The sequence below is a fragment of the Mustela lutreola genome, chromosome X (genome assembly GCF_030435805.1).
Source record: "Mustela lutreola isolate mMusLut2 chromosome X, mMusLut2.pri, whole genome shotgun sequence".
Lineage (NCBI taxonomy): Eukaryota > Metazoa > Chordata > Mammalia > Carnivora > Mustelidae > Mustela > Mustela lutreola.
In genome coordinates, this window is record NC_081308.1 from 11,144,657 (window position 1) to 11,279,793 (window position 135,137).

The 135,137-nt window shown below is 41.0% G+C and overlaps 1 pseudogene; it reads right to left on the minus strand.

The window, feature by feature from the left end:
- Positions 1 to 18,167: 18,167 nt before the first annotated feature.
- On the minus strand, positions 18,168 to 117,223 carry LOC131822117 (beta-hexosaminidase subunit beta-like; annotated as a pseudogene).
- Positions 117,224 to 135,137: the final 17,914 nt, after the last annotated feature.

Here is a 135,137-nt window from a genome sequence, read left to right on the forward strand (position 1 = left end):
TCACAACAAACAAAAGTCCAGGACCAGACTGCTTCACAGGTGAATTCTACCAAGCATTTAAAGAAGAGTTAATACCTATTCTTCTCAAACTAAGCCAAAAGACAGAAGACGAAGGAAAGCTTCCAGATTTATTCTATGAGGCCAGCATTACGCTCATATCAAGACCAGATAAAGACAGAACTAAAAAACAGACCAATACTTCTGATGAACATAGATGCAAAAATCCTAAACAAAATATTAGCAAACCAGATCCAATAATACATTTTAAAAAATCAATGACCACCATCAATTGAAATGTATTCCTGGGTTGCAAGGGTGATTCAATATTCTCAAATCAATGATACATCACATTAACAAAAGAAAAGATTAAAATTATATGATCATTTCAATAGATATAGAAATGGCATTTGACAAGGTACAATATCCATTCATGAAAAAAACAAAGTAGGTTTAGAGGGAATGATGTACCTTAACAAAATAAAGACCATATATGAAAAGCCCACAGCTGAAATCATACTCAATGGTGAAATCTTGAGAGCTTTTACCCTAAGATATAGAACACTAATCTATACACTAATAATGAAATAGCAGAAAGAAAAATTAATAAATTAATTTTAAAATTAATTAAAGTTAATTAATTAAGAAATTAATAAAAGAATCCCATTTACAAATCCCATCCCCAAATAATAATATACCTAGGAATAAATTTAACCAAGGAAGTGAAAGACCTATACTCTGAAAACCATAAAACACTGATGAAAAAAACTGAAGATGATACAAACAAATAGAAAGATATTCCAGGCTCATGGATTGGGAAAACAAATATAGTTAAAATGCCCCTACTACACAAAGCAAGCCACAAATTTAATGCAAACCCATGTAAATACCAACAGCATTTTTCACATAACTAGAAGAAATAATAGTAAATTTGTTCAGAGCCACAAAAGACACTGAATAGCCAAAGCAATCTTGAAATAGAAGAAAAGTGGAGGTATCACAATCTCAGATTTCAAGATATACTACAAGGCTGTAGTAATAAAAACAATATGGTATGGGCACAAATAGACACATAGGTCAATAGAACAGAATAGAGAGCCCAGAAATAAACCCATGATTATATGATCAATTAATCTATGACAAAGAAGGCAAAAATATGTAAGGGCAAAAAAACAGTCTCTTCGACAAACAGTGTTGGGAAAACTGGACAGCTACATGCAGAAGAATGAAACTGGACCATTTTCTTACAGCACATAAAAAAATAAATTCAAAATGGATGAAGTTCCTAATTGTGAAATCTTGAAACCATAAAAATCCTAGAAGAGAGCACAGGCCATAATTTCTCTGTCATTTCCCATAGCAACATTTTTCTGTATGTGTCTCCTAAGACAAGGGAAAGAAAACCTGACTATATCAAAATAAAACTTCTGCCCAACAAAGGAAACAATCAGCAAAACTACACGACAATGTACTGAACAGGAGATGGTATTCACAAGTGACATGTCCAATGAAGGAAAATACCTAAAATACCTAAAATAGAGAACTTATACAACTCAACACCAAAAACAAAACAAAACAAAACAAAACAAAACAAACCTCTAAATAATCCAAGTAAAAATGGGCAGAAGACATGACCATATATTTCTCGAAAGGCGGCATAGAGATGGCCAACAGACACATGAAAAGATGCTCCCATCACTCATCATTAGAGAAATATAAATCAAAACCACAATGAAATATCACCTCATATCTGCCAGAATGGCTAACATCAACAACACAAGAAACAACAAGTGCTGGCAAAGATGTGGGAAAAAAGAAAGTTTTGTGAACTGTTGGTGGGAACGCAAACAGAAATAGCCACCATGGAAAACAGTGTGGAAGTTCTTCAAAAAATTAAAAATAGAATTATCATATGATCCACTAGTTTTGCTCCTGAGGATTTATCCAAAGAAAATGAAAACACTAATTTGAAAAGATATATGTGCCTCTCTGTATATGGTGATATTATTTACAATAGCCAAGGTATGGAAGCAATCCAAGTGTCCACCCACAGATTAATGGATAAAGAAGATGTGAGATAGATAGATGATAGACAGATAATAGACAGAGATAAAATGGAACATTACTCAACCATGAAAGGCAATAAATTCCTACCATTTGCAACATGGATGGATCTATAATGCTAAACTAAGTCAGAGAAAGACAACTACCCTATGATTTCATTCATATGTGGAATTTAAGAAAAAAAAAACAAATGGCTAAAAAAAGAGAGACTAACCAAAAACTAGACTCTTTTTTAAAAAATTTTTAAAATTTTATTTATTTATTTGACAGACGGAGATCACAAGTAGGCAGAGAGGCAGGCAGAGAGAGAGGAGGAAGCAGGCTCCCTGCCGTGCAGAGAGCCCGATGTGGGGCTCGATCCCCAGGACCCCGAGACCATGACCCGAGCTGAAGGCAGAGGCCTAACCCACTGAGTCACCCAGATGCCCCGAAAACTAGACTCTTAAGTACAGAGAACAAACTGATGGTTACCAAAGGGGAGGTGGGTGGGAGGTTGGTTGAAATAAGTGAAGGGCATGAAGAGTACACTCATCGTGATGAGCACTGAGTAATGTACAGAATTGCTGAATTCTTATACCGTACACCTGAAATTAATATAACACTGTATGTTATCTACATTGGAATTAAAATTTAAAAATAAAGTGTGCAAGGAGGCTCACAACATCTATGCCTAGCCTGCTTTTAAAAAAAAGAAAAGAAAAGAAAAGAAAAGAAATACTTTTCCTGGGATAACACCCTCCCCACCCAGAGATTTTGATTTAACTGAACTGGAACATGGCCTGGACACTGGCATCCTTTACAGCTCCTCTGGTGATTCTAAGGTATAGCCAAGGTTGATAAACAACATGCTAGAATTTTGTTTCTTGGGCACAGGACTGTCTTATCCATCTGCGTATTCTCCCTACGATCTTCCCCAGAGTGAATCCCATAATAGATGCTCAACTGATGCTTCTTAAGCTTGTGAGAAGACGGGCAAAGCTTAGAATTGTATGAGTTGAGGATGGGCTATGATTACTACAGTTTCACAATGTTCTAGTACTTTTGGTCACTGCAGCAAACTTGTGTAGGTAGATGTTTTTCTCCTTGATTTTTTCCAGAGGAAGGTGCTGGTATTCAGAAAAGTTAGACTGACTCATTCAAGACCAAGAAGCAGAGCCATGACTCAGATTTTAGCTGCCCCGACTCTGAAGACCAGGTCCTTTTTAATACCTGATCCTGTCTCAAATAGATGACGCCAAGTGGGAATTCCATTAAGAGTGTGATTCCTTTCCTTTTTTAAAAAAATTTTATTCTATTTATTTTACAGAGAGAGAGAGATCACAAGTAGGCAGAGAGGCAGGCAGAGAAAGAGAGAGGAGGAAGAAGGCTCCCCACTGAGCAGAGAGCCCAATACGGGGCTCGATCCCAGGACCCCAGGATCATGACCTGAGCCGAAGGCAGAGGCTTTAACCCACTGAGCCACCCAGGTGACTCCCTTTCCTTTTTCAAGGACCTGGAAAGGGTGCCCAGGAGACTCCTGGAGGCAGAAGGGAAGCAGCAGTAGGCCCTCAAGAATCTGGTACCAGAGGCAGACGATGGAAAATCAGAAACCACCATCTCCAAGAGAAGCCAATTCAGCATTACTGAGATGTGAGCCCAGGATCTTCTTTAATGAAATTCAGGTCCTTGTGTGCAATTGCTTTTTTATGGTTTGAGCCATGGCAAATGCTGGATGGCCCAGGAAGCAAGAGGGAGGGCAAATGACTTTATGGCTTTAAGCCTGATTCAGAGATAATACAAACGTAAGCATCACTAACCAGAAATAAATCTGCAATGGTTGATAGGGAGGCTGTAGAGAATGCCTAAACAAACAGGTGATATTTCCTTTCAGAACATCAACTGTTTCAAAAAAAACCAAAAACATGACAGAGACTGTTACGCCTCTTGTTCTTCTCATTCTAGAAAAGATGGTGAGGGGAAAAAGCTATTAGCCCATATACATGCAATTAAACTGCGGGAAGGTTTCCATCAGTCTTGGCATGAACTTTTCCCCCAGCCTATCTGCAAAACAATTCCTACTAACGGATACGACTTTGGGTACAATGTGCACGTCACTGGGTTACAAACGTCCAGCTCCTGTTCCATACACTTTGTGAAGAAGCCAAACAACAGTAACAGCGCGTTGCCTTTGGTTTTATAGACCTAAATATTGTGATGTACAAGTGGAGATACTTTGTACAATATAAACGCAACCCGACTATTAACTGTAATACTAGAAAACACTGCTATACCTTTTAAATACAGAGATTTCTCCCCATCACACTGCTAAGCTTTTCCTCCTACAAAGTCTGGGAAACAGAAAGTTGACAAGTCTGACAGGGACTCAGAAATGCTATATTCCAGCTCTCAATTTCGGAGTCTCCTGACTTTCTGACAACCTTTTGATGATGTGCGAAGGATCAAATCTGAAAAGCATGGTGGATTTCACAAACGCACTGATGCTCTCAATTTGGCCCTTTTTCAGTGGAACAGATCTACGCCTGAGAGCTGCAACAGTAAACTTGATTTGTATGTGTAACTCAATCATGTACTTCAGAATGAGGCGAATATAAAACTCTGTTACGACACTGTCATTATCTCAATGAAATGAGAAATGGAATGTTAAAAGAAAACTAACATAGGGCCAAGAAAATGGTACCTTTTAGGTCAAAGCATCACCACGTCTCACAATCTAGCATTAATTTGTCCATCAAAAAGTCCTCACATCAAAAAAAAAAAAAAAAGTCCTCACATCTAAGGTTAATTGCCCTGTGCGTGCTGGGACCTTATCAAATCCAAAACCTTTCAGACACAGGAATCAGTAAGTGCTGGCCTCCCTAATCAGGCTTTCAGTGAAGACCAAAATCTACCCATGTCTCTAGTTCTATCTATTTAAGGTGCCAAAAATCAAAAGACAAAAAAAAAAAACAAATGCTAAAAACAAGCTGTTGGGTCCCTCCCAGTGCAAATAGAACACAGAGGACATTTATCATAGCAAAGATGAATAAATCACTCTCCCAACTGTCTCACATAGGCAAGCCAAAAATTGTTTTACTTTCCAGCACTAAAATATCTGTGAGAAGGCAATTTTTTCATTTTCCCAATCTGTATTTTTACTTTATTCTTTCTTACTAAAAGAAAATATATATTTGAGGTAATAATAGCAATCAGCCATAAAATTTAAAGGACTACACATGCCAGAAAAATCCTTGGTGTTAGAATCCTTGGTAGAGTTTTGATCCAAATTTTTGAAAATTAAATTTCATGAGGAAAATGTGAGTATGACTATCAAAACTCACTTTGTTCATTTGTGATACTATTTAAATAGATAAACTTATGTTGCTGGCCCAATGGAGCCTAGAGAAAGGAAAACAGAAGACTCAAGACTGATCATTTGAGAACACTCATCATCTATAAGGAAAGGAAAATTTGGAAGAAGTTGGGAAGCAAGGCAGAATGCCTTTCAGATCACACTACCCTAGCTGGCAGTTCTGTGGAGAACGGCTCACCACCGCCACCAGCACCAGCCCTGTCCCAAGGACTCACATCTTGCCACTCCTTGGTTTCCCTCCATCTCTTGTATTCTCCCTTATCTGGCAAGTCTTTATCTAGTCTGCTTGGAAGGAAGCCTACCTCTGTCTTAGCACAACTTAATTTCTGTCTGTGCTCCAAGGCCCCTGAGGACCTAAGCTTACGAAACCAAGTGGACCCTGTTTCAACACCCCTTTCCATAGGGTGTAGTTGCCCAGATGATCAAAAGAGCCAAAGAGGACAAGGGATATACATCAAAAACAAAGAGACAGGCTGGGAGCTCTGGGCACAGTTGCTTCTATTTACTCCCAACCATGGACATCTGGCCACAGCTTCATCCACCTCACATGCTAAATCTGCGCGAGTCACAGGATACCGATGGTCTTTCTCCAAGTACATGCTTGGTAGGAAGAAAAAGTGTTTCCCTTATAAAATTTTATTTATTGATTTAGTGGTTTTTTTAAGATTTATTTCTTTGACAGACAGAGATCACAAGTAGGCAGAGAGACAGGCAGAGAGAGAGAGGAAGTAGACTCGCGGCTGAGCAGAGAGCCTGATGCGGCACTTGATCCCAGGACCCTGAGATCATGACCTGAGTCGAAGGCAGAGGCTTTAATCCACTGAGCCACCCAGGCGCCCCTTAGTGTTTGTTTGTTTGTTTGTTTTCTTACTGAGGTCTAACACATACACAGTAAGATGTGTAAAGTGTGTAAAAATGTACTGTTCAAAGGAGTTTTATCAACATATACGCTAAGTGACCACCACCCAAATCAAAAACACTTCCAACGCCCCAGGTGGCTCCTTCAGGCTCTTCCCCTGTCCATAGCCGTCTCCCTCCCCATGCTCCACAGCAGTAAACACTACTCTGAACATCAGGTACAGAATGCACTCTCTGTGTCTGGCTTCTTCCATTCACCGCCATAAAAAAGCAGTACTTTTCATGTGGAGTAGTCCATTGTATGAATATGCCACAATTTATTTTTCACTGTACTCTTGATGGACATTTATATTGTTTCCAGTTGGTGATATTAGGAAAGAAGCTTCTATAATCTTCCTTGGCCGTTTTCAGGCTTGTTGTTGTGTTTGTTTGTTTTTTTGTTTTTGATGGGCATAAGCACTCATTTCTCTTAAGTGTGTGTCTGGGAGTACAGAATTGCTGGGTCATGAGCTAGGCATTTGTTTAGGGTTAGTAGACACTAAAGGGCTTCCTTTGGAGAAGTTCAGACACCCTATGTAACATTAAGTTATCGGCCTCTGAGTCAGCTGATTTCATAATGCTATTGCCAATAGTAAAGTCTTAAGTACGGAGAAAGCTGTTGAACAGAAGCCAGGTCAGAGTGTCATGTATGTTTCTGCCAGAAAGTAAGCCCTGTTTATTTTCCACCAGTAGTATGTATCTATAGGTTTATCCCCAAGGAGAAAAATGAGAATCTTAAGCAGTTGGGGATTTTATCTTCCCCAAAATGCAATCTCACTATGCAGTATACCAAGTTTGTAAACAAGTTTCAACTGCTTGCCATTTCACCAAGACATTTAATTAGCTGTTTCTGTTCTCATTGCCCTATTCCCTCCGGAAACACACAGGTAATAAAATAAGTGGTTTAAACATTCTTTAATATTCACTCGGCAAAATGTGTCATTTAGCCTGCAATTAAGTGGGTGGTTATATATGAGACTCGTTAGCTTATACGTATTTAAAAATTTTCCCCCAAATCAATTGTGTTGTTGCACTATGGAGTATAGATTTCTCAGGAAACTTACACTGGTCTCATGTTTCCTTTTTTAGGTCTCTGTAATTAGTTCTATGTGGGATTGTGGAAGGAAGGGAGGAAGTGTGGGAAAAAGGATCCATTTTCCATGCAGCAATTTTATACACACATTCCATTTCAGGTGGCATCAGTATAATGGCCCACCATATCACAAAGGTTGGAAGGACCAAGTTTGACATTATACATTTTGCCCTCAGAAATCTCAATGGCTTTTGACAAATTGTGACCAGAATCGCCTCCCCATGAATTCTAAAAATATCTCTAGATGGATACTGGTTATCTCAAAATATAGAAGCAATAAATCAAAAGATTAAACAAATACCCAACTGACTTTAATTCTACATAATCACTGGGGAGGGAGGTATAGATTTTTGCTGGCTCATAATATTCAAGAGGTACAGAAATAAAGGAAGTTGATAGACATCAGAGTTGCAAATCATAGAAAAGAGGTATTCTAGAAACTGTGTCAGTTTCATAAGACAAACAACAGGAAATATTTAAATCCAGGTGATTAGAATTGGATTTCCATAAGGTAGGATACAGGAAAAATCATGTTGAATCACAAGAGTTGAGAAAGTCATTAGACATCACCAAAAACAGGGAAATTCTTGGTGAAAAGGTTAAGTAATTTGCCTAAGAGAACAGGGAAAAATCATAGAATTATTAATGAAATAATTTTATTATTATATAAACTTATATAGTATATAAATATATTTCTATATAAAGTTAATACATATATAATAAAAGTTATCATATAAACTTAATAAAATTAAGTTCTTGGCCATTATATATCATACATAATATGTATTAAATATTTCTGCATATAAAGTGTGGTGTGTATGTATGTGTGCATACGATTATTCCTAATTTACAAACCAGGAGGCAGTTAACAATTGTTACTCCTGAGTATAGGGGATAGGAGTGGGAAGTACGGTATTATTTAACTTTTTACTTTATAACTCTAATTTTTGAATTGGTTTTTAAAATTGATTGCTTGAGGACAACAATACTGTTACTATTTCTAATTTAAAAGCATACTGGGTCTGAAAAAAAGATACAAAACCCAGACAAAGGTCATTAAATGTGACTATTAAAAAAAAAAGTCTGGGGGCACCTGGGTGGCTCAGTGGGTTAAAGCCTCTGCCTTCGGCTCGGGTCATGATCCCAGAGTCCTGGGATCGAGCCCTTCATTGGGCTCTCTGCTCTAGCAAGGAGCCTGCTTCCTCCTCTCTCTCTGCCTGCCTGCCTACTTGTGATCTCTGTCAAATAAATTAATTTTTTTAAAAAAGTCTGCATGGGAAAATTCCAAACAAAAGAATCTTAAAACATACTGTGAATTACTTACATTATGACATTAATTAATAAGAAAAACCAGAACAGACAATAGGAAAGTAGAAAAATAGAAATAGGCAGGGGCACCCAGGTGGCTCAGTCGGTTAAGCATCCAACTCTTGATCTCCTGTCAGGTCTTGATCTCAGGGTGATGAGTTTAAGCCCTACTTTGGGCTCCAAACCGGGCATGGAGCCCACATATATATGTGTGTATACATATACACCAGAGGCAGTTTCCAGAAAACAAATTATAAATAGCCACTATACATGAGAAAACATGCCGAAATTCATTTGTAATTTGAAAAACTGTATCAAAAGATAGTATTTTTCATGCATTGAGTCAGAAAAATTCCATAGGCTTGTTAGTACTCAGCACTTTGGAGAGCGTAGGGGAAAACATGCATTTTCATACATTGTTAGTGGGAGTATAATGAGTTTTGGGGGAGCAATTTGGTAGTATGTATCAAATATAGAACTATGCAGGCTCTTTAATCCAGCAATTTTTTTCTCCGAGCTTGTCCCATGCATCTGCTTCATCATGCATCAGTAGAAGGATGTTTAGGACACCACTTCTTTTATGACAAAGAACTTGAAGCACTTCAATGTCCATCAACAGAGTGCTGATTAAAGAAAGCATACTGCATGAACCCTGAGGCATTTTATGGAGATTTATTTATTTACTTACTTTCTCATTTATTTAGAGAGAATGTACGAGCAGGAGGGACAGAGGGAGAGGGAGAGAGAAACTCAAGCAGACTCTGTGCTGAGCGTGGAGCACAACGCAGGGCTCAATCATGACCTGAGCTGAAACCAAGAGTCAGGTGCTCAACTGACTGTGTCACCCAGGTGTCCCAATGTGATAAAAATCATAATTAATGGGGAAAATTCATGATGAAAAATACCAAAATTTTAAATAAAGACAGGCTGCTGTTGTTTGTTTAATGATGTGTGGTATCAGGCAAGGATATTTTTATAGCCTTGGAAGAAAAGGATGTCCAATATACTTGGACACCTACTATCCAGTATACACTTACTGTCCAATATAATAAAGATAATGTCTCCACTTGGGGCAAAATTCAGTCGTATTTCCTTGGTGCCCATTACAGAATATTTTAGTTTCCTAACATTGGAGTTCCTCACCTGTGACATGAACCGACTCTGTACAGAGTATCCACCTGGGCCCCTCTATGTTGTCTTTGTGAGACCCAGTGGGCAGGGGAATCTGGCACAAACATGAAGCTCATGCTTCTTGCTGTACTGTGAGTAATAAAGATCTCCGACTCAGGGATTCCTTGTCTCCTGATTGCACCCATGAAATCCACGCTAACTTGACAGGTTGCCAGTAGGACAAAATTCACAGAATCTTCACAATTCTTCCTTTTTTTAAAGATTTTATTTATTTATTTATTGGAGAGAGAGAGAGACAGTGAGAGAGAAGAAGGTCAGAGGGAGAAGCCGACTCCCTGAGGAGCCCGATGTGGGACTCAATCCTGGAACTCTGGGATCATGACATGAGCCAAAGGCAGTTGCTTAACCAACTGAGCCATCCAGGCGCCCCAGAATCTTCACAATTCTTAACAAGAAGAAGGTTTCTTTTCTCCCATTTGGGGAAAGAGGAATAGTTTCTATAAATATTTCGGATTCTGTGAGAAGTTAAAGCTTAGGTAAACTTAAAAGGCAGAGTGAATAAAGGGAACTAGCTGGAGACAGACAAAAAACGGGACTGGACCTGGACCTTGAAGAGCCTTTTGGGCCATGCAAATGATCAGAACTTCGGTTCATAGGCTTCATGCAGCCAATAGGCATTTTAAGCCAAAATGTAAGTCCCACATGTGTTTATTAGAAATATCCCTCAGTGGTAAAGTGGAATGTTGATAGGAGTCAGGAATAATCATCAGGGGGCTGCTGAATAATAAAATAATAAAAATAATAATTAAAATTGTTAGCACATATTGGTTCCCTGGTGGTAGACACTGCACTAGGCTCCTCAGTTGGGATTATATACTTTATTTCTGCAAGAAAAGAAATTATTATCTCTATTTTATATGTGGGGGAAATGAAGTAGAAGGTAAATTAACTTGTTCAAGTAAGTCAATGGCAGAAATGAGATGGAGACTCAAGCAGACTCCAGATCCCAAGTCCTCAATCACTATCTGAGTGGAGTTTTCATTAAAATATATTCAATTTCTATCATTTAAATTCCTATGCTGTGATCTTCTCTCCAACATAGAGAACAGCCTCTTTATATCACCATGCTTACGTCTGCTTATATTTATTCTGCAATTCTAGCTAGCTTTGGCCATACTAACCTTCCAAATATATTACTGTCAGTTATTTTATCTCCTCCAAATACACTGTCATTGAACCAGTTAAATCCCCTAGTTTGATTCTTAGCCACATCAACTCAAACTCTCTAGCTCTATTTTTATAACTTTTATGGGCCTCCCCAGTGTGAGAAAACTTTCTAATTGGTATCAGTGGAAAATTTAATGAGCCTGCTATTTATCCTCTCTTCCAGACCATAATGAAGACTTAAAATTTCCTTTCTTTTTGTGCCATCATGTGTTACAAATTCATGCAATCCTCAGAATGGTAGGAGATTGTATTTTTATTAAGAAATATAAGTAGAAAAATGCTAATTAGCCATGCCTGTAAAAGATTACCAAACCTAATACACATTGATTGTTTTATATGGATTATTCTATTAATAAATGATAGCAATCATCCTTGCATAATCTGAAGTTCCTAACATAATATAAATGTAAATTGAGAAATAATTCCCAAATCAGTCCATTTTTTGTCATTTTGTTATGATTCACTGTGATTTATTATGATTTTTCATATAAGAGGAAGTTTCCATGATACAGAACATACCTTAATAAGAAACAAAATGGGAGAAAAAGGGAAATTAGATGTAGATACCCAAATCTTTATAATGGAAAATATCAAATAAGCTATCTTATGAATACATAACTCCAATATCTACTTCACATTTGGGATCATTAACTATTAGTTTCAGGAAACTGGACTATTTCATATTGATAGATATTTATCTTGTGTAACAGATTTATTTAAATACAATTTATATACCACAAAATTAAAATACACAATTCAATGGTTTTTAGTACATTCGCAGAGTTGTGTGGTCATTGCCCTATTTGAAAACATTTTCATCACTCCAAAAGGAAACTCCAGGCCTTTTAACTATCATCTCCCAATTCTCACATCCCCTGCAGCACTAGTAACCCTTAACTACTTTCTGCCTCTATAGATTTGCCTATGCTTGACATTTTATATACATGGGATCATAAAATATGTGATCTTTTGTGACCAGTGTCTGTCACTTAGCATAATGTTTTCACGGCTCACCGATGTTGTAGCATGTATCACTATTTCTTTTGTGTGGTCACATAATATTCCATTGTGTGGATGTGACACATTTTGTTTATCCATTCAATAGTTGATAGACACTTGGATAGATGCCGCATCTTAGCTGTTAGGAATATGCTGCTATGAAGAGTTGCATTAAATTTTTGTGGGGATGTATTTTCATTTCTCTTAGGTGTATATGGAGTGAGGAACTACCACACGGTTTTCCATAGAGGCTGCACCATTTTACATTCCCACCAGCAGTATATAAAGGTTCCAATTTTCCCACATGCTTGCCAACTTATTATCTTGTTGTTTTTTTTTTTAAATTATACCCAACCTCATGGGTGTAAAGTGATACCTAATTGTGGATTTGATTTCCATTTCTCTCGTGACTACTGATGTTGAGCTTCTTTTCACGTGCTTATTAGCCATTTGATTATCTTCTTTGGAGAAATATCTCTTTAGACCCATAGCCCATTTTAAAAATGGGGTTATGTCCTTTTATTACTGAGTTATAAGAGTTCTTTATATATTCTAGATATTAGTTCTTTATCAGACACAGGATTTGAAAATATTTTCTCCTACTCTGTGGGGGTGTCTTTTGACTTTCTTGATAATCATTGAAATGCAGGATCTTTTTCAACTTTAGTGAAATTGAATTTATCTAGTTTTTCTTCTGTTGCTTGTGTCTTTGGTGTAATATCTAAGAATCCACTGCCAAATCCAAGACCACAAAGATTTGATCCCATATATTTTTCTAAGAGTGTTAAAGTTTTTGCTCTTACATTTAGGTCTTTGGTCCATTTTATGTTAATTTTTGTATACGTTATGAGGTAAGGGTTCAACTTCATTCTTTTACACATAGCATCATTGTCAAAAATCAATTTGCCAACATATTTACATTTTAAAGTAACCTACCTATATTTTTCTTTTTTATCCATAAAATTTTCTTTTACCTTATTTCTAATACTCCCATTTTCTCTTTTCCTTCTTTGCTTGTTACTTTTTTTTTAAAAGATTTTATTTATTAATTTGACAGAGAGATCACAAGTAGGCAGAGAGGCAGGCAGAGAGAGAGAGAGAGAGAAGCAGGCCCCCCGCTGAGCAGAGAGTCTGATGTGGGGCTCGATCGCAGGACCCTGGGATCATGACCTGAGCAAAAGGCAGAGGCTTTAATCCACTGAGCCACCCAGATGCCCCTGCTTCTTACTCTTAAAGAGAGAAAGTCATGCTCATGATACATAACTCATTCCAGCCAATTAGAATATTTAATTCCCTCAACCACAATGATTAGGGATATGCTTGTGACTCAAGTGAAGCAATAGTCCCAATAGGTGTCAATCCCCTGGACTTGGTGGGAGCCACAGAAGAGAAAAATCTTTTCCTTTGGATTTGCATCTGGGAATGATGAAGACCAGGAGCTTTTGGCTGCTGTCTTTCTGCCATAAGGACTACAGGAAAAAAGCCAACGCAGAAAACAGCAGAGCCAGGGGATAGAGAGAAAATGAACTCTAATGCTAGAACTTGAACCCCTGGGTCCATCTTTTCATGATGCCAATTTTCTAGACTTTTCAGTTAAGTGACTAGTAGGTTTCTTTTTAGGCTTACCCACTTTGAGTTGGGTTTCCGTAACTTGCAGCAATGAGAACCCTAACTGATGTTTAACCAAGTGGCTTTTTAAGGAAAGAGAGGAAAAGAGTTTCTTTCCAGCCCTTCCTCTCTCAAAAGAGTGCCAGTAGAAAGTCTCAAGAGGTTCATATTTCTCTTAACAGAGAGAATGCAAGCAGGGACCACATATATTCAGAATAACTATGACCCAAGCTTCTTATATGAAAGTAGAGTACCGGTCCTTTGAATTCAAGAGTGGGATTCGGGCTTTCAATGCCATGCTGTAATTTGTGCATCTAACAAATTGTGAAGCACAGGTTGGACTCTCAATAAAGATAATGGATGGGCAATTAATTTAAAAATTGTTCCACCTGCCTATAACCTCTTGAAACAAAGGTATTATTAATCCCACTAATTCTTACCAGGACCATGATTCAGTGTATAGCCCTGAAGCATTTAGTCTTAAGGTCCACCTTTGGTTGTATTGGTCAGATAGCTGCATAACAAACTACACTCATGTGTCTGAGTTGGCTGAGTTCGGATTGGATGGCCTCTAAAAGGCTGTTCTACTTCAAGCTGTGGGCCCGGCCAGGCTTGCTTTGCTGTGGACTAGGCTCTGTTCTGTTAAAATATATTTCATTCTTCATCTCAGGCTAAAGATGTAGCAACTCCCCAGAGAGAGAGCTTCTGATAGCACAGGCAGAAGTGTGCACACCCAACCCTCAAGCATGCTTAAAAACTTTGCTATTGTCATGCCCGCTAACACCTCATTGGCCAAAGTAAGTCACATGACTGAACCCAACATCAATGGAACAGGAAAATGTATTCCTCTAGTGGAGGTGGGAAAAGGGGAGAGTATGTTATGAATAATAATTCTATCACAGTGTTGTAGAACTATTTTCACATCAAAGGTTGAATCTTTTTCTTGAAAAAAAAAATCTTTGCTCTGTTCCATTCATTTATCCATTCATTCATTTAAAAAAACTTTATTGAATATCTACTGATGCTGTGTGTGTGTGTGTGTGTGTGTGTGTGTGTGTGTAGGAGGGAAATGGGAAGACTGCAAGTACTTCTCAGAATAGATCTACAGCTATATTCAGAGGTTGACCTTTCTCCTCAAGGACAGCTCTAACACATCCTGTACCATCCTCTTCCAGACAATGATTCAACATACTGATAACCCTCAAGAAAGAATACAAGGAAAGCAGGGGAAAACATGGGTGAGATAACAACACGCTTTGTTTTCCTGTCATTATACATTTGAATTATCCCAGTGTTGATCAAGCACCACCCAAATTCCCAAACTAAGCCCTCATTGTGTTCCGTTGGACAGCCAACATACTCCAGCATGGCTCCTTTGTGTTCCACAATAAAGAAAGGCTTCCAAAAACCCACCCCCTTTCAAGGGAGAAGCTGCAAGAGCAGATGTGTGGTCTGGGATGGTATCCAGAAGTCGACAGTGCTGAGCGGGCAGCACCACCTGCTGCTCCCAGGAGAGGTCTACCTGAAAAGATGCAGCCACCCGTGCTCCACATTTTAACTCATGTTCACAGCCACTGGAGCACAGAGGTTTGACTCTTCCACTTAGCAACTCGTCCTACACACCTCTCCTTTGCCACAGACTACAGCTTCTAAACTACATGCCATTCAGTAAAAGCATGCTGAATTTGCCTCATACAAGCCTAAGAAAGTTAATTGTTAAAGTGTCAGAATAGGAGGGGCACCTGGGTGCACAGTGGGTTAAGTATCTGACTCTTGATTTCAGCTCAGGCCATGATCTCAGGGTCGTGAGATTGAGCCCCACATCTGGCTCTGTGATGAGCATGGAGCCTGCTTAAGATTCTTCCTCTGGCCCTCCCCCATTCATTCTCTCTCTCTCTCTCCAAAAAAAATTTCAGGATGTGAGAGTCAATTGTTAAACACAGCCTATATTAAAAATTAAATTACATAAACTTAAAATTAAATAATCTTAAAAACAAGGTTAGTACTCAAAACTTACCGCTCTTCTGATTATCTTACTGCATTGTATGATCATGCTCTTGAGATCAAGGACATGTGTTGTATCTGTATGTTGGAAATACCATACAATGGTATGCTACCGTAATGCTCCATCAGTAGCTTCATACCTGCTACCATGGGAGTACTGACACTATAGGAATTAGCAAATGCTATAAATCAGATTTCTTTAAACATTTTTTTTGAGAATTGGTTGTTCAAGCACTAATGATCTCCATTATCTACCTTATGTAATCAAGGAATATTTACATTTTCCAAATATTAACCCCTTTTCATCTTCACAGCAATCCCATGGGGTAGGTACTACTGTTAGCCTCATTTATACTGTGGCACAGAGGAGTTAAGTGATGTTCCCAAGCTCACAGAGCTAGTAGGTGGGGGGAAGTCTGGTTCCAAGCTCCATGTTCTTTTTAACTGGGTACGGAGCCTTTCCCAAAAACACAGCAACATTCTACCTTCACTCATAATTAGAGCCTGAGCAGTTTTCATGGTCTCCAACCTCCTTAATGTGCTCCCCCTGGTCCCAGGCCCATTCTGGCAACAGGTCTGAATCTACAGAGTTCAAGGCCAAAATCCAGGTCTGGCCACCTGGGTCCCTACGTGCCGCTGAATTCCCCCACCACCTCCCCCTTCCCCTTCTCACTCCCTGATGCCTGTCTAGTTTGCCAACATTGCTGTCTTCCGCTCATTTCTCTTACTGGCCCTGTGATCCTGTAAAAAATGTTTTAAAACTCTCAGAGTCTTAGTTTCTCCATCCATAAATCGGGGCTCATAATGGGCGCCGGTAACATACACCAACATGCTGCTGTGTATCAAACAAGTGTGAGTTGAATCTGAATGGGCTCCCACTCACCTTCATACATCCTCTCCTCTTTAGCTTAGTTTGCGGGGATCCATGCTGTCGATTTCGTCCTGTCTAGAATGCTTACTCAAGTCATCAGGAAAGTGATGGAGGACCGTACTTCTAGACAGGATTTCTTAGAGAGAAATGATTTTTCTGCAAAGATGCAGAATTGGTGGATGGGTCTGCATGATCAATAGCAAGCCCTGTCCACAGCACAAATTCAATCCATTCTGGCTGCTTCAGTGGGGCTCCTGGGGCTTAAACACTATGCAGATGCAATCACTGATTTTCACGTATTTCAGCTCTGTGAGTTCCCTACTGGCCCACACCATTCTCCCCACCTCGCCAAGTCCCTTCTGCTGCTGCAAGCCAACCTCTTCATTCCTCTTACTGACAAAAACTGCCTTTAGGTCTCCTCTCAAGGCGGCAGTGCTCACTGTGGGTTTGCACCTCTGACTCAGTGCTCCCTACTCCATTACCCACATACACAACTACTCCCCTGTGCTCTGCTCAGCTCAGACTTGTTAGAAAAAAAAAAACGGAAAAATCCTCGAACAGCTGGCACTCGCTATTCAGAGCAAACCCTGTCAAACAGAGCAGGACTCAAGCCCCTCATTCCTCTACAGCCCGAGTCAGCAACTTTCTCTATAAAAGCAGATAGTACATATTTTAGGCTTTGCTGGCTCTACAGCCTCTGCTGTACCTTCTCCATTCTGCTGCTTCAGGGGGAAAGGAGCCACAGATAATAAGAAAACAAATGGTTGTAGATGGGAGACTATAACACTGTATGTGTAGACACTAAAATTTCAATTGCAGGGACGCCTGGGTGGCTCAGTTGGTTAAGCAGCTGCCTTCGGCTCAGGTCATGATCCCAGCGTCCTGGGATCGAGTCCCACATCGGGCTCCTTGCTCAGCAGGGAGCCTGCTTCTCCCTCTGCCTCTGCCTGCCATTCTGTCTGCCTGTGTTCGCTCTCTCCCCCTCTCTCTCTCTGATAAATAAATAAAATCTTTAAAAAAAAAAAAAGAATATTTAAAAAAAAAAAAATAAAATTTCAATTGCATTTAATTACATACCCCACAAATATTCTTCTTTTGATTTGAAGGGGCATTTAAAGATATAAGGCTACTCTTAGCTTATGGGTTTAAAAAAAAAAAAAATGGGCTGAGGGCCAGAATTGTCCCATCGTGTCACAGTTTTGCCCACCCATGCTCTGTAGGAACTCTCCTGGGGAACCACAGTCCAGGGACTTCATGTAAGCCTCCCAGGCTACCAGGTGTTGAGACTGAACACCTGTGCCCGAGCCAAGCCGTCCAGGTGTCCTATTCATTGGATAGCATCAGTTTTTGGCAAGTCCCTCTTAATGGCCCGTTGAAGTATTTGTAAGGCAGAGAAGGTATGTTTACCCAACCTGTGTTAATCGGTAAATTATTCTCGAAAAAACTTTTAAGTAACTGTTGATCACTGCCAAGCTCCTGTCTTAGAATCAGTTCCCTAGAAGCCAGGCCTGAGACAGCTTTGAAGGTGTGCGGTTCATGGAAGGAGAACCTTCGAGAGAAGGGGAGGGACGGAAGCAGGACAGGGTGGGGTGCGGGAGCGGCTCGGCTGGAGACTAGCTTCAGTCAGATCCCATCAGAATCGATATGCATTCCTTATGCATTCTTTCAGGCCCCCAGGCCAATAAATCACTAGCTCTGGCCTCTGGGGGTGGGGACGGTGGGCTGCGCTTCCCGGTGAGGCAGCTGCCATGCCACGGGGGGCAAATCTTCAGAGAAAGGGGCAGCCGTGAGCTGCTAGGGGCCAACATGCCCGGCAGCGAGGAGATGGAGGCCTTAGCCAGGAACCGGCCGGACCACCTACAGACCGAGAGCCGGCTCACAGCCACAGGAGCACATGGGCTGCCTTTCCATTCTGGCTCTTTCCTCACCCTGGACAGCCCTCCCCCTCCCAAGTTCTCAGTGAGTCTTCCAGTTCAGCTGCCACATTCCCACTGCCAACCTTTAGAAAATGCCATCTCACCTAACCTCCTGCTCCAGCTGGCTTTCCTTCCAGGGTTTCCTGGGAACTATTTCTAGCCATCCAGTCGATGTCTCTGTCAGGCCTGTTATCATGCCTTTTTTTTTTTTTTTTTTTTGATGAATGCCTCTTCTATTTATCCTCTTATTGGGGACATACTTGGTTATTCTCTTGGGAGTTGTACATGGTTCAGCCACAAAGAATGACAGATGCTTAAACTTTCATTCTAAGTAGAAAAATCAGTTGAGACGCCACAGCGGGCTCCAAAACCTTGAGGACATAACTGATTGAGAATCACAGCTGAATCCAATTTTTCTAAGTTTTGCCAAATGAAAAATCACAACCCTAATGGGTTTATCTTAAAAAGAAAATCTTGTCACGCGTGTAAAAGCAAATATAAAGTATAGAACACAGTCCCTAACCCGCCCCTGGGGGGAAGCCCAATGTGTGTCCTTTCCTCAAGCCTGAGGGCACAGTTTGAATATCCCCAGAATGTGACAGCTGCAATTGGTTCTAGGGCAACAGTTGCAAAAAAACATTTACAATATACCGGCAAACCTATGTTTGCCAGTTTCTCTAAACGTGCACGAAGGGATGTTTACACAGCTTACAAGAAATGAAAATGAGCGTGTACTGACTGGCCTTCCCTTCTTCCCTCTCACCCACCCACCTCTGCAACACAGCCACAAAGGGCCTCTCAATACAAGAAACCGGTCCTGTCACTGGACAAAGAACATCATTCTGTGGCTTCCTACGCCTCTGACAATGAAGCCCTGAATCTGCCCCCTGAACCCTGAGGCTCTATCCAGCTCAGCCCAGCCCTCCTTTGTGTTTGGTTGGGTTTTTAAAATATTTTTATTTATTTATTTGGCAAAATCGCACATGCGCACAGGGAGGGGGTGGAGGGGAAGGAAGAGAACCTCAAGCAGACTCCACAGTGAGCACAGAGCCCGGTGCGGGGTTCCACGTCGTCACAATGACGTCATGACCTGAGTCGCAATCGGGAGTCCGACACTTAACTGGCTGAGCCACCCAGGCGCCCCCTTCCTTTTAGGCTTTGCCTCACAATTCTTTTCTTCTGTCTACACTCCAGCCACAATGACTACAAATGAGCCACAGGCTTCATACTGCTTACCGCGACACAGCCGCCGTCATGCTTCTATATAATATGATCTCTTTCAGACATCAGCCAAATGTCCCATCTATTGGGAACCTTCCTTCACCAACCTCACTCTCTCAGACAAGGTCAAATCCCTATTTTAAATGCACTTAGAGTCTCGCGAGTCTTTCTTTCAGAAAGCATCTATCACAGCGTGTATTTATGTTTTGTTTCTCTGATAATTTGATTCTCTGTCTTGCTTGCCAGATGGTTAAGATTTTGTCTGCTTTGATCACCATTACTCCCATCACCAAGCGCAATGAAATAATTTGGGGGAAACACAGAGTTAAAGAGGAGGATGTGAGTCCCATGGAACAGAAGCCAAGCCCACCGTAGATCCGCAAAGCCCCAGCCACTCAGCTGTTTACTTTTTATGATTTTGAGATTCTGGGGATGTTTGTAACCCAGGATGATCAAAGCCACGTAGGACTAATATGCAGACATTTTCAGAACTTTTATTATTAAAGTCACAAGCACAGTAAATCTCTAGGAGAGAATTTAAAATATACAACATCCTTTGCTTATTTGAACATGAACTCACTTTTTTTTTCAGTGGAGTATGTTATGGAAATACCATTCTGAGAACATAATGTAGGAAATGTTGTTTTAAGGACTTTTCCAATTCTACCATTAATTCTGTGATTCCAAAGACCATATAGCTTAGTTCTTGGGCTTAACTTACAGTCCTTTTGTACTTAGATCATTATAGGGATTCATATGAAATTAGAATTAATAATAAAGAGAGATCTCACATACACTTTATCCATTTCCCCCAATGGCAATGTTTTCCAAAACTATAATGTAATGTGACAACCAGGATATTGATGGTGATGTATTCTACTGCTCTTAATCAGTTTTCCTCAGTTTTACTTATACTCATACGGGTATTAAGTCTATATGATTTATCAAGTGTAGATCTGTATATCCACCACCACCGTCAAGATGCAGAATAGTTCTAATGAGACAAGTTCAAGGACGCCTTACGTTTCATAACCACATCCAAAATTAACTGAAAGTGAATCACAGACCTGAACATAAAGCACAAAACTACAAAACTCGTAGTAGATAGCATAGGAGAAAACTTTTGGCTTGGTGTTGGGGAAAGTCATTGAGAGGACATGATCCCCAGTTGAGCCGTGAGCTGGACCCCAGAGGCTCTAGACCTCTTCCCCTCTCCTTGGAATGTGGATATCACTTGCCTTCCCCACTCCCAGTGGCTGCTCCAACAACACAGCTTTGAGATAGTGCTGTGGTGTGAAGACCATCCAGGACTGGACCCAGTTAATTCCCGTATATAAGCTTTTAAAATTTGATGGGCAGGTGTGGAGAGCTACTAATCTTGCTGTTGTTCAAGACAAGCCTCACAGGTTAAGTTCCCTTGCTCACTAAACTTGTCAGTGACTACCCTGAAGTGGCCTGTCTCTGTCTTTGGTCTCTCTGCCCTGGGAATATGGGGGCTAGTTTCAGATTATGCCTGGGGCACTCCTACCAGTGTTGTGCGGCAACAGGACAATGACTTTTTAGACACAACACTAAAGACACGATCCATGAGAGACATAATGACAAGCTGGACTTCACTAAAATTAACTTTTTCTGCTGTGCAAAAACTGTGAAGAGAATGAGAAGATGGGCCACAGACTGCGAGAAAACATTTGCAAAAGACATCTGATAAAGGACTATTATCCCAAATATACATAGAACACTTGAAACTCCACAACGAGAAAACAGAACAACCCAAATTAAAACATGGGCCAAAGGCCTTGACAGACATCTCACCAAAGAAGCTGTACAAATGTCAAAAGAGCTCCACTTCGTATGTCACCGGGTAAATGTAAACTGAAACAATGATATACCACTAGATTCTAGAAGAATCCCCAAACTCTGGAGCACTGACATCTCCAGCTGCTGGCAAGGATGTGGAGCAACAGGAACTCTCACAGCTGGTGGGAAAGCAAAGAGGTCCAGCCACTGTGGCAGTTTCTTACAAAATTAATCATACTCTTATCATACAATCCATCAATCACACTGTTTGGTATTTACTCAAAGGAGTCGAAAACGATGTCCACACAAAAACCTGCACTCAGATGTCTACAGCAACTTTATTTATAATTGATTTATAATTATAATTTATTTATAAAGACATCAAGCCTCACAAGCAGGCAAGATGTCCTTCAGTAGGTGAATGGACAAATAAACTGTGGTCCATCCAGACGATGGAATATTATTCAGTGCTGAAAAGAAATGAGTCATCAAACCATGATGAGACATGGCAGGAAAGTCAATGCATATTAATAAGTGAAAGAAACCAATCTAAAAAGGCTATATACTGTTTGATTCCGATTATATGACATTCTTGAAAAGGCAAATCTGTGGAGACTATGAAAAGATCATTGGTTGCCAAGGGTCAGGGAGAGGGAAGGATGAATAAGTAAAAGACCAGAGATTTTTAGAGCAGTCAAATTTTTCTCCATGATACTATAATGGTGGATATATGTCCTTATACATTTGTCCAAACCCAGAGAAAGGCAATCTCTTCTTTTTTCCTACCGTATTAGACCATATGATCTCTCAGCATGGCTTTTCCCTGTTTATGTTTTTCTTTCTTTCCTCAGTTATCTTCGTTTCTCTGCGCTCAGGGCCATCGCTCCACAGACCTTAAATTTCCATGTCTTCAGTTCAAGCCAGACACAGAGGATTCCTATTCTCCTCTGAATCCAGATTTTTAATTCCTACGCCAGAGAATTTGGTTGCTTGAGCTTGGAATATATGCTGTTCTCTAATAGCCAGCAGTAGCCAGTAGCTGGAAGTGACAATAAGACACCTGTCACAAAGAACTGAAGTGACTGTCACCCTTGTAGGGTGTATCTTCATGGAGCAGGTCAAATCTACCCAGGCAGTCTACTCAAAGCCCTACCCGAATTCGGTGGTTGTGTGGTATTTTGTTAAAACACGATACTCTCCCTTCCAGTGGATTTAGACATCAAATTTCAAGTTGAAATAAAGACATGTTTGTGTTGCATCTTAAAATTATGAAATCCACATAGATACAATCTACCTGTGTTACTCTTAAAATCTACCTGTTCCAATTTGGCCTTTGGGAAGGTGGCAACAATAAAGTAAAACAAGGTTATGCTGGCCCCACGTTCTCTCCCACCGCTGTACTGGATAACTGCCAATCCACCTTTGGCCCACACCTTATACCACAGCTGTGGGTGAGTATATGGTACTTGAGTTTTGAATACACCGTTCTTACAATTTTTAAGGTCAAGAAATAGAGCTGGAGAAGGACATATAGAAACATCTTCTTCCTACCGATTAAGGTATGGATTCCCCAAATACATATAATGACAATAATTAATAATAACACATGGCTATAGCATCATCCTGAAGACTAACTGAGAAGACATATATAAAACACTTAAAACAATGCAGGACACTGAGTAAGAATTGGATAAATGTTAGTTACCATGTTGCAACTTAGCACTGAGTAGAACAGTTTAAGTTCTCAAGGGAAAAACCGGACTGATCTTTGAAGTGGTAAAGGAACCACAGGGACTGGTAATGCCCTGCAGTGTGGTTTGGTCATAGGTAGAAATGGGCTCCTTGAAGAAGCGATGGGTTTCCTTTTGTATGGGTATGTTAAGCAGATATACTTAAGGACTGGTCATCAGCTTCCTTTGTATCCTTAAAAATAAGACACTGAAATGTAGAATTAACCACAAATTCAAATTCCAAAATAAAATAAAATTAGTTTCAGTAAAAATTCCTTTAGTTTTTTGGATCTTTTCATTTTCCTTCATAGTATGTGGATGAAAACATTTTTGAGAGAGCTGCCAATTTTTAGAACTTGGTCTACCGGCATGGGGGCAAGAGTGCTCTTTATTATTTACTCTAATTTTCAGGTTGTATTTTTGGCCCTAATTTATATGCTCTGATGAGGAATTTGTGTGTGCACTGGGGGTGTTGAGTAATTTTAATTTGACGGGACCCTGGGGAAGAAGACACTACATGTGGATGGTATATTTTCAGGGTGTAGTTATAAGTGTTTATTAAGGAAGAAATGAGAAAAATCTTTTTCTCCACAAGGAAATGGAAACAGATTTTAGTTGTATTAATGAGGGTCAGGCAAAAGGCTTTTGTGTATAGATGTGTTATTAGTTAAAACTGAGTCTTTCTTTTCAGCGTTTGCTATTTGGGGAGCTCAAAAACAGCCCAGTTATACTTCAAAGGTAGAGAGCCACAGTAAATTCCATTTCAGCTGGGTGTCCTAAGTTCATTGCTGGCTGTTAAAAATAAAGGCTCTTACCTCCTTAAGTTCTTACTTGGTGCTAACATAGCACCCTACAGCTTCTGTCCAAAAATACACAACAGGTGACACATAAATCCCTTTACTATATGATCAAAAAATAAATTACGTCTCGGGATTGCTTTCTTGTTTAAGCTATTTAAAATAAATACATAATTTCCTTATCACTATAGTTATACTATACATAAACATACATATAGTATAATAAACTCCACAACAAACAAAAATGAAAATAAATTCTAAAGTGGTAAGAAAGTATACTAAATTAATAAGCCCATAAGAGTTCTAAACAAAATTTCTCTGAGAAAAGGAATTAATCCCTCTCCTCTTTCAAGGCACCTGGAAATTTGGAAAAACTGGGTTTTTTTTCAAGATTTTATTTATTTATTTGAGAAAGAGCATGAGAGAGCACAAAGTAGGAGAGGGGCAGAGGGAGAGGCAGACTCCCCACTGAGCATGGGGCTCCAACCCACGACCTGAGATCATGACCTGAGCCATAGGCAGACGCTTAACGGACTGAGCCACCCAGGCGCCCTATGGAAAACTGTTGAGAGACTCTAAAGTTAGGGTTATGCAGGCCCTTGCCACTTTCTATTAAAGAGGTTAAAAAAAAAAGTATACATGCGATACAGATCTTGTCAAAAAGAGGGAAAAGGAAGTTTGCTGGGAACTTCTGGAAAAGATCTTTTATCCTTATAAAGGAATAAATATGCCAACAGCACCCTCTGATAAAGATCCTTTACTCTTCCTGCCTTGAATGTGGACATGCAATGCTCTGGTCATCAAACTACAATAGTCACCTTGACTTAGGTTACTGCCTTAAAGAAATACACATCCTATGTCATTAATTATTTTTCTGTAATTTTAATTTACTACATAGTATTCAGGTGAATGACTATAGCAGTTACTTCACCCACCTTATTGACTACCTAGGTTTGCAGTTTTAGATATAGTTTGAAGTTTTAGATATAATTTTTTAAATCCCATATAGAACATCTTGAATATTATATGGCTGAGTTTTGTACATACTAATAATTATTTTCTTAGGCTTTTCCTCTACGATCAGAAATAAGACAAAGATGCCTGTTCTCACCACTTGCATTCAACCTAGTGCTGGAATCCTAGCCACAGCAATCAGACAAGAAAGAAGAAATAAAAGGCATCCAAATTGGGTAAGGAAAAAGTAAAACTTTCACTTTTTCCAGCTGACATATTACATATAGAAAACCCTAAAGACTCCACCAAAAAACTTCTATAACCGATAGATGAATTCTCTAAGGTCACAGGATACAAAATCAAAGTACAGAAATCTGTTGCATTTCTACAAACTAATAATGAAGTAGCAGAAAGAGAAATTAAGAAAACAGTCCCATTTACAAACTGCATCAAAAAGAACAAAATACCTAGGAATAAACTTAACCAAGAAAGTAAAAGACCCGTACTCTGAAAACCATAAAACACTGATGAAAGAAACTGAAGATGATACAAATAAAAATATAACCTATGCTCATGACTTGGGAGAACAGATTTTGTTAAAATGTCCATATTATCCAAAGTAATCTACCAATTTAATGCAAAACCTACATAAATACCAACAACATTTTTTCACAGAACTAGAACAATTAATCCTAAAATTTGTATGGAACCACAGAAGACCTGGAACAGCCAAAGTGATCTTGAAAAAGAAGAACAAAGCTGGAGGTAACACAATTCCAGATTTTAAGATATACTACAGAGCTGTAGTACTCAAAATAATAATGGCAGTGGCACAAAAATAGATCAGTAGAACATAATAGAGAACCCAGAAATAAATGCACAACGATATGGTCAATTAATTTTCAACAAATGAGGTGAGAATACGCAATGGGGAAAAAGTCTCCTCAAAGGTGTTGGGAAAACTTGATGGGCTATATGCAAAAGAAAATAACTCGACCATTTCAGTACATAATAAACAAAAATAAACTCAAAATGGATTAAAGACCTAAATGTGAGGCCCCAAAACATAAGAATCCTAAGAGGGAGGGGCGCCTGGGTGGCTCAGTGAGTTGGGCTTCTGCCTTCGGCTCCGGTCGTGATCTCAAGGTCCTGGGATCGAGTCCCGCATCGGGCTCTCTGCTCAGCAGGGAGCCTGCTTCCCCCTCTCTCTGCCTGCCTCTCTGCCTACTTGTGATCTCTCTGTCAAATAAATAAATGTTTTAAAAATCTTAAAAAAAAAAAAAAAAGAATCCTACGAGGGAACACAGGCAGTAATCTGACATTAGTCATAGCAATATTTTTCTAGGTATGTCTCCTGACCCAAGGGATACAAAAGCCAATGTAAACTATTGGAACTACATCAAAATAAAAATCTTTTGCACTTCAAAGGAAAGCATCAATAATACAAAAAGACAACCCACTGGATGGCAGAAAATATTTGCAAATAAGGGGTTAATATCCAAAATATATAAAGAATTTATACAACTCCACACCAAAGAAACAAATAAATGGGCAGAAAACATGAACAGATACTTCTCCAAAGAAGACATCTAGATGGCCAACAGACACATGAAAAGATGCTCCACATCACTCATCAGCGGGGAAATGCAAATCAAAATCACAATGAGGTTTCACCTCACACCTGTCAGAATGGCTAAAATAAAAACACAAGAAACAACAAGCATTGGCAAGGATGTGGAGAAAAAGGAAGCTCTGTGACTTGTTGGTGGGAATGCAAACCGGTGTAGCCACTGAGGAAAACAGTATGGAGATTCCTCAAAAAATTAAAAACAAATTACTATACAATCCAGTAATTCTGCTACTGTGTATTTACCCAAAGAAAAATAAAACACTAATAAAACACTAATTTGAAGAAAAGATACATGCACCCCTATGTTCACTGCAGCATTATTTACAATAGGCCAATTATGGAGGCAACCCAAGTGTCCATCAATAAAGGAACGGATGAAGAAGTGCTCTGTACACACACACACAAACACACACACACAGGAATATTACTCAGCCATTAAAAAAAAGAATGAAATCTTGCCATTTGCAACAACATGGATGGATCTAGAATATATAATGCTACTGAAATAAGTTATTCAGAGAAAGACAAATACCATATTATTTCATGCATATGTGGAATTTAAGAAAATAAAACAAGCGAAGAAAAATTAGGAGACAAACCAAAAACCAGACTTTTTTAAAAGATTCCATTTATTTATTTGACACAGAGAGAGACAGAGTACAATCAGGAGGAGCAGCAGAGGGAGAGGGAGACGTAGGCTCTGCCCTGAGCAAGAAGCCCAATGCCAGGCTCGAACCCAGATCGTGACCAGATCCAAAGGCAGATGTTTAACTGACTGAGCCACGCAGGTGCCCCGAAACCAGGCTCTTAAATATAAAGAAAAAAACTGCTGGTTGCCAGAGGGAACACGGGGGGAAGGTTGGGTAAAATAGGTGAAGGGGATTAAGGGAACACATACCCTAATGAGCACTGAGTAATGTATAGGATTACTGAATCACTATATGTACACCTGGAACTAATGTAACCCTGTATGTTAATTGCAATGGAATTAAATTTTTAATAAAATAATAAAAAAGAAAAAAGAATTATTTCCTTAGGAAGAAGCCCTAGAAATTGAATTGTGAGGTCAACATATTTAAGTGCATGTCACACATTCCCCATACACAAAGGCTGTGTTAATTTTCACTCCCACCAGCAGGGTTTGAGCATGTCTACTTAACTACACTGTCCTTACACTGAAAATTACTAACACTTTCAATTTTTTACAATCTTGTGGGTTAAAAATAGTATCTTCTTATAGATGCAATTTGCATTTTTTTTTAATCTGGCAAGGGTGAAATTTTTTTTTTAATTGAAACTGGAAAGGGAGATGAACCATGAGAGACTGTGGACTCTGAGAAACAAACTGAGGGTTTTGGATGGGGGGTGGGGGGTTGGGGGAGCCTGGTGGTGGGTATTAAGGAGGGCACGGATTGCATGGAGCACTGGGTATGATGCATAAACAATGAATTCTGGAACATTGAAAAGAAATTTTAAAAATAAAAAAAAATTTTTAAAGGGTGAACTTTTAAAATATGTTTATAGGTGCATCTTTTGGTGAATTTCTTATTTATGTTTTTTGTTCCAATGTTCACTGAAATTGTTTTGTTAGTGCCCTTTATATAACAGTACTATTAACTTCTCTATTACATATGTTGCAAATATGCTTCCTAATTGACCAAATCCTTTAAAAACTATGCTTTTTGGTGTTTCTTGACAAAAGTGCTTTGTCCTACTTTATGAAGACATACCAATGCATTTTTTTTTAAATTAATAGCTTCAGTCTTTGTTAACATAAATATACAACAGAACCTGTAATTTTTTATGTCTTATATAGAAAATACAACTTTTCACTTAATCAATGTCAACAAGGCAAAAAAGGGGAAATAGGATGCACTGCATGTTAACTGTTCTGGACAATTCCAGATACTTTCTTATTCTTCAACACACTTAGCCGTTACACTTTAGAGTGTGTTACAATTAGGCCTATCTTTACAGATGAGAAAACAAAGTCTCGTGAAAAATATGTATTCATGGGCGCCTGGATGGCTCAGTGGGTTAAGCCGCTGCCTTTGGCTCAGGTCATGATCTCAGGGTCCTGGGATCGAGCGCCACACTGGACAGTCTCCTCAGCAAGGAGCCTGCTTCCCCTTCTCTCTCTGCCTGCCTCTCTGCTTACTTGTGATCTCGATCTCTCTCTCTCTCTCTCTCTCTCTCTCTGTAAAATAAATAAATAAATAAATAAATATTCATTTATAGGATGTGGGAATGAATTTGCTACCTTGTATTATCTTGGACATTTAAGTTTATTTCTTGATTTTTTTTTTACTTTTTTTGAAGATTTTATTTATTTATTGGACAGAGAAAGAGAGATCATAAGTAGGCAGAGAGGCAGGCAGAGAGAGAGGAGGAAGCAGGCTCCCCGCTGAGCAGAGAGCCCGATGCGGGGCTCGATCCCAGGAGCCTGAGATCATGACCTGAGCCGAAGGCAGAGGCTTATTAACCCACTGAGCCACCCAGGCACCCTTATTTCTTAATTTGGATTGTCATGACTTGATCTGATAATACGGATCTGATCAAGGATCTGACCACAACTGTAGTTATCTCTCAACAAAACTGGACTCCTGGACTTCTAAGAGAACTAAAAAGCACAATAACAGGGTGTCTGGGTGACTCAGTCAGTTAAGGGTCTTCCTTCGGCTCAGGTCATGATCCCAGGGTCCTGAAATCAATCCCCCATCAGGCTCCTTGCTCAGTGGAGAGCCTGCTTCTCCCTCTCCCTGCTGCTTCTACCTACCTGTGCTATTTCTCTGTCAAATAAATAAATTTTTTAAAGATTTTATTTATTTATTAGACAGAGAGACAGTGAAAGAGGGAACACAAGCAGGGGGAGTGGGAGAGGGAGAAGCAGGCTTCCCGCTGAGCAGGGAGCCCTATGTGGGACTCAATTCCAGGACCCCAGGATCATGACCTGAGCCAAAGGCAGACACTGAACAACTGAGCCACCCAAAGAACACAATAACAGAATTTTCCCAGCCCTGGAGAGGCCACCTCTGTGCCTAACTGAAATGCACATTCTCAGGGATGAGTAGCAAAACTCTTCTCCAGTTGCACCGTCGATTTCTACTACTGGGATGGAGAGAACTGGCTTTAAATTCATGTTTTTATGAAGTCAGGACAAGACCACATTCTAAGGAAAGCCCAGAAGAAAACACTTGTACTTCAAAGGTTTTTTTTTTTTTTAAGATTTTTTATTTATTTATTTGACAAAGAGAGATCACAAGTAGATGGAGAGGCAGGCAGAGAGAGAGAGAGAGAGAGGGAAGCGGCCTCCCTGCTGAGCAGAGAGCCCGATGCGGGACTCGATCCCAGGACCCTGAGATCATGACCTGAGCCGAAGGCAGAGGCTTTAATGCACTGAGCCACCCAGGCGCCCTGTACTTCAAAGTTTTAAAAGATTTCTCTTCTGTTGATTTTATCCTTAAGAACATCCTGGAAGCAAAGGGCCTACATAAACAAAAAAGCTGATGTTTTTAAGATGTGACAGAGCCCCTTCGCCCTCAGTACTCCTAGGATGCCAGAGTCCTAGTTAACAGCAAAACAATCAACAGGTGGCTCTGAATCTGCTCAGTGTGAAAGGTTGTGTGCTAATGAGGAAAGCTGTCAAAATGGCAAGTTCACTGAAGGCATGGGTTCTCAGAAAAGCAAATTCCTTTGGAATTCCCTGGAGTGAGCTCACATTTTCTGCAGCGTAACTGTGCCCAAGACTCAGAATTTTAGCTTCAATAGAATCTTAGGGTTGACAGATTCCTTAAAAGTAATTCAAGTAGATGAATGGTCATCTGGCACTTAGGCTGGGTAACTGGGATTGACTGCAAATAGGCATGGCAGATATTTTGAGGGCAATAAAAATGTTTTAGAAGTGAATTGTGGGGATAGTTGCTCAACACTATAAATTTACTAAAAATCATTAAATTGTACATCTTAAATGGCTGAAATTTATGGCATATCAAATATGCCTCAATCAAGTTATTTTTTAAAGATTTATTTATTTGAGAGAGAGAGCAGGGGGAGGGGCAATGAGAGAGGGAGAGAGAGAATCCCAAGCAGACTCCCCTCTGAGAGCACGGCTCAATCTCGAAACCCATGAGATCATGACCTGAGTCAAAGCCAAGGGTTGGATGCTTAACCATTGTTATTTTTTAAGGTAATTCAGTCCAACCCCTCCCCCAATATTTGTATCCTCTTTTATCTGTTTTTTTTAAAGATTTTATTTATTTATTTGACAGACAGAGATCACAAGTAGGCAGAGAGGCAGGCAGAGAGAGAGGAGAGGAAGCAGGCTCCCTGCTGAGCAGAGAACCTGATACGGAACTCGATCCCAGGACCCTGGGATCATGACCTGAGCTGAAGGCAGAGGCTTTAACCCACTGAGCCACCCAGGCGCCCCCCTCTTTTGTCTGTTGCCTCACCGTATCACCGTATCTCCTCTGCTTTTCGTTGATAGAACTGGCTTTGCCCATGCTGTCCACAAGAGGGAAAGTCAGATAATTAGCTCTATGTATAGTCTCTGATAATAAGGGATGGGAGTTTGTGCACAACGGTGTTTCCAAATTCTTCAACATTTTTTAAAAGATTTTTGTTTATTTATTTGAGAGAGAGAGAAAGTGACAGAGATAGTGAGAGAGCGCCCCAGTGGGAAGGAGAGGGAGATGCGGGGCTCCATGTCAGACCCTGAGATCATGACCTGAACTGAAGGCAGACGCTTAACGGACTGAGCCACCCAGGAGCCCCTCTTCAACATTTGAAGCAATAAATTGAAATACTAGGGATTTCTCAGGAGTTCCCCAAATTATAAATTTTTCTTTAAATACATTAATGTTTTTCACACTCTTTACTCATTATTACAGACATTTAAAAATTTTAATGAATGATAAATATTAAGTTTAGTAGTACTTACATAGAATAGTAGCCTACCGTAGATATTCAAAGATTAGAAATGTCAAAAAAATATTACATATTTCTTGTATATTACCTGATTATTCTGACTGCTTAACAAAGTTAAAGGCACTACCCCAAATCACATATTTTATTGACAATTTAAGGACTTATTTTGCTCCTAAAACATGTTATTTTAATGTACAAATCATAGGATTTGTACAAAGTGTGGTCACTGGTACAAACAGGAATATTTTATTTGCAAGAATATTACACCATTAACAATTGACAGGGGTATGAATACATCACACCTTTTTAACACAGACATAGATATAAGACTGACCAATTAGATCATAACCACTTCTCTTCCATGTGCTGCTGTCTTTGCTCCTGGAAATTTTGACCTTAAACTTTCACATCATGAGCAAGCTTTTGCTCATACTTCTGCTCTAGCTTTTGACTGAACATCAGTAGATTCCTTTGAAATCATAAAGTCTCTGGATTGAGAGTTAAGTTTTAATTCTTACAGGAGAATTATAATACTTAGCCCCATTTTCCCAAGGGGTTCATCTTAGAATTTGGAATTCAGAAAAACACCTATGTTCCCAAAGGAGATTCCAGGGAAGACACTCCACGTTGAAACAGTAACAATAGTGGTTCTCAAAATGGGGTCCCTGGACAAGCATCATCAGTATCACCTGAAAATTTGTTAGAAATGCAAATTATCAAGTTCCACCTCAGATCTACTGAATCAGAAAGCTGGGGATGGGACCCAGCGATGTTTTCATAAGCCCTCTGATGATTCTGATCTAAACTGAAATTTGAAGACTGGTGCTGTATAAATACCCCAGCTCTCTCACCCCTGGGGAGAGAAGACCTGAGGAGTGTGTTTGACACTTAATCCCAGAGATTCTCTCACCAAATGAAACCCAGCTGTCTCTAATGGTAACTGGCTTGATAAACATACTCTTTGTTGACTACCTTCTCTTTTTTACTTCTCCATGGATACTTCCTTGGGTCACCTCCCAAACAAACTACTTGTACTGGAATCCTTGTCTCAGAGGGAACCCAAACAAAGATACCTGAAAATGCAGGTGAAGAAACAAGTCAAAAGGGTTCTGGTGTTGGACAACCCTGGCTCAGATCTCAACCAGCCACTTTGGTACAGACTTTCTCTGAGCCTGACTTTCCTCATGTTACCTGACTGTCCTGCAGAGTTGTTAGAATGACAGGTGATAAGAAAGGCCTGCACATGCTACCAAGCAATGATTTTTAACACTCCTTGTCAATGGCAGTCTAGGCATAGTTTGAATACTCCCAGGTTTTGGACAGCTCCAAGTCATGAAATTTCTCTATAACCTCTCTTACTGCCTACAGTTACACAACAGCAATAAACTAAAATCTCAGTGCTCTGTTCCAACAAGGGTTTATTTTTTTCCTGTCATCACAATCTAACAGAAGTTGGAAGGGACTGTCTTCATTGGCTCTTGCCCCAGGAAATGAGACTGAGTGGAAGATCACTATGTCAAGTTTTATATCCAAGCCAGTAAGTAACATTCACTTTTAAGGCTACATCCCATTGGCCAGAACCCAGTCATATGGACTCAGATAGCTGCCAGGGAGGCTGGGAAGTACAGTTTCCTGTGTACCCAGGAAGTGAAACAGTACTTGGTCAAGAAAGGATTTTCCTCTGCCACGGTGCACACACCTACTACTAGAAACTGATGAGTTTTGTGCTTTGGCTCAGTAAGTTTATCTTGTTTTTCTCCCTAGTTTGTAAAGGTTCCACCCAAATGTCGCACTACACGTATGTCTCAATGTCCTTCATTATTGAGAATGTTCTTTCAATCGCTAATGATGTGTCTGTCCCTATAAGCTTAGTGTGTGGTCTCCATTCTTTCCATACTGGAAAGGGTAATCTACTCCATTTGGTTCAGTAATTTTTTTTGGGGATCTAACCTATCTATCTATTTATTTAAAGTAGGCTCCACACCCACTGTGGCTTGAACTCACAACCCTGAGATCAAAAACTGAGCTGAAATCAAGAGTTAGATGCTTAACCTACTGAGCCTCCCAAGTACCCCCAGTTCAGTCTTTATTGACTGAATCTTCTGGTACTATTCCAGGATGTACAACCACCCGTATTTCCCACCTACCTGCTGACATGCTGTTGAATGTCCCATTTTCTCTCACCCAGGTCATTTTATTGCTGGTCGTGTTGATTGGTCATACTATTGTTTCAAAATTCAAAATGTGATTCCATTTCTATGTATATTCTCCAACAGAAATGTGCATATAGACTCACTAAAACATGTCCCTTAGCATGTTCATAGAACAGTATTTGTAATCAGCAAAAACTGAGAACTATGCAAATGTCCATCAGTCAAATGGATAAATTATGGAATATTTGCACAATGGAATTCTATATGGCAATGAGAATAAATGATCTACAAAAATGCACAATGGTACGGCTGAATCTTACCACCACAGTGTTGAACAAAAGAATCCAGACAAAAAAGAGAGCTTTTTGTGTGATTCCATTTATACAAAGTTCAAAACATTAGAGACTAGTCTATGGCATGAGAAACCAGAAGAAGCATTGCCTCTGGGTAATTACTTGATCGAGGAACAAGGTGAGACAGCCAGATGCTGGTCATGTTATGTTTTCTTCATCTGGGCATCAGTTACAAGGAGGTTTATTTAAATTTGTTTTCAGCTAGGATTTGTGCCATTTTATGCATGTATGCTATGTTTCCGTAAGTAATTAAAAGCTACCTTGTTTAACATTTTTCTTCAATAAATCTTCACCATATGTTCTTTAAGCACAAGGATATAGTTTTACTCATTTTCCTCTCCCAAGCACACAGTAGACGCCTAATTAATTTCCATAAAATTGAACATAAAATTATTCCATTCTGCTTGGGTCAGCCCATCATAGCTTACAACTAAAAAAAAATCAATTCGATTCAGTTTCATTTATTTCAATATCTAATTGTTAAGCTGTCAGATAATCTACAACCTGCAAGAAATTAGATAATAAAAATGATGCCATAATAAATATCATAGTAATAGTTGACTTAGCTGAGCACTGGCTTAATGTCAGGCACTGAATTTAATACCACAATTGTGGTATTAAAGCATCCACTTAGAAGCATCCACTTCCAAGCTCTTAGTGGTGTTTAGAAGAGGTGTTTAGTGGTGTTGTAAGTTGTATTTTTATTCTCATTGTGTAGATGAGGAAACTGAGGCACACAAATGTTCAGCCCAAGGCCTTTGATTAAAACAAAGTGGGTTAAATTTTAAAGATTTTATTTATTTACTTGACAGACAGAGATCAAAAGTAGTCAGAGATATAGGCAGAGAGTGGGGGGGGGGGGAGCAGGCTCCCCGCTGAGCAGAGAGTCTGATGTGGGGCTCGATCCCAGGACCCCGAGACCACGACCTAAGCCAAAGGCAGAGGCTTAATCCACTGAGCCACCCTGGCGCCCCAAGAACTCCTTCTTTTAATTACTACCTATATTTGTTTTTTTTAATTGTTGTGTAATAAATTACCACAAACTTAGGGGCTTAAAAGAACATACATTTATTATCCCACAGTTTCTATGGGTCACGAGTCCAGGCATGGCTTAGTTGGGTGCTGCATTAGGGGTCTTAAAAGGATACAATCGAGGTGTTAGCCAGGCTACATTCCTATCTTGACTGGGGAAGCATCCACTTCTAAGCTCTTAGTGGTGTTTAGAAGAGTTCATTTTCTTGAGGTTATATGACTGAAGCTCCCATTTTTTTGTTAGCTGTAAAGTGGGGCCCACTCTCAGCTCCTCGAGGCTGCCCTAAGTTCCTTGCCAAGTGGCCGTCTCCATAGGCCCTCTCCCAGCATGGCAGTATGTGTCCTCAAAGCAAGCACTAGAACCTAATTTCTAGACCCTCTCTTAGAAGGCTCACTGATTAGTTCTGGCCCATCCGAGGTCATCTGATTTTTAATTAATTCAAAGTTAGCTGATTAAGGGTCTTTTTTATCTCTGCAAAAGCTCTTTACCTTTGCCATATAATGTAAGCTAATCATGGAAGTGATATCCCATCATATTCATAAATTCTTCCCACACTCAAAAGGTGGGGACAATTACCAAGAGGTAGGGATCTTAGGGGCCATTTTAGAGTTCCCTGGACCATATCTCCCTATTTAAATACAAGCATGTTGGGGGCGCCTGGGTGGCTCAGCGGGTTAAAGCCTCTGCCTTCGGCTCAGGTCATGGTCCTGGGGTCCTGGGATCAAGCCCCGCATCGGGCTCTCTGCTCAGTGCAGAGCCTGCTTCTCTCTCTCTCTGCCTGCCTCTCTGCCTGCTTGTGTTCTCTATCAAATAAATAAATAAAATTTAAAAAAAAATACAAGCATGTTGGATGTCGGGAGAGAGGATGTGAGAATATTCAATACTAATTCAACCTGAAATCACCTCCCATAGGGAGAGTTTGGGTGAGGAGGCCATGATGGCGTCATTGTCCATCTGGCCCTGCCACGCCCATTGTGAAGCAGGGGAGACACGCGTGAAAATGCAAAAGAAGTGGAGCATGGCACCTGCTTCTAAGTTCTCCCCATGTTCTTTAACATCTCTCCCATCTCAGGACTAGTACACCATTCCAGAATCGTGAAAGCATCTTTCGAACCATCCGGGACAGATGTGGCCAATGCCCTTTTCTGCATCCCTCGGGGCTGCCGTGGAAGGACATGGTTCCTGGCTGGCTGACAGCCTCCCTCCTGGAGCACTCACATCTTACTTCTCCGTCTGAGCACTTTCTCTGATGGCAGAGGAGCTCACTCGGCCACAAGTGCCTAATACAGATGTGCAGGGAAAGCTAACAGCCTCGGAGTAAAAGCCCCCTGCCTTCTCATCATCGAACTATGATGTGGATTTCACACAGTTCCTCAGACGGTCCCAGTGGCACCGAGTCCCAATTGCCCCTCAGCACTGGCCTGATCACAGTTCACCCTTTATTGGCTCGCCTTCCTTCTCAGCCTTACATGTCTCCTTCCTCACTTGTATATCCTGGAACAATCCCCCATAGAGCTGCTATCACCCAAGCCTTTGCTTGCTTTAGGGAAGGGGAGGATACACTGAGACTCCCTTTCCCTGCCTTATGCCTCATGTTTAATGAATGCCCAAGCTCCTAAGTATTTCTTGTGCCCCCAACAACGTTTTCATAATTTAAGTCTGCACCGTCGATTGGTCGGATGAACGTACCAATCTTCCAACCTGCTGATCTCTCGGGCACTTGCATTCATCCTTCCCCTGGCTGCCCAAGTGCTCATTCTAAAATGCAAAATTTAAGGGTGCCTGGGTGGCTCAGTGGGTTAAGCCTCTGCCTTCAGCTCAGGTCATGATTTCAGGGTCCTGGGATCGAGCCCCGCATCGGGCTCTCTGCTCAGCGGGGAGCCTGCTTCCTCCTCTCTCTCTCTCTCTCTCTCTCTCTCTCTCTCTGCCTGCCTCTCTGCCTACTTGTGATCTCTGTCAAATAAATAAAATCTTTAAAAATAATAATAATAAATAAATTTAAATCAATTGACAAAAAATTCAATTCTTCACAGGTGCCTGGGTGGCTCAGTCATTAAGCATCCAACTCAATTTTGGCTCAGGTCACGATCTCAGGGTTGGGGGATCAAGTCCCACATTGGGCTCTGCACTCAGTGTGGAATGTTTCTTGTGAGTCTGCTTCTCTCTCTCTCTCTCTGTCCCTTCCCCCACTCATGCTTGGCTCTCACTCTGTCTCTCAAATAGATAAATAAATCTTCTAAAAAATTCTCTTTCGGTCTCCTTCTGCGCCGCCTCCCCCTCCACTGGTGTACGAGCGCAGGTGTTCTCACGGTCTAGGTCTCTAAGAAAAAATTCAATTTTCCCATCTGCCCAGCTCCATTTTAAGTGCTCATTAGTCACACATGGTGTATTGGACAGTACCTCTGTCGAGTTTTTCCCGTCATCACAGGAAGTCTCACTGAACAGCATGACTAAAGGCCTATCTTTACTTAATGTTAAGTTTTCCAAATATATTTCAAATAAATACTGATTGAGTTTATTCACTTGAACTACAATAAAGGACTTCATTGCAAAAATAAACCACAGTTGGCAGACATTTTAAAACATATACACTGATATATTGTGTCAAGGAAGCAGAAGCCTACAAGTTTTTATAGGAAGCAGACACACCATCTCAAGGAGGCGGAGGAGAAAAGAATGAGAGAGAGGGAAATTTAATTCTACTTGTACTGATTTCTCCAAGTCAACAAATGAGAAATATTTATCTCCGTAAAAAATCTCTCTCTCTGTAGAAGAGTGGTTTCTATTTTTTGGAATTATTTACATCAATGTGCTTTTTTCTCTACAGTGAATATTAAAATAACTTATACTGAGAGTTCTAATTCTTAGTTTCTAACTCTTTGACGCAACCTGCAGATAAAGATTCTCAAATATTTCAATCAGCCATTTAAACAGGAGAGATTTCTAGATGGCTCTCAAGTGCAGTAATACAAATATCACTTTCTCATGTTTTACAATGATCAGGTTTTGGTCATTTCATATTTAAATGTCAAAGTACTGACATTTTACAGCTAAAGTATTCTAGCTCTAAAGTAAGCAACGGGCCTCATTCCGAAATTTTAAGAAAATAGGGAAAATCCCTTTGTAGCTACAGCAGTTCTACTGCTAAGAGCAAAGCTGCCCGCTGCTTTTGTTGGTAAGATAGAGCAGTTGAAAGAATGGTGGTTAAGGTTGCTTTTTCTGAGTGGTGCCGGAACACACCACATCCCTCGCTCTGTAGCAGTAGCATTCCTGCATCGTGGGTGTTCAAGGACTCACACAAAAGGAGCTGTACTTTTGAATGTAGCATGTGGATTGCCTTGAGATAAGAGACAGGAATGGCCATGAACCCTATGCTGTTATTAACAAGCCAACTTCAGACTATACATGTGAACCTCTCCATTTTACCCACTTGCAAAGTGATGTTCACAAAACCCAGAATATTACAGTTCTTTTGCCTATTTATTTCACTTAGCTTGTGATTATCTTTTGTTTTCCCACTGACCTATGAACAGAACAACACCTACGCATGGTGTTTTTTATTTTTTTATTTGTAAAGGCTTGTAGAAATCTTATGGGTAAGTTACTAGCATAAGATTAATGAGCGAATTTTAAAGTAAGTTAATTACTTCCTTTTCAAGCACTCCAATTAATCTTACATAATCATTCCATAGCTTCCTATTTATCGAACTTTTTACAGATTGAAAACTTGTTCTGTCTTCTCCCAAAAATACCAGGAAGATTTTTTATGAAACCCCTTCGTCCCTACCCAAGAGGGTCCCAAGCATACCACACTATCTGGGCTCTCGGAGAAGTCATACCAAGCTCTGTCCCAGCCATGCTTTCCTTCCTATCCCACTGATTCTCCAGGCATGTGTGTGGGTGTCTTAGGCTGTGATCCCCAACAAATGGACCCTGAGACCCATAATATAGTAGGGAGGGGCCCCCAGAAGCACTGGTATGAGAGTGCAGAAATAAGACAGGAAAGGGAGGCAGCAGACGCGGTCATTGGGTAGATCACTGCCGTGGGCGTAGAAGTCTCACTCCAGTTTGAGACTGCCAGAGAACATCAGGAACATGTCTGGGAGTTGTCCCACCTAAGGGCCAAGGAAGCTAGCATGTTCCTTTTATTAGTCAGTGGTTGAGGGCATTCTTAGAGGCTCAAGAGCTGGGCACACGTGGCCGGCCCAGTGCATGGACAAATCTGCTTCCATAGCCAGAAAACGTCCTCAGGTTTTAGGGTTTGGTCTTTGCAGAAGGAAGCCTTTGCGGGAAGGGTGTATTAGTTTCCTATTGCCACATACTTCCTAACTTAAAACAACACAAATTTATCATCATATAATTTCGGAGATCAGAAGTTTGAAAGTCATTGGCAGGGCTGCATTCTTCCTGGAAACGCGAGGGAAGAATCCATTTCCTTGCCTTTGCGGCTTCTAGGAGCCACCTGGGTCCCTCGGCCCATGGCCTCTTCTTCCATCTTCCAAACCAATAGTAGAACATCTCCAGCCTCTGTTTCTGTCACCAGATCTCCTGCCCTGTTTCTGAGCCTCCCTACTCTCCCTAGCAAGGACCGTTGTGATGACATCAGGCCCACGCAGATAACCTAGGATGATCACCTCCTCTCCAGGTCCTTAACCAACCCATGTCTGCAAAGTCGTTGTTCCACATAAGGTAACACATTCACAGGCTCTGGGAATTAGCTCATGGACATTTGAGGACCAACGGTTCTATACCTTCCACAGATGACCCAAGAATATTGAATGCACAGGGGATAATATGGCGCACTGATGTTTCCTCCCAGACGAAGGTAGGACTTTGCAAGATGAATGTGGTTAATTAGCTTTCGAATACTTTGTGGAAAGAAAAACTAGGCGTTGCATAGATCACTGTTCCTTTTATCCAACTGACATCCTTCGTTGCAAGAGCCTAATACACATAATATCAAGGGGGATATCTAGTTGTTATTTTGGCCTCAGTGTTAACACGTTATGAGGCCCGGGATCACAAAGTAAAATTAAATGCCTGAATTTCCATTTCTTGTCAGTTTCATGGGGGGAACAAAAAGCCTCAAGACAATCACATCTTATTTTCGGGGGCCATCCAATTTTCAAGAAGTTTCACCAAAAAGTTAAAAATGTGTTTTCCTGGGGAACACTGCTGCTCTGTTTATGAAAACAAAAACAGGAAGTGTCCACACAGGTGTTGGGTAATATAGAGAGATGAAAATCACAGTGAGGACTTTGCCTGCCACGAGGGGCTTTTGCAAGAGTAACCAACAGCTTTGGAACCAAGAAAACTTAACATCTGCCAAAAAGAATACGTATTAATAAAGGAGGAAAAAAAAAAGCGCTGTAGGAGTCAGCAACAAAAAGGAATACCTGTTTCTTGCTGCTCTTTCTCATTCCTTCTTTTTAAATGGAGCTGGGAGAGAATTACTCCCATCCTTTCTATCTGATTTGGCTCTGGAATAATTTATTGAGCAACTTATTTCCAGAATAATCTATTCAGTACCTCAGACCAATATAAGTCTTATGCTAGATGCAGAAATTCAGAGGTGAGCCCAAATGGCGCTCTTCAAGCTCATGAGTCCACGTTATCTAGATGTAGGCAAGCAAACTATTTCACTGCACTGTGACACTTCCTGTCTATAGAAGATTGAATTCTTTGTCCCCAATTCTTCGCTCATCTGAGGGTACATTGTATCTCCACATCCTTACCAAATCCCCCTCAAGGCCAGAGTTGCTTTGTTGCCTTCCCCACCAACACCCCAGACTTTGGGACAAAAGAATGTGAACCAGATTCAACCAGAGGCTCGGCGTGTGTTTTGGCCAGGCTCTCCTTCTTCAGTCTTGTGCCTGGACATGAGAAGTACATGCCCACAAAGACACAGCCTCTTCATCTTGGGTCCATGAATGAGACATTTGAGCTCACCACACACCCTGGGTAACTCCTGGTCCATGGAAGAGAAGAGGCCTTCCAGGCAGAACCAGATTCAACCTGGAGCCTAGGACCTCAAGTCTGGAACCTAGAGCTCAGAACCAGGAGCCTGGATACCAGCCTTGCCCAGTCTAGGTGCACCCAAACCACAGAATAAACGATTACTGCTTAAAGTCACTGAGGTTTGGATGGTTTATTATCGAGCATTTTTGTGGCACTATCTTCCTGGTAATTATAACAGAAGCCGGAGATAAAGGACCCCAGAAGGTGGCAAAGGGAAAACAAATGTTCGATACTTACAGAGTCAAAGAGGTAGCTGAGAAACAAAAAGGCCACAGCACAAAAACAGAACAGAAAATGAGCAGTCTGATCTCTGTCTGTCAAATAAATAAATAAAATCTTAAAAAAAAATAAGGTGGGGGGACCTGGGTGGCGCAGTGGGTTGAAGCCTCTGCCTTCGGCTCAGGTCATGATCCCAGGGTCCTGGGACCGAGCCCCACATAGGGCTTTCTGCTCAGCAGGGAGCCTGCTTCCTCCTCTCTCTCTGCCTGTTTCTCTGCCTACTTGTGATCTCTGTCTATCAAATAAATAAATAAAATCTTAAAAAAAAAAAAGAAAGAAAGAAAATGAACAGTCTTTGCATGGTAATGCTTTCTCTTCTTTAATTCATAGAGGCCCAGATGAGTTAGTCTTCCAAGTGCCAGGTCATCCTGAGCTCTGCTGACGTGAAAATCAAGATATAATTATGACTTCTGCCCTTTGGGGCCTCTCAGCATGACCTCCTCCCTCTGACCTCTGCTCTGGGTCCAACAGAGGAATTGGACTTTTATAGAAAGGAATTGGAAAGAATTGCAATCTACAAAGCTATGTTTAAAGAAAGCCACAAGGCATAACTATTTTAGCCTTTAGCATCGCATGTGTAATGAAAACTATTGCTCTAAATGAGAAAACTAGTTTGCTATTGGCAACGTGAGTCCCAGGGTTAGGCACAGAGAAGGGATCATACGTTTTTGTTGCAAGGAAAGATTCTCAGTCTCTCTGGACTCAGTAGCTTTGTTTTAAAATTGGAAACCTAAGATGGCAACCATTAACAGAAGATGTCATAGTCCAATCACTGGATGTAATTTCAAAAAAAAAGAAAAATCGGAAATCGTTTCCAAAAGCGCCTCAAAAAATAGTATAAAGGGACCTATCATCCTTTTATAGATTTTTCTCTTGACCAGCTTTTTAAGTTTCAGTGAGACAAATATATAAAAATTCTTCTCACACAATACTTCTGAAACCCTCACCATCAACCCACGTTGCAGATACATTAAAAAAAAATAAGTAAAGATGGCCAGACAGACAGACAGACAGATAGGACAATGTGTATATATTAAAGTCAATCTATGTGCTAGGATCCCTAAGAGTTTCCTAAAAGTTAAGTCCCTCTAAACTGAAATTATAGGGTATGTGTATGTTTGATGACACCTCTGGATTACCAGTTTTTGGTCACTCAAGGGCAAGGTAGAGATTAAGGAAGTGTCCTCTCTGTGTCCCCAAACACAGACACACACACACACACACACACACACACACACGCAGCCCAGTCGGCCCTCAAGATTTTTTCTGTTGTGATTTCCTCTCTCCTCAATGCTTTCTAAATGCTGCCCCAGGGGTCTGCCTGCTTCTCAAGTTAATTACCCTCCAAAGGAGCTCTTAAGGCTTGTCCCTTCCTATCAAGCCTTCTAGCTCTGGTTCAGAAAGATGCACAGTATAACTGAGTAGAGAAAAGGTCATTTTGGAAAGGGTTTTCATCAAAGATGCCACACCATTCGCCTAGTCATGCTACATCACAGGGGTGGCTTACACAACCCCCTTCCCGGTTCTTTCTGTTCCTCCTTCTTCCCACAACCTCCTTGTAGCTACAAGATCTTCACAATGAGCCTCCATTAGTTAATCAAGCATCTGATCACAAATTGTATCACCAGGCAGAAAAACAGAAACCGGAATGGACTACGACTCTGGGAGGAAAGAGGCTTTGTTTTTGTGTTTAATCTTTCAAGCAAAATAAAACTTTAAAACCAAAAAGCTGTTCTCAGCTGTGAAGGCAGCCCCGGGACAGTTCAGGAGACTAGCCAATTTCGTTTTATACAACTCAGTATAGAGAGTGACTCCTTTCTGCCCTTTCTCACTTGGATTCTTTGCTTCTGAATGAAAGTGTTTCTATTATGAGAGGTGAGACCAGAGCCCTTGGGCTCTGAAAACGGTTTGTGTGACTTCAGACAATTGTCTTTGCAAATATGAGACCATATTTTCATACCAGAACCCACAGAGACCTGTGTCAATGTAAGCAAACAGAACCCCCTATGTAGGACGCACATTGCGACAGGCAGAGTCTCAGATCACTGCGCGACAGTCAGAGATTCCACCGTGAAGAGGGGGGATTGACCCTTTGGAACATTCTCCCCTACTGACACCATTTCCTTTCTCTCCAAGTGCCATCCCTCTCTGGAAAGCCAGATCCCCACAGCAACCTCCCCCTCTCTGCTCTTTGGGATTTGCTTTCAATTTTTTTTTTTTTTACCCAGTTCTGTAAATCTGTCCTTAATTGAAATGCACCAGGGTCTTCCTCCCTCTCTCCCACCTTAGTCTGCACGTTCTGCTTACTCCTTCCCGCTTACATCCTCACAGAAAGCAATCCTGGGAGTGGCAAGGAGGTGTAGTAGAGCAGGAGAGCCTAAGCCTCGATCCGAATCCCACCGCGCCACCTAGTGGCTGTGCGGTCATTGGCAACCCACCTTCGGAATCGAACTTGGCGTTGAAATCTAGGGATGGCGCAGTTAGCCTAAGAGGATTACAGAATAAAGGGAAATACTACATGTGGCATTGTTTTGTAAAGTGTTGATTACTACTTTCAGGTTACAGTAACTAGCAAATCTCCTTTCTTTGCCAGTTTGGGCTGGAATTCTCTTGCTTGACGATGTAAGTACCACCAACATGACTTCAAACTCATGTCCCCGGTCTAATTTTCAGCCATCTCCACCCACCCTCCCTGTCTGCTGCCTTCCAAGGCTAAGCTCAGACCAACACTCGGGATCAGCGCAAAGGTCGTAAGTGGCAACAACAAACCAGCAAAATGACTAACGTTGGGAACTGGGAAAAACCTCTGATGGCAATGAACTCAGCAGCAAATCCAAAGAAAACGCACATCTAAAAGACTTGCGTCTCGAGGACGCGGAAGACAAAAGTGCCGACTGAAACAACGCACATGGGAAAGATAGCTTCAGACAGAGCCTCATGGTCCGTCCCAAATCCGCCTCAGAGACCTTGTTTTCTTAAGGACACCAGTCTGGAAACCTTTTTAGACTCCACTATCGATGTTCTGTGAAAGTAAGGAAAGAAATGAATTTTTATTGAGGAAGAAGTACAATACTGTAATTTTGTTCTGAATATGTTTTCTACCCTGAGATTCCTTACCCATCAGGGAAATAGATTCTTGTACTTTCAACAGCTGGCTGAGAGTGTGATGGAAAATTTATATAAAGCTGGGGCCCTGAGGAGACCTCAGGGATAAAGTTATATCCCCAAGGCTGTAGTTTTATCAATTTTTATCTCTCATCTGGTGGTTATGGATGCAACTAGCCATGAATACAAAAAGGCTTCTGCTTGGAGGTGCTCCTGGCATTTTCTCAAGGAACGATTTTTTTTTTTTTTTTGAACAGCTGTAGCACCAACCACTAACCAAGTTAGAATCCATCCAGTCATGGTCATGGCCATTCGACCTCAAGTCAAAGGAGCATGCTTCTGAAAATCTCTGCCCGTCATGTGTGCAGTGATGCTTGCTGGTTTGACCCAGGATCCTTTCGACCAAGTGGATAGAATTGTTCCTAAGGACACCGACACCACTGTCTATTTCCAGAGCCATGCTCAGTGGTGGCCCTGGTCTTGGTTTGTTGAGGGGGAAAGCAGTTATAAGTATTTTTTAAAAACACAGGACCTTGCCTACAGGTGGGCTGGCAAGAAATAATTTGCTTTCTTGGAACATGACATTCTTTAAGAGGGGTTTTTTGATCAGGAGATCATATCAAGTCACTTGCCAAGGTACTGAACAGAGTTTCTTGAAGTAGAAATGCTTTCTGATAAAATTACTAGTGTTGTCCATTAGGGTAAAAAATCCCATCTTCCTTCTCTCTGACCAAGGTATCTTGTTTAGAGCGCTAGCAGTAAATTTAGGATTTCAGCCCTGCCAAAACATGTGAGGTGATGGGCTCTAAACGTCTCAGAAACATTATTTATTGACCCTTAAACATCCATATCGTATGCTCACCTTAATTTGGGGCAGGTTCAAATTTTTCTATCAGTTTATACATACATAAAAGCAGAGAAAAGACAGATAATACAAAGATCGACTGGAAGAGAACAAAATCACCTTGTATTTTGCAGACAATTTCTCTCAAGGATGGTATTTTGGGGCTAAGCTGTTGCTCAATCAAGGAGATAGGAGAAGTGTCACTATCCTATTAACCTGCTCATCTCCTTTACATAGTAAAGTGTGCCCTTGGGCCAAGCATGAATTTATCCAATAGATGATATATTCCTGGCACTGGAGAGGGAGGAAGAAACACAGTTGCTGTTCTCAAGAAATGAACAGCCAAGAAGATAGCCTTCACCGTGCCTTATCCATAAAGTGGGGATAATACAGCTTGCTTTAAAGGTGTCATATGAAGATAAAATAAAACAATGGCATACAAATTTCCAGTTACAAAATGAGCAAGTCACAGGGATGAAAAGTACAGCACTGAGAGTATAACACTGTAATAACTTTATATGGTGACAGGTGGTAACTATGTGTTCAATCAGTAGGTTATACACCTGAAACGAACAGATCACTCTACTCCAATTACAGATGAAAAGGAAATGTGAAATGTAGCAAAATGAGACAGCATAAATAAACCGAACAGTAGGAAACATAAAACTAACATGAAATCTTGCAAATTCTTTGGCTTCACAAGCTTAACACTTAACAGCGTTGGGTACCCTCATTCCTGCCTGTGAGTGATGTTAGGAACAAACTTGGCTGGTGTTCCTGAATGGATCACAGATGGCAAGGTTAGGAGTTTATTCTCTGCAAAGAGAATCTCCACTTGGCTGGTTCCCATAAAGCCGCAGTGACTTTATTAGAAGAGTCAGCGGGTTCACATTTACCCGGAAGTGAGTTCCGGCGAGGTGGGGAGGATGAAATGGAAGACAAACTGACAGACCCCAAAGGAACTGGGAAAGGAGCAGAAGAAAACACAGGCATGTATTTTCCTGTTCTTTGGGTGGGGAAAACGTCTCTAAACATGACAAATTCCAGGAGGAAATATTTAAATGAGGATAAATTTGCCTTCATAAAAATGTTACCCGTTCACATGTCCAAAAACCACTGCCAGTAAAAGAGAAATGAAAAAGTGGGGGGGGGGGTAAAAATCTGTGCGACACGTGTAAGAGACAAAGCTTTTCAAATCAAGAAGATTTGATAACAAGCTCAATAGAAAAATCATTAAGGACGTGAAGAGACAATTCACAATTATGAAGAAAACTCCAAGTCCAATAACATTTGAAGAGATGGCTAACAATAAATTTGAAATGACAATAAAGAAGTAGAGAGCCATTTATCAAAAGACTTGGCAAAGCTTTAAAAGGTGGATAATCCCCACGGAGGAGAAAGGGTAGAAAGCCACACAGCCTCACATGCTCTCGGAAATGTCAGTTCACATAACCTGTAGCAGTTCAAGTTAGTGGCATAATCTTTGACTAAGAAATGGTCCTTCTAGGGATTTATCCTGAAGTAATATTCGGAATGACAACGCAAACGCAGAGATTCGTGAATATTTATTCACTGCTACTATAGTAGATAAAGTTGGGAATACTTTGAGACAAAGTAAGACAGCTAAATTAGAAGTTTAAAACCAATATTAAAATCATTAAAATAAAAATGAAAGCATTATCTTAAAAAAAAAAAAAAAAAAAAGGGAATACTCCCAGTGCCTACCACTAGAGAATTTAGCGCCGTTGTTGCCATGTGGGCCAGATCATTCTTGGGGAAACAAGGCGTCCTGCCCTCTCAGAGGCTGAGCTCCCTCCCTGCCCCCCACCATTCCATGCCACCAGCACCCGGTACCCAATTACAACCAATAAAAATTTCTCCGAATTATCTCCCATGTCACCTGGTGAGCGAAATCAACCCCCCACTCAGGAATCACTTACGTAAGTGAATAGGATGGAGACTTTAGAAAGAATATTGTCAGAGTCCCTCGTCCTGATGTGGAAAGGCAAGCATGGGATCCAGTTAAATTAGACGAGAGACTGTGGCATGTTATGTGCTATGTAATCTGATCTTCACAAATACTTATAATTTTTTTTAAGATTTATTTATTAATTTATTTGACACAAAGAGAGAAATCACAAGTAGGGAGAGAGGCAGGCAGAGAAAGACGGGGAAGCAGGATCCCCGCTGAGCAGAGAGCCCGATGTGGGGCTTGATCCCAGGACCCTGAGACCATGACCTGAGCCGAAGGCAGAGGCTTAACCCACTGAGCCACCCAGGCACCCCCACAAATACATATACTTTTGCACGATTATTTGTGCATGCTGCTGGGTCCCCAGGAAAATATCAGGGAGAGCCCTGGTAAAGTCATGGTCAGCAGGGATGCTCCTCAACTTCTCATCCTAGACGTGAAGAAGATCTGTGTTTGATATGAACAAGTCACATGACCTGAGTCTCCGGATCTCTCGTCTCTCTGCCGTGTCATCCAAATGATAAAGGACCCGCTAGGAAGACATTCAGAAAGTGACAGGGAGCACTTGTGGGGAGCACAACACAACATACGCAGTTGTCAAATCACCATGTCATACACTTGCAACCAGCAATGTTGCGTGTGTGTCAGCTGTACTTTGATTTTAAAATATGATACTCATTTTGTGAGAATATTCGGTCTCTGAAAGACATCTAACCTTGCCTTTGAGGCCATTGTTTTTAAGCTTTGGCAAAAGAGATTCATAACGATTCCTAGAAGAATTTTTCTCAGGGCAAAATTCCTATTTCAGAGCCCATCAGCGCTCACCCCTCATGACTGCCCTTTCCCTGACTGCCTGAGCTGCCCTTCTGCTGTAGATACTTGGTGTTTCTCTTTGTGGCAATTCCTTTATTTCTGCACTGACTTAAAAAAAAAAAAAAAAGAAAACATGACCTTGGAACTTGGGACAAACCACTGAAAACATGAAGGCCTCTAGTGTTTGTTTTATCCTGTACCGGTATCTATGTTACGGACTATCAAGGAGAATAATTTTCTTGGCTTTTGTTGTTTAAAAATAGGCAATGATGATCAGAGTTCTCGGAATTTAAAAATGCCTCAAGCTCAGAGAATGATGGAGGTCGGGCAGCAAATACAACTTGTCCTTGCTGATCTATTTCTAAATGAAAATGGAGAGGGTGAGCACGTTAGGTGTCTAATTCTCTGGGCCTTCAGTGGCAGATAAAAGAATCTATTTGATCGAGAACTTTCTTTAACAGAAGACCCCATCTGTGATAGAAAGAACAAAATTAACTGTTATGCTTCATTTGTTTTCATTATCCACAAAACAGCATGTCTCTGAGATCAAACAGATTTCACTCTTTTCCTCTGAACACAGCTATGGCAAGTCTCAGAGAGGAGAGTTTCTCTTGCAGGCCTGAGAGCCTCGAGGGAATAGGGTAGGGAAGGCATCAGATCCAGGATTTAAACCCAAATTAGATAACAGTATAGTACTTAAAGGAGAAATTGTTCAAGAGATATCACTAAACTCCTAGAAATGTTGAATGCGGAAGAGGCCTTCTTGGAAATGATGGGAGATTAGGTTATTGAAGAAGGAAGATTAGACAAAAACTCCAATCATGTGCAAACCGAGACAGCTATATTCTGCTGAATTTCGTGCTCTTTGTACAAGCAACTGGGGATTAATTTCAGAGGGCCCGTTTTCAGTAAGTTCTCTTATTTAATACCAGAAGCAACTCTGAATCATTCAAAAGTGAGTCACAAAATAGCTAGCCCAGGGTAGATTTTTGTTATTAAGAGTAGCTACCTTGAATAAAAAGTAGCACAGGGGATCTCATTTGGTGCCACGGCAGAAAGGCTACCTAAGTTGGGACAGACTCTAAATCTCCACTTCCGCTCCCATGATGCACCGGGCCACTTGCACCCCAACAACTCCCTCCCCCACCCCCCCGCCACCACCCCACTGCTTCTGCGGCATCAAACTTTCCTGTGAGATCCCATGTGCTCACTTCTCTACAGTCTCCTCATCGGCCCGGGAGATTTCCGGGTTTTTCACATTTGCTTTTTCTATCAATCCGCCTGTATTTTTCAATTCTCCACACAGTCCTCAAAATGCATGATCGGTGGGTGGCGCCCGAGGCTCTTTCCAGAGCTGCCATGAGTTTAACAGAATTTTCAAAAATTCTTCTGACACATTAGTGGAAGCGTGGAGGGCAAAGAGCAGTGAACTGGTAGAGAAGTGACAAATTAGTATTTTGCTTAGTGTTCCCTTTCAAAAAAGAGACCAAGTCCATTGTTCTTTCCTGCCCCCATCAACCTCCGGAGCTATGGGAAACATGCCCCACACACATTTAAATACTTAGCATCTCCTCCTTGTTCATTTATTTCTTAGCCTTTCTGTTTTCTCCTCTATGAAAATTTCAAAATCTGCTCTAATACTTGAGTTCTGAGGTTCTTTTTGCTAGGAAGAGATGTTACCTCTTTAGATTAATAAATAATGTATACAACTCTAATGATATTTTTCTATTAATATTTAGCAAAGCATTAAATTGAGTCTCAGTGTGATAAACTTACGGAATTGATGAGCTCTGACCGTGGGGCCACCTAACAAGGCATATGCTTCTGAAAGACATTACTCTGCAAAGGGCTTCGTATTAATTTCTGAAGTACTTGGGTTAATGATGTTTCATTAAGGAACCCTTAACAAATGCAAAGTGTTCACTTCTATGGAGGGATTTAATGAGAACTTAATGGATTTATTCTATTACTTTGCTCATTTAAAAAATATTCTTTAATTAGATATTACTATTAATGGTTCTATTATGCACATTTCAAGGAGTCTCTCCAATTATTCAGAATTTAATCATTAAAATTCATCAAATCAGATGGAGAAAGCATAGATGAAAACAGTTACGTATTTATGTAAGTGCCCTTGAATTTAAGACATGTAACAAATGAACAGCTGAGATCCAATGAGGGGAGTTCCTCAAATATATTTGAAAACTTGATCATTTATCCAAATTTTTCCTTATATACAAGCTTATTTATTCACTCATTTATTAAACATGCATTTGTCTACTACTAATAATGTGTGAGCTACAGTGATTTAAAAAACAGAAGAAGGGCGCCTGGGTGGCTCATTCAGTTAAGCGTCTGCCTTCAGCTCAGGTCATGATCCCAGGGCCCTGAGATCCAGGCCTGCATCCGGCCATCAGGCTTCCTGCTCCGCAGGGGGGTCTGCTTCTCCGTCTGCCCCCCCCCCCACTCGTGCTCACTCTCTGTCAAATAAATAAAATCTTTAAAAAAATAAAATGTAAAAAAATTAAAAATAAAAAACAGGAGAATTTCAGAATCAAATGAAAGCCGAAATAGATAAACCAGTTACCACGCTGCAACATGGTTAAGTGCTAAAATAAAGGTAAGCGCAGCGTGCCAAGGAGCAAAAAGGGCAACTCACTTGACTTAGAGGCAGAAACCGACATTGGAGACAAGGTGACATTTGAGTTGAGCCTTCAAGCCGACGTAACACTAACCTGGCACGTAAGAGGTGGAAGGATACCGTGGGCGAAGAACATGGGGCGACACAGAACACTGTGTGTTTCAGGAGGTCGCGGTGCACCAGGGGATATTGGGAAAGCTTGAACTGCTGTCGTGGCAGCGAGGATTAAGAGAAGAGGATGGATCAGAGAACTCATTCGGAGAGCTGGATGGGCCGGGGGTAACTGATCACGGGCGGAATGGACGGACAGATGTCTGCCTCGGTGGCAGTATGAAAGGGGGGTACCTTCCGCCCCGTAGGGCATGTAGGAGTCGGGGTGTGTGGGGGATGGAGTGTCAGGGACTGTGACAAGCACCAAATTGGACGGACTCTCTAGAGAAGCCTGTACGAAATCCAGATGGCCCACGCAGCCAGGTATCTGACATGGAGAGAGACCTGTACTGAAGATCCAGAGCTGGGGTTGTTACCATTTCGCCGCAGGGTATCTTCTGATTATATCATGAAACCAACTTGTCAGAAGAGGTACAGATTTATTTTTGTTGTTGGAGAAAAAAAAAATTGTTATTTTCAAAATTAGTGTCCAGTATCATGATCTTCCAGAAAACACGCTGACTTAGTGTATAAGGGAAGCTCGTAATCTGACCACACCCCTCAATTAGGGACTCTGCCCTTCTGCTGAGCACTAGGCATTCCTAGAACATGCGGTGTGGAATGAGAAAGACCAGAAAATTGGGAGTCAAAAAGCAAACGACAGGGGCTCCTAGGTGGCGAAGTTAAGCACCCAACTCTTGATTTCAGCTCAGGTCATAATCTCAGGGTTTTAAGATCCAGCCCCATCTTGGGCCCTACAGTGGGCACGGAGCCTGCTTAAGATTTTCTCTCTTCCTCTCCCTCTGCTCCGCCCCCTCAAAAAAAAAAAAAAAAAAAAGCAAATGATATATGCAAATATTCACAGAAGCACTATTCCTGATAACCAAAAAATGGAAACAGTCCAAATACCATCAAATGATGAAGGGATAAATAGAATAAAGTCTACCCCTACAATGTAACACTATTAAGCAATAATAAGGAATGAAGCCCTGATATATGTTATAGTATTGATGAACCTTGAAAACGTGCCAACGGAAAGAAGCCAGTATTAAAAAATATATATGATTCCATGTATAGGGTATGTGCAAAACAGACAAGTCTCCAAAGACTGAAATCAGATTAGTAGTTACCAACGGGTGGAGAGGGTAGAAGGCTGGTGGAGAGAAATAGAAGGCAACTGTGAAAGGTATGGGGTTGCTTTGGGGAGTGATAAAATGTTCTAAAATTGATTGTGGTGATTGCTGTACAACTCTGTGTATGTACTAAAAGCCACTGAATTCTACATATTAAATGGGTGAATTATATAGTACGTGAATTATATTTCAATAAAGTTGTTACAACAGAAGAATTTTATAGTCTTACTTCACAAATGAATATTTCAGTAACTATGTATTGAAAGCCTACAAAAAAAGCAAACAATGGCCATATGATGAATTATTAAGTGGGAAACACAAGTTTCAGAGTAATGCATATCTTAGGGACCCATTTTATAAAAATAAGCATCAAGGAAAGCCCCAGTATATGCATTTATGTTTGTGCAGCATGTGTAAATTACAGAAGGACGCACACATCGCTCTCAACAGAAGAGCAGGAAAGGGGGAGGAGTGCATAATTAGCTTTTTAAAACACATGAGTGTCTATTTTTCAAGTCTTAAGATGAGGTTATACCTTTATATTTTGAAAAATTAATACAAATATGTATTAAAAAGAAAATACACACACAAGTAAACATGGTACCAGGCCCTGAGCCTCCTTGTAAGGGTGAGAGCTCTCTCCATCTCCTGCTTGACCCTCGGCCCAAGAGAGGTTAACTCAGCCCCTCCAACCCAACCCTAACCTTGTGTCAGTAGACAGAGATTCACTCGTACTTCAAGATGGAGGGTGAGAGAGAGAGCGTGCACGAGCAAGAGAGAACAGGTGTACGCAATCAGTAAAAGTAATAATGGGGTATTTGGAGATATTTTTGTAATGCACGTACTCTGTGCCTGGAACTTTATATCCATCCTCTGATTTGTAACCCCATAACAAAAATCTAGGAAGTAGGTATTTTCATCTCCACTAAACACAGAGAGATACTCAGACTCAGGAAAGCTAAGTGATCTACCCAGGGTCACATTTCTATGGAATTATAAGGGCCTTTCTGACTCTTTCCAAAATCTCTATTAGGTTTGTGTGTCAAGAAGCTCTGAGACTATGATTATATTCATTGTAAAGGGGGCAAAACGAAGCCTCAAGAAAATAAATTGGATCAATTTATATGGGGTAGTAGTGTCCCATAATAGTAAAATGGGATCTTAGCCAAAATCAAGGAAGAACCTTGGTAGAAACTCAGTCTTTCAGGCTGGGCCAACATGATGGGGAGAGAGAGTGGAAAGATCAAAGACCCAAAGAAACAACCCAAATCTCTGACATAACCCGGAGTCCATGAGGGTCTCGGGAAACAAGATCTTAAAGGGGCTAGAACTTTGGGGGCCCATTTGCGGACTTCAGACTGTTCTCTAAGGATATAGAGGTCTAGGCCCAGTTTGCCATGGAAGCGACTTCCATGAAAGAAATGCACAAGAGTTCTGGGGTCATGGCTAGAGTAGCAGTAGAGTGATTTAATCCCATGCCTTATCAGATGGAGGTGAATACCACTGCGGGGTATGTAGTGAGGCTCCAGCTAGCTCAGATTCAAATTCATATCGTGGCTCTGTGTTCTGAGCTACTGGCCCTCCAAATACTGGTTCACAGGACCCAGCTTATAATGGCTTGCAAAGAGCATATCCTCCCAACTCCATGCTCACTGACGTCACCTTGGTCATTCGTAATCATCCACGCTGGGAGACTTAGACCATGGAAACTGGCAAATGCTCCAAATCAGGGCTTGTTGGTTGTTTTTTTTTTTTTTCCCTTTCTCTAAAGAGCCGATTGTTAAACATTTACAACTGCCTCTCGGTATTAACAGACATGGGAAGTTGTAAGGGAACCTATAAGGGTGTTTTGAGCATCTGGGAATTAATATGACAGATTCAAAAGGCGACAAGGATGCTGTTATACCCATTTCCCAAACTGACCTGCATGAGGGGGTCTAACCAAATTCAGGGGCAATGCTGGGCAGGAACATCGGGAAACAAGCAGCACCCTTTGGGTGTCTAAGTTGTGACTCGAGCAGGGGGGGAGCCTTTTGTCAAGCCTTTGTTTTATCGATGCTTCAAGAGAGCAATGAGGACTAAAAGAAGCTCCATCTCTGGAAATTCTTCTGCGGGAGAGTGCAGGTACTGATGTCAGCGCCTGGGTGCTGTTCTTAAAAGCTGTAGCCAAAGACCAGGGTGGGCGGAGACTATATGAGACCATGTAGATACTCTCGGTGCACTCTCAGAAATAAACAAGACTGACTGTATTTGGACACTGCAATAACGTTCCTTGTATTCTGTCTCCCCCATTAGATCGGCTTCACATCTGTCTGTGGAACAGGCAGGCTTCTAAGATGGTTCCTGACGATTCCCATCCTCCTAATATTCACAAGCCCACATACTCCTTTCCTCTCGAGCATGAACTGGACCTAGTGATTTGATCCTCATGAACAGAATATGGTAAAGTCATGGGACATCTCTTCAGTGACTCTATCTTGCTGGACAACTGTCTTTCTTGCCTTTGTAGCTTGTATTCTTTGATCGAGCAAATGTAGGAAAGCCCACATTGCAAAGAACTGAGGGCAGCCTCCAGCCAATAAACCTCAAGGAACCCATCCCTCAGTCTAACACCCCTGAGGAACTGAATCCTGACAACCACCATGCGAATGGGGATCCTTCCCCAGCTGAGTTTGATAGGACACCATAACCTTGGTCAATACCTTGATCACAGAGTTGTAAAACTCTATGTACACATCTAAGCTATGCCTGAATTCATGACCCACGTCAGCTCTGAGGTAACCAATGTGTGTTGTCGTAAGCTGCGAAGTTTGGGGGTAGCGTGTTACGCAGCGGTAGTTAACTCAAACGGGCTGGGATGACACAGTCTGGGAGACCACAGATGTTTGCCACTCATGGACCCTTTGTACACTCAATTTGTTACATAGACACTGAAAGGAAGAAGAGCCAAGGTATCGGCTCCCTGGGGTCCTTACCCAGGGAGACCCCGAGATAAAAGCAGCTAGCTAATGGCAGCATCAATGACAGGACAATTTCACGTCTGTGGACAAGGTTTGTGTTGCATCACTCTCCATTATCCGCAGGTCAGAGTTGTACAAGAGCTCGTGTATCGCCAGAAGCAGGGAAAGGGGGAAAGGTGTGGAGACCCACATCGAAACACGGATGTTCCTTACCCGGCCGTGCCAAGCGCTGTGCAGGTATTAACTCATTTAAGATTCACAGAAACAATTTAAGGGTGGTGGTATCATTAGCAGCCTTTTGTAAATAAGAAATGTAAGGCACCGAGAAGGGAAGCTGAGCCATTCCAAGTTACGTTGTGCCATTCCAAGTCACACAACGCGAATGGTGGAGCCGGGTTTTGAACTCGTAGCCTCTACAGCCCTCCGCCTCTCTGCACCGAGCCAAGGAACTTGGCTGGACAAAGGTCCTGAGGAAGGAATGATGGAAAAAGGAAGTTGCTGACGTTTATGGTCAGGAGATCTGGAGAAGGGAGGAAGGCTGGAAATCAGATGACTGGGTTGTTCTGCACCTTGAAGAAGCTGTTCTGTTTGCTGTCCTCCATGGAAGAATAAAGAACCGGAAATCAAAACAAAATGAAGCCGCTGGGAGGGGCAGTGTTTTCTTCATTCTCTGGACAGGAAAACTGAGGCAGCAAGCACATGTTGTTCCCGAGATGCGGGCAAGCTGAGGACAGCCCACTAAGAAGAACCTCTGTCCTGTGATAGCCATATTTCTCCCGGGGACAACCAGGTGAGCCTCCTTAGTGGCAAGTACCAGTGAGTTTCTGTTACTGGCCGGGAGGCTCAGAGATAGGAAAATGGTAGAAACCCCCGCTAGTCACAGAATGCACGTTCTCTCTAGAAAGCTGTGTTTCTCTATGGGGCAACCTTCCCCTACGAGAGAGAGAGAGAGAGAGAGACACACACACACACACACACACACGATTGGGCAATCTTGCCCAAGAAGCAGTGTGCTGAGTCACTGACTCAGACACCACTCTGAACATCTGCAGGGAAAGAAAAGAGCATGGAGGAGGCAACAGATTAATGAGAATAAAATCAAGCCCTACCTATCTCATCCTTTGATGACATGGGCTCCTCCAAACAGCCGACAAGATGAGCAGTGGAGCCCTCACTAGTTTTCTGTCTTAAATTATTAGTGTTCTATATATCCTAGAAAAATCAGATACCTGGTTCACAGCTAGAGCTATTCTCAGTTGAGAATCGGGCCATGAAACGTAGTCTACGGGATCTTTCTCCCCACGCCTACAACATCCTCAGTCCACAATTAGGATCATTTGGTACCTTATCAAATGTCTGGACATCCATTTTTCTAAGTGGACAAAGAAATATGGAAAACCTGAGGTGCTTCATTATTCGGCAATGAAACTGATTCACTGAGAGCCCACAAGCATAGCCACTTGAACTTAATAGATGCATTAGAATAATTTGAACTGCATTACAGCAAAGCCAAAAAGCCACTTGGTAATTGACAGATACAAACAAGCCCAAGAAATTTACAGGGACCCCTGCATGGCTCAGTGGGTTAAGCGTCTGCCTTCAGCTCAGGTCATGCTCCCAGGGCCCTAGGATCGAGCCCTGCATCCCTGCTGAGCAGGGAGCCTGATTCTCCTTCTCCCTCTGCCTGCCGCTCCCCCCTGCTTGTGTTTGCTCTCTCTTTCTCTCTCTCCTCTCTCTGACAATTAAACAAATAAAATCTTTAAAAAAAAAAAAAAACTAACAAAGAACAGCTTTCCCAAAATAAAACCCAAACATATGCTGGAGAAAGAAAACAACACTACCTCTCTGTATCAACATACAAGAGAGAAGGACACTTTATTAAAGAGTAAGCATGACCAGATTTACAAGCTCGAAAGTATCTACAAAGTTCAGACAGAATTTTATATACATTTCTACAGTGAAGTCGAGGAAAGAATAATTCAGTCTTCTCTCATCTCCTTGAGCAATAAATGCATTCACTTTGTGACAGCCTCCTATAAACCTCATGAGAAAGCTAATTTTAGAGGTAAGACTACACAGTGTCAAGGATCAGAAGGCTCCTGACCTTTCATTGTAGACTAAAAAGGTCAGGCATCTTGGCCCTCTTCAGTTTTCAAGGAAACACTTGAAGGAAAGGAGGGTAGAGAAGCAGCCAATCCTCCCCCTTCAAAGAAAATTCGTGATTTTCCTCCTATGATTAGGAGAGAAGTCAAAGGACTAAGTGTATGTTTAGCCCCAACTAAGTACCAGGCATTCAGAGTTTGGTCAATTCTCCTTACCCACAGCAGTTACATTCTATAAAATCACCATAAAAACTGAATTAGCAAACACTAAACCCCTACCCCAGGGGAAACACAGGGCGAAGTTCCTGCGATTGTCTGGTTACAACATTTTCTTTTTCTTTTTTTTTTTTTTTTCATAATTTATACAAAAAAAAGTAATGGTCCTATTTTCATCACCTAATCAATACATAACTTTGTTTTGTGTGTTTCTGTGTAAAGACACTTTCTTGAGTATATATTCCTGATTCATTCACACTGAACTCACAGGCGACAGCACTGTAACTCGGGCCTGAACAAAGCTGATCTGACACGCGTATTTTCTCCATAAGGGGTGTCCCAGCTCCTTTACACTTAAAAACAACACACAGTGCTTTTGCTCTACGCCTGCAGGCCATTTTCAACAGTGAAATCACCAAAAAAGAAAAAAAAACTGCAAAAATACAAAACCTGTAAACTTAAGAGATTTAAAAAAAAAAAAAAAAGGACATTTGTTTAGCCTGAGAGCTGAAACTAGAGGGCAGATGATCATCTTATCTGGCCTCAGTTGGGCACGTGCACTTTGGGGGACTTGAACTTTTTGCCACTCCATGCATTTCTGTGAATGATGACGAAAGAAACTGAAGTATTGCTATTAGGTGACAAATACATTTTGCCAAGTAGGCAAAGTCACAAATATCCATTTACAGATAATGAGGGTCTACCAGATATCTCCCTGTTTACACCCTACAAAGACCTTACAAAGAAGGTGTCCTAATCTCTACTCTACATTAAAAGAGTAAGTTCCAAGGAGCGCCTGGGTGGCTCAGTGGGTTAAAGCCTCTGCCTTCAGCTCAGGTCATGATCTCAGGGTCCTGGGATCAAGCCCCGCTTCTGGGCTCTCTGCTCAGCAGGAAACCTGCTTCCCCCCTCTCCCTCTCTCTCTGCCTGCCTCTCTGCCTACTTGTGATCTCTCTGTCAAATAAATAATTAAAAATTCTTTAAAAAAAAGTAAGTTCTGAAAAGTTAATTAATTAGCCAAGATGACCAAACCAACAGGTGATCAATTTGGTAAACAATTCTTGGGTATCCAGTGTACATCTCGGGGCTCGAAGCCCCCTGAAGCCACCCAACAGCAGCAGGCAGGCAAAGTAGAAAAGACCAGTGGACTCAGAACTCAAGGCCCATTCAGGGACCATCCCTCAGCTCCTGTTAAGACCCTTCTTCCGTGATACGGTCAGCCACACCCTCTAGTTGCCACGTTCATGTGCTCTTCTCTATCAAAAGGAGCAGCAAAGTGGGCCCTACCCTTCTGGAAAAACAGTGAAATACCACCTGAGAAAGTTGAGGTCCAGCCAGAAAAGGACCACTTTCCCCAAACTGTAATTTGGAGTGGGGGACAGAAATTTGCTCCTCCTTAACCAAACCTCCAAGTTACTCAATATGGTGACTTCAGAGCGGTGACTGTTACTAGAAAGATCAGCTGGCACAAAGATGAGCCATCCTCTCCAACTTAATGCTTCCCTTACCTCATACAAATGGTCCCATTCTCAGCCTGAAACAACTCCCTATCATCTCTCCTTTCACTCAACTAATTCTCAGACATGGAAAGCTCCCAGCAAGTTCCCCCAGAATCTTCAGTGGGGGAAAAAAAAAAAAAAGAGTCACATCACTGAGGTTAGTTTGGTCCTGTGCCCAACCTGGAGGAGAATCACTGCCCCCCCCCACCTCCTCCTCCTTCTCTCAGTGGCGTGACCACTGGTGTTCCCAGCCCCCAGCTTGAGAAGAACTCACAGTTCCATGAGCCTGGACCCTCATGTAATAGGTGAACAGGGAACTTGAGGGCAGCAGCCCGGAGCCCCAGCAGTTCTCAAGTGAAAGGCAACAGAGAGGAATGCTAGAAGAACAATGTCTGCTAGCACGTGGGGAAGCTTCAGGAATATTTTGAGTTTTTTTTCCTGCAGTAGCAGGAGGGACTTGAGAGAAGAACTGGCTTTGTCAAGTCTAAGTAAGGGAAGAAGATACACTCCTTTATAATTACTACTGAGGCACTATTTTATGACCAGGCCTAGTGTAACACGGAGCACGTGTGTTGGGTTAACAGTGTTCCCCAGTGCTCACATCAAAGTGCCGTTATACTAAAAGGCACCATATTTAGACTTTAGAATTCTTAGTATTCTTCAGATAGTCTTGTTTGCCACCTGGATAAGAAGTTATACTTTATTATTATAGATATAATTTAGAGAGTAAGAAGTTTCCATAAATGCCGAACACAGATCTTTAAGAAGGTTTTGAAGCAATTTCTATGAAAAATAACATTGAGGAGGAACTAGATCAACCTTATTTTTTTCAAATGTTGATGTTGCCAACTAGATCACTATCTAGAAATTCCAAGCTTAAAAAAAAAAAAAGTAGATCTGAGAAAAGAGACTTATTCCTCATTCTTTAAAGAAATCAACTTTTTTTCAGGAGTGGGAATAAAATGAGATGTTTAAATAGTGCAGAGGGTTAAGTATCACATAATGGTTTTACTATAATACACAGTGGCTCCTGTCAGGTACCATCCTTTGAGGAAGTACTATAATTGAGATCACAGTAAGTTTTTTTTTTCTTCTTGAGAATAAAGCAACTAAGCTCGCTTTAATGGCTCCCAAGGAGGTTTCAGGCCTTTGTTTAAATACCTGCCTGTATCGCTTCTCGGCCTTTTGGCTAAGATCAAGTGTAAATACCTGCCTGTGAGTTACTTAGTTCCATTTAAAAAAACTTTAATCAATACAGACATGTTCCCTCTTGGCAGAGCCAGGTCCTAAAACCGGAAGTAATATGGACTGGTTGGTCAGGAGACAAATTGCACGAAGCTCTAACTGGCTTATTAGGGTCACGTAACTGGCTTATTAGGGCCACGTAACTGGCTTATTAGGGTCACGTAACTGGCTTATTAGGGTCACGTCTTAGTTGCAAATCAAACATGGTGTCTTGGGCACCATGCAGATCCTAACTGGCGTGTTATAATCAATATTTGTCAAATGAATGAAAGAATGGGTGATTGCCCTGGTGATACACAGTGGGGCGGGGGTGGGTGTGGGGACAGAGGAGGCAGTGAATGACAAGCCCACCCATGAAAACCCATAGGAACACGCTGCTCCATGAACTTACTACTTCCTCCTTTGAATCTGGCCTTTTCAGAACAATTCAACAATCTCACCTCTTGGCTTTCTAGTATCACAGATTTATTGTCTGCTTTCTTAAGTAAATATACCAATAAGCCAAATTCATTTTCACCTGGGGGAAGGATAAATTGTACAGGACCTAAGAATGGGGCCAGGAAATCTGCTCAGCCCCCTTCCTGCAATAGCAGCACAAATCTCAGTGTTGCCAAGTTATCGCAACAAAGTTGATCATGTGTATCTAATGATGGTATGTCATTATATACTAGGATATCCTACCACTGTAGCAATATTTACTATACCTGAATATAATGACACCATTACCTTATTGCTACAGAGGTACCGAGACTCAGGAGAGGCGTTTAAGGCAACTCCTTTTATGATGCCCTTAATGTGCCATAAATCAGACTATAAGACTTAAAGTTCATCTTGATGTTTTCCTACTTCTAAAAAGCTTTTAGGCTATGGTGAATAAAGTGTCCTGTGCTTTTTTAATTTGATGGCTAACCTTTGAAGGAGATTCTAAAAGCCAAGAGATTATCATTGCTGTTCCCACCCACTGGATTCAGCAAACACACACTGGGTTCCTTGAATGTGATTGGTTGTGAGCTGGGTGCCAAGGATACAGCTGAATAAGCTAACAGGACCCTCTCATGAGCACTTCTAGTCTAGGAATCCTAACTGAACATTGGGTAAACAATGCTGTGAAGAGAGACATGAGCTGTGATAAATGCATGTACAGTGTACAGTGAGACCCAAAGGAAACTATCATCAATTCTGCCTAGAAGATTGAGGAAAGGTTTCACGGAAGGCATGAAATTGAACCAAGCCTTGAGTAATGTTGGTACCAAGGTAGCTTAACCCCCTTACAGTGAAGTGCTATTTTTTTAACTTGAGTGATAAAACGACAGCAAAAGGAATGGTTTGGCCTCTCGGAGTTGACTTACAGTATTTTTTATTCCAGTGATATTCTGAAACGCACATACATAAAACTAGGTATAAAATCCTCATGCTCTTATTCTAAAATCAAAACAAATTTACAAAATCAGTAAGATCAAAGTGATAATATCAATGGACTCCCAGTTAGCCACCTTTCAGTTAATGTAAGGGATGATGTTATTTTCCTGAAACCGAACTGGTGATGTTGTTGATGCTGTATCTTCTGTTTCTCTGGCTTATCAAACTAATCTGTACAAAGTAATATACTTAAACATACAACAGGACAAAAGAGCTTAAGATGTAACACTGCAGTTGTCTTCCTTTGAAGAAACCACTGTTTCTGATTTTGTCTGGTAGATACTGCTGTATTTCTCAATTTGCTTATGCCGATATTTTGTATGTATCAACCTTAAGCATTTTGTACCGATTTACTGATTTTTAGATGTAGACTTCACACTCTTATCAACTACTCACTTCCCCTCTAAATTCTACCCAATCGTGTGACAAGTGTCCTATGAATGCTCAAAGCATTTTAAATTTCCATGTCTGGAGCTATCAAACACAAGCTCTTTTTCTTCTCTCTCATTTTATTAGACAAAGACAGTCCTACCCCAAAACCTTACTTCAATGTCCCCTCTTTCCATTTTATCTCCCAACTAGTGTCAGCTATCCCTTTCCTTGCATGGTAATATTTATATCCTGAATTACAACCACAGTTAAGTTACCTGTGATTTGCCCACAGATTGATCCTAAAGGTTAAAAACCTGTAAGCTTTGTTAACATTGGTTTGACCAAATGTTATACACGTTAGAACAAAATGATTCTCTCCAGAGGCAGGCTGTTGAAATCCCAGCTCTGTTGGTATCACCTATGCAAACTTGAGTGAACAACCTCATTGTGCCTCGTTACTTCATCTAAAAAAAAATAAAATAGGAGATAATAATTTTACCTACCTCATAGGGTTGCTGTAGTTCAGTGAATTGGTGCATGTAAAAAATATAGTGCGTATACATAATAACTACTCAATAAATACTAGCTTCTATTACATTTCCTTCCTACGACTTTCAGAGGAGAATGTCCCCAGTGTCAGGTTCAAATTGATTATCTTCTTTATATATTTGGCCAATAGCATTTTCCTTCTTCTATTTCATCTCCAAATCATTCCTTTTGTCTGTTTTGCTCATCCCCTTTCTCTGGACACTTTCTCCTGGGATACCTGTGTCCCCGTGTATCCCTGCTCCTTAGGCTGAGCTGGGTGTTCTTTAAGTCAGCTCACATCTTTGTTAGCTTCAGCTTCCCTTCCCCAACAGCATGGGACTCTTTTTCATATCTCTGCTTTTTGAGACCTCCCCCCCCATGTCCTCTGTTGCTTTGTCTTCTGAGTTCCTGGGTTTATCATTTTCTCCATCTAATACAGACATCTTCATCCCTAACCAAATCTGGCATGTGAAATCACACAAGCAATTTGGCCAGCAGTCATAATTCTTAGTTTCTAAAAATTTTATATAGTTGGTTCTATTGCATCATTTTTTAAAGATTTTATTTATTTATTTGAGAGAGAATGAGAGAGAGATCATGAGAGGAGAGAGGTCATCGGCAGAAGCAGACTCCCTGACGAGCAGGGAGCCCAATGTGGGACTTGATCCCGGGACTCCAGGATCATGACCTGAGCCGAAGACAGTTGCTTAACCAACTGAGCCACCCAGATGCCCTATTTTGTCATTTTTAAAAAATAAAATGTATTCTCAAGTAACTTCTTAAGAAAAAATGCAGTGGGTGCCAAACTTTCTCGAAGTTTTTATTCTGTCTTCACATGATTTTTATATATTCTCCTTGGAATTTTAGGTTAAAATCATCTTCCTTTAGAACTTTGAAATTCTGGGGCGCCTGGGTGGCTCAGTCAGTTAAGCATCCAACTCCTGGTTTCAGAGCAGGTCATGATCTCAGGATTGTGAGATGGAGTCCCACGTAGGGTTCCGTGCTCAGCACAGAGTCTGCTTGAGATTCTCTCTGTCCCTTTCTGCCTCCCCCCAACTCTCTCTCTAAAATAAATACAATCTTGTTTAAATCAAACTTTGAGATTCTTCCTTTGACAGCACTTAGTTGAGTGATCGTGTGTCCCAGTGTGCTTCTGATAGTCATGGTTTATATCTGCTATCCCAAGTGGGACATCCTGGGTTGGACAATAAATTACATGGTCCTTGTAGCTCTCAGCATTGGTAGTGTTGATGAATAAAAAGAGTCATTTAATTATTGTTCCATTCTAGGTAACATATTTTCTTCTTGAAAGTATATAGACTTTTATTTTTATCTTCAATGTTCTAAAAAAAAAAATCATGGGATGTGTAGGTATTTTTTTTTTATTTTATTGTGATGGCTACTCAGTTCTCCCTTTCAATTTGAAGGTATTTTATTATTCAGCTATAGAAAATTATATTTCTGGGGTACTTGGGTGGCTCAGTCAGTTAAGCATCTGCCTTCGGCTCAGGTCATGATCTCCAGGTGCTGGGATCGAGCCCCACGTCAGGCTCCCAGCTCAGTGGGGAGACTGCTTCTCCCTCTCTCTCTGCTCCTCCCTCTCTTCCCGCTTATACTCCTTCTGTTTCTCTCTTTCTTGCTCAAATGAATAAATAAAAATATTTTTAAAAAGAAAATTGTATTTCCTAATTTTGTGGAAAACTTCCTATTCTCAATTTTCTCTTACCTCGTTTTCTTTAATTCTTAAGTTTCTAGTTTAGGCGACTGAGAGGGTATTTGAGCCACTTACCAAAACAATAAATACGTTCAGTATTTACATACATACATACAAGCAGATACAGTGAAGAAGTCAATTTTGGAAAATGCTTTGCTGGTGGGACATCTAGGTAGAGATCAAGATTATACATGCTCTAGTCAAAATGGTTTCCTCTCCCTTTGTCTATTATTCTCTAAGAATGAGGAATATGTCTTTGTTTGAAGTATCATTGGGGGGAAAACATTCACTTGGGAAATCTGGGGGCAGAAGTATATATTTTTTAAAGATTTTATTTATTTATTTGACAGACAGAGATCACAAGTAGGCAGAGAGGCAGGCAGAGAGAGGGGGAAGCAGGCTCCCTGCTGAGCAGAGAGCCCGATGCGGGGCTCAATCCCAGGACCCTGAGATCATGACCTGAGCCGAAGGCAGAGGCTTCAACCCACTGAGCCACCCAGCTGCCCCAGGGGGAAAAGTATATTTACCAAAAACTCCATCTGTCCAAATATGGTTTTTCAATTATGCCAAAGGTTTCAATGCAACTCAACATTTTCCCACTCCCTGAAAGAGCCAAACAATAACATTCAGAATCGACGGGGAAAGAATTGATGTGGATTCCAAAGGCATAAAACTGGCAGCCAAGGAAGTAGAACTGAACAAGACGTTTAAAAATCATGTCTCTTATTGCATGGAGCGCTGGGTGTGGTGCATAAACAATGAGTTCTCCAACACTGAAAAGAAATGTAAAAATCCTGTCTCTTCTATCCTTTTCTTTTCTTTCTCTAGTTCCTTCCTATTTAATCACATATTAACAAAACATTTCAGCTCTCATATTCCAGGGTAAGTTTTAAGGCTTGCAGTACGATATAAAAACACTCCAAGGTCATAAGACATTTCCAATTGATTATGCCACTTGAAATAGAGAAGAGGCTTGAGAAAATGAAATATTAAAAGGCCTCTCCTGAAACTTTTCCTGAAACCCTATGGCTGTCACTGAACAAAATGTTCCCTTTTACTACAGGAAATCGGGAGCCTTGGGGACCCCAGCAGATTTCATTTAAGCATTTAGCCCACAGACATTTTAAGATGGTTCCTGAGGGATTCTCCTTAGTTCCTTCCCACTGTTATTTCCTTGACACAGTGTTGGCAGACATATATGCTAGAGAGTTTAAGCAGGCTTCAATCTGGCCAAGAAACACGTGGGTATTAGCAAGCCCTACAGAATGGGCCGATTCAAGAGACCACTGAGAGTTGGAACTGCTGACCCATAGGAAAGATTTAGAAGTCAAAACTGTTCCTGGAGAAGATATGCTCTCCCTTGTGTTACGGAAAAATGAGTTATTATAGATCTATATAGGTCAGAAATATTGTGGTGAACACTATGATGGACTTCCCAGATGTCCCCTCAGGAATGGAGGACTTTTATTTCCAGATTCTCGGAGCTCTCTGCAAGGGACTATGTCAGCTAATCTAAGAGACTGCACCGAGCTCACACTCCCTTTTCAGGGCAACTTCATCCAATGATGAATAATGCAGGAGGCATAAAGGCCTATATTCTGGGACATGCCTGGTCAAGTCTGAAGGTCCATCTCAGTTCTAATGTTCCCCAAGGGATGGGCTAACCCCTTTGTCTAGAGTGCATCCCAGTTCAATTTCTCTCTAGCTCAATCCTGCTTCCTTTCCTTCCCTGTAGGTGCTGATCCCCAACACTCCCTAGTAAATGCCTCAGCCCTTAACTCCAAGTACCATCCTAGACCATTTGCCCAGGGAACCCTGCTTGTACTAAATGAGGAGAGCCTAAGGGTAAGCACCTTGCTGAAAGGCATCCTGATGCCTCCAAATCAACGGAAGCAATTTCTAGATGCTTGTGTGCTGTTGCAAAGGTTATACAGCACTTTCATCTTATTAGAGTGTCAAATCTACCCTATGACTTAGGGATGATTTTATCTCCATTTTACAAATCAGAAGCATGAATCTCAGAGAAGTTAAGTGACTGCCGCATGGCTCAATTCATAAACCATTGGTGAGAATCCTAATGATGGGTGGTATAAAAGGCGGCCTTAAGGTTGGAAGCTAAGTTTGAATGGTATCTCCTGTATTAGTTTTCCATTGCTGCCATAACAAACCATCGCAAACCCAGTGTCTTAAGACAGCACAAATATATCATCTCACAGTTCTGTAGGTCAGAAATCCTGGTAAGTTTAGTTGGTTCCCTGGCTTCGTATTTGACAAGGGCAAAACAAAAGTGTTGACTCGACTGGGTTCTTGTTGTAAGACCCTAGGAAAAGTTTGTTTTCAAGCTCATTCAAGTTACTGGCCCAATCCAGTTCCTTATGGTTGTAGGACTGAAGTCCTAATTTCCTTGTCAGCTATCAGTAAGGGATTGGCCTTTGCTCCTAGGGGCTGCCCACATTTTTTCTTATGCTTTCTGTATACCCTCCAACCCCAGCACCAGCAGGTCATGTCCTTCTCATGCCTTGAATCTCTACAACTTTGTTTCTGCTGCATCTCTCTGAATGTGTCTTCTGCCATCCTCTTCTGTTGCATTTCTCTTCTGATTTGGGCCAGAGAAATTTCTTTGCTTATAAAGGCTCATGTGTTTAGACTGAGTAATCCAATCTAAGTAATCCAGGTTAATCTCCCCATTTTAAGGTTCAATAACCAGAACTACATTGGCAAAATCCCTTCACTATGATGTCTAGATTAGTGTTTGATTGAACAACTAGGGGATTGGAATCTTGAGGAGACAGCTTTGGAATTTCATCTACCACATTTAGGACTTACATATCTAAAACAGATGGCATACTCAGGGCCCAGGGAGTAGGCTGTTGTCTGATACACTTGAACTTGCTTAATTTTGATCATTGCTTCTGAGAGGTTGAACACTACAGAAATGAGCACTAAGAAAACCGACAAGATTACCCAGTATTCTTTACACTCAGTCCCCATCTCCTCGACTACTCTCTGGTCCAAATATCACTGATAGTTCTTTACGGGTAGTGTCTCCCAAATGCTCCTAATGATAGTATTCACCTATTTCCTAGGACTCTCCCTTCTGGGTCCTGATTCAGTGAATCTGGAATGGGGGCCCCAGAAATTCATATTTAAGAAGTACCTTAAGAAGTATAGGTCAACCTATCCTAAGGAATAATGAAGATACATTGCCTTGAGACTTAGGCCCTTCACTACCACCAGGCATTTTGCATTTGCTGTTTGCTCTGCCTGGGTTACTCCTCCTCCTGCTTTTCGCGGGTCCAGCTCCTCCCCATCCCTCAGGCTTTAGTTGTCTGTCATGTTCTCTTCTCAAAAAGGATCTCAAAATACCAGCCTGTCTACTTGAGATTGGTTCTTCTGTCTAGTTCTATTTCAGCCCCTCACAGTTTCATTTCCTGTACCATGCTGATCATAATCTGCACATATTTTATTAAAGAATTTCCTTGTTTCTTATCTATCTCCCAAACTAGCATGTAATATTGAACAAGGCAAGGACCATCTTGCAATTTATTGCTTATACTGAGCACACTGCTTGATATTCACAAAGTGTTCACTGAATAAATGAGTGAATAAATGAATGAAGGGCAGCAAACTCATAAGCAGAGTATCACACTCCAATGAAAGCCAAAGTCCCCTAGGGCAAAACCTAGAAGCTCAACTGGTGATCTCCCCATTTTCTCAGCAAGAATATGTGGGGGGAAATGAAGGTTTTTTTTTTTTTCTAATTTGAGTAAACAAACTTTAGAGATATGGATGATAGTCACCCAATATATGTGTAACCTCAGTATTTCAAATATTAATGAAGACAGAAACCATTATGTCTCATCAGTACTTATTACTCTCTCTCCCTAAAACAGTCATTATCATAGTTCTCTACTTAAATATGTACCCAAATGTGTATAGACTTTCACAACTATTGGTAGATAATCTAAAGTGTAAGCTAAAAATTAATTCAGGTGTGCCTCAATTGGTTACTGTAAGTGCTATGTCTAAGTCCTATCCATTGGGGATCCAAAGCACCCCTAAAACTGATTTTGCTTGTATATACTTCAGATTGTATATACTTCTGTGTGCCCCAGGAGGCTGACTTCTATGGACTGCATCACTCAGACCTCTGTAACCTCTGGCTTCTGGTCAGGTTTAGCTAATGGGGATCACCTGGAGAGTAATCAGAACACAGGAGATTTTTAAAAAAGGCCAAAATAATTATTCCTGTGGCTTTCTCCTAGTTCCATATCATTCTTCTGTGATAACAATTCCTATGGCAGAAGGAGGGGGGTACCCCAGCATCCCTCAACTCTACCATTTCCTCTAAATAATTTCTTCACTAAAAAGATATGTTTGTAACTCCCAACTAAATGTACTGCTTTATTCTGGGACTCTGACCTATTACTCATTTTCCTTAGCCCAACTTCCCAGTTCATTTGTTTGATTACAAGATTACAAGAGGGGGCATTGCCAGGCTATCTTCAGCTCCTGGCCATTATATATGACCATTCAGGATGCTAAGCAAAATTTCTTGTCTTCATCCTTCCAATGTTTTAAAAGACTGAGAAAGGCAAAAGCGTTCACAATTTGATAGGGATTCTTTTCCCTGCTTAGCAGAAATTAGATCTAAGACTTTAAAGCTAATTTGAATTTTTTTAAACGATGAAGCCGACCTTGAGTACTTATATTTGAAAGCTTAATTGTTCAGCTTTAGAGCATTTTCATTGATTTGTGAATGAAAATAAATCATTTGAGTGGACTATTTTGCTTATAAAGTGCTTCATTTGGCTGTATTTCAAGAAATGCAACATGGCAAACAATACTTGTAATATGAATGGTTCAGAAAACAAACAGATAAAGAGCTAATAAAATTTCCATTCTTTGATTCACTATGAATGTGTCCTAGCACTTGAACAAAGCTCATCTAATGAGTATTTACCATTTTGCCTAATTGCGAAGGGACCACTTTCTACAAACAAGTTATAAAATACCCTAGGCCCTGCCACTGAATTTTTATACAGGTAAATGAGATATTGCATGGAAAATGCTTTGGATCTTGGGTGGAAAGGAGACACTGGTGTGGAAACAGTGGACTGGGATATATTCTCACTATGACATGTCCTAGAAATAAAACGTTCAAGAAGTTACTTCATCTATTCATTCTTTGGATTTCTCATCGTTTAATCAATAGTAATAAAACCTTCCAACTTCATAAAAAATGAGCAAATATATTAGTTTGTGTTCCCTACAAAACAGAGCCTAAGACAAGGACTGGAGAGCAGATGGTTTACTTGGGAGGTAGTTCTATAAAGCAGGAATGAGGGAATAGGAAGAATGAAAAAAGTACAATAAAAAGACTTCATGAATGACCTTGTTACCACCATGAATAACTCGAACTCACACCCACTGGGCATTCTCTAAGCATCCATGTAGAGTCTCAGAATTGTTTCTCTAAAGGAAGCAGAGGGCAGTGACTAATGCATTTATCCAGAGACTCCTCACTGTTGAAGGTTGCCACCAGATATTAACTCCCTAGCACCTCTAGTTGTGCCTTCCAGAGGTTAACAGAATCTCTGGGGCAGGTAGGAAGAAAAAAAAAAAAAAAAAAAAAAAAGCAATGCTTGAGGTCTGAGGCTTTTAAGGTACGTGGAACTGTCCACCTCAGAGGTGCTGAAACTAGAAGGTTACGACATGGGGGAAAAAGGTGTCTGTTACAGGAAATATACTTTAAATGCTTTTTGTTCATAGCCTGAACTAAGGCAGTTGTAGTGGGGGTGGGGAGGAAGATTTCAAGAGACATCTGAGACAGAAATGACAAGGCTCATGACTAACCAAACAGAAAACTCCAGAATGAACTTGATACTTCTAGCATGAAAGGCTAGATAGATAACCAAGTTGATCACTAAGGTAAGAATATGGTGCTAGGTCAGTTTTGTTGAAGAAAAATGACGAGATCTGTATGAGGCATAAGGAATCTGTATTGAGGATAAGCAATCCATTCACTTTCCAGTTTCCACAATGTTAAGAAAGGCAAATATTTTATCATTATAATGTGATTCTAGAACTCTAATTCCCTTGTGGCAATGGCATTCTCAACCTAGGACAGTAAGTGGGAAATTAGTGCAGCTTCCTTTTCTGTTAACAAACAGTAAGATAAATCAATGAGTAGGTTTCATATTAAGTGATGCTGGGGTTGGGAGTATTTAGTTCTCTCCATGTCTGATATTTCAATATGGAGGGATATCCATTAGTGTTGTCCTTCTGGCCTCTCCATCTGAGAATGATTTCTCAGCCCACCCTTTTATCAGAGACTTGTGGTTTTCCAGGGACACTGGTCACTTGATACAGTAAATCTGATTGATTCTGGAAATCCAGTTGTCCATAAATATAAAACACATTCTCCAATATCCTAAATATTGGTCTTTCCCTGTGAGTTTAGAGCCCAGAGAGTAAAAAAGGATGTTAATAGGACTCCTTGAACACCTACAAATGAAGGCCATTTAACCAGAAAGAACCTCCAAAGTCCTGCCCAGAAATTGCAGTTTATTCCAGAAAGGTCTTTGCAGTAAATAGAGACTTAATGATTACTTAGGAATATGCTAGGTTTCAGAAATGAATCAAGAGCACACATTTCCAGGAATTTAACAGCAGGCTAAGCCAGAAATCTAAACAGAGCTTTAACTTTGATTGCCCCAACTGATTAAATATACAATTATATATGTAATCAGAGTGCACAGATAGAATACACTGAAATATTGGAAATATAAAGGGATAGGAAAAAAGGAAATATTTCCTTTCAGAAGAGAACATCTTTATAGGACATACTGATCCAATTTACCAGAAGGGACAGCATTTTCTGGCTATTTCTCTTTTGGGGTCAGACAGCCAATTTTCCCTGTTACCAAGCATCTTGGCAGAATTAATATCTCTTTGTGTTTGAAAGGGCCTTAGAAAATTAATTTAGCTCCCTTATTTTCTGTTCCCTCTAAACCAGAGTGGACAAAGTTTTGTTTTGTTTTGTTTTGTTTTGTTTTGTTTTGTTTTTATAAAGGGCAAGTCAATACTTTGGCTGCCACAGTGTCTCAGTCACAATAATTCAAGGTTGCCGTCGTAACACTGGAGGCAGCCATAGACAATGTGTAAGTTTTCTTTGCACACAGCCACACCTGTTCACACTGAACCAGGTCCTATTAAAATGCAGTCAGGGACCAGTGCCCATCTAAAACAAGTGATTCTCAAGAGTCCACAATGAGATAGGTACAGAAACTTACAATAAGCATTTAGAAACTTGCACTGACATTATTGTCAACAGCCAAGCACATGATTTTTGTAGTAACTCATTCTTGCTGTATTTCACAAAACCATCAGGCAATGATGAATTAGAAATACAATGCTGATGCTTCAGCCATACGGTTGGACAAGCAAGACTCTAAATTCCAAGCTCATCCTCATTTTCCAGACAGGCAGTGAGACTCCAAGAATGGAGCTTTTCAGTGTCACCCAGCCAGATAGGGGAAGAGCCAAAATAGGAACCAGGTTTCCTGACTCCTAGTCCAGTGATGTTCCCCCATCTGGTACAAATGTCACAAAAATACTCCGTATGGTACAAAGTCTACGTTAATGACTTTATGCCTTAACATCTTTTCACAAGGCCACAGCTATAGCTCTGAGCCCTTTGACTGCTCAAAAGGTTCGATGATCACATGCCAAATGATTTTCTGTCAAGGCAGAGAATAAAACCGTTCAGCTTCTGAACTTCTCACTCTGTGTCTAATGCTACCTGGGTTCAGGCTATTGCTCCAAGCCAGTCTGCCTCTCTCAGTTATTTAATTAAGATTCTTTAACTTCCAGGCCAAACATCTGTGAGAAAATACAAATTAATTCTAGGATCTCTTTCCACCCCCACTCATGTATCTCAATGGAACAAAAAGCCACGGTATTCCCAATATTCTGCCCTCTTCTATTCTCTACCATCCACCTCGGTGATTTTCAACCCTCACTTATATAAGGAAAAAAATAGCTATTTATGTATGCAAAGACAGTCTGGATAGCTATTAACAATACAGTGAGTAATGAGGGGCAAGTGCAAGGTCAGTGGAAGATGGAGAAGCTGACATAATTTGTGGAGGGCCCTTTAAGGCCTACAAATCTAAATGATGCCAAAGATTCATTGACCATGGTAGCAACAGCAGCTTAAAGAATGGTTACTTAAAAATGAATGAAAAATATTGATTCAGAAATGAAAAAGATGATGACTCCTGCTAACATGATTCAGCTTGCAGGGTAAAATGGCCACACCGTGGTAGGTCAAGGATCAGTTTTAGAAACAGCTGCTTGAATTTTATTTAGAGGACATTAAATGCCTAAGAGTCTCAATTTCAGATTCCACTGATTTATCGTCATCAGTGAATGATTTGAGACTTGGGCCAAAGTTTGCTTCTGTTGAATAAACTCCACATATATTGGAGACAGTTAGTATCACACACTTAAAATGGACTTGATTCATACTGATAGACTTACTTCTAGTTTTATACCATTTTTCTCTGTTTCTTAAATAGAACCATCAAGAGGCTTTGCTTGGTGACATGATGAACTTATTTTACTTCTAAATATCCTCGTAAAACAAAAGGCATTTATTTTAAAATGTCATCTAGTTCATATGTTTACATGGTTGTGATGATCCAGACTGGTGTCAACTAGGACTTCTAGAATCATTGTATTGTTGCTCTATCTAGGGAAACGAAATCATCCAGGCTTACATTCACTGAAAAATTGTCACTGAGAGGGACACCTGGGTGGCTCAGTCAGTTAAACTTAAGCATCTGCCTTTGGCTCAGGTCATGATCTCAGGGTCCTGGGATTGAGTAGTATTGGGCTGCCTGCTCAGTGGGGAGCCTGCTTCTCCCTCTTCCTCTGCCCCTCCTCCCTGCTTTTGAGCACTCATGTTCTCGCTCTCTCAAATAAATAAAAATCTTTTTAAAAAATTCTCTCCAACAGGGAATGTAAAATGCATTGTCTATATGGAAAACAATATGGAGATAGTACATAGAAGTGGAATAATATACTATTTGTCTTTTTGTAACCGGCTTATTTCACTTAGTATAATATCCTCAACGTTCATCCATGTTGCCTGTAACAAGACCTCTTTCTTTTTTTTAAGCCTGAACAGTATTCCATTTGATGTATGTAAAGTAGTCAAACTCACAGAAAGTAGCACGGTGGTTGCCAGGGGTTGGGAGAAGAGGGAAATGGGGAGTTGCTTTTTGATGGGTATAGTTTCAATCATAGGAGATTGAAAAGATCTAGGGATCTGTTGCACAACAATGTCAATATAGTTAACACTGAACTACACACTTAGAAACTGTTAAGTTGGTAAAATGTGTGTTTTATCACCATTTTTTAAATTAATTTTTAAAATATTCACTAATCTTTACGTGTGTCACCATGAATGAAGAGGCAGTGCTATAATGAGAAGACCACAGGGACTCTGGCATCGGTAGTCCAAGGTTCAAATTCAAATTCAGCCCTGCCATTTACCAGCTCTTTTGTGTCCGTCAAGTTAAGGTTCTAAGCTTCAGTTCCCTCATCTAGGATATACTCACCTTGTGAGACCATTAATCAGATTAAAAGTAATCATGAATATAAAGCTTCTTTGTAGGTTCAAAAAACAACAGCAGTAATGATGACAATGGTGTTGGTCGCAAAGCGGTAGACAGAGGGAAAAGAATAAAAGAGGAATGTCCAGACCTAAGAGCCTTTTAGTGATATTTAGGTTTTTCTCTGATCTGTTTCTATCTAGACAGTAGAGAAACCCCTCCACTTTTTTTTGAGATGCTGTAGCAAGCCAGCATAAGTGGCAAATTTGTCCCTTATTTCGTAACAGGCTCATTTAAATGATGAGCCCACAACCTCTTATTCTAAACTCTTCATTTCCCAGAAGCAAAGTATATTCTCAAATAATAACCTGCACCTGACTGCCCCTAATTTTATAGGCATTGGCTGTGAAAGAGATAGTCTGTTTTCAAAAGCCAGGAGACACTCTATACCACACATCACCCGCTCCATCCTTGGATAAATTTATCTTCATGTTCATACGTGGTAGCTGTCATGCAACCTCTGTGTTTTACAACTGGCAAGTCACAAATTATAATGCCATGTGGTGGAGTTACGCCAGCATTTTTCTCCAGGGTAGATTATTTTTAAGGCCTTCTTTTTGAAATTTTCATCTTTGAAATTTTGAAATCCATGTAACTTGTCATGGAATTATCATGGGTTGGGCTCTGGAGAATTTTTAATACAATGTACTGGGTTCTCATGGAATTAGAAGGAGTAGAAAGTAAAAACGGTCAGATGGCTAAAGAGTGGTTGGGTTTTTTTTTTTTCCACCTTAAGTGACCAATAAAAACAAATTTTTTTTTTTTTTTTTTGAGAAGGAGAGAGAGAGAAAAAAAGAGCATGCTCAGGGGCTGTATGGGGAGAGGAAGAGAGAGAATCTTAAGCAGGCTCCACGCCCAGTGTGGAGCCTAATGTTGGGCTCAATCTCAGGACCCCTGAGATCATGACCTGAGTCAAAATCAAGAGTCGGATGCTTAACCGACTGAGCCACCCAGGCACCCTATTAAAAACAAAGTTCTTAAACAGGTTGAAGATTTTGATTATCTAGGCCAGGGGCTGGCTAACTGTTTCTGTAAAGAACCAGACAGCAAATGTTTAAGGCTTGCAGGTTACTATGTTTCTGTCACAATTATTCAACTCTGCTGTTGTTGCATGAAAATGGTCAGAGACAATAAATAAATAGATTAGTGTGATTGTATTTATGGGCACTTCACTTATGGACACTGAAATGTGAATTTCAAATAATTTTCACTTGTCATGAAATAATCTTTTGATTTTTTTTCAACCATTTAAAAAGGTAAAAAATCAATCTTAGCCCACAGGCTGTACGAAAATAGGCCACAGGCCAGATCCAACCTGCAAACTATAGTTTGCTGACCCCTGATCTAGGTAAATTGTCCTTTGGAATGCTGTCAATACCAAGAGGTGTACTAAATGTCCACAAAATAAAATCCAAACATCTTAGTCTAATGTACCAAGCCTTTCATTATCTGACCCAAATCTCTTCTCCCACTACCATGCTCTCTGGCCATCTTCCATCTAAGTCTATCTGGTTTTTCATTATTCCAGAATATACCATGGACCATCATATCACCACGCCTGTTCTTTCCCTGCTAATTCTACATAGTAAAAACTCATTCACGTCTTCATGTATGGCTCCCATATCATGTTCTCCATGAAAAATTCCTTGATGTATTCCTTCCCCTAGTGAGAATAAATCCTTCATGTCCTTCAGGTTCATGCATGCCTTTTGTATGTACCTCACCTGTGACATGTGTTAGTGTCCTGTATCATGATATCTTTGTCTATATTCTAACCAGATGGTCATCTTTGTGGGGAAAGAAAATGTATATTATTTATGGCTATATATCCCTTCAGAACCATTTCTTAACATATTGCCTTCTATGTAGATGTTCAATAAATACTTGTTAATGAATGGGTTTCCTAACATATACGGACGCATGATCAGAGCTACTCTAAAATATGTTAACGCACCTCTATCCTTATTCTCCTTAAGCCCTGATGGGGAGAAGATCAGAAGAAGAGCTTTCCCCTGAAAAGGAGACCACACCTGAAGAGCTACCAAACATTTGGAACAACTTGTCATCTGAGCCCTTATGGTGGCAGCAAGTACGCCAAGCTTGCAGGACTTCTGCGATACGAGTCACGTCACAAGGGAGTATTTCCTAGAAAGTAGAGCTTTAGGGAACCTTATAAATCACTTAATCCCACAAATCCTTGTGAAATGAGGTAGAGCTCAGAAAGAAGACTGAACCCACTAGCTTCACCCCCCAGGACATAACTCTGAGCCAGAGCTTATTCAATTCCACTTTGTTGAAAATACATTTTCATTGCTTACAGGTAAATATCTAGAAGTAGGATTGCTAAGACAAAAGTAGGTGTGTGTTGGGGAGGAGGGGGTTGTATTATTTTGTTTGAAAGAGAGTGAGAGCATGTGCATGGTAGGGGGGAGGCAGAGGGAGAAGGAGAATCTTAAGTGGCTCCATGCCCAGCACAGAGCCTGATGCAGGGATCAATCTCACAACCCTGAGATCCTAACCTGAATGGAAATCAAGAGTTGGACGCTTAACCTACTGAGCCACCCAGGCACCCCAGTGGGTGTTTAACTGTATAAAAAAAAAAAAACTAACCGGGGCGCCTGGGTGGCTCAGTGGGTTAAGCCGCTGCCTTCGGCTCAGGTCATGATCTCAGGGTCCTGGGATCGAGTCCCACATCGGGCTCTCTGCTCAGCAGGGAGCCTGCTTCCCTCTCTCTCTCTCTGCCTGCGTCTCCATCTACTTGTGATTTCTCTCTGTCAAATAAATAAATAAAATCTTAAAAAAAAAAAAAAAACCTAAACTGTTTTCCCAAGCATCTGTACCATTTCACATTTCCACCAGTAATGTATGAGGGAATTCAACCTCTGCACCCTTGCCACACACGGTCTGGTGATTGTTTTTACCATTAGCCTTTCTGGTGGGTAGTGGTATTCCCTAGAGCCATAGCAGAGGTCCCAGGGAGCATCTCACACATTTGCATTTAATCTGAATTTTCCTGTTGACTAATGATGTTGAAGACTTTCATGTGCTTATTGACTGCTCATACAGTATCCTTAGAAAAGTGTCTGCTTAAGTCTTTTGCCCACTTTTTATTGAGCTCTGTCTTTTTATTGGGCTATAGGGGTTCTGGAGCCTGCCGTATTTTAAAAAGAGCCTTGCAAATAGTTTTTAGAACATTTGACCAGAATAAATGTATTTTGGCTCACAGTATTTTATTAACGCCTCACCCACATACACAATTTATACCCCACATCATATTCCTAAGCAGTGATACAACATATATTTCTTTGCTCACTAAACTGACTCATACTTTCAACTTGCAGCTGAAACACTCAATTTCTGCCACAGAGTCCTACAAAAAACGCCTCAATATTCCAATCCAATATATGAAAGTAGATGTGAACTATATTGAATTTCTCATATTGTCATCAGGCCTGTTGACCAAAAGCTATTTGATTTGCAAAGCCCTTCCTGGGTAGATGGGTCAGTGTTTATTTTCATGGATTTTGCTGTTCTAAATCAAATCAACCAACAGGCCTTTATTGAGTGCTCTAAGTCATCTCTGTAAGGCATTTCATGCATTACATATTAAATTCCAGTTCACAAATTCAATTCCTCTTTTTTGACCCAAGTTTTATTTGTGTTCTTTTGACAGCCTGTATTAAGCCTTTTCATCATTTTTAGCAGCCAGATGTCCAAATGGGAAAGCAAATTATTTCCCTGAAATTTGACATCATCATAATTCCAATATGAGTAACAACAATAATAATAACACTAATAAAACCCCAAATTTTTGTAATAATTCATACCAGGTACATACAACTCAACTACACCTTACTACCACTCCATAGGGTAGAAATTACCTTTCTGTTTTCACTGGTAACTGAAATTGTTTCAGGAAGTAAAGAAACTCATCTGAGGTTATGCATGTTAGCTATTGACTAGGAAGGAGAAAATCTGAGCCCTTGTCTTATGAAAGAACCCACTGGCTTTTTCACATTGTGAGGAGTATTTTCCAAAGTGGCATCTATTCCAAAATTAGACATAAAATAGAAAATCTAATTCCTACTAAGTGCTGCTATAAATCTCGTAACTCGGGAATTTGGCTCCTTTTTCAGCCCGTGTCTACATATTTTAGTGACCTCTTCTCATTATTCAAAAAGAGAAGTCAAAGAATCAGAAGAGAACAAGGAAATTACAAATCAGTTGAAGTCACACCACACAGTTAATTTGGAACATTCAGACATCCTTCTGAATTGCTCACTCTCAATTTCCCCTCCACTTTGTCTCTCATGGTCTAAACACACACACATACACGCACACACACTCACACACACCCCTAAGTGGAATTGTTGGGGTCATGCAGCTATATACCTTGATTACCAAAGGTCCTCCACCAGTCTTATCAGAAGTTCAAGGAGCACCTCACACGTGATGGGGAGCGCACTCCACTCCAGCATCCCTGTTACATGGCCAAACTGCTGCCACCCCTATTACAGAGGACTGTGTGCTGGGTCTTGGCTCTGCAGGGAACAGCCATCCTTGCTGGGTGACCACTGCAGCTTCCTACCTTTCCACAGTGGAATGCTATCATCCCATCACCATCCTCGTCACACTAGGCACATACCCTGTTCCAGATCTCTTATCAACATATCACAAACCAGGCTATGCCTTTTCCCAAGACTCTCCTGTAAAGCTAGTGATAATCAAGACACTACATCAAAAACTAATGATGTACTGTATGGTAACTAACATAACACAATAAAAAAAAAAAAGAAGAATCATTTGATAGCAGTACCCAAAAGAAGACCCATCTATAGAGTCCCTCAGGACGGGGGTTCTCAGCCTTGCCCCCAGCCTCCACATGGCATAGGACACTTCCCACCACGAGGAGCATGTCTAATTTTGACCCTAGGTTCCAGAAACAAAAGAATTCCTTACTCCATCATAGTGGCCATCTCACCCATCCTCATTTAACGAGCCAAAATGAGCCTCTTCACAGGCTGATCACAAGGCAAACTGACATGCTATGTAGATACAAACACTTACTCCACTACAAAGATGTGTTCCAACCATATGGCCTCAACAGAAATCAGGGGACACGTACTAATGGAAAAGTCTATTCGGCATCAAGCATGAGAATATGAGCACATCCAGTGAGTGACCCTGGGCCCACTGGACATGTAAGGAACCCATCCCAAACTTGTCTGAAATCAGCTTCCTGGAATCAGCTTAAAAGCATCCTATCACAGCCAGCCTGCCCTCATCCCAACCAGAGAACTATACTCATGACCTGTCTCATTAGATAGATTCCCTCCTTTCTGCTCTGTATCTCACCCTTTTAATTTCTGTTCAGAGAGGCGGAGGGGTGCACTGAACTCACACCTGAGCAACATAGCTCTCCTTTCAGAGGCAAACAGCAAATTCAGTTACGGGACTACTCTGATTTTTTTTTTTAACCATTTATCACATAAGTTCAATTCCTAAAATTCCCATTACTCAGTCTTAAATAAAGCCACATGGAAGAACAAACAACTCAACAGCCCATTTCTGATTTGCTTCACCACACTTCTCAGCTTTCTTTTTCTCTGAGTTCTTTTAACGCTGAGTATTAAAAATTACATATATATATATACACATACACACACATATATGTATCTACGTTATTTTACTTAAATGGAATCATACTACAAGTACTAATTATTCTCAGTAATGTGTCTTGAACACCTTTCCATATCAATAATTTATAACATTTTTTTCTAGAGGCTAAACAATTCTTCACTGCATTTATCTGCCATATTTTTAATCAGTTCCAATCAATGTATGTTGAGGCTGTAGATCAGGATTCTTGGACCACAAGTGATAAAAACAAATTCAAATTAATTATGCAAAATGGGGACGTTGCTGGATAATATAACTGAAAATCTAATGGGCAGATCAACAATGACTGGATCCTCAGGCTGAAATATCATGCAGGACTGATCTCTACTGATCTTCCACTGTACTCATCTCTGCTTCTCTTTGCCTTCTGGATTTATTATGTTTTCTCCCATGCCGCTAAGGAAGAAAAAAAAAGGTGGAGAGCCCTGACAGAGACACTTCCTAAGAACCTGAAGGCACAGGGGAAGGGAATTGCTCAGGGTAAGATCAGACTGTATTTAGCAGATGATATCAAATAATAATACCAAAAGCTGATAAAGAAAGCACTAGAAAACTATAGCTAAATCCCTTCGAATGTGATGTTAAAAATATTAAATATCCTAAAAAATCGACCAGTATGTGATTAGGACATCTTAACTAGTTTTCATTCTAGAAATTCAATAATTTTTTTCAATATTTTCAATAGTATCAGCAATTATAAATTACAATTACTATAGTGAAAGGTCAAAGAAAAAATACCTATCAGGTCAAGAAAGAAGAATAAAGAGGATAGAAAAAGGCCACTGACTTCTCATCTGAATCAGTCTCTTTCAAAACTTTTTTTTTTTAAAGATTTTATTTATTTATTTGACAGACAAAGATCACAAGTAGGCAGAGACACAGGCAGAGAGGAGGCAGAGAGGAGGAAGCAGGCCCCCTGCAGAGCAGAGAGCCCAATGCGGGGCTCGATCCAAGGACCCTGAGATCATGACCTGAGCTGAAGGCAGAGGATTAACCCATCACCCAGGTGCCCCAAAACTTTTGTTTTTAAGATCTTATTTATTTATTTGAGAGAGAGAGAGAAGGAGCACAAGAGTGGGAAGGGGCAGGTGGAGGGAAAGCAGACCCCCTGCGGAGGAGGGAAACTGATATGGACTGGATGCAGGGCTCAATGCCGGACTCAGTCCTGGGACTCAATCCTGGGACCCTAGGATAATGACCGGAGCAGAAGGCAACCACTCAACCAACTGAGTCATCCAGGCGTCCCTCAGTTTGGAACCCATGCACACTGTTGGTGGGAATGCAAAATGGTGCCACTGATGAAGTCCCAGAACCTAAGTCAGGTTTGGTGGGGTGAGGAGGTTCGGAGCCGACGACTAAAGAAAGAATTCTTAAGACGTCATTGGTGCAAAATGGTGGTTTATTAAAGCACAGGGACAGGACCCGTGGGCAGGCGGAGATGAGGCTGCCCCAGGTTGTTAGGAGTGGTTGGTTATATACGCAGGAGTTGGGTAGGTGAGGACAAAGGGGTATTCAGAAGGGCTATTGGGGCAAAGAATACTATCAGGATATTGAAGGCTTAGTGACTATTAAGTAAAGACAATTGAGAGTCTCCTGGTGGAATGTTACATTCCTGCCATCAAACATCCTTGTTAATGAGATTTAGGTTTAGAAGAAATTTAACTTTATTTGCTTTTCCTTCTACCTCCGCCTCCTTCGGTTTTTATGGAGGGGAGGGTGACATTAGGCTTGAGAAACTGAGTTCTGTGTCTTTGGAATTTGGGCTATTGATAAGGTAACTTCTTTGTTTGTAAATCTCAAGGATATTTGCAAACCAAGGGAGACTCCTGTCTTGTAGAATTGTGATCTTAGTAAGTTAACTATTTATCATTTTAGGGCAGTCAGGGGTGCCTGAGGAATGCTACACCTATGGAGGGGAGCGGATGGAGGGGGGGGGTGCAAGGCGCCAGCTCTTGCTTTGTCCTCAGCCAGCCTCCTGCTCCCTCATCACCACCACTATGGTAAACAACACAGAGGCTCCTCAAATAATAAAAAATAAAACATATTCAATAAAACAATTCAAAACATATTCAAAAGAACTGACATCAGGCTCTCAAAGAGATTGAATACTCCCATGTTCATTGTAGCACTATTTGTAATAGGATGTTTCTAACATGTAGAAACAACCTAAATGTCCATCAACAGGTGACTGGATACGAAAAATGTGATATGTACACACAAAAGAAAACTATTCAGCCTTTTTAAAGTAATTAATCCAGGAGGGGCGCCTGGTTGGCTCAGTCAGTGGAGCGTATGACTCCTGATCTTGAGAGTTGTAAATTTGAGCCCCACTTCAGGTGTACACATTATTTTTAAAAATAAAAAATAAAATGTAATTAAACAGGGAGGCCATTAGACAGAACTAGCACTAATGCTTTGACAGCCTACGTAAGCAGAATGAATCCAAAGCCAGAGTCAATTCCTATCAATGCCTCAAGGTTAAGAAATTAGAACTAGGGGCGCCGGGGGGGGGGGGGGGGGGTTCAGCTGGTTAAGCAGCTGCCTCCAGCTCAGGTCATGATCTCAGGGTCCTGGGATCAAGCCCCATGATGGGCTCCCTGCTCAGCAGGAGCCTGTTTCTCCCTCTCCCTCTGCTATTCCCTCTACTTGTACTCTCTCTCCCTCTCTTGCTCTATCAAATAAATAAAATCTTAAAAAAAAAAATAAAAGATGGGGCGCCTGGGTGGCTCAGTGGGTTAAAGCCTCTGCCTTCGGCTCAGGTCATGATCTCAGAGTCCTAAGATCAAGTCCCGCATCGGGTTCTCTGCTCGGCGGGGAGCCTGCTTCCTCCTCTCTCTCTCTCTGCCTGCCTCTCTGCCTACTTGTGATCTCTCTCTGTCAAATAAATAAATAAAATCTTAAAAAATAAATAAATAAAAGAAATCAAAAGTGAAGAACCACCAGTTATAAACAGCCAAATAGGCTTTCCCAAATGAGGTAACCACTTAAGCTACAGCCAATCAAATAATCTCCTTGCTTGGGGTACCTGGCTAGCTCAGGAGGTAGAGCATATGACTCTTGATATTTGGGTTGTGAGCTCAGGCCCCACACTACGGGTACAGTTTACTTTAAAAAAATGTATACATAGGGACGCCTGGGTGGCTCAGTTGGTTAAGCAGCTGCCTTAGGCTCAGGTCATGATCCCAGCATCCTGGGATCGAGTCCCACATCGGGCTCCTTGCTCGGCAGAGAGTCTGCTTCTCCCTCTGCCTCTGCCTGCCTCTCTGTCTGCCTGTGCTCGCTCGCTCTCCCTCTCTGACAAATAAATAAAATCTTAAAAAAAAAGTATACATATACACATACACAAACACATACATATACACATACATATACATGTTTCACTTCTGCATCTGCTCTGTAAAAACGCTTCCCTTAGCTCCCATTACTGGAGCCCCCCCCCCCGAATAATTCCACTGCGACACTGCCCACTTCAAATCGATGTTTGCTCAAACAGCCTTCAAAAAGAAGGAAATTCTGCACCATGCTACATAATGAAAACATTATGTTAAGTGAAAAGAAGCCAGGCGTGGAAAGACAAGTACAGTGCAATTTCATTTATAGGAGGAATCTAAAACAGTCAATTTCATAATCTCAAAGACTGGAATGATGGTTGCCAGGAATTGAAGGGAATGGGGAGTTATTAATCAACAGACATAAAGTTTCAGTTAAGAGAGATGAAAAAGCTCTGGAGATCAGCTGCACACACGGTCTCTCTAGTCAACAATAGTGTACACTTACGTGTTAAGAGGACAGATGTCATGTTAAGTGTTCTTACTGCAATTAAAAAAAAAAAAAACTTTCCAGGAAAGCTGACCCAACAATTTCTGCTTACCTCTTAATGAGCCTCCCCCACCTTCAAGGAATGCTGAACAATTTGTAGTATTTGTAGTCTGGGCACATTGGTGTTACCAATTATCAGGGGCTTCTGATACTAAGAAAGGCAGGAATAGGCAATGAGAGGCATCTGAACCTAATTTCTTTTTCCGTACTTGATCTGTCACACAGAGAGGTTATACTCTCTCACTATTATCCCATTTCTTGCAAAACTTGTTTTTGTCTTATTTCTTATTATGTGAATTAGGATATAATGGCTTCTGACAGATGCATCTTTGTTGTGGATTTTACCCTTCATTGTTTTAAAATGACCCTTTTGTCCTGCTAAATGGTCTTTAATCTCCAATGAAGTTCTATTTGCTTTGTATAAGCCTAATGTATTTCCCACATTCTTTTATTTTTAAATCATTTAATCTGATTCGTTTGTATACATTTCTCTCTTACATTCAGCATATAATTGTATTATAGTTTTTTCTTGCACAGAGCATGGACTTTTGCTTTTTAAACACCCATCTTGGAACTTTATCTTATTAAATGGAAAAGAGTTTATATAAGAAAACAAATGCTTGATTATAAATTTTCCATGGTATTTACTTTTTAAGTGCTTTTCGACATTTCCTTTTATTTTTTTCTTTTTTGCATGTAAGGACCTATTTAGCAAGAGGCTTCCATTAAGGTTAAACAATAACCTTGTTGTTTAACCCTTAAACTGTCCCTGCTCCCCTTCCTCCAGGGGATTTACTTAAAAACAAGTTCTAGAAACCAGCTCCAGGTAACAAAGCCCAGATACAAGGGTGGGTCAGGCCAGGTGGAGACATCCGATGGGGGGGGGGGGGGTGTTGGGGGGGGGTGCATACTGTCTCCCTAGCTACCAAGGAGTACGGCCCCTCCCTTTGGGAGCCTTTTGGGTGCCAATTCTAACCAAGGTGTGATAGGCTAGGTCAAATGTCTACTATAGGGGCGCCTGGGTGGCTCAGTGGGTTAAAGCCTCTGCCTTCAGCTCAGGTCATGATCTCAGGGTCCTGGGATCGAGCCCCACATCGGGCTCTCTGCTTGGCAGGGAGCCTGCTTCCTCCTCTCTCTCTCTCTGCCTGCCTCTCTGCCTACTTGTGATCTCTGCCTGCCAAGTGAATAAATAAAGTCCTTTAAAAAAAAATGTCTACGATAGGGTAAACTGTAATTCAATTGGTCACCTAGCATCACTGTGCGGCTTTCTCTGTGTGTTACTATATCAATGGCCACCCGTGCCTGGCCAGGCCGGACCGCATGGCCTTTGCCCTTAAAAGCTAGCCTGGGTGAAACAGAGAAGGGTCGCCCTCTCTGTAAGAGTCACGGAGGGCCGGTCAGTTTGATTCTTGATGCTTGGCACGAAATAAAGCTTTGCTTGACCTTTGCTTTATATCAGTCTCGCTCCTTTAATCACAGACCCATTTTGGGGGGGGGGGGCATAACATGCATAATTCTTTTGTTAGCTCTTAGTCCCTCTCTGGTAAGTTTATAGGTATATATATTTTTTTAAATTATAATTTTAACAAACACACATCACCTGTATACAATATATTAATTTTTTAAATGTTAAATGGAAATGGAATGATATCTCCTAACAATTTTTTGGGAGATGAGGGAAAATTCTAACTCCCCTCACCCCCCAGTTGTGTGACTGCATCTGTGATTTTTAACCCAATTACTCATATTAAAATTGTTTATGTCATTGTATCGAGAAAATTTAGACTCAGCTGCAAACTAGAGGACTTTAAAGGCTTAAACAAGTAATTCTCCTCAGTCACTCTCACTAAAGACCACTCACACCTCAGCTCTACCTTGGACTGGTCCTTAGAACCTTCTCTTGCCTTTAGAGCTCTAGCACCAGCCTCACACGCAGGAGTAAGTCTTGGCTCCAAAGTCTTCTCAACTTGGACTACTTTTATTGTACTTGGTCACTGTTCTCCAGACACTTGGTAAAGAGTTAGGGTCTTTTCCCAGTTTCCAAGTAAGGACTGGAGTTAAGATTTTCCTGTGTACATTTTGGTGGGTATTGATTGGAAGATGAAGGTATATATGCCTGTTCCAATGAATATTCTAGAAATCATCCTCCATTTACTTTGTATAAAGTACTATATCATTATTGTTAAAAATCTGGAAAATACTCAAGTCATAAAGAAATAAATCAAGTTATTTTTATGTGTTAGTGTATTTCTTTCCAGTATTTCATTTGTGTGTATGGAAGTGTGAGGGAAAGAGTGGGGATAGAATGTTTTCTGCTTTTTGTTTTGTTTACAAAACTGTAACCCTTATAATATCTTCCCTTTTCACTTATTTCACTATAAACACTTCCCATGCCATCTCACGCTCTTTCAAAATAGTTGAAAGCTACCTAAGATTTCACTATACAGATATACCAAATTTCTATAATCATTTTTGTCTTTACATGTCTTTTATTTCTCTCTGCCGTAATAGTATTACAATGACTATTGTTTTCCATAAATTGATGCTTACATTCCTATCATGTCCTTAGAATATAGTCCTGGGAAATGAGTATCTAGCTTTCTGAGGCACATTTCCAGTCTGTCTTCTAGATAGGCTGACGAATTTGGACTCCCAACATCTATTTATTTATTTGTTTATTTATTTATTTTTTAAAGATTTTTATTTATTTATTTGACAGAGAGAGATCACAAGTAGGCAGAGAGGCAGGCAGAGAGAGAGAGAGAGGAGGAAGCAGGCTCCCCGCTGAGCAGAGAGCCCGATGCGGGGCTCAATCCCAGGACCCTGAGATCATGACCTGAGCCGAAGGCAGCGGCCTAACCCACTGAGCCACCCAGGCGCCCCCCAACATCTATTTATAAGTAGCTATTAAACTACGCTCCTACCACTACCAAGTATTTTGTGTTGGGGAATCACATTTTTGGATAGGAAAAAAAAATCCTTATTTTAAAAATCAGAGGTACAGCCCTTAACCACTAATGAGGTACATGTCTTCCACCTGTATTTCTTATTTTCTGAATTTTATTTCTAGGGCCCATGTCTTTCAAAAGGGATTGTAATGTTTCATTGAGCTCTTTCTTTGCTCTTTTCCACTCTTACTCTTCAAAGGTAAAGGACATCCAAACTACACATTGCCAGAAAACCTTCAGTATTTAATTCTATAATCTAGAGGGGGGAAAGAAGGCAATCAATTTTTCAACAGCAACTTTTCTCATTCTCCTCTGGAGCCAGAGGCACATTACCATGAAAAGCGTGTTGTCTTTATGAAAGCAAAACGTGTGTTCCATCCCCGGACACAAGAGAGACGCTAATTAGCTTGCACTGGAAAACGACTGTATTTAATCTTCTTGGATAAAAGGATATGAAGAAAACTCAATTGCTTCAGATTCGCTCAGCAGACTCCTTATGAAGTTTCTAATCACATAAGAAGTTTGTTCTTGCTTATCTTTATTTGAAAGAGATCCCGACAAGGACAGGAATTGATTTGGGAAATGAAATCTTAAGGCCTCCAAACAGGAAGTTATTAAAAATATGTTATGACTAGTCAGGCAGGGAAACCAACCAATCAATCAAGAGGATGCCAGCTGTAAACACTGTTTCCTTCAGCCACGTGGGTGTGCAGCCCCTGAAAAGTCCAGCGGTGAGAAGCCTCCTCTCCCGGAGACCTAGCCCGGGGACTCCGGCTACTTCCTCTTTCTTTCTTTTTTTCTTTTTTTCAAGATTTTATTTCTTTATTTGACAGAGAGAGAGATCACAAGTAGACAGAGCAGCAGGCAGAGAGAGAGGGGAAAGCAGGCTCCCTGCTGAGCAGAGAGCCCGATGCGGGGCTCGATCCCAGGACCCCGGGATCACGACCCAAGCTAAAGGCGGAGGTTTTAACCCACTGAGCCACCCAGGCGCCCCTACTTCCTCCTTCTTTAGAGCCTGTGAGTCTTCTTTTCAGTTGCTATTCTACCATCAGTTTAAAACCCCCAAGCCTACTGAAAGAAAAATAACTGGGGGCACCTGGGGGGCTCAGTCTGTTAAGTGTCCCACTCTTGATTTGGTCCCAGGTCATGACCTCAGGGTCCTAAGATGGAGCCCCGCGTGGGGCTCCAGGCTGGGTGTGGTGCCTCCCGCAGAGGCCCTCTCTCTCCCTCTTCCTTTGCCTCTCCCCCTACTCAAGCCCTGGCTCCTATGTGCAGGTGCGCTCTCTCTTAAAAAAAAAAAAAAAAAAAAAAAAAAAAAAAAAAAAGGAAAGAAAAGAAAAAGAATTGGAATTTGGGGGGAGGAGGGAATTAAAAGAGGTGCCTATAGATGAAATAATTTCAGGCACTTATCCATATTCAGTAAGTATCTATAATTGAATATTTATAAGAGCCTAATTACTAGAAAAGTTGACACAGAGGCCATTATCGAGAGCTGGGAGAACCAACCAAAAATTCAAAGATTAGACGTTCTGTGTAGATATCCACAGAGACATTAACTAAGAGGAGGCTAGGTACTCATGCCCATAAAAACTAATGGGTTCCTCTGTAATTTAAAAAAAGCTAAGAAACATTTCTGAATGTCAAAAACATAATTCCTCAAATTGAAAACTAAAACAAATGAACCCAGCTATGTATCAAATTGCCATTATAACCATAGGAAATAATTATTTCAAGCGTCTCTAAAACACAGTATTTTGTTTTGCATCTTCGGTGATACATCATAAGAAAAAGAAAAGAAAAAAATCTTAAATTGTATTTAGAAGCTTTATGGTTAGTGGTCATACTGTATTACTGTTTTGAAGCCATTTTTGTATATTAAAGAATAAAATAGATAAATGATAGAATCCAAGATCTTTCAGTATAAGAGAAAAGAGTCCTAAGTATAAAACCAAATAACGGAATGCTGTAAAAATCAATGTAAACTCATTGCGTGTGTGTGTGTGTGTGTGTGCACTAAGGCTGTCTGCTGATAGCACCTGGAAATAATGACATACCAAACTATGATTCCTAAAGGTCATTAAATACTAAAAAAACCAGTACTTTTAAGAGAAAGAGTGGTGTCTAGATATGGGATGTGGGAAATGCTAGGTGAACACGGGATGGCCTGTTGAGCTAGAAAGTACGGTAGTACTCAAAAACTAACCAGATCTGGGGCTTAAAACCGAACAACAGAATAAAGATATATACTTGAATGCAAACTAATTTTCACAATATTCTAATCAAAATTAGCTGGCATATTTATCAATCTCTTCTGCAATAAATGAAAATCACATGCCTTCCAAAAAATATGTGACTATCACTGACTGAAATGCATTAACTATATTAAAATCCACGAGTGTGCCCAAAGAAAACAGCAACAAAACAGATTTGCCATCACTGACAAAGATTACAAACCTCCTTACTTTGGAATTTGTATGGAGAAAACATTTATCCGGGTTTGCAAAAGGAACTATGTCTCAGTGTAATCAAATTGACACAGCTGGCGAGAAAGCTCTTTCTCAAAGGAGAGTAACAGTGGATGAACGTAGAAGAAATGATTGATGTAAAAAACCACCAATCAGTAGCCTCTTACTAGTCCTTCATCAGGGCAAGGATTAACCACAGGTGTTAAAGCCATTAGGTAAAATGTTAATGGGGAATTGGATAATCACATGGTATCAAAGAATCACCCCAGAGATTACAAGGTGCTTGCCAGGGGGAAAATGTAACTTTACAAGGGATCGGACCGTCATCACTTTAACCCAGTGATCAGTCAGCATTTTCAAATAATAATGGGACAATCAGACCTTATGAGCCCCCTGAGGTGATGCGGTAGGAAACACACACCATCACTTATGAAGTATTCTGCCCAATAAATGTCTAACGTGCAGTGAACCAAGCCAGAAGCTCCAACTTCCATATTAGAGCAAGTGCAGGGCACAGCGGGGCAGGCGAAATGATTCCATCAGGTAAAACGTGAACAAGTTCTGTAAGGGGAACTATTATGGATCTATCATTTGAAACACAGCTTCAGGTTGGATCCTATGAATCAGCCCAGGCTTTGGACAAACACCAACAATCTTCTCACAATATAGGCTGGAACGCATAAGCCGAGGGTTCTACAGCAGGATGTGTACACAGCAGAAGGCATCATAGGTGAAATTACAAAAAAGGGACTCCCTTTCATGAGTGGCCTCGTGAGCAGAGTGAATCTGGGAATTCTGGACTCCTGCCAAGTGGTCAATAAATTCTCAATCATTGGATGCCTCTGCTGAGAGCACTGGACAGGCTTGTGGGCCACTGAGACCATGTGAAGCAGCATCTGCTAAGGGGAGGGAGAGCCGCCAGTTCCAGGCGGCAGGAAACCTGGAAAGAACCTGTAAGTGTGGTCAGTGGGTGATTCTTTCTGTCTCCTTAGGGGAATAATCCCTAAATCTCCAATGGGGCCCTCTTCAAGTCAATGGAGGAAAAACGAGAGAGAGGGAGACAGAGAGAAATGGGACTTGGCAGTTTCTGGTCTCGTTTGTAAGGAGCCTAAAAGTCATCAATCCATCCTAACAACAAGTGAAAAAGAGAACAAACTGCAAAACCAACTCTTCTTAGATCTGTGAGAAAGTGAGAAAGTAAGGTCACAGGGCAAATACGCAAATTGGAGAAACAGGACAATAAAGAGAGTCACCACTCACCGGAGCAGAAACAGGAGCTGCAACCTCAAGAGCCAGGGTCGGAGCAGGAAAAGCGGAACTGTAATTGACCAACTGTAATTGACCGGTGGCTAGAGGCCAGAGCGCACAAATCCGAGAGTTACCAAGTCCAGGGGGACCCAGTCACAGAAGGGCCCTCACACTCGTGAGGTTTAACTCCAGGAGCTAGACCAGGATCCCACAGGAAATTCTGGAGAAAAATCCCATCGTGCTTCCAGCAAGGAGAGGAGGAGAGGAACCATTTTGAAATATACAGGTGTGCTCTGTTTTTCTTAACAAAGGTCTACCCTCCGGAGAAGTCACTGAACTGGAACCCAAATGGCCTGGGGGAAGGGAAACACCCTACTATATCCAGCCCACTCTAGCCATCCGGTTCCACCTGAGGAGGAAGGGGAAACTGAGAAAGACTTGTGAAATTCACTGTCTAGAGGCACAGGCTCCCTAAATATTAAGACTTAATCCTAGAACTAATTTTTGCCAGGACCATTATTGATCAAGCAAATAAATTCTAATGCCATTTGAGGGAAAAAAAAAAAAAACCCTAATCCTAGGACTATAAAATACTTCGCCACCACAACACTATATCACCAAATTACTAAAGGCTTGTTTTTATCAGTTTCTTTTACCCGATACATTGTGTCTGGCTATTGAGGAAACCTGAAAACGCATACTAAAAGACAAAAAACACAGTCTGAAGAGACACAGCAAAGAACAGAGACAGACATGGCCGGGATATTGGAATTATCAGACCGGGAATTCAAAACAACTGTGATTAATATGCTAAGGGCTCTAATGGACAGACATCATGCTCGAACAGATGTGCAATGTAAGCAGAGAGATGGAAATCCTAAGAACCAAAAAGAAATGCTGCAACTCAAAAACACTGTAACAGAAATGAAGAATGCCTTTAATGGGCTTATTAGGAGACTGGACAGGGCTGAGAGATGCATACTGAGCTGTTTAAGGGTGAGCTGTCAAAACGACTTTCAGCTACTTGAAAATACTTTAGACAAATAGATGAAGCAAATACGGGGAAAAAAAATCAAATGATGGATGTCCATTGTATTTCTTTCTATTTTTCCGTTTATTTGAAAAATGTATATGTATTTCAATAAATGTTTAATGAGTGAGATCAAGCCTTCAGATTTAATTATATATTTTAATTAAAGATACAGCAATATATATTTTAATTATATTTAATGATACATAAATATAAAAGAACAGAGTTAACTACATTAACATTTTCTACCAAATACTAAATGACTGCAAGTAGGCTGAAGACTTTAATTAAAACAGTGTCAGTAGAAGTCTGAGCAGGACCTGAAATTAATAAATGTGCTAATTGGAGAGCCCTGCTGAGAACCTTCGCTCGTTTGGACTTAACTGCAGCATACATGATTTCTAATAGGAGATTGAATATTTGTACAGCACTGTGTTTTTATAGCTTTGTTTTAAAACGTTATCAAAATACTGAAAAGTAAATATCTTAGGCCTCCGTTAGCCTTTCCAAGAAGGAAAACAGCAACAGGCTTTCTTTTCAGAATTTTTCTGGGCAGATTACTTCTTAGATTACTACACTGATAATAATCCACCTTGCTTTTACATTTTTAGTTTCTGTTTAATTTTTAGCTTTTGATTTGAACATTTTTGGCTTTAGGTTTTACCTTTCAGTTTTGACTTGTATTAGCGAAGCACTCAAGTAGCAAAACTAGAGTATATTGAAACTCCATGTACCCATCAACACATACATTTGTCTTAAACTCAGGGCCAATCTTGTCTCATCTGTGGTCTCCTTCCTGCCCGGAGATGAATATATTATTACCTTCATAATCTATAGATGATTATGAAGGAAATCCCAAACACCAGATTACTTGCCCCAGAATGTTTATCAGGCTACTCTTGAAAGACCCGCGGATCCCCTTACCCAAGAATCCAACACTGCCACTGGATGCAAACAGCAAGAGGTTTATTGTCACGCAGGTACCGGCGGGTGGTCGGCAGCTCCAGCTAACCGAGCACACCCGGCTGGGGTAGTGCAGGATTTTTATAGACAGGTACAAACAAGTTTCGGGTGGGGCTGAGCTGATTGGTTGACAGTTTGAACAGGCATACTTGGCGTCAGTGAATTGGGTCAGGGGACAGCGCGCGAAAGCAGACAAAGCAATCTTACAGAAGCAGAACTGGCCGATTAGCCCACGCATGCGAATGAAAGCACTATCAGGATATTGAAGGCCTGGTTACTATCAAGCCAAGGCCACATTCCCTCTAATGAGGCACTAACATAAAGACAATTGGGAGTCTCCTGGTGGAATGTTACATTCCTGCTATCAAATGTCCTTGTTAGTGAGATTTAGGTCTTAAAAGAAATTTAACTTTATTTACTTTTCCTTCTACCTCCATCTCCTTCGGTTTTTTATGGAGGGGAGGGTGACGTTAGGGCTTGAGAAACTGAGTTATGTGTCTTTGGAAATTGAGCTATTGATAAGGCTACTTCTTTGTTGTAAATCTCAAGGACATTTGTAAACCAAGAGAGACTCCTGCCTTGCAGGACTGTGATCTCTGCAAGATAACCATTTGCTCTTCTTGTAGGGCAGTCAGGGGTGCCTGTGAAATGTCACACATGTTACCAAGGGGAGTGGGTGAAGGGGGGGGGGTGCAAGGCGCCAGCTTTCGCTTTGTCCTCAGCCAGCCTCCCGCTCCTTAGAGTTGAGGGTTTAAGCAATTTTTCATTTCTTAGCAAAGCATTAGAAGCATTATTATACAGAAGCCAGAAACAGCCGGGTTAAACACAGATTTTCGCTATTCGTTATCCTGTTATGCTGCTTGCTGACTCCCTTATCTATCGTCAGCTAGCTACAGTTTCTCAGTTAGCATAAGCTGGTCATAAAAAGAATGTTAAAACTTATAGGCTATAGTATAATTCTGACCTGGGGTCCTTCACTCTGAAATATAAAGACTCTTCTTTAAATATAACTTGAACATCATTACCAAACTTAAGAAAATAATTATTATTTAGTATTATCAGAATTTCCAGTCAGTGTTCAAATGTCCCCCAATAACTTATAAATGCATTTTTTGTTATTAACATATAATGTATTATTTGTTTCAGGGGTAGAGGTCTGTGATTCATCAGTCTTACACAATTCACAGCACTCTCATGTATCATTTTTAGGAGAAAACGTTAAATTGATGGTCAATATAAAGTAAGATACCATTCTAAGAATTTAAACACGTTTCCGCTTTGATGGGGGTGTTTCGTTTTGTTTTGTTTTTCATAGTTGTGGGTCTTGTCCATCCCCCACCCCCCTTCCCTTCCCTCCCCCCTCCCCCCAGCAGCCCTCAGTTTGTTTCCTAAGATTAAGAGTCTCTTATGGTTTGTCTCCTTCTCTAGCTTCATCTTCTTCCATTTTTCCCTCCCTTCCCCTATGATCCTCTGTCTTGTTTCTCAAATTCTTCATATCAGTGAGATCATATAACTGTCTTTCTCTCATTGACTTATTTTGCTCAGCATAATACCCTCTAGTTCCATCCACGTCATTGCAAATGGCAAGATTTTATTTCTTTTGATGGCTGCATAGAATTCCATTATATATATAAACCACATCTTCCTTATCCATTCATCTGTTGATGGACATCTAGGTTCTTTCCATAGTTTGGCTATTGTGGACATTGCTGCTATAAACATTGGGGTGCATGTGCCCCTTCGGATCACTACATTTGTATCTTTGGGGTAAATACCCAGTAGTGTGATCGCTGGGTCATAGGGTAGCTCTATTTTCAACTTTTTGAGGAACCTCCATGCTGTTTTCCAGAGTGGCTGCACCAGCTTGCATTCCCACCAACCTTGTAGGAGGGTTCCCCTTTCCATAAATGAACTTTTAAAGTTGATCCATCATAAGAATTCAAAGTCCACACACTGCATTTAGTTGAAATGTCTTGGTCCCATTAGGCCCTATATGCTGTCTTGTTTTGTTTTTAAAGATTATATTTTATTTTGAGAGACAGAGAGAGAGAGAGAGAGAGAACACGTTAGCAGGGGAAGGAGGCAGAGGGAGAGGGAGAGAGAGAATCCCAAGCTGAGTCTGCACTGAGCATGGAGCCCGACACAGGGCTCATCTCACCACCCTGAGATAATGAGATCCTGACCTGAGCCAAAGCAAGAGTCGGATATGTAATCGACTACAGAATTTGCCATTGTACAGCCGTCGTGTAACAGATTTTAACTAGTCCCCCCTGATGGATGGTGAGGCTTATTTTCAGCCACATACAGTTATAAACCATGCTGCAGTAAATAATCTCAAATATCCAGTTTTCTGTATGTGTGTGTGTGTGTGTGTGTGTGTGTGTGTGTGTGTGTATGGAAAACAAATTCCTATACAAGGAATTGTTGGTTGGGGAGAAACTAACATACTGACCTCCGAAGAGAATGCCCCAAGGGTCTACCTGTTTTCCCAAGCCTACACCAACTTGGTGTGATCTAAAATTGTGTGCCAGTATAAGAGGTCAAAAATGGTAATTGTTGTTTTCTTTTCATTTTCTTAACTAGGAGCAAAACCTTGTCCTTTTGTTTATTTATAAGACATTTGTTCTTCATCTTCTATGAGCTAACTCTGTGACCTTGGACCAGTTTTCTATTGAATTGTTGGTCTTTTCATGCTGATTTACATGACCAATTTATAGAGCAGGGAAATAAATGAGTTCTTCTGATGTGTGTTGCAACTAATTTTTTTCTTGTTTGCCTTATATTTGTGGTATTTTTTGATATACAGGATTTTTTCCAAAAAACAAAATCCATGTGCTTTATTTTAGCCACTCCACAGTAATGAAATTTCTCCTGGGTATTAGAATTTCCAAAGGCTTCTGCATGTGTTATCTTGTTCATAACAAAGAAAGAGTGGCAAGAGTTGGCTAAGTGACTCAGCTCACATCTGTCATCTTCATTGTGAGCACTTGCCTGGTGAACGTTGATAAACACGCAAGCGTGTGTCTCCCCCCAGATTCATCTCAGATGTGCTCTACAAGAAATCAACACTTTGGTCAAATCATTTTTAAGAAATACTGGGTAACTTCCTGGATGGCCTCTATTCTCCCTTATTACATTTAGGAAAATAACTGAGAGTAATAGAAGGAATTGGTGAATCGTGCTATCTTTCCAGAATACTAATAGAATTTCCAACAGTAGTTAACTGAGGAAGGCATTCAGTGGACTTGGTTACCCAAAAAGGCCTTCCAAAGCAAAAGCAAAAACAATGGGCAAAACTAGAAATTGAGTTCATTTGCCCTTTAATGTATAATACTAGCCAATAAAGACCATTTACTGCCTTTCGCTGACAAATGGTGCTGAAAAAAAAATGAGTAGAGAGAAGTCAAATGAGTTTCCCAAGGTCACTCACAGAGTAAGTGGTGGAGCCAGGATTCATATCCAAATTTCTCAGTTTGGACTGCAGCCAGTATTCTGGTTTTTTTCAAAAGAAAAATCCAGAAACCAGGGAGGATATTCATGTGAGGCAAAATATGCACTGTAGGTAAATGTGGGGTGTCATTGATCCTCATTTATCTTGAAAGACAGTAGTTTCTGCCTCTAATACAAGCTACTTTGCTTATACAACCCATGAAACATTTCTTTATAAGAACTGACTGGTTTTCCCACGTACTCTCCTCCTTCCCACAGTGGTCCAGGCGTCATGCCATGCCCTCTCAGCAACAGATGCTTGGTATTTGTTGAATGAACTCTCACTGCTACTCAAAATCTCAAAGAAAATTCAGGGGTTTGTTGTCACTTATGAATCTTGATTTTATATGTATATGCACATGTATTTTAAGATGCCCACATCAGTAAAAGAGCCTCTTTTCTATTGTGAAGATTCCAAATCATCTGATTAAAGAGAAGTTGCTGTGGTTAAAATGAAACCCAGAGCCTGAGCTGAGCCAAGGAGATAAAATACAGATTTTCCATTTTTAATAAGCAAAATTAGTATATGTATATATATATGCAGTGTATAAATGAAATACAGAATCCCTCAACCCCAAGAGTATATATATATCATCCCACTAAAATCTTTTTTTTTTTTTAAAGATTTTATTTATTTATTTGACAGAGAGAAATCACAAGTAGTTAGAGAGGCAGGCAGAGAGAGGAGGAAGCAGGCTCCCTGCTGAGCAGAGAGCCCGATGCGGGACTCGATCCCAGGACCCTGAGATCATGACCTGAGCCGAAGGCAGCGGCTTAACCCACTGAGCCACCCAGGTGCCCCATCATCCCACTAAAATCTTACATGTAAACTATAATTATAACAACTTTTACCAAACATTCTCCATATGCTTGGCACTGGATTAAGACCTTATTTGGATTATGTCATTTCATCCTCATAACGACCTTTTGAGTTAGACATCAGCACTAAAGGAAATGAACTATCAAGCTGTGACAAGGCATGGTGGAACCCTCAATGCACATTACTAAGTGAAAGAAACCAGTCTGAAAAGACCGCATACTGTATGATTCCAACTACCTGACATTCTGGAAAAGGCAAAACTATGGAGACCATGAAAAGATCAGCGGTTGCTAGGGGTTAGAAAGGAAAGAGGAATGAATGGGTAGAGCACAGAGGATTTTTACAGCATTGAAAATACTCTGTATGATACTGTAACGGACATATTTCATTAGGCATATGTCCAAAAGCAAAGTTGAACTGTAATGTAAATTATGGACTCTGGGCAATAATGATGTGTCAGTATAGGTTCATCAACCCAAACAAATGTCCCCCTCTGGTGGGGGTGTTGCTAATGGGGGAGGCTGTGTATGTGTGGGCCAGGGGGGTTATGGGAAATCTCTGTACCCACTGCTCAATTTTTCTGTGAACCTAAAATTGCTCTAAAAGTAAAGTGTAAAAAAAAAAACCTAAAGTCTAATAGGGGATGGGGATTAAAGGGTACACCTGTCATGATGAGCGCTGAGAAATGTATTGAATTGCTGAATCACTGTATTATATGCCTGAAATTAATATAATACTGTATGTTAACAATACCGGAATTAAAATAAGAAACTTAATAAAAAATTTTGTAGCACATACACAAAAGAGTAAAAATTAAAACCAATGTCTATTTAAAATTGCAATATAGGAGCGCTGGGGTGGCTCAGGCAGTCAAGCATGCAGCTCTTGATTTCAGCTCAGGTCATGATCTCAGGTCCTGAGATCAAGCCCCGCACTGGTTTCTGCGCTCAGCGAGGAATCTACTTGAGATTCTTCCCCCAACTTTGCCCTCCCCTTCTGCCCCTCTCCTGGCTCATGCTTCCTCTCTCTCTGTCTCTCAAGTAAATATAGGAATAAAGGGGGCACCTGGGTGGCTCAGTGGGTTAAGCCTCTGCCTTCGGCTCAGGTCGTGATCTCAGGGTCCTGGGATCAGGCCCCACATAGGGCTTTCTGCTCAGCGGGGAGCCTGCATCCCCCTCTCTCTCTGCCTGCCTCTCTCCCTGCTTGTGATCTTTCTCTCTGTCAAATAAATAAATAAATAAATCTTTTAAAAAAAGGAATAAAGTCTTTTTTTAAATGTAATATAAATTATAAGCAAGTTATATAATAACATTAAGATAATCCAGAATAAAAATATATGTATATTTCAATCTTTTCTGATGCATCATAGTTTCTGTTCTTCCTGCTCTCTACATGTAACCTTCTTGCAGCATTCAACACGCTGTATTTTAATTGTCCCTGTGGACCCTAAAATTGGGTAGTTTCATCAGGCAAGGAAACTTGGGCAGAAGGCCTTAGCAAAATCAGACATTATTAATATTTAAAATGAATTAAACATGATTGCTCTGAGTAGGCTGCTATAAATGGCCCTGGTAAGAGTTATACTTTCTGCCAGTGGAATGTGCTTAAATTCTAACGTCAGAGCTAACATTGTAGAAAGGCTCCTTTACCCTTTGTGAATTGAAAAACCAAAAGCTCTCCCCAGAGAGGCCTGCTCTCCCCGACTTCATCCTCCCCCAACATACGGGTCTCTCTGATTCTCAGAAAAGGTACATCTGGGTGGGTTTGCAGTCTGTCCTCCTGTCGTCCTGCAAGTCTGGGCATGTAGCCAATCAGTACGGAATCCACACCTTTGCATGGTCTTTCTTCCTTCATTTTCCAGGAGTGGAAACTGAGAAGAGCAGGAGCTGTGGGCAAGGCCTGTGACTCCTCCCAGCCCTCTTCCTCCCGCTCTCAGTTCCTTCCAGGCATGTTCAAGACATGGCTTTGCTCACCATGTCTCCTCTTGCCACTCTGAGACCCTGCTTCTCCTACTCCTCAGGGTTCATTTGGATCTTCACGATCAACAGAAATGGCAAAAGGGTTCGTGAATTCTGTGTGTGATTACACTGACCTTGGTTTATCTGGACATATCTTACAATCACAAAATGTTGGGGCACCTGGGTGGCTCAGTTGGTTGGGCATCTGCCTTGGGCTTGGGTCATGATCTCAGGGTCCTGGGATCGAGCCCCACGTCGGGCTCCCTGTTGGGTTGGGAGTCTGCTTCTCCCTCCACCCTCTCTTCCCTGCTTGTGCTCTCTCTCTCTCAAATAAATGGATAAATCTTTTTTTAAAAAAGTTAAATCAGTTGGACCAAGAAAAGAAAGATTTATTTGGGAGACATGATGGGTTCATCAGATATACTCAAGTGTGGAAGGAGATAAATGGACAGAAACTCAGAATTCTAACTGCAAGTGTCTTGGATCTTTAGGGCAATTTAATAATATAAACCTGATGAGACCCTGGGCTTTTTAAAAAGGAAAAATTGTAGTGATTATAGAAGTATCCTATAATTATATGGAAATTGTTCACACCATAATTATTTTCTCAGCTAATTTTCAGGTTCACAGTGAAATCTGAAAGAACCTATTTTCATCCACTATCCATAATAAGTGATTATGGTTTCTTTTTAATATAAAATGAAAGTAGATTAAAATGTAAAAGAGGTCTTTACTTCATTTGTATGTATGAAAGTTGAAACAATGTTCATCTATAAGTAACCTAATAAACATAGACAGAAGTCTTATTTCTAAGCATATTATTAACTAGAGATATCTCCACTCATGTTCTCAAATATAAACTGATCTAGAATATACATATTTGTTTTCATTTTTGTTAAACCTTCTTGTGGCAGATTATCTCATTTTACTAAGATTTAAAGTCTTATGTATACTTGTCTAATTTATCTATATGACTCTAACTGCCACATAATAGGGGATCTTTCTTTCCCATCTTTGTATCCAGCTCTTCCTTTGGCAGAACCTTCAGTTAGTATCAGAGGAGAAGAAGACTACTAATTCAGAGTATAAGCTCTAGATGAGTGCTTCTCAACCAGGGATGATTCTGTCCCCTTGGGGACATTTGCAATGTCTAAGGCTCTAGTGGACAGAGGTCAGGAGTGCTGCTAAACACTCTGCAAGACACAGGACAGCAAGGAAACGGACTCTTCTCCAAAGCTTCTAGAAGAAGTGCAACCCTGCCATCACCTTGATTTTAATCCAGTGACAGCCATTTTAGACTTCTGACCTCCAGAAAAAGAAGATAATAAGTTTGTGTTGTTTTAAGCCACTGCCCTTACTTACAGCGATCTAATACAGCAGCATATGGAAAAGAATTCATATAGGAACAGGCAACTTACAAAACAAGAAACATAAATGCCTAATAAATAGAATTTAGAAACCCTCACAGTCAGAAATTAAGACGACATGCCACTTCAAACCCATAAATACAAAGGGTTGGCAATGATGTAGGGTGAAAGTAACTTTCATCACTGCTGGTAGAAGTGAAGTGGATATAACCATTCTGGAGACCCATCTGACAGCATTTATTATCATTAAAAACGTGCATGGCCTGGAACTCTAGAGTTCCACTTTGAGGGATCAACCCCAGAGAAAAGTCTGCCACAGAAACATTAAGAGAGTTCTAAAATAATGTGCATTGTAGCATCCATTTAACTACAAAACACCTGGGAAACACGCTAGTTATTGGTCAGTAGAGGAATTTATAAATGGAGCATGCTATGTGCATAGATTGAATACGTTGCCTAGAATGAATACATGAACTATGTTTCAACAACAGATAGAGCTCTAAAATGTACCACGGAGTAAACAGAGCAATTTGCCATGGGCTACACATAGTACAATAGCCTCCATGTCATTTTAAACACACAGAGCACTACTATATGTTGTTCATGGATGTCTATCTGTGTGGTCAAACATGGAAACACGGACTGGGCAGGTGCATACTTCTCTGTGCCGACAGTCGACTCTGGAGAGGATGGGAGACGGGACCAGAAAGGAGGAGAAAGGGGATGTCAACTCCATCTGCCATGTTCTACTTGTTAGACATGTAAAATCACAACAATAAAGATGGCGCACAAAACACCAACTTTTGTTCACAGATTTTTTCTGACATTTTATTTCTCTTTTTGCCTTAAATTCTTCTCAAAGTACAAGCATAAAAACCAAAATGGACTTTAAAAGGAGAGTGATCGGGCACCTGGGTGGCTCAGTGGATTAAGCCGCTGCCTTCGGCTCACGTCACGATCTCAGGGTCCTGGGATCGAGTCCCGCATCGGGCTCTCTGCTCGGCAGGGAGCCTGCTCCCTCCTCTCTCTCTTCACCTGCCTCTCTGCCTACTTGTAATCTCTGTCTGTCAAATAAAATAAATAAAATGTTTAAAAAAAAAAAAAAGGAGAGTGATCATCTTGAAACTGGTTTAGAATAAACCCAGGGTTAAAACTTATGTTCAAAACTTATTAACTCAGTTTGTCTTTCTGAACTCAGGAAGTATCTTAATGCATTAATTCAGACTTAATATCTTCATGAATTAAATAGGATTGGATGAATGGGTAACAGAATAGGTGCTGTCCTAATGAATGGAATAACACAGGCATGGAATAATATCTGAGATTTATTAAAATTTATATTGTGTTTTCAATCAAGAAAAGTGTCTGATATGTATTGCTTGATTTTCCAAAGAACCCAGTCTGTTAGGTAAGGCAGATCTTCTGAAGAGTCCTGTTTTCCAGGTGAGAAAATGGAGGCCCAAAAAGGACAGTGACTTGTTCAAGGTTGGTAAGTGGTGAGAGCCAGAGCTCGGATGCATGTCTTCTGACTCTAAGTACCATGCTTTTTGTACTATGTCAACCATATCCTGAGATGAGAAATGGCTTATTTAATAGCTGCTCCTTTTTAAGAAAAAGGAAGGAAGGAAGGAGATAGAGGAGAAGAGAAGGGAAGAGAAGGGAAGGGAAGGAAAGAAAAAAGAAAAAGAAAAAACCAGGATGTTTTGAGATGTTCTAGGCATTCTGATTGGCCCAAATGCCATTCAAGTCTGTGCGGTGAATGGGCTGCTTAAGCAAGCAAGCATGAAGTGATTCTTATTCTGGGTTAGTATCTAGTACTCACATCAAAAGAGATGGTCTTTAAAAAAAAAAAGGTGGTCCTAATGTTTAAATTTTATTGGGTAAAGTCCTGGGCAGTATTGAGATGGGTAATGGTAAAAGAGACACAAGCAAGAGTTACAGATAATCAAGTATAGAAATCATGTTATATTTGGAATTGCTAAAGGAACCCATCATGTTTTATGAGGAAAAGAGAAACCTTAGGGAAATTGATAACTGCCTTTAACTTTTTTTTTTTTTTTAAAGATTTTATTTATTTATTTGACAGAGAGAGATCGCAAGTAGACAGAGAGGCAGGCAGAGAGAGAGAGAGAAGCAGGCTCCCTGCCGAGCAGAGAGCCCGATGCGGGACTCGATCCCAGGACCCTGAGATCATGACCTGAGCCAAAGGCAGCGGCTTAATCCACTGAGCCACCCAGGCGCCCTGCCTTTAACTTTTTGAAGGCTTTCCTAGTAGAAGAGGAATGAAAAAAATATAGTACTAGAGCCAAAGTGAGGAAGAGATACAGTGATGCCAGTTCCCAGCTAAGAATACAGAACTTCTAAAATATAGAGCTCTCAAAAAAAAAAAAAAAAAAAAGAAAAAAGAAAAAAGAAAAGAAAAGTAAAAGAAAAAAAGGAATGGGTTGCCTCAGAGGAGTTCAAGCAGAAACTGGATGAACGGTTTCCTGCAACGCTTAAACGGAAATGCTTATTTTGGAAAAGGTGCTAAACTAGATGAGAGAAATAGAATCATTCTCTGCCAATCACTCTTCCTAACTCCAGTCTAATGGGGAAACAAGAATCCACTCAAATGGTTCTGGAGGCCCCTCCAGCAAAGAGTACTGAGGGGACAGAGATTCCCTCTAGATCTCATGAACATCATGCCCGTGTGGATGTGTGGAAAAGATTCACTGAAGATCTTGGAGAGGGATGTGTGCTCTGGTTTGGTCATCCAAACCTGGTCCTGGGGGGTCTCCAGAGGCTGAGGTCAGGTATGTGATGAAGAACGTCACACCAGAAGACAGAGGAGCAGATGGTATCATTCTTCGTGGGATCACCGGTGCTTGGATGGTACCCTCATAAGCAACTTGACAAGGGCCATGAATTGAGGCCAGGTATCCAGCTGGGAAACTGGGCGAAGGATCTGGCAAGCTGTCTAGCTGCAGTACTGTGAATCAGTATATTACTCAATATGAGATCTAGAACCCGGAAATGCAAGAGTAGAAAAAGTCAAAGCAACCTGGATACCCGAGGTCATCTGTTATGGGTGACGGAGGCATGTGCAGGCAGAAGGGAAGGCTGTGCTAAGTCTCGTAGACCACAGAGAGCCAACCCAATCCCCCCACCTCAGTCTCCCACCTTCTCTAGGAATTACACACATGACTGCAAGGCAACCTCCCTTGAAGTTTATTTTGTGCTTCCCACCCTTGTCCTCGTGTACCATCATCTTACCATGCCCTCCTGGAACTCTCCTTGCTCTGACATTCACATAATCCTTTCTGAGGATTCACTATACCAGAATTTGGGCTCCAACAAGATCATGGTCATTCATATGTACGTGAAAGGGGGAGAGGCATGGGCCTAAGGATGTATAACTGTGGCCCAATCAGGACGACACACGTGAATTAGCTTAACTGTACAGCAACCAACCAGTAAGCAATTATTATTCTGATCCCACACTTTTCCAGAGTTATCCTAAACTTAGTTGTATACCTGAACAGAGTGGACCACAGCGGTAAACATAAACGATGTGGTGTTGGTGGACACTGGAATAGAGAGAAAGTTCATGAACCATGGGGCCTAATTTTAGGAAGAAACTACTCCCTTCTTTCTGCAAATGTCAGAGCAAAGGGATACTGAGATCAGGGAACAGACCTAGGGAAGTTTGCTGAAGGGACTACTCTGAGCGTGGCCTATATTGCCACAAAATCTTTGGGACTATGATGGTGGGTAGTCCCACTTCTAATGTTGATGGTTTGCCATGCATCCAAGGAGACCGATTTGGTGGCTAAATTAAATCCTGCTTCCTGGGATTACTGCCATTTTCAAGAGAGGTCTTCCTTACTGTCCTACGACAGTTTAACATGGAGTAAAAATATTACAGTGTGGTGGATATTGTGGGGAATTCTCCAGAATCCATTCTCCTTCCCCCTGCCCCATCTGGAGCCAACCATGGAAATTCCATCCCTCTTGCCGGTCATAAATTCAGATCTGGGCGGGCCTAAGCCAGTTTGGACCAAAGAGAGATGCTAGTTAGGAGAGCCTCGCTGACGGCAAAAAGCTCCCTCAGTTCTAGGAGAGACCCAGGAGGGGCCTCCCCTCACTTGATAGAGCCAAAGGAGGGTGGGTGGGAGGCAGATTGGCCACCCTTGGTCATCCAGCTCTTACCAGAGCATCCAGCAACCACAGGAACAGGCCTTTGGTTGAGGCCGACCCCACAGGCTCAAGAGGAAATGCTCTTTCTCTCTCATTTTTGCAAATTGCAGAGCCTCAGAGGGGAGAAATTGAAAGAACTCCCATCCCTAATGGCGCTATTGACTCCCTGAAGCTCAGTCTACTTCTGGACATCCTGTTGCGCGCGCTTACATTAACTCCCTAAGTCAATCTGATGTGAGCTTTATCACTGCCTGTAGCCAGAACCATCCTTAGTGATACAAATCATTGGCAAGGATCCTCTCTTTACAGCAGGCACGACAGGACGGTGCAATTAGCATGGATTTACTACTCTTCATTTCTCGAGTGATGCTATTTAAAAGCACACACTCTTATCCCAGGTGAAAGAAAACAATTTTTACCATCTATAATGAGGTTCAACAACTACAGCAGAGTAATTCTGAAAACAGATGTCACGATACTCCCATCTCTTGCGAAGCTTATTTTAGTATTTTTATTGGTGATTCTTCACAAGGCGCTGTAACTGATCAGACTGATTGCATCATGGATGACATTAACATGCTAATTTCATCTCAACTTTCAGACCATATTTATTGAATAGATTCCATGTGAAGGCTTCCATTGTTTTCCCTGGAAAAGTTCAAAACAGGACCCAGTGTTGGGTTTAATTATCTCTGCCTTTAACCATTTACAGTACCCCCATGTCTCAACATGTCTGAAATTTGTGTCTCAGGGAGGAGGGGGATTTTTGAAGTTTCTTGGCAAGCCAGTAACTGATCAGATCTTCTAGGGTAGGCAATGAAAATCTGGGGCCATTATTTTTTTAAAACAAAAAGCTGGTGAATCACACTTTGAGGTTAATACATAAGCCACTGGTCAGGTATTAATGTTCCTAATTTTCCATATGTTACTTCTCTTCCCTTGCATGGCCCTTCCTTGTTTTTTCTGTTAATTCAAATCTTAGCTAGCCCCTGGAATTTGGGTTGTTTGTTTTTTAATTTACATTCAAGGTGGTTAACATCTAGTGTAGTACTGTTTTCAGGAGTAGAATTTAGTGATTACTCACTTACATATCACACCCAGTGCTCATTACATAAAGTGCCGTCCTTTAATGGCCATCATCTATTTAGCCCACCCACCCCAACCACTTCCCTCCAGCAATCCTCGATTTGTTTTACATCATGAAGACTCTCTTATGGTGGGGTGGCTGGGTGGCTCAGTCAGTTAAACCCCTGTCTTCGGCTCAGGTCATGATTGTAGGGTCCTGGGATCAAGCCCCAAATCAGGCTCCCTGCTCAGCAGGGAGTCTGCTTATCTCTTTCCCTCTGCCCCTCCCCCTGCTCATTCTTTGTCTCTCAAATAAATAAATTAAATCTTTTTTTAAAAGTCTCTTATGGTTTGCCTTTCTGTGTTTTTATCTTATTTTTCCTTCTTTCCCCCTATAATTCATGTGTTTTGTTTCTTAAATTCTATGTATGAGTGAAATCATATATTTGTCTTTCTCTGTCTGATTCATTTTGCTTAGCATAATATCCCCTGATTTTTAAGACTTAGTTCAAGTACAGTTCCTTCCTTAAATCTTTGTAACTGACTCGTGCCATAGACTGGAGGATAAGCTGGTGCCATATGGACAAAGCTGAACCCTTAAGTTCAGCAGATAATTTTAGCACTCAACATCTAAGAGCAATTGGACGATCACTATTGGGTAGCCCTAATTCTAGTTCTAGACCTAAGACGAGGTCCACCCTGGCTTCTGAGCCGTAGTGTTCTCATCTGTAAAATGGGGAAACTGAAAGTCCAAGCAGCCCTCATTTTTTTGTGCTTCACTTCATAGTGCTTTGCAGATACTGCATTTTTTTACAGATCGAAGGTTTGTGGCAACCCTGCATCAAGCCTGTCGGTGCCATTTCTCCAAAAGCATTTGCTCACTTCCTGCCTCTGTGCCATGTTTTGGTCATCCCTGCACTCTTTCAAAACCTTTTCAGGATTATTCTACTTGTCATGGGGATCTGTGATCGGTGATCTTTGATGTTACTACTGTAATTGTTCAGGGGCCCTATGAATCGCACCTATCTAAGATGACAAGCTTCATCAATACATGCTATGTGGGTTCTGACTCCAGATGGGGTGGAAGCAGCAACAGAACTAGAATCAGAACTGGAGCCTGAAGATGGAGCTAAATCACTGTACTCTCATGATCCACTTTAATAGATCATGAATCATGATGATGATTCGGATCATGAATGGGGAGCTGCTTCTGATGAAGGAGCAAAGAAGCCAGTTTCTTGAGATGAAATCTCCTCCTGGTGAAGATGGGACACAGGCCATTAAAATGCCAACAGAGGATCTAGAATATGACAGGAGCTTAGCTGACAAAGCAGCGACAGGGTCTGAGAGGACCGACTCCAATTTTGAAAGAAATCCCAATTCTACTGTGGGTCAGATGCTATCAAACAATATCACATACCATTGAGAAATCTTTCATGAAACAGTCAATCAGTGCAGCAAAGTTCATTGTCGTCTTATTTTAAGAATTTGCCATAGCCTCCCCAACCTTCGGCGACCAGCGCCCAGGTCAGTCAGCAGCTCTCAACACTGAGGCAAGACCCTCTACCAGCAAAAAGATTATGACTGGCTGAAAGCTCAGACGAGCGGTTAGCAGTTTTTAGCAATAAAGCATTTTTAAAAGATTGTATTTATTTGAGAGAGAGAGAGAGAAAAAGCGTGCGCACAAGCAGGGGAGAGGGGCAGAGGGAGAGAAACCGACTCTCCACTGAGCAAGAAGCCCAATGTGGGGCTGGATCACCAGACCTCTGAGATCATGACCTGAGCCGAAGGCAGATGCTTAACCAAATGAGCCACTCAGGCACCCCACAACAAAGCATTTTTGAAATTAAGGTATGTACCTTGGAGGGTTTTTTTTGGTTTGTTTTAAGATATAATTCCATTTCACGTTTAGTAGACTACACTATAGTATAAACACAACTTTTCTATGCACTGGGAAACCAAAAAATTCACTTGAGTCCATTTATGGTGAAAATTGCATTACCGTAGTAGTCTAGAGCCAAACCTGCGGTATCCCCAAGGTGTGCCTGTATTCTCCTGCCCTGATGGACCCCAGTTTATTTATCTATTCACTTACTGGGGACATCTTGATTGCTTCCAAGTTTTGGCAACTGCAAGGAAAGCTATTATAAACATCCATACGCAAGGGTTTTGCATAGATAGAAGTTTTCAACTCTTTTGGGTAAAGACCAAGGAGTGCAACTACTGAATCAGATGGTAAGAGTACGTTTAGTTTTGTAGAAAACCAAGAAACTGCCTTCCAAAGTGGCTATACTATTTTGCATTCCACCCACAATGAAGGGGAGCTCCTGATGCTTCCATCCTCACCAGCAGTTGGTGCTGTCAGCATTCCGATTTTGGCTGTTCTAACAGGTGGGTAGTGGCATCTCATTGCCACCGTAATTTGCATTTTCCTTATGACGTAGGATGTGGAGCAGGTTTCAGCTGAAATGTGTTTCAGTGTGGAGAGAGCATAGGGGTAGTGGGAGAGACAGGTCTTGATAAAGGATCACAGACCAGAACTGAAGAATTGTACTTGCCCTGGGGGAGGTTGGCTTGCTCTGGAGGGGATGACAAGTCACTAAAGGGGTGAAGGCGGAGATGGGGATGCGTGTGACGTGAGCGGATTCGTTTCGTAGAATCATCATATGGTAGAAGACATGGAAGGGGGATTGGAATTAAATGAATGGATCCCAGAGCTCTTGGGGAGAGGAAAAGAAAGGCCTTAGATCGATGCCCTTTCTGCCAGCAAGCTCTCCCTGATGGCCATTGCGTGCAGGACATCAGACTCCTTCTGTTATGCTTCCCAGAATCCCATGTGTGCTTCTGCTATCACTCCTCCTGCATCCAGTATTAGCCACAGGTGGGGAGGCTGGGCCTCCTCCAGCGAGAGGAGGATGACTCCATGTTAGCCCCTTCCAGAGTTATTGGCACCTGGGGGTTTCACTCTTTTTGAAAGAATAGATTACTTGTACGCTCCATTTTCATCTTTAGCTGTTTGTGATAACTTGGTGACACATACATTTCTCTCATTAATTTCTCTGGGCTAATCGTCCCATCAGTATCTCAGGCCTAGACAAATTCTCCAAAGACGTGCTATGAGTCATCCCTTCCCAATTCCAAATTACTTGACGCTTGGGGACTTCAGCTATTTCTCTAAGGAGCCTCGTTCTGCATTTCCTATTCCAGTAATTCTTTAAATGAAACTCATTTCTAAAACCATCTTCTCAATTTCCTTTATCACTTGTTTGTAGTCACCAGTTTTATTTGGCCCTTCTTACGTGCTCTTAAACACAATCACATGACCTCAGTCAGCAGCCCTTCAGCCTAGTAATCCACAGCATTTCTCAATTCCTATTCTAATATCTAAAGGTAAATAGAAAAAGCAAACTTGACTTTAATGAACATTTCATTCAATGAATATTTCTTTTTTTAAGCTCTGTCACAGGTACAAAATACATTGAATCATGAGACCTTGGCAAACTCTTTAAAAAGTAGATCTTGGGGCACCTGGGTGGCTCAATCGGTTAGACATCTGCCTTCAGCTCAGGTCATGATCCCAGGGTCCTGGGATCGAGCCCCATATGAGGCTCCCGGCTCAGCGGGGAGCCTGCTTCTCCTTTCTTCCCCACTTGTGCTTCTGTCACTATCTCTGTCTCTCTCAAATAAATAAATATTCAAAAAAAGTAGATCTTGAGGGTCTCTCTCTCTCTCTCTCTCACACACACACACACACACACACACACACATTTTTAAAATTCTCTCTCCCTTATCAGTGGCCAGCAACACATTTTCCAAAACTGCGACCAGCACCTCTGATATTTGACCTCCGTGCTCACTCATACAGCTTCAGCCCGATGGAAACCACAGAACAAGATATTAAGAAGTTTGTTTTTTTTTTTTTTTCAAAAACAGATAGTATCTAACCCAGTAGTTTTCAGCCTGGGGTGATTTGGCACCACCGGGATCATTTGTAATGCCTGAAGACATCTGTATTTGTCACTCCTGGCATGTGGGGGGATTGCTACTGACATCTAGTGGGTGGAGGCCGGAGATGGTATTGAACATCCAAGGACCCGCAGTACAAAGAATTATCTAGCCCCAAATGTCAACAGGGTGAAATTTGAGAAACTCTTAAAACCTCTGTCAACATTTAATACAATTTACGCTTGCACAATTCCACTTCCTAAAATTGAGCTTTCCTAACAATTTTGTAACATTTCAGCCTGCAGACGACTTTGGTGCCACCAAACTTCCCTTTGTAAGTCATTCATTCTGGAACTAAAAACATGGCTACAACAGGTTATAAAGATAAACCAGGCCCCAAAACTTAAATACCCAGTAAAATCAGCAATCCACAAGCATGTTTTGGGAATGTTTCTCAATTTTTTTGTTTTAAAAAACAAATAAGCCAACTTTAAAAAGCAAGCCAAATTTCTTCTTGTAATTTTATTTCCTGTTCTCAGTACTTCAAGTTTCTGAGACTTCATGTCATCTGATCTCACTCTTGTCTTAATTGTGTGTTCTTATGAAAGCCTATGTGATATCAGCCCTCTTGAGTTTCTAAATGAGAGCATCTAATGTTCTAACATATGACATAGCCTCAAAGTGTACCTTCAGATGATACCCAAATCTGAGTAATTAGAGAGAGGCTATGCTGGAAAGGGTTGTGCTTTTTAGTTCTCATATAGAAAAATTCCATTTGCTCTTATCAACCTCATTTCCACAATGAGTCACCACTCTAAGAAAATGGCAGCCCTTCATTAGCCACAGCCATAACCTTCTAAGCCCAGCCTAATGGCCCTCCTTTGCTTGGCCAAGTGCCACCAAGGACTGTTGGCTCACCCCAAAATCAATCCTCTTGGTCGCTCTCTAATTTTCATTTAGTAAATTTAGAATATTATGAAGAACCCTTCTAACCCCTCTCTGGGATAATGTCCAGAAGCCACTTTGCCTAAACAAAGTCATTGATTTTAATAGAACAAATGAGAGAACCAATCTGAATTGCATGGCATCCTGACAAAGACAGGAAAATGCTAGGACTCATTTGTCCCAAATTCAATCTCTAATTATAATAACAACTCTGCGACCAAAGCAATCTTTCATGAAAGTAAATTAGATCGTATCATTTCCAGGCTAAACCTTTTCCATAGCTTTCCATTATTGTTAGGAGAAATCCCCAAATCTGTCACACAGCTTGTGGAAGATGAGTGTTTTCTAGGCCCTGCCTTTACCGTCAGTCTCAATGCACTCCCTCTCCATCGAATTCTGCGCTCTCCTATTCTTACTCTTCCTTCTTCCTGGAAAGCTCATGCTTCCCATGCCTGCCCCCTTCCTTTGCCTAGCTGATCCCTTCTCATTTTCAGATCATGGTTTTAATTTGTTTCCTCAAAGAAGTCTTTTCTTCTTGCATTATATCTGCTGAAAATTCCATTGGCCAACGCGAATCATATGCCAAGTCCAAAGTCAAAAGGGGTGGATATATACTATGATAAGGCCAAGGCAAAGAGTAAGGATGTGGGGAAGAGGAAGGAACTGGGGCCATTTCTGCAATCACCACATTCCTCTCCCAGGTGCATACAAGTCATGATCAGGCCCCAACTTGCGATGATTACCATGTACTGGCCCTCATCTACAAACAGTCAACTCATTTATACAATTGAATAGTTGTCTGGTTCAGGTTCCTTGTCTATACTTGTCCTCTACCAGAAGCCCTATTACACCTTACTGAAATCTGGTTAAATGTCCTCTTTTCTCCAAATACCTCAACAGTGCATTCTTTCTTTGAAATTCAATCTACTGAAGTAATTAAATACAGGAGATAAGGGGTAGCTCCTAAACATGGAGGCAGCCATGTGCCCACGAAAAACAGCCCAACTGATAATAAGCAAAGCTGACCAAAAAATAAAAAATGTGCCCATGAAAAGCAGCTCAACTGATGATAAGCAAAGCTGACCAAAAAAAAAAAAAAAAAAAAATCTATGCTCGGACAAGGCCAGTCCACAACCACAGAAATGATTGAACATTCCTCTCTTATGATCAGCGTGAGTGACTGCTGCTTCTTTACCACTGACCACTCAAGCCTTGCTTTAATCCTCCTGTCTCCTAAATAAACATCATTTTAAAATACCCAGTCACCAAATTGTCACGGCTCTTTAGTAACAGGCAAGCCAGAAGAGCCCCTGATTTCTTAAATCCTCCTTAGAGGATTTAGCACAAGCGTAAGCCCTCTAAGGAGGCCTTTCCCAGATTCCTCTTACTGAGATGGCCATGGCTCTTCCAAGGAATGGTATTTCTTGTGGCAACAAGCTCCATGCACCTAACACTGTTTGAGTATGACTGTGTTTTTAGGCCTTTCATTCAGCGGGCCTTCAGTGAACTCCTTCCATTCAAAGGGCTAAGCGCTCTGATGTAGGTCTGGTTTGAAACACTGAATTTCAAGCACTGCTTAACAGCACAAAGGATCCTTGAATAATATCACCAGGTGAATTTAGGATTGGCCCAGGCTAGGCAACGTGCTGAGACTAGACAGGTGTAGGAAGCAGTCACCGATAAAGCACAATATCCCTTTTCTAGAAGTTCTGAATAGAATAGTCAGTAACATAGTCTCCCATCAATGCCTAGACTCCAACAAGACAAAGTAAGGTTCCATAGATAAAATGGATTTTCCCCCACATATTAGCTTCTTATAAGACTCAACCCTGTGCATAGTAAGCAAAATTCGTTCTTACAGGGACCAGAGACTCATTCTTCAGAGTTAGTGTGGCCCAGATTCCTGGCTCATTTACCTTCACATTTTTTCCAATAAGTATTTTATACTTTCTTTATATGGTATTGCTTTCATTTGCAGTCACTGAATAGTGGAAATGAGCAGCAAATTCTTACTTCTACCAATTTTCCAGATGCCATCAAAATTGTACACTATCATATTATTAGAAGACACATGCACATTGTGGCAGAAATATCATTAATCAGAGTATTATCAGTAATTGGTGTACTTTCTCAAAATAAATTATTTGGGAAAAAACAGATGTGTATTCAGTATCAGCCTGAATGCTTCATGAGATGAGAACTGCTAAATCCTATTGAAATATTTCCCCAGGTAGTCGACCAAAATAGCTCGAGAAGCAACAACCTACGTTTTCAGTATATGCTAAATTCTCCAATTACACAAATGAAGATGACTGCGGTTTTTTTTTTTTTTTCATTTGTTTGTTTTTTTGTCTTTTTGGAGAGAGGGCACACAAGTTGCGAGGGGCAGAGGGAGAAGGAGAGAGAATCTTAAGCAGGCTCCAAGCTAAGGATGGAGCCCCATATGACCTGAGCCAAAATCGAATCAGATGCTTAACCACCTGAGCCACCAGGTGCTCTGAAGATAACTGTGTTTTACTTAAAAAGGGAATTGGATAGGCGAGTAACTTTCAAACACCAATAAAGAGTTTATGAATGTTACCATAGAGGTCAGTTTTCTCACCTGGCTTTTCCTTCTTCCATTTTTAATTAAAAAGGGAAATGATGCTAATGAGGGAGACATTAGGGCGGCACACAAGTTCACCTCTCTCTGGGCATAGGGTCTGCTTGTATTCCCCTACCATCTTGGACTTGGGGTGGCCATGAGACTCGCTTTGACCAGTGAGATTCATAAAGGGATGTGTGTTCATTCCTTCTAGGAGGAAAGCTTGAAATGGTCTCCAGGAGACCCCGTGCCATCTCCTTCCTCTTACTATGGAGACCAGTGGAGCTGCAGGTGTAGGCTTCATCAGCCCGGGTCCTAGGATGACCAGACATGGAGAGGAGCCCACCAAACAAAGCATTTGTTATGTCACAGATTTTTTTTAAGGGCAGTGTGTCATCCCAGCATAACCTAAACCATAACAGAGGTAGACATTTTTATCGTTAAAAAAATTAAAGTTTTTTTTCAAACAATATAAAGGTATATCGAGCTTCTCTCTCCAACACATTAGCCACTAGTCATACATGACTATTCAAGTTTTAAACATTAGTAAAAGGAAAGATTCATTTCCCCCATCACATTAGCCACATTTCGAGGGCTCCAGAGCTACATGTCACTAGGGGCTCCCGGGATAGCACAGACAATGGAACACTTCCCTCATACAGAAAGTTTTGTGTTCTGTGGAGGGGCTGAATAGCAAAGGACCCAAACCACTGCCCGTACCCCTTCCCCAGTCCTGCCCTAAGAAGCTACCACTCCTAAAAAACTATTAAATGTCATTCTAGTCCTTCTTCTACCTTAAATCACTTCTCCTATGGTTTTACACTATAAATATAAAATCATGCACATATGTACATAAACATATTACTTGGTGACATGCCTTTTTTTCTTTTAACAAAGATTTTATTTATTTATTTATTTATTTATTTATTTATCAGAGAGAGAGAGAGAGAGAGAGAGAGAGAGAAAGAAAGATAGAGGGAGAATCAGGCTCTCCACTGAGCAAGCACTCAATCCCAGGACCCTGGGATTAGGATACAAGCCAAAGACAAATGCCTAACTGACTGAGCCACCCAAGTGTCCCAGTGACCTGTCTTTTTAATTCAACTAATGGGATGTCCTAGAGATCTTTTTTTTTTTTTCCTGATGAACACTTAGATGGTTTCTAGAAATAACCACTTCTTAGATTCTCAGCATATTGATAAAGATCCTTCTAGCTCTTTGTCCAGCTATTTTTGTCTACTCTGATAAAATACATCATATGTATTGCGATTTCTTTTTCCATTTAAATAATAATAAAGTTTGGAGTTTATTTTAGTCATTTATATTCTTCTAAATCTTTTCTAATAATTTCAATATTTTGATTTTACATTTAGCTCTCGAATCCAACTGAAATTTAGTTGTAGGAAATAAATTTAACTAAAGATATAAAGACTACAATGTTGGGGCTCCTGGGTGGTTCAGTCATTAAGCATCTGACTTTCGCTCAAGTCATGATCCCAGGGTCCTGGGATTGAACCCCACTTCCGGATCCCTGTTCTGCGGGAGCCCTGCTTCTCCCTCTCCCACTCCCCCACTTGTGTCTCTCTCGCTGTGTCTCTCACTATGTCTCTGTCAAATAAATAAAAATCTTTAAAAAAATAAATAAATAAAAACTCTCTTGCTTCCTTTTATTACATTTTCACTTCTATATGAATTTTAGGATAGGATTGTCAACTTCCTTTTATAATTCCTTGTTGGGATTTCTTTTTTTTTTTTTAAGATTTTATTTATTTATTTGACAGAGATCACAAGTAGGCAGAGAGGCAGGCAGAGAGAGAGAGAGAGAGAGAGAAGCAGGCTTCCCGCGGAGCAGAGAGCCCAATGCGGGGCTCGATCCCAGGACCCTGAGATCATGACCCGAGCCAAAGGCAGCAGCCCAAACCACTGAGCCACCCAGGCGCCCCAGCTTGTTGGGATTTCGAGTTGGCAAGCACTGACCTTCTAGATGAATTTGTCAAAAGCTTACATTTCTACAACATTAAGTTTTGTCATTCAGAAATATGACACAACTACATTTTTCAGGAATTATTTTACATCCTTCAGTAAATAGTTCATTTTTAATTTCTTCAACTAAGGCTTTCAAATTGTATTAGGCTTAGCTCTGGTTTTTCTTATTCTTTTAACATACTTGCTATGGTTGTTCATACTGTGAATGTAATTTTTTTAAAATTCCACTTTCAAATAGGTTATTGCTAGTATAAGAAGGTATTGATGTTCATGCTTTTATTTTCTATTTCCTTAATTATAGGAATGTTATTCATAGTTTTAATCATTTTTCAGAGAAATCTTTTAGATCTCCAAAGCAGATAATCAGTACTATCTTCAAGCAAAGACACTTTTCTCTCTTCTTTCCAATATTTACACCTCTTGTATCTTTTTCCTGTCTTCCTGCTTTGGCAGTACAGTGGTGAAAATGGACATTTTGTATCCTACCTGGATTTAATAAAAATGCCTCTTACATTTCTCTATTAAGCACAGGAGAAATCAGTCTTAAATTTAATTATCAAGTATTTTTTTTTAGCATGCATTAGATGATTACTGAGTTGGACTCCTTTAATCTGTTGCAGTCATAAATAACCTATAATGACCAAATTCTAAATGCTACTTAACCATTATGTAACATTGGCTTAATACACTGCCAGATTTAAAATGCTGAATTTACTTAGGATTTTGCATACAAGTTCAAAGGCAAGGTTGGCCAAATGCTGGGGTGGGGGGAAGAGGGTAGTTTTCTGATTTTTCTGTTAGTGTGATAGTAGCACCAAAAAGTGAGTTTGGTGGAGCCTGGATGGACTCTGCCTTCGGCTCAGGTCATGATCTCAGGGTCCTGGGATCAAGGCCCACATTGGGCTCTCTGCTCAGCAGGGAGCCTGCTTCCCCACTCCTCTCTCTGCCTGCCTCTCTGCCTACTTGTCATTTCTGTCTGTCAAATAAATAAATAAAATCTTTTTTTTAAAAAAAGTGAGTTTGGGAGCTTATCAGATTGTTAACACTCTGCAATAGCTTACAAAGCATGAAATCTATGTGAGATCTTGTGAGGTTTTGGAGCAATTACTAAAAAAAAAATGGCACCTGAGGTCTTTATTTTTATTTTATGTCTTTATTTTTCTTGACATTACACTTGTTAAAGAATAGACTATTTGGGAGATCTTTTAAAAGAATCAGATTTGTATTATATTGATTAGCTACAATTTTTAGAAAAATACCATTAACATCTGCTTTGCCTTTATATTTATTTATTTTTAAAAGTTTTTTTCTGTTGTTCTTTTATTAGATTTTAGATTTCACTGTTAATTTCATTTTCTCTGCTTCTATAGGAAATGTATTTATAACTGTCTATTTTTCTTCAAGCACTTTTTTTGGCTGTACTCCATGTGGGTTTTTTTTAAATCATTAAATGATACATTTTATTCAAAAACAGAATACAAAATCTTTATTTCTATGATTTCAAAATCAAGTTGATTGTAGTACAGATTGCTGTGGGCTTTGTCCCCTCCTATTTTCTTCTTTGAGCTCATTTTTATATTTTGTACTCATGATTACAATATCCAGTTTAGGGACCTGGGTGGCTCAGTTGGTTGAGCGACTGACTGTCTTGGGCTCAAGTCATGATCCCGGACTTCCAGGATCGAGTCCCGCATCGGGCCCCCAGCTCCTTGGGGAGTCTGCTTCTCCCTCTGACCTTCTCCTCTCTCATGCTTTCTCTCACTCATTCTCTCTCAAATAAATAAATAAAATCTTTTTTTTTTAAATCCAGTTAAAAAAAAATTAAAAGGCTCTGCAGATCTTCCACATCTGACCATCCTGCAGAGGTGAACTGTTAGTCTGGTCCAGGCATCCTCTCTATCTTTGACGTCCCCCTGACTCCAGTCTCTCACTTATGGCACTTGCCCAAGGCCATAATCTCAGAGCGAGGCAAGTTGCATCCACAAACTCTCTCCATAGACAAGCTTCTCCACCAATGATGAGTTTTTTCTGTTCTTGAGAACCATCAAAATCAAGAGGGCCCACATTATAGGAATTTCTCTAGTCTTGTCCATAACTAACCAAATCTAAGTACCAAGGAGCAGAAAGGACCACAAGGAATTGTGATTTTGCCCTATTCCTCACCATACATTTGCTCTTTCCATACTTGAGCTGAAGTCCTTGGCTGAAGCTTTCCACAATCATCAAAAAACCTCTTGCCTGGGGGTGGGATTATGGACATTGGGGAGGGTATGTGCTTTGGTGAGTGCTGTGAAGTGTATAAACCTGGTGATTCACAGACCTGTACCCCTGGGGATAAAAATATATGTTATAAAAATAAAAAATTAATTAAAACACACACACACACACAAAAAAAAAACCTCTTGCCAGACTAGGGATCCCTGTTTATGGTTGAAACAAGACCCACAAGCTTTTGAATGTAGCAAGAGTTTAGTCTTCTATAATCTTCACCAAAGCCTTTCTGCTTCATGAAATAATTGGATTTCTGGATTGGGCTCCCCACATTTAAATTCCACCTCACCTCCTCCCAAGCAAATGAAGTATTTGGAAACACTGTACTAATTTCTTTGAAAAATTTAGATAGGAAGCTGTTACGTTGAATTCAGAATAGGCTTCATAGAGCTAAACATCCCAGACAGGTTAGGTCCACTGTAACGTGGAGTCACAAGGTCTTTTGAACTTCTCCTGAAGACTGTGTATATCCAGGGTTGTCAAATTCTGGTATGACTCAGGTCCCTTATAGTGGGGCATATGAGATCACCATATGGACATCATTTGGTGTAGAAACATGAGAGAAAGAATAGCTCCCTTTGTTGCCTGACTTGGGAAAAGCGATGCTCTGTAAAGGGGAAGACTGGTCATCAGCCAGGGCAGAACATTAAACTTATTAAAAGCCATGGCATCCTCGTAATACTCCCCACACTCTGGTGGCTTTGGGGGAAACATCACATTCTGAATCAAGGACAATCTAGACTAGAAGTTGCTGTAACTTGACTGCAGTATTAGGTTTAGGAGGGCCATGGTGCCTTGTAGAGACCAAAAATATAGTCATGATACCGGTGAAATGCTGCTTTTAAGTTTTTAAGTCCAGTTAGTTAACAGTGTTGTATTAGTTTCGGGTGTACAAGATAGTGATTCCGCACTTCCATACATCACCTGGTGCTCGTCACAACAAACACACTCCTTAAATTCCTTCTTGCAGGAGGGAGCAAGCAGGACAGTGGTGGGCGAGGGGCTGTGGCTGAGGTGGAAGTTTTAGGAGGAGAGGTGCAGAAGGCCTGGAGACATCTGCACCAGGAGTGGTATAGGCCACAGGGCCTGGCCTCAGGCCAGCACCATGGGCAGTGCCAGCAACATGGGCAACCCCAGCCTGCCATGTTTTTTTGTAGGACTGTCATTGACTTTGATTAACCTCATAATTTACATTCATGTCCTCTTCATTGCAGAAGTAATTTGGGGTATTTGGACTTTTATTTTGTCACTAATTTCTAATTTTATGGCGTGGGGATCAGAAAACACGGCCTGTGATTCCTGCTCTGGAGAATTTGTTGTCATTCATGTTTGGAAAGAATTTTATCGTCAGTCTGTTGGTTATGAAAATATATCAAGTTAAACTCCATCAATGTGCAATGAAAAGCTCTACATACCAATGCTTTTGAGTTGTGGATATTGGTTTCTGGGAAGTTGTGTTAAATTCTACCAATATATTTGACAAGTTGTCTCTTCTTCTGTATTTCTATTTGTTTTCCTTTACCTATTTCAAAATTGTGCTGTTCAGAGCCATTATACTGTCTTCAAGACATGGATCTGTTGTCAGCATCATTTCTTTTTCTCTTACTACTTTTGACTTTCACTCTTACGAATATTAATATTTCTGCCCTTGTGTTTTTTTTTTTTCACTCTAGCATTTGATGTTGTATCTTTTTTAACCTTTACTTTTTTGTTTTTTGATGTTATTTCACCTTAAGGCTATTTCTTGTAAACAGCATATTGCTAGATTTTTTAAATTGTTTAAGCAATCTGTTTTCCTTTTTTTAAAAAAAGTATATTTAACCTATCTCCATTTAATACAACTGTTCTTATTCTTGGATTGATTCCTGCCATCTTATTTCATTTGTTCTCTTTACCACGACTTTGCCCTTATTTCTTCTTTTTACTTGTCTACTGCTGATATACTGTTTTTTGTTCCACTTAATTTTCTTCTAGAAACATCAAAATGGTCATCATTTTCTATTCTGATACTTGATACTTTTATATTTTTAACAAAAGCATACTTAAAATTATACTATTTTGGTTGCATTCAAAAGCAATCAGTAATGAGGAATTTGAGAAGCAGGGGAGGGGGTTGGGGGGAGTTGGGAGGGAAAAAAATGAAACAAGATGGGCCTGGGGAGGGAGACAAACCATAAGAGACTCTTAATCTCAGGAAACAAACTGAGGGTTGCTGGGCGGGGAGGTGGGGGAGGGAGAGGGTGGTTGGGTGATGGACACTGGGGAGGGTATGTGCTATGGTGAGTGCTGTGAAGTGTGCAAGCCTGATGATTCACAGACCTGTGCCCCTGGGGCAAATAATACATTATATGCTAATAAAAATAAAAAATAAAAAAAAAAACAAAGGTAATCAGTATCTAAATCCTTCTCGCGAACAAAATGGAAACCTCACTGCCCCTTCTCCCTTTCACTTCCCTTCTGATGGCTAGGATTTCAGATTCCTAGGTTGTATCATTAGTGCTATTATTACCATTTGACTTTTGCCGCTATAATCATGTACAATGATCAATAGCTTTTTCTCATACTTCGCTGACCACTGTGATTCTGGTGCTACATCTCTCTCATGGCTTCTATTTTCATTCTGGTGGTACTCTAAGTAATATCTTTTTTTTTTAAAGATTTATTTATTTGAGAGAAAGATAAGGAGGGAAAGAAAGAGAGAAAGAGAGAGCAGGAGGGGAGAAGGACAGAGGGAGATGGAGAATCTCAAGCAGACTCCCCGCTAAGTGCAGAGCCCAACATGGGGCTCAATCTCTCCACCCTGAGATCATGACCCTGAGATCACAGCCTGAGCCAAAACCAAAAGTTGGACACTTAAACAACTGCACCACCCAGGCACCTCTGTAAGTAACATCTTTAAGTAGCACTTTCAAAGTGCCTCCACGAGTCTTTGTATCTCTAAAAAGTGTTAACTTTTCTCGACAATTGAATGGTAGTTTTCTAGGTTATGGGATTCAAAAGCCAAAATCATTTCCCTCCAAGTTTTCAAAATATGTGGCAAGAGGGAAGGGAAGAGAAAAACTACTGTCTACAGTGGGTCACTCTGCCCACACTTTCAGTACGTTCAGTACTTTGCCACCATAATACACCAAAAGCAGAGGAAGTCATTTGCCCAACCAACGTAAGTGGAAACTCAAGCTCTGAAAGGTGTTCTCCTGCCAGAGCTACACAGCAAATGAGCAGCAGGTATCATTTCAGTCCAATGTTCTTGGGCCTCACAGCCCTTCTCAGAGTCTAGACCACTGCCTTCCCATGGAAATACAATGCAAGCCACATATATTATTTCATATTTCCTTGTGGTCATGTTTGAAAAAGTAAACAGGTGACATTCATCTTAACATTTTATTTAGTTCAATTTATCCAAAACATGGTCCTCTTGACATGTGATCAGTGTTGAAAAGTGGTTCAGGAGATACTTAACTTTATTCCTACTAAGTCTTTGAAATCTGGTACATCTTTAACCCTTATGGCACAGATCTATTTGAAATGGCCATCTTGGGGCACCTGGGTAGCTCAGTCGGTTAAGCGTCTGCTTTTGGCTTGAGTTGTGATCCCAGGGTCCTGGCATCCCGAATCCCGCATCAGGCTCCCTGCTCAGCGAGAAGCCTTCTTCTCCCTCTCCTCCCCACTTGTGCTCTCTCTATCTCTGTATTGCTCTTGCAAATAAATAAAATCTTTAAAAATAATAATAATAATAATGCAGAAATGGCCACTGTTCACATGCTCCATGACACATAGGGTTGAGTAGCCACTGTACTGGGCAGTCCAGCTCTATGCTGTGCTGCTTTGGAAAGCAAACCCTTTCCAACACTGTTCCAAAGCATCCTAGGTGGGTGCTTTTTTTCTATCCCAGTTTGACATGAGGAACTCTGACTTTCCCTGGAAATAATTTTATGGCTATTTTTTGCTGATCGCAGATACACAAATTCGTCCTCAGTGCTCATCCTCGTTATATAGCATCGTCTCTCCTCCAGGTCTATGCTGCCAAAAGTCAGAGGCACCTTCTTAAAGCCAACCGTTAAGCCATTCAAAAGGAAGATTAAACACTTCTCCCCATTTGATGCTTACTGTGTGTATATTTCTATGCCTAACTTCCTTTTTCAGACAAATACCTGGCCCCAGCTCAGACAGGCTTTTTATCACTCTTGGGACAGCACTGGGTATGGGGCAAAGATCTGATAGCTTTCCTTCAGTCAGCCCCCAAGAGTGTTGTAAGGAAATCGCACATACACACAGCGATTTCTTTTAACATCTCTGAAGCAGCCACCATTTCACATTCTTTTCTGTCAGAATTTCCACCAAAATTAGTGGGGAGGAAGTAAGATGGCCGAGGAGTAGCAAACTGAAATATCATCAGGTCCCAGGAGTTCAGCTAGATACTTATCAAACCATTCCGAACACCTACAAACTCAACAGGAGATAGAAGAGAAGAACAGCAATTCTAGGAACAGAAAATCAACCACTTTCTGGAAGGTAGAACATGCAGAGAAGTGAATCCAAAGCAATAGGAAGATGGACCCCGGGGGGAGGGGCTGGCTCCAAGCAAGCAGTGAAGCAGCGGAACACAAAATCAGAACGTTTAGAAGGCTGCTCCACTGAGAACATGACCATTAGCATGGTAAGTTGTTTTCCATGCCCTCACTTTAAATCTAGAGGTGTCTTTGAGTCTAAAATGAGTTTCTTGTAGACAGCATATTGATGGGTCTTGTTTTTTTTTTTTTTTTTTAATCCATTCTGATACCCTGTGTCTTTTGATTGGAGCATTTAGCCTATTTACATTTAGGGTAACTAATCGAGAAAAAAATGCAGCCAAGAATACTATATCCAGCTAGGCTGTCATTGAAAGTACAAGGAAAAATAAAAAGCTTCCAGAACAAACAAAAACTTAAAGAATTTGCAAACACCAAACCAGTCCTACAGGAAATATTGAAAGGGGTCCTCTAAGCAAAGAGAGAGCCTAAAAGTAATAGACCAGAAAGGAACAGAGACAATATACAATAACAGTTACCTTATAGGCAATACAATGGCACTAAATTCATATCTTTCAATAGTTACCCTAAATGTAAATAGGCTAAATGCTCCAATCAAAAGACACAGGGTATCAGAATGGATTAAAAAAAAAAAAAAAACAAGACCCATCAATATGCTGTCTACAAGAAACTCATTTTAGACTCAAAGACACCTCTAGATTTAAAGTGAGGGCGTGGAAAACAACTTACCATGCTAATGGTCATCAAAAGAAAGCTGGGGTGGCAATCCTTATATCAATTAGATTTTAAGCCAAATACTATAATAGGAGATGAGGGAGGACACTATATCATTCTTTTTTTAAAAGATTTTATTTATTTATTTGACAGACAGAGATCACAAGTAGGCAGAGAGGCAGGCAGAGAGAGAGGAGGAATCAGGCTCCCTGCTGTGCAGAGCCCAAAGCGAGGCTCAATCCCAGGACCCTGGGATCATGACCCAAGCCGAAGGCAGAGGCTTTAACCCACTGATCCACCCAGGTGCCCCCACTATATCATTCTTAAAGGGTCTGTCCAATAAGAAGATCTAACAATTTTAAATATCTATGCTCTTAACGTGGGAGCAGCCAATTATACAAACCAATTAATAACAAAATCAAAGAAACACATCAACAATAATATAATAAAAGTGGATCACTTTAAAAATCCCCTCACTGAAATGAACAGATCATCTAAGCAAAATATCAACAAGGAAATAAAGGTTTTAAATGACACACTGGACCAGATGGACATCACAGATATATTCAGAACATTCCATCCCAAAGCAACAGAATACACATTCCTCTCTAGTGCACATGGAACATTCTCCAGAATAGATCAAATCCTGGGTCACAAATCAGGTCTCAACCAGTATCAAAAGGTTGGGATCATTCTGGGCATATTTTCAGACCACAATGCTCTGAAGCTAGAACTCAATCAGAAGAGGAAAGTTGGAAAGAACTCAAATACACGGAGGCTAAAGAACATCCTACTAAAGAATTAATGGGTCAACTAAGAAATTAAAGAAGAATTGAAAAAACTTCATGGGAACAAATGAAAATGAAAACACAACTGTTCAAAATCTGTGGGACACAGCAAAGGTGGTCCTTAGAGGAAAATATATAGTGATACAAGCCTTTCTCAAGAAACAAGAAAAATCTCAAGTATGCAACCTAACCCTACACCTAAAGCAGCTGCAGAAAGAACAGCAAAGAAAGCCTAAACCCAGAAGGAAAAGAGAAATAATCAAGATCAGAGCAGAAATCAATGAAATAGAAACCAAAAGAATGGTAGAACAAATCAACAAAACTAGGATCTGGTTTTTTGGAAAGAATTAAGATTGATAAACCCCTGGCCAGACTTATCAAAAAGAAAACAGGACCCAAATAAATAAAATCATGAATGAAAGAGGATAGATCTCACCCACCAAAGAAATACAATTAGAAGAATATACTATGAGCAACTATACACCAGCAAATTTAACGATCTGGAACAAATGGATGCATTCCTAGAGATATAAAAGCTACCAAAACTGAACCAGGAAGAAATAGAAAACCTGAACACACCCATAACGAGTAAGGAGATTGAAGCAGTCATCAAAAATCTCCCAACAAACAAGAGCCCAGGGCCAGATGGCTTCCCAGGGGAATTCTACCAAACATTTGAAGAAGAACCAATACCTATTCTCCTGAAAGTGTTCCAAAAAATAGAAATGGAAGGAAAACTTCCAAACCCAGTTTTTATGAGGCCAGCATTACCTTGATCCCAAAACCAAAAACCCCATCGAAAAGGAGAATTACAGACCAATATCCTTGATGAACACAGATGCAGAAATTCTCACCAAAATACTAGCCAATAAGATCCAACAGTACATTACAAGGATTATTCACCACGACCAAATGGGGTTTATTCCTGTGCTGCAAGGTTGGTTCGACATCCATAAATCAATCAATGTGATACGATACATTAATGAGAGAAAGAACGAGAACCATATGATACTCTCAATAGATGCTGAAAAAGCTTTTGACAAAGTACAGCATTTATTTCTTGATCAAAACTCTTCAGGGATGCCTGGATGGCTCAGTCAGTTGAGCTGCTGCCTTTGGCTCAGGTCATGATCCCAGGGTCCTGGGATTGAGCCCCACATTGTGCTCCTTGCTCTGCAGGGAGCCTGCTTCTCTTTCCACCTCTGCCTGCCACTCTGTCTGCTTGTGTGTTCTCTCTTTCTCTCTCTCTCTGACAAATAAATACAATCTTAGACAAAACTCTTCAAAGTGTAGGGACAGAGGGTACATACCTCAATATCATCAAAGCCATCTATGAGAAACCCACAGCAAATATCATTCTCAATGGGGAAAAACTGAGAGCTTTTCCCCTAAGGTCATGTCCACTATCACTATTGCTATTCAACATAGTGCTCTCAGTCCTAGCCTCGGGAGTCAGACAACAAAAAAAGAAATAAAAGTCATCTGAATCAGCAAACAAGAAGTCAAACTCTCACTCTGTAGATGACATGATATTTTATGTGAAAAACCCAAAAGACTCCACTCCAAAACTGCTAGAAGTCATACAGGAATTCAGTAAAGTATCAGGATATAAAATCAATGCACAGAAATCACTTGCATTTCTATACACCAATAGCAAGACAGAAGAAAGTGAAATTAAAGAGTTGATCCCAATTACAATTGCACCCAAAACCATAAGATACCTAGGAGTAAACCTAACCAAAGAGGCAAAGAATCTGTTCTCAGAAAACTATAAAGTACTCATGAAAGAAATTGAGGAAGATACAAAGAAATGGAAAAACGTTCCATGCTCATGTACTGGAAGAATTAATACTGTGAAAATGTCTATGCTTCACAAGCAATGTACACATTTAATGCAATCCCCATTGAAATACCATCAGTTTTTTCCAAAGAAATGGAACAAATAATCCTAAAATTTATATAGAACCAGAAAAGACCCTAAATAGCCAGAGGAATGTTCAAAAAGAAAGTCAAAGTTGGTGGCTACACAATTCCAGACTTCAAGCTCTATTACAAAGCTATCATCATCAGGACAGTATGGGACTGGCACAAAAACAGATACATAGATCCATGGAACAGAATAGAGAGCCCAAAATGGACCCTCAACTCCATGGTCAACTAATCTTCAACAAAGTAAGAAAGAATGTCCAATGGAAAAAAGACAGTCTCTTCAACAAATGGTTTTGGGAAAATTGGACAGCCACATGCAGAAGAATGAAGCTGGACCATTTCCTTATACCACACACAAAAATAGACGCAAAATGGATGAAAGACCTCAGTGTGAGACAGGAATCCATCCAAATCCTTGAGAAGAACACAGGCAGCAACGTTTTTGACCTCAGCTGCAGCAACTTCTTCCTAGAAACATCGCCAAAGGCAAGAGAAGCAAGTGCAAAAATGAACTACTGGGACTTCATCAAGATCAAAAGCTTTTGCACAGCAAAGGAAACAGTCAACAAAACCAAAAGACAACTGACAGAATGGGAGAAGATATTCGCAAATGACATATCAGATAAAGAGCTAGTATCCAAAGTCTATAAAGAACTTGTCAAACTTAACACCCAAAGAACAAATAATCCAGTCAAGAAATGGGCAGAACAGGGCGCCTGGGTGGCTCAGTGGGTTAAGCCGCTGCCTTCGGCTCAGGTCATGATCTCAGGGTCCTGGGATCGAGTCCCGCATCGGGCTCTCTGCTCAGCAGGGAGCCTGCTTCCTCCTCTCTCTCTGCCTGCCTCTCTGCCTACTTGTGATCTCTCTCTGTCGAATAAATAAATAAAATCTTTAAAAAAAAAAAAAAAAAAAAAAAAAAAGAAATGGGCAGAACATATGAGCAGACATTTCTGCAAAGAAGACATCCAGATGGCCAACAGACACATGAAAAAGTGCTCAACATCACTTGGCATCAAGGAAACGCGAATCAAAACCACAGTGAGATATCACCTCACACCAGTCAGAATGGCTAAAATTAACAAGTCAGGAAATGACAGATGTTGGCGAGAATCAGAGAAAGGGAACCCTCCTACACTGTTGGTGGGAATGCAAGCTGGTGCAGCCACTCTGGAAAACAGCATGGAGGTTCTTCAAAAAGTTGAAAATAGAGCTACCCTATGGGCCCAGCACGCTTCCGCTGCGCAACTCTGCTGAAAATAGAGCTACCCTATGACCCAGCAATTGCACAACTGGGTATTTACCCTGAAGAGACAAATGTCGGGATCTGAAGGGGCACGTGCACCTGAATGTTTATAGCAGCAATGTCCCCAGTACCCAAACTATGGAAAGAACCTAGATGTCCATCAGCAGATGAATGGATAAAGAAGATATGGTCTACATATACAATAGAACTGGAGGGTATTATGCTAAGCGAAATAAGTCAATCAGAGAATGACAATTATCACATGATCTCCCTGATATGAGGAATTTGAGAGGCAGGGCAGGGGGGTTTGTGGGGTCAGGAAGGAAAAAATGAAACAAGATGTGATTGGGAGGGAGACAAACCGTAAGAGATTCTTAAACTCACAAAACAAACTGAGGGTTGCTGGTGGGTGGGGGGTAGGGATAGGGTGGCTGGGCGATGGACACTGGGGAGGGTATGTGCTATGGTGAGTGCCATGAAATGTGTAAGCCTGATGATTCACAGATCTGTACCCCTGAAGCAAATAATACATTATATGTTAATAAAAATAATAAAGTAAAAAAATTAATCTCCCAGGCCCCTTACACTGTCTCCCCAAAGCCTCGTAACTCCTGCAGTATCAACAGCTTAGAAACTGGCATGTTAAATAATAAAGGATACCCTCCCTCGGCAATGCCTAGAACCAGCTGACAGGTTGGAACAGTAGAGACTGGATATCAGCATTTGGGACTCCCAATGGCAGCCTGACTCACAGGACAGTCCACAGAGAAGAGCTGTTAAACACCTAGCTGGAGATACTTGGGATCAACATATCACAGCTCTGTCTTACTTAAGAGTTGTCTGATCTTGGGCAAGTCATCTGATCTGTCTACCCCTTCTTTCCTTCATCTCCATGTGATGACCACGATGCTTACTCCATGGGGCTTTTGGTAAGATTGATGAATATGATGTGTCTAAGGGTTCATTATATCTCCCCCAATAAAAGTTGGCTGAAAAGATGTTTTTAAGAGTTTACATTTAATTTTTTCAGCTTTACTGAGGTATAACTAACAAAGGAAATTGGATATATTTAAAGGGCAAAATATGGTGATTTTTTTCCTTTTGGCAAGATTAGTGGATATGATGTGTCTAAAGATTCATTATATCTCCCCCAATCAAGTTAGTTAATGCACTCATCACCTCGCATAGTTACCATTTGTGTGTGTGTGTGTGTGTGTGTGTGTGTGTGCTGAGCATACCTGCACAAAGTCTTAGCAACTTTCAAATACACAACATTGTATTATTAACTAGAGTCACCGTGGTGTGTATTAGATCTGCAGACTCCCATCTTACAACTGTGGGCTTACAAGCCTCTGGCCAGCATCTCCCCATCTCCTCCACCCCCAGGCCCTTGTGGCTACCATACTACTCTCTATTTCTATGAATTTGGCTTTTTTTTTTTTTAGGATTCAACATATAAAAGATTACACAGTATTTGTCTTTTTCTGTCTGGATAATTTCACTTAGCATTATGTAATTTTTCTAATACGTTGATACTAAAACAATTACCTTCATGCTTAGGTTTGAATGTTGGCTTTGCTGCTTTGAGAATGTGGACCTATTTCTTCCTTTTCTAAGACCCAGTTGCCTTGACTTGAACCTCATAGAGTCAAGAAATTGGTCTCGAGAGGTCACCATTAGAACCGGTTCTCTGCACAATGTGAGCCACACATTAAGTTCTTCATACACAGGAGCTCTTTTTATAATGGACTCATGTGACATTCGAGTGACATTATTTCTATCCTGATGTTTTAAGGAATGGAGATTAATTCTAAATGACATTCCTGGAGGACTGTTCAACCAGGCACAGCATACCTCAAACTCTTGAAGATACAGTAGAAATGACCAACTGGTGACCTTTGGACATAAGGCACTTCACTGATTTTGAAAGGAGCTGATGAGGACAGTGCCGGAGGATGTGGAATCTTCAGACAGTCCGATCGGAAAGGTGAGTGTGGTCCAGCCCTCGCCTATGGTCCAGCAGCCTCCTGGGGTGGACACTCCCCCAAGCATGCCCTGTCCATGGTCTGCAGCCTCACATTCTGTCACTTGTCTCTGCCATTTCCGGTCTCAGAGGGACATCTGCTCACACCACTCAAGGTGCATTCCATCCTGACCCCTTTGTCCCCTTGCCAGCTTAACCCCCTTGCTCTCTGCCTGACCCTGCTTGCCATGAGCACAGGATGAGCCCTGGGTGGATTTTCTTCCAGCCCCCTGAGGGACAGAGTGGTATTTATTTCCGCAAATCGAATTTATTACCTGGGTGTCAGGAAAGCAAGGAGAAGGCTGCAGGACAAGAGAGATCTTATCTCTTTGGCTTAAATTAAATTTGTGCCGCAAATGAGCAAAGGCTGGCATGTGGTGACTGATTTCAATCTATCCACAGTGTTCCCTGTGTTCTGTTGCCCCCAGAATCTCCAAAAACGTCAGTGCCATTAGCCATGAAAATGCGTCTAGCAGAAGAGCAGCTTGTCAGAGGACAGCGACAGCAGGAGGTACATAAAATGCCTGATAAAAAGCAGGCTCCTCCAGACAGAGGGCTTCCCCTGGGGACACGAGGGCTGGCAAGCTCAGGAGCACACTCCATATGCCTCGTCTGCCATCATCAGCCCCGGCCACCTGTGACAAAACGTCCCCATCTTCTCGTGCGCCTCAGGGCTAGATTCTCCCCAGCTGTTTCCTTCTTCTTTCACGTCTCCCCACTTGCAATCTCATTTTCGCTCTCCCTTCTCCTGCTCTTCGTTCATTTCATTATTCCTTGGACAAACATCCCCTTAGCACTGCGAGAGACCGTGTTCGCCCCGTTTCTCCAAATAGTCTTCCTGGTCTACCTGCATCCAAATCTGGTAGGCTGCCAATTAAAATGCATATTCCTGGGCCTCTGCCCCACTCCACTGAATGAAACCCTCTCATGTGCAAAGCTCAGAGACTTGAATGTGTGACACAGCCTCCAGGTCCCAATGGGATACATGGGTGAGGGAGGAAAACATTCACAAGGAATTCCCTTCTGTCCTTTCTCCCATTGCAGAATCCCTCCAGCATCATTCAAGTCTGCGCAATGCCCAGTTCTGCATTGCATCGACTAGACGCATGATCTTTAAGGTGTCACTCCCAAAATGCCCTCCACACGGTGCCCTCCATTCCAACCTACCAGAAGAGGAGTACGGAGGACCACAATGGAGGTTTTTATGAGTTGGGGCTGGAGGTGGCATTTTCCACGTCTGCCTATATTCCGCAGGTCATGCTCGGTCACATAGCCACAGTTAACTTCAGGGAGTGGGGACAAGTGGTCTAACATGTGCACAGAGAGCAGAAGATTTTGAAGAAAATGTAATCAGTCTCTATTTCATGCAGCTCATGAAAACAAATGTTTTTCAGTATGGAGTTTCCTCAAAACATTAAAAATAGAAATAGCATATGACCCAATAATTCCACTATGGGGGTATCTACCCAAAGAAAACAAAAACACTAATTTGAAAAGATGCATGCACCTCTATGTTTATTGCAGCATTATTTATGATAGCCAAAATATGGAAACCACCTATTGTCCATTGATAGACAAATGGGTAAGGAAGATATGGTACACACACACACACACACACAGGTATATATATACGGTATGTATATGACATGGCATGTGCGTATATATATACACATATATAAACATATAAACATATACAATGTAATATTATGTATCTATAAAAAAGGTTAGACCTTGCCATTTGCAACAACAAGGATGGACCCAGAAGGTATTCTGCTAAGTGAAGTAAGTCAGACTGAGAAAGACAAGACCACATAATTTCACTCATAGATGGATTTAAAAAAAAAAATGAATAAACAAACCAAAAGCAAAATCGGACCTATAAATCCAGGGAATAAGCTGATGGTTGCCAGAGGGGAAGAGGGAGGATACTGAGCGAAATGAGTGAAGGGCAGCGGAAGGTACAATTTCTAGTTACGGAATGAATAAGTCTCAGGGATGAAAGTTACCAGCATAGGGAATGTAGTCAGTGGTATTGTAATTGCGACACATGGTGACAGATGGGAGCTACACCTGGGGTGAACACAGCGTAATGTGTAGAGAAGTTGAATCACTACATCGTATGCCTGAAACTAATGTAACATTGCATGTCAGCTATACTCAAAGAGAAGAATTTGTTTAATGTTTTTTTTAACACCCATTGAGAGTGGCCTTAAACCTACAAACCACAGCAACTTCTTTCAAGGTATGTCTCCAAAGGCAAAGGAAACAAAAGCGAAAATGAACTTTTGGGACTCTATCAAGATCAAAAGCTTCTGCATAGCAAAGGAAACAGTCAACAAAACAAAGAGGCAACCCAGGGGATGGGAGAAGATATTTGCAAATGACAGTACAGACAAAAGGCTGATATCCAGGATCTATAAAGAACTTCTCAAACTCAACACACACAAAACAGATAATCATGTCAAAAAATGGGCAGAAGACAAGAACAGACATTTCTCCAATGAAGACATACAAATGGCTAACAGACACATGAAAAAATGTTCATCATCACTAGCCCTCAGGGAGATTCAAATTAAAACCACATTGAGATACCACCTTACACCAGTTAGTATGGCCAAAATTAGCAAGACAGGAAACAAAGTGTGTTGGAGAGGATGTGGAGAAAGGGGAACTCCCTTACGCTATTGGTGGGAATGCAATTTGGTGCAGCCAATTTGGAGAACAGTGTGGAGATTCCTTAAGAAGTTAAAAATAGAGCTTCCCTATGACCCTGCCATTGCACTACTGGGTATTTACTCTAAAGATACAGACGTAGTGAAAAGAAGGGCCATCTGTGCCCCAATGTTCACAGCAGCAATGGCCATGGTTGCCAAATTGTGGAAAGAACCAAGATGCCCTTCAACAGACGAATGGATAAGGAAGATGTGGTCCATATACACTATGGAGTATTATTCCTTCACCAGAAAGATACCCAACTTTTGTAGCAACATGGATGGGACTGGAAGAGATGATGCTGAGTGAAATAAGTCAAGCAGAGAGAGTCAATTATCGTATGGTTTCACTTATTTGTGGAGCATAACAAATAGCATGGAGGACATGGGGAGTTGGAGAGGAGAAGGGAGTTAAGGAAATTGGAAGGGGAGATGAACCATGAGAGACTGTGGACTCTGAGAAACAATCTGAGGGTTTCGGAGGGGCGAGGCGGGGGGAGGTTGGGGTACCAGGTGAAGGGTATTATGGAGGGCACGGATTGCATGGAGCACTGGGTGTGGTGCATAAACAATGAATTCTGTTACACTGAAAAGAAATTTAAAAACAAAAACAAAAACTAAAAACAAAACAAAACAAAAAAACAACCCTATAAACCAGAAGGAGCTATCCAAAGACAGGAAGATGAGCTGCACCTGCCGAAGTGAATCATCTAGTCCATCCATTTTCTGTCTACTCCAGCCCTCTGCAAGCTTCTGGGAGCATGTTGGGCCCTAAAGGTGAGCCACAGACTTCTTGGGAAGCTCAGGACCAGAAATCTCAGGTGTCCTCCAGCTGCCTTGAAAATGTTACCAGTGGGAAATCTGACCAGAGTTGATCCATACACTAAGAATATTCTTGTCAGACCGGGCTATTCCAGGGAGTCCTGGTCACCAAAAATATAAGATCAAGAGTCTTTTACACTGATAGAGATCCCGAAGCAAATCCAAAGCCCAGACCCCTGGAGAGCAATGATAAAATGAGCAGACATAGTGACAGAAAAGTCAGAACTCGTTATCTGAGCCCCTTCACTCTGAGGAGCATGAGAGACGTGAAATCTTTGGACTTAGTGACTTAAAACGAAAGAGAGAGACCTACTCTGGGTGACTCTTCCCAATGAGATGGACAGTTGGTAACAGTGAGAAAGGCACCAGGGAGCTGCTGTTTCATGACACTGTAAACTGGAATGTTCTGGAAGGAATCTGTTGATAGGATCACTGGACACAAAAAGATGCTGCAGCTCCATTTGGGCGGGACACTGAGGGAAATGGTCTTTATTTAAACCCCAGCAGAGCCAAGAGTTTGCTCAGTGCTGGTGATGACAAGCTCTGAGCAAGAACATCAGGCAATAATAATCGGGAATGAGGGGCGCCTGGGTGGCTCAGTGGGTTGGGGCCTCTGCCTTCGGCTCAGGTCATGGTCCTGGGGTCCTAGGATTGAGCCCCGCATCAGGCTCTCTGCTCAGTAGGGAGCCTGCTTCCTCCTCTCTCTCTGCCTGCCTCTCTGCCTACTTGTGATCTCTGTCAAATAAATAAATAAAATCTTTTAAAAAAATAATCAGGAATGAATGAGTGAGTGAGAAGAGTGGGACAGGGAAGGAGGAAAAGCCAACATCAAGGCACCTTACTGAAGTCTCCACTGTGTGAAATGGGGGCTCCATTCTGCAAGAGAAGCTGGAAAAAATGACCACCCTACCAGTGGGACGTTGGCGCACTTACACACTAGCTTCCTTCCCTTGTGGTGAGGGTACTTGCCTCTTATTTCTGGGCTGTGCTTGTACAAAGGCCTACTCAGCTTCCTGCAAATCTAGACTGTCCATCTGGGCTGCCTCTGAAATCAGAGGCAGGCCCCGTGGATATGATGCTTGTATCAAGCGCCATCTTCCTAAAGAGATCGGTCACAACCTTCCCTTGCCCTGAACTTCATCGCTGGTTGCTTCTTGAAAGAGTGGCCATCTCTATTGACTTCCTCACCTACCATTTTTCTTTCAGCCACCACAGTCAAATTTCAAACTCAAAGCTGAGCTACTGCTTGGTTATGAATCAGTGATGCCCCAATCAGAGAGTCACTTCCTAGTACTTGTTCGGGGGTATTGGTAAAAAGGCGACATTGACAGCTATGGGACTGGATAAGGGCACCCAGGGCTTCCCACATCAAAGAGAGGGGGAGTGCAGGACACGAGAAAGCTGTGTGGCTTCGGGGAACAGAGACGGTGACGCCCTACGGGGTGATTGAAGGGGTTCTCTGAACGCCCCTCTGAGCTCCAAAAGCAATTTCTTGGTGCCTTGAGGACTTTTCTGTTTCCCAGAATCTCTAAATACATTGCTAGGAAACAGTTTAGGCTTTCACCAGCAAATATCAGAGCAGGAAGAGTGAGCAGCCAGCCGACCCCAAGATGGCCGAATAGCTGGGTGACAGATTCTGTGGCAGGAAAGGGATCACAGGAGGGGACCCTCAGGATCGTCCTTGCCAGAGGGTTGTCCTTGCCCATCAAGGATGGCACTCATTACCAGTTTGCCCTGCTTCTCAGTCGGCCTGGCCTGAGTCTCATCCCCATGTCCCACAGCTGAAGGAAAACGTGCTTCCTTATGTCTCTGCCACCATTTCCAGCATCCCTCCATGGCCTTTCTTCTCCGTGGGGTTGGACAGAGTGTCTCTGAGCCCCCGTTGGGGCAGGGTTGGAACAGGGCTTGAAAGCCCATCTGTCACCATATGAGGTATGACTGCACTTAAGTTCTTTCTTTGAGCAGGAGCTAAAAATAATACTCATTTGGAGAAGGATGACATATCTCACTATGCAGGATATATTATGACTGATACAGGATAGACCAATATTCATTGATACTGTATTGCTGTTTCAGTATGAGTCACTGAACCACGGAGACCCCAGGGCGGAGGCTTTTCTGGGGGTGGTTACCAGGGGGTTGCCGGAGTGTTGCCGGAGCCCTCCCTGGTCTGGGCTGCCCCGTTTTGTCCACAGGAAACATGAAAGCAGGACAGAAATGAGTGATTTCTGTGCCACAATCAGAAGTCCAGAACAGAGCTGTTTTTAGAAAATGTGTCCAGGCAGACGGCATGGTGCACTTTCTCTGGTCTTCTCTCCACGGCCACTCTGCTCCTGTGTCAAGCCCGTGCTGTCCGTCAGCCTAACTCTCCCAGGCAGCTGTGCCCCCCATCCTTGAAACCAGGGTTTCGCACCCTTGCTGCCGCTCACATTCTGGACCAGGGTTCTTTGTTGGGAGTGGGGAGCACAGAGCAACAACCCTGGCTTCTACCCAGTAGACGCCAGCAGTGTCCAGTTCTGACAACCAAAGAGATCTCCATATGTGGTCAAATGACCCTGGGGAAGGGGCTAAATCCCCCCTCGCTCCGGTGTCAAGGAGCCCCCCCACCCTGGACTCCAGAAGATTCCATAGCACAGTGCTAGGTGGAGAAGGGGCTGTTGGGGGAAATGGGGGACATCAGACTTGCTGTGAGCCCGGACCCACAACCGAAACAGAACCGAGGGGCAAGTCGGAGTGGACCTTTTGTTCTTTATTGAAATGGAGCCCTGGGCCAAAAGCATCTCTGGCTTGCCAAGCCTTGTCAATGAATTTCCGGTTACCTGGGAGGGAAGAAGCAGGAGAGGTGCTGGCCCCCCGCTGTGTTCACACACCTCCCGGAGCTTTCATTCGGCCCTCAGCCATAACGAGCTGAGGCCAGGCCATCCGTGACCTGCTAATGGGGTGCATTTTCGGATTTATCTGCTCACACGTTGTCTGGGGCCTCTTTGGGAACGCTCCCTGATTGCTCTCCAATCATTTCCCACCCCTTTCAAGAACATTAGGTATTAATTCAAGCTTGTCAAATCTTATATGATATATTCCATTCAGGAGCTAATACCTCATCAACCCTACCTGGCACTGGAAAATTCAATTTCTCAAGATACCAGCTGTTATTCCGGAGACCCTGCATATCTATTTGGAACAGCTAATAGGAAATGTTCTTGCTGAGCATTTTTTTTTTTTTTTTTTGCAGCTGGTAAAGTTCTGTGAATTGGATATGAAGTGTACCTCCATGAATCTAAAACAAATAAGCAAAATGAATACATTTATGGCCTGGTGACTCGAGTGCTTTTTTGTTATCCCCCTAAATTAACGACAAATAAAATAACAATACATGTATGCAAGTTACAGGAGTCTTCAAAAGATATTTTTGTGTGAAGGTGATTGTTGCTTTGCTCCAGAAAACAAAAACAAAAAAACGTGGACTGTAGGTAGTGTTTGGGAAGAGGGAAGGCATGACCGGTTTAATATCCAATCAATATCATTTTTTTGTTTGTTTTAACAGTCACCAGTATTGAAAAGAAAATCCACAGAGTAACACTCTTGTGAACAAAATTAAACTTCCATAGCTCATTTTCCAGGGGGAAGATAATCTCTCAAAGACATCAGAATTCTCTAGAGCTTTTTTTAATAGGAATTCTAAGCTATCATCATTATTATTATTATTATTATTATTACTACTTATTTGCTTTTGTAGCGATGCTGTTGGGGTCTTTTCTTGAAGTATAATTGCCATATAATATTATATTAGTTTCAGGTGAATATAATGATTCACTATTCGAATAGATTGCAAAATAATCACCACAATAAATCTAGCTATCATCCTTACT